Source organism: Xyrauchen texanus, chromosome 37 (assembly GCF_025860055.1).
Source record: "Xyrauchen texanus isolate HMW12.3.18 chromosome 37, RBS_HiC_50CHRs, whole genome shotgun sequence".
NCBI lineage: Eukaryota > Metazoa > Chordata > Actinopteri > Cypriniformes > Catostomidae > Xyrauchen > Xyrauchen texanus.
The window spans coordinates 10,598,036-10,733,257 of NC_068312.1; the positions used below are offsets into that span (position 1 = coordinate 10,598,036).

The following is a 135,222-nucleotide window of genomic DNA, read 5'->3' on the forward strand; positions in this document are numbered from 1 at the left end:
CATGGGCTTTTTAATAGCAGTTTGATTAAATTGGGCCTATTGTCATGCCAGCGGAGAAGAGCAGCTACTGGCCCTTTGTTCTGCGTCCACACTGAGAGGTTTGTCCACAGCTCTTATCAATGAGACTGATTTGATTATGATCTCATAAGAGCAAGAGCAGTTCTCATGTTTATGGTGTGCTAAGCAACCCACAGCACAATATTAGACTGTCTGCAGGCGCATTAATGAAGAGGGGCCAGTGTCTGAACTGCAGTCATGCCTGCACAACCTATTTCCTTTATCTGAGATTTAATTGTGTTTGCTGGAGCTTGTGTGTCTAGACATTTGTCCCGTCTAAAACTGAAGTGATATCATTGAGGAATACACATGGATTCTGAACCCATCAAATCAAATCAAACCCATTTGAATCATACACACAAATAGTTTTGTTTAACTATTCCTTTAAATCAGAAGCAGTCTTGTATTAGCAAACACAGATTGTGTCATATACGGTCTCATAGTCTTATAATTAGTACAACCATCACTAGCAGTATATGTGTACTGAGGTGCAAAATCACAAGTATATATCCTCATACATTAGACAATCTAATCCAAACCTTGAATTAGAGATTCAAACTGACTGATTAGAAGCCTGCTGAATAAATGACTGGTGTTGCATGACCATAGCATGACTCTCACGTTCTCTAAATCTCATCCCTCCAGTGAGAGTATCATTGAATATAGTTTGTAAAGATGGAAATATGAGCAGCACAGAAACATGATGCCGTGAACAAAGCTATTGTGGTTATAATTTTCATGAACAATATGTTTACAGCTTGCAATGCCTGATTGTATATAGTGTTGTTAGAGTTGGATTCAAGAACAGGCCCTCCAAGACACAGAGCAAGACTAGACCCCATGAGGCCAAGATCCAGATCAAGACCCAAAAACCAGGCCCAGGTAATGTACAAAAATAGAGAAAAGTTAGAATTTTGTGCAGCACTTGTTTTAAACATTGAGCAACTTTGTAGAGCAGCTAAGAAGCTGTTCAGAGCCATTCTTATTAATTTGCTGTATTGATAACTCATTCTGCGGCAACCTGTGGTAGAGGCTATTATCACCTTAAGTATGACTGACTAGTTTGATCTTGTCTGAGTACTAGATAAAGACCATGACCAAGTTTTGAGACCATGATCAAGACCAAGACTACGTTTTGAGACCCTGATTCAGACCAAGGAATTGAGTTTTGAGACGCAGATCCAGATCGAGACCGAGACCAAGATTTAGGTTTTGAGACCCAGATCAAGACCAAATCAGCAAGTTTTGAAACCCTGATCCAGACCAAGACTTGAAGTTTTGAGAACCACATCCAGACCGAGATTTAGGATTAGGTTTTAAGAACCAGATCCAGGAAAAGACTTTAACTTTGAGACCCCGATCCATACCAAGACACCAAGTAATGAGACCCTGATTCAGACAAAGACACAAAGTTTTGAGACCCTGATCCAGACCAAGGTTCAAGTTTTGAGACTCTAATCCAGGCAATAACTTAGTTTTGACACCCTGATCCAGACCAAGATTTAAATTTTTGACACCCTGATCCAGACCAAGACTTTGAGTTTTGAGACCCTGATTAAGACCAAGGCATTGAGTTTTGAGAGCTAGATCCAGTTCGAGACCAATATTTAGGTTTTGAGACCCAGATCAAGAACAAATTAGCAAGTTTTTAAAACCCCGATCCAGATCAAGAGTTTGAGTTTTGAGACTCTAATCCAGATCAAGATCTGAAGTTTTAAGAACCACATCCAGACCAAGCTTTAGATTTTGAGAACAAGATCCAAGCCAAGACACCAAGTAATGAGACCCTGATCCAGACAAAAATTCAAGTTTTGAAACCCTGGTTAAGACCAAAGCATTGAGAGTTTTGAAACCCTGATCCAGACCAAGAGTTTGAGTTTTGAGACCCTGATCCAGACCAAGATTTGAAGTTTTAAGAACCACATTTAGGCCAAGATTTAGGTTTTTGAGACCCAGATCCAGGCCAATACACCAAGTAATGAGACCCTGATCCAGACCAAGATTAAAGTTTTGAGACCCTAATCCAGACCAAGAACTTAGTTTTGACACCCTGAACCAGACCAAGATTTTAAGTTTTGACATCTTGATCCACACCAAGACTTAAAGTTTGGAGACACTGATTAAGAGCAAGGCATTACGTTTTGAGACCCAGATCGAGATCGAGACCAAGATTTAGGTTTTGAGACTGAGATTCTGATCAAAACATCAAGTTTTGAAAAACTGATCCAGAACAAGAGTTTGAGTTTTGAGACCCTGATCCAGACCAAGATTTAGGTTTCGAGGACCAGATCCAAACAAAGACTTGAAGTTTTAAGAACCACATCCAGACCAAGGTTTAGGTTTTGACACCCAGATCCAGGCCAAGACTTGACGTTTTGAGACCCTGATCCAGACCAAGATTTAAGTTTTGAGAACCTAATCCAGAACAAGGCATTAAGTTTGAAAACCAGATCTGGATCGAGACCAAGATTTAGGTTATGAGACTGAGATTCTGATCAAAACATCAAGTTTTGAAAAACTGATCCAGAACAAGAGTTTGAGTTTTGAGACCCTGATCCAGACCAAGATTTAGGTTTTGAGGACCAGATCCAAACAAAGACTTGAAGTTTTAAGAACCACATCCAGACCAAGGTTTAGGTTTTGACACCCAGATCCAGGCCAAGACTTGACGTTTTGAGACCCTGATCCAGACCAAGATTTAAGTTTTGAGAACCTAATCCAGAACAAGGCATTAAGTTTGAAAACCAGATATGGATCGAGACCAAGATTTAGGTTATGAGACCCAGATCCAAACCAATAAATCAAGATTTGAGACCCTGATCCACACCAATGCATTGAGTTTTGAGACCCAGATCCAGACTAAGACTTTATGTTTTGAGGTTCTGATGCTGACTAAGACTATACGTTTTGAGACCCAAACCAAGACACAGATTATTGTGGCCCAGACATAGACCAAGGCCATGTTTATGTGTTTATCAAGATCAAGACTCCAACTCGTCATGTCATGTATATACACATCACCTCACAGATTTGTCAGTCTTCAAACCTCAAGAAATAAACTTTAACCTTATCTTCTGTATGTATATCTTATGTAGTTTCAGATAGAAATCATCAACAGATGAGCAGATTAGATTTCTGCTATACTGATCAACAGATTTTTTTCCTCCATTAAGAGCATTGGTGCCCAGAGGCATGCTGGGAATTGCAGTCCTGTATTGCTGTGCTGTTGTGAATTAGCTCCAGCAGCCCCCTCACTGCATGCAGATGAGTCAAGCCAATTAAATCCATGCAGCCCAGGGCAGTGTGCTCACTTAAAGACATTGTTTAGCTTTAACAACCAGCAGAACCAATTCTGCCCAGTGCTTAATTGTCTTAAGTGGTTTATCGCTGAGAGAGGGAGCTTATTTAGCAGCAGGGGGTCTTCACTTAATGACTCCTAATTTCCTTCATTTTACACAATTAACACAAGTTTTGTGCTTTATGAGGAGGCGTAGAAGATGGCTGGACTTTTATGAATGTCAGCACTATGGTGGAGAGCCATTGGCAAAAATGTGACCCTTGTGTTTAATATATTACTTAGTGACTGCTAATGATAATTGCCTACTACTTGATCATGTGTCATAGTTTCCGATGTGCATGTGATTTAAGCAATGTCTTTGTGCTTAATAAAGGATACATTGTCAGACACAGATGTCTAGGAATCAATAACCCTTATTAAAATGTCTTAGGTTGATTGAGATAGATTGTGAATATGTTCTGATGGGAAACCTTCTGAATATGAATCACAGCACAGACAAATTAAACAGGGAATAATTAAACATAGCTTTAACATGCACCAATGTTAAAACGAGTAAGCTGTAAAAACCTTCAAATAGAACTTTGCGCATCTAAAACAGCTTAAATAACTGGCGTACTGTTGCTCTGTATGGAATGATATTCCGGACATTATTCAAAAGGAATTGCAAATTGTATTTGCAATTGCGTTTTCAATTTGTGGACGCATAAAATGTGACATAATCCAAACGCAATTGCAAATCGCGCATTACCGTTTGCATTTTCGTTTAAGCGAACGCACAGTGACTGCCAGATTTCAAATGGAAAAGCAAAGTCCGTTTGCAACTGTGTTTCCCATATCTTACGAGTTTTGGCCCTGTCATATTTAAATAGCAATTTCAATTACCACGTCTGCTTTTTCACTTTCTCAGCGTCGCGTATGTAGCCAGCCAAAACTCAAATGGAATACTAATTTTTTTTTTTTTTTTTTTTTAATTGCAATATTAACAAACAGAACAAGACGATACATACAAGAAATGTAAACAATCTTTCAAAACAAAAGAGAAATTATGGTTCAGAATACATTAAGAGAGGAAATGTGAAAGAAATTTAAATATATTCAACAATAGTCTAAAAAGAAAAGAGAGTAAGAGAAGAAAGAAAGAAAAATAAAAAGAAGAAGAGGGCACAAAAGAAAAAAACATTAAGAGAGAATATTAAACATGGCACTAATTCTGGATGTTTTCATTGCTTTCTTGTTAACAGAAGTTGAAATTGTATTTAAATACATCTTCAATTCTTCTTTGAAAAAGCTAAAGTGGGGTTTACTTTTCATATATTTACATTTATGGATATGAAACTTTCCAATATATAAAAGAAGGTTTATACAAAAACATGCATTAATTAGATTCTTGTCTTTAACATAAAATCCAAAAAGAATGTGTCTATATGATAAAGAAAAGTTACATAAAACCTTCTGGACAATCAGAGCATCAATATTGTTCCAGAAAGACCGAGTAAAAGACATTCCCAAAACAAATGATCAACAGTTTCAGAGGAGGCTTCACAAAAAGAGCAGGAAGTATCAATATCATTTCTAAATTTCTTTAAAAAGTATTTAACTGGATAAAATCTATGAATAATTTTATAGGATATTTCTTTAACTTTATTAGTTAGAAAGAATTTCTGAGGAAGTGACCAAACATATGACCATTTAATATCATCAAAAGGTTATTCCAATAAGAAATGGAGGAAGGAATTGAAGTAACAGGGTCCAAAAATAATGACCTAATTTTATAATTGGATTTATGTATTGAAAAACAAATAGAACCAACCACAGTAGATTCAGGGCTAGGGGAGAAACAGAAGTCACTGTAGCACTATTATTGTTTCTAAACAGCATACAGATTTCCAAAGAGATGGCCTTGAAAACTATATTCAATTCTTTACTAGATACTGGGAATTGGTATCCTGAAACAAAATCGAATAATTAAATAAATTACCTTCACTATCAAATAGCTGGTTTACTAATATCACCCCATTATTGAACCAGTTTTCAAGAAATAAAGATTTCCTGTTATGAAGAATATTACAGTTGTTCCAAATTAAAAAATTGTGTGGCGAGAAATTATGCTTGTAAATAAGTTTCCAAGCCATAAGCATCTGCTGATGATAATTGGAAAGTTTGACAGGAAGTTTACTAATTGAATAATTGCACATTAAAAGAAAATGTATACCTCCTAATTGAGAAAAAATATATCTTGGGATTATACTCCAAATAGAAGATTGATTGTGAAGGAAGCGTTTAAGCCAATTAATTTTTAAGGTATTGTTAAGAGAATCAAAATCAATGAAATTTAAGCCACCTTTATTATAAGAATTCAAAATAACTGATTTTCTAATACTCAAATGGAATACTAATTCCCTTAGTATTTCCATTTCCGATGCCTTACACAGAAACCTGTCAATCAGGGTCAAGGGTGGGATTATGCTATGAGGCGTGTTTGTCTTGGGAAGTGGCGTCACTCACAGTCGACGGTCAAGAGGTGATGCCCTGAACAGGCGCCGGTTTATCAAATCAAATCACTTTATTGTCACACTACCATGTACACAAGTGCAACAGTAGGTGAAATTCTTGTGTGCAGTTCCGAGCAACATAGCAGTCATGACAGTGGCGAGACATATACCAATTACAGTAAACAACATACTTACACAACACAATTTACAAGTCAAATGTACACATACTTACACAACACAATAATTATATACAATGTACAGTAAACAATACACACAATATACAATACAATAAGTAGGAGTATATGAAATATATATATATATATATATATATATATATATATATATATATATATATATATATATATATGAAGTAGTATATTGAGGAGAATATGTTGACAGTCCAGTGTGAGATTATAGATTAATAAAGTGCAGTGCTAATTTTTTTTTTTTTTTTTTTATTTTTTTAATTATTGATTGTGGTAGACTGTGAGTGACATCACTTCCCAAGACAAACACGCCCCATAGCATAATCCCACCCTTGACCCTGATTGACAGGTTTCTGTGTAAGGCATCGAAATGGAAATACTAAGGAATTAGTATTCCATTTGAGTTTTGGCTGGCTACATACGCGACGCTGAGAAAGTGAAAAAGCAGGCGTGGTAATTGAAATTGCTATTTAAATATGACAGGGCCAAAACTCGTAAGATATGGGAAACACAGTTGCAAACGGACTTTGCTTTTCCATTTGAAATCTGGCAGTCACTGTGCGTTAAGCTTAAGCGAAAATGCAAACGGTAATGCGCGATTTGCAATTGCGTTTGGATTATGTCACATTTTATGCGTCCACAAATTGAAAACGCAATTGCAAATACAATTTGCAATTCCTTTTGAATAATGTCCGGAATATCATTCCATAGCTCTGACCCCCATCATCAGCAAATGCTTTGAGAGGCTAATCAGAGATTACATCTGTTCTGTGCTGCCTGCCTCACTGGACTCACTACAGTTTGCATACCACAACAACTGCTCTTATGATGATGCCATTGCATCTACACTACATACTGCTCTCTCCCACCTGGAAAGAAAGAACACATATGTAAGAATGCTGTTTGTAGACTACAGCTCAGAATTCAACACCATGGTGCCCTCCAAGCTTAACATGAAACTCCGAGCTCTGGGCTTAAATAGCTTGTTGTCCTGCTGGATCCTGGACTTCCTGTCCAGGTGGTTAGAATGGGCAGTAACATCTCCTCATTACTGACCCTCAACACTGGAGCCTGGCAGGGCTGTGTTCTCAGCCCACTCCTGTATTCCCTGTACACACATGACTGTGTGGCAGCCAGCTCCAATGCCATCATTCAGTTTGCTGATGATATGACAATGGTAGGTCTGATCACTGACAATGATTTGGTGACATGCTGGTGTCAGGAGCACAACCCCTCCCTCATGTCAGTAAGACCAAGGAGCTTGTGGTGGACTTCAGAAGAAAAGACAGGAAACAGCTCCATCACCCTCAATGGAGCACCGGTGGAGAGAGTCAGCAGTTTCAAGTTCCTCGATATCCACATCACTGAGGAACTCACGTGGTCCATCCACTCTGAGGCCGTTGTGAATAAGGCTCACCAGCGCCTCTTCTTCCTGAGACAGCTGAGGAAGTTTGGAATGAACCACCACATCCTCACACGGTTCTACACCAGTACTGTAGAGAGCATCCTGACTGGCCGCATCACCACCTGGTACGGCAACAGCTCCGCCCACAACCGCAAAGACCTGCAAAGGGTGGTGTGAACTGTCAGACACATCATAGAAGGTGAGCTTCCCTCCCTCCAGGACATATATACCAGGCGGTGTGTGAAAAAAAACATGGAGGATCATCAGAGAAATGGGCTGCTTTCACTGCTACCATCAGGCAGGCGGTATCACAGCATCAGGACCCGCACCACACGACTTCATGACAGCTTCTTCCCCCAAGCAATCAGACTTTTGAACTCTTGATCACTCATGGTACATAAATCAGCAAGACTTTCACCCATTGTTGCACTTGTGAATATGGTTGAGTGACAAGAAATGGATTTGATTTGAACAACAAGTTGTAGTTGGCAGTGTAAAGGAAATTTAAAGACACAGTTATACACACACTCACTGGTTGGTCACCAACAGTCACCAACATACTGATTCATTGCAAGTGCGATAAGTTCCTTTATACAGTTACACCAAAAGGTATTTCAGCAATTAAGTCACACTTAAAATGAATAAATGCATCATGCAAAATAAACAATTAAATCACGTTGCATCAAATTATGTTAGACTTCCACTTTTTGCATTTACTTTCAACCAGCTTTTTTTTATTATGTATATGAAGTCATTTCCCCTCAAGTTCATTCAGGTGTTTTAACAGTGTAACCATAGGTGTAGTTCATCACATTAATTATGAACATGTTCCACTAACGTTTGACAACCAGAAAGTGTCTTGATACTAAGACTGGGTAAGTTAAGCCCCAAGATCCAGCATGTTAAGGGTAAAGGTTCGGTTTGTCTCATTCAGTGTAATGTGTCCAAAGACAAGATCCACGCAATCCATTTGCCACTTAGTACTGCCTCTTGTAATAACACTGATTTGAGTTTAAATAATTTTAATAGCTTACTTGAAGAGATCGCACAGTGATCCGAGAGTCAGGAAAGACAGCTCGCAGAACTCGAAGGAGAGGTCTGATACACAGGGCTGGGAGTAATGGAATACATGTAACAGGATTACGTATTTAAAATAAAAAATCTAAGTAACTGTATTCCACTACAGTTACAATTGAAATAATTGGTAATTAGAATACAGTTACATTCAAAAAGTATTTTAATTACTGAAGAGATTACTTTGCATTTTATTGTCATTTGTTTCATTTAAATATTTAGTCCTTTCAGATGGAAAACATTTATACATATAAAAGATGTGATCCAAAGTGCATTTGAACGGCGGCAAAACACTTTCTTATGATGTTTCTTATGATTCATACAAGCAGACAGAGAAGTAAGTTTGAAGTAAGTTTGAAGTAAGTTTGGAGCAGAAGAAATAGAAATAAACCTTGTGTAAATTGTCAGCTTTATGCTAAACTAAAATGCTATTTCTAGACATTTTATATGCACATGTTACCTGACATGATCATATTTGTTTATCAAGAAAATTCACGTTGGATCATAATTTCTTTTTTTCTAGTAAGACCTTTGATATTAGGGCAAAAGTCATATTCTTGATAATAATCTTTGTATTGTTTTCCTGTAAAAATATCTAAAAATTAGTTCAGTTTGATTTAAAAATCAGTTTGATTCATCTTGTTTTAGAAACAAATCTGCATAAGATATTTCTTTTTTCAGAGAATGTATTTTTAACATGTGTATTTTGTTTTACTGTACTTGCAGAGTGTTTATGGTCAAAACAAGTGAAAAAACGTGCTGAAGAAGTAATCCAAAGTACGTAATCTAACGGAATAAGTTACAATTTACATTTTACAGCATGTATTCTGTCATCTGTAGTGGACTAAATTTCAAAAGTAACCCTCCCAACCCTGATGATAAGTCTAAATCCCTGGATGTGCGGTAGATACAGAGCAATATCTGACCGCTGGATGGCGCCATTGACCAATCAAAATGGAGTATTTCAGAGAGCTGTGTAATAAGATTTATTAATGCATGGTATCTAACATAGTATTAATTAATTTGCTTAAAACAAACCACGAAGGGTGAGTCATTAGTTGATTGTCATATGTAACAAATTAATATTATTAAAATACATCACAAAAGTTGAAATAATTTAGCAAAATCATTGCTTTTCATCATCTTTCATGTCCCAACTCAGAAACTCATGTATCATCTAGAATTCCATGTTTCCATCATTCATGTGCATGGAACTCATAATTAGGATAATTCCGACTCCACTTGACGGGCACGTGACATCACTAACAAGCGCTCACTGGCTTAATTGCCAGTAGTCTTAAAGAGACAGTACCGATTTAGCACTAGTTCTACATATCAAAGTAAGTAGGATAAATTATGTATGTAAACAATAAGCATGTAACAATATAATTTCATATAATCGCATATATATATATATAATTAAATAATATTAATTGATGGAATACATGGGTTTGAAAGATTTGGTCCCTGTAAAATTAACAGCATAAGCTATCAGAGAAAGTATTTCATATGTAAGAAAAAATGACATTATTACCAAAATAAATAATATGAATGGAAATCAGAATCGAACTGATTGCTTGTGAATCAGAATCGAATCGAACCGGAAAATGTCGAACCCGACATTATTTTGAAATGTATAGCAATTTATTAATTTTTTTTATAATTTAAACCCAACAAACTTATTTTTTTGTGAAATGCTTTGATTGAAAAGTAAAAACAAACAAACAAACAAACAAACAGCTCATTAGCTTATTTCTTGGGTGGACCAGGCTGGTCAGTTAGCTAATTTGAGAGGGGTTTTGGGTAATTTTTTAGATTATCAGGCTGGGAAACCAGCTTGCCGACCAGCTAAAACAGCTGAGAACTAGCTTGGCAAGGCTGGAAGACCAAGTTAAACCAGCTTAGACCAGCTTAAACCAACTTGGGCCGGTTCTAGCTGTTTGTTTTTTTCACTAATGCAGGGTGGCTTAAGTGTCCAAAAAATTTCTGCGATCACTGCACTTTCAGAGTTTTAGAGTTTGCATTTTTGGATTGAATAAATCTGAGACACAACATACGACTGCAAAAAGTCGTTTTGCAGTCGTTTTAAAACTGCAAAAAGAATTTTGGTGTGGATGCCAGTGCAAAAAGCGCTATAGGGAAAACGTTTAACACCTCACTGACTCATACAGAGCCCTTTTGTCTTGCAAAGTGTTACATAATCATTGACATCATCAGAAGAGGCTGTAAGTGTAGTCTTAGCCTTTTCTTGCACACATTCTCACTCATCCAATCACTCTTAATTTGTTCACTCCCTCATTTACTCAATTAATTTTGAACTGTCTGACTCACTCTTTGTCAGAGAAGGCTGATCGTTTTGGTTTTCACTCTAAATGAAGAGCAGGTATGAACATGTGAAAAGGAAACACAACCCTCTAACATAAGCTTTATTGCATTTCTCCATAAAGTATCTAATGGTATGTGCAAACCAAAGTTAATTGTCATAGCAGAAAGAATGAATGAGGGTGTGTGAATGTTTATTTAGCTGTTAGTGAAATTTGTTCAAGCTCGTCCACTGTTAACCCTTTCAAAAATTACCATGGAAGCCACATCTTTCCACTAAACTACAATACAATGTAAAAAAATTGTAGTCAGGCAAACTAAAAGTGTGCTTCATCTGGTAACATCTAAATTAAATGGTCAAAACTATAATTTAATGGCTGAATTAACCTGAATACACTAGCTAACACCAACAAAACTAAATCATTTTAAAATAGCACCCTAAGGCAACAATTGCAGGTTCCCACTTTAATTGTACCCTGATGTAAATACTTTCCCATAAAATATGACCTTACCAAGGCCACCAACCACTGAAAAAACATTATTAAATTAAAGGGACAGTTCACCCAAAAATGAAAATTCTTACATCATTTACTCAACCTCATGCCAACCCAGATGTGTATGACTTTCTAACGTCTGCTGAACACAAACAAAGATATTTAGAAGAAGTTTTCAGATCTGTAGGTTCATTCAATGCAAGTGAAAGGTTGCCAGATTTTTGAAGCTTCAAAAAGCACATAAAGGCAGTATAAAAGTAATCCACACAACTCCATTGGTTTGTGTCTTCAGAAGCAAAACGATGAGGATGAGAAACAGATAAATATTTAAGACTTTATTACTCTAAATCTCCACCTTTGACCAGCTCCAAAAATTAGGTAGCGATATGTTCGAAGAATGTGAATTGCCAAAAGCAAAACAATAAGAATGTAAAAGTGAAAGGAAAAGTGGAGATTTATAGTATAAAAAAAGGACTAAAATATTTATCTGATTCTCACCCACACCTATCATAACGCTTCAGATGACATGAATAAAATGGTGCTGCAGATGGCTGCTTTGGTGTGGAGCTCTCTAGCGTTTTTGTTACTTTTGTTTGTTTGTCATATTTTTTGTCACTCTTTCATGATCAGTTTTACCAGGGATGAACTGCTGAATATTCGGCAGAGCATACCCGATATTTTTTTGCTGGTGTTTGATTATTCTGACATTTTATTAGGTATCTTAGTTGCTCTACAAGCGATCCAAAAGACGTATGCGAGCCGGCGCGCTTGTGAAGCTTCGTCAATCGGCTTTAAGACTCCGCTACGAGTATTCATCTGGCGAATGTCCGCTCACTTGCCAACAAAATGGTTGAACTGCTTTTGCTCACTCAAACAAATAAGGACATTTCTAACTCCACTGCTCTGTGTTTCATGGAAAACTGGCTGAATGAAGCGATCCCAGACAGCATGTTTCACCTGCCGGGCTTCCAGCTGTTCAGAGTGGATCGTGCTGCAGAATCATCGGGGAAAATGAGAGGTGGTGGAACATGTTTTTACTTCAACGAAAGTTGGAGTACAGATGTAACAGCATAGAAGAAGATGTGCTGTATTTATTTAGAAGCACTTTTCATCAACTGTAAGCCTTTCTACTTGCCGCAGGAGTTTTCATCATTTATTCTGGTGAGTGTTTATATCCGGCCACAAGCATGCATGAACGCAGCATTCCAATAGCTGGCTGATTACATCACAGACAGTGAGCAATAACACCTGGACTCACTCATTATTATTCTGGGAGATTTTAATAAAGGTAACCTCAACCCGTGAACTGCCAAAATACAAACAACACATCACATGCCCAACCAGAGACAGAAATATAATGGACCACTGATACACCATTGTAAAGGATACATGTCACTCTGTCTCACATGCAGCTTACATTGATCACTGTATGGTTCATCTTATCCCGAACCTACAAGCAGAAACTATAATCAGCTAAGCCTGTAGTAAGGACTGTAAAGAGGTGGACCAATGAAGCAGAGATGGAACTACAAGCCTGCTTTGACTGCACTGATTGGATTGTTTTTGAGGCTGCAGTCACAGACCTGGACAAGCTCACAGATACTGCGACATCATATATCAGATTCTGTGAGGATATGTGAATCACTACTAGGAAAGTTTTGACATTCAGTAACGATAAACCATGGTTTACAGGAAAACCCAGACAGCTCCATCATGCCAAAGAGGATGCTTACAGAAGTGGTTATAAAATATTGTACAACCAGGCCAGAAACACACTGACTAAGGAAATCAGAGTAGCTAAAAAGCTACTCTGAAAAGCTGAAAAAACTGTTTTCAACCAACAAGACTCCTCCCCCTCACTCTGTAGAGAGTCAACTAATGGCTGATGAACTGAATGTGTTTTACTACAGGTTTGAAAAGCCCAGTCTCACAACCTTGCCCTGCTCTGATTTTCAATTCACACACACACCAACACCTCCAGGATCCCCGGAGGTGAGGAGGATGTGTGCCGGGACTTCCGGAAACAAAAGACAAGGAAAGCTTCAGGACCAGACAGTGTTTCACCTGCCTGTCTGAAAATCTGCGATGACCAACTGGCCCCCACCTTTACACAGATTTTCAATAGATCACTGGAGCAGTGTGAAGTTCCCTTCTGCTTCAAATGTTACACCATAATTCAGGTCCACAAAAAAACTCAAAATCACAGGACTTAATGACTACAGACCTGTCGCTCTCACATCAGTGGTCATGAAGTCATTTGAGAGACTGGCTTTGACCTCCTTCAGTTTGCTTACCGAGCAAACAGGTCTGTGGGACTGCATTATATCCTGCAACATCTCAACAGACCTTGGACTTATGCAACTTGGATCCTTGGAATTGCACAAATAGGACTTGGATCCTATTTGTGCAATTCAGTTCAGCATTCAATACCATCATGCCTGATCTTCTCTTAACCAAACTGACCCAGCTCTCCATGCCCACCCCAATCTGTTGATGGATCACCCACTTTCTGACAGATAGGCAGCAGCTAGTGAGACTGGGGAAACTCACATCCGGGACCCTCACTATTAGCACTGGTGCTCCTCGGTTCTCACTCCACTGCTCTTCTCCCTGTACACGAATGACTGCACTGAAAAAGACCCCACTGTCAAGCTCCTGAAGTTTGCAGATGACACCATGGTTATCGGCCTGGCTGACTGTTACGGTCACAACAACCTTGAGCTGAACTCGCTCAAAACGGTACAGATGATAATGGACTACAGTAGAAATTCCCCCACGACATCCAGGTACAAGAACAGTTTATACCCTCAGGCTATTTTCCTCATGAACAGTTAAACTGCCTCAGGACTCCTCCATAGTGCAATAATGTAAATATCTCATGCACATATGTAATTTCACATATTTAATTCTATAACTGTACATTCTCCTACCTTGCACTTACATCACCTCTTGCACATGTACATGCACCATTCTGTTATATGTCCTATTATTTGTATGTCTATTAATAGTCTAACCTTGTTTTATATTCTGTGTCTCAATGTAATGTTCTCTGTGCACTTGCTTCTCCTATCACCCAAAATAATTCCTTGTGAAAGTGAGAACACTTGGCAATACAGTTCCTGATTTAACCACTGGAGTTGTATGGATTACTTTTATGATGCTCAAATTTCTGGCCACCATTCACTTGTATTGTATGGACTTCCAGAGCTGAATATTAAAAAGTTTTATAAAAAGTCACACACACCTGGGAAGGCATGAGGGTGTGTAAATGATGAGCAAATTTACATTTTGGGGTGAACTATTCCTTTAACCAATATCCTAATGATTATCTGCTCTGCCACCGTTACGGTCATAACCATTCAAATCTAATGCAGCTAACATCTGTTTCTCATTTGTGATGTTACATCTGCAAACAATTCTTTCTTTTGCACCAGTTCTTTTGGTGATTAGTTTAGGACCATAAAAAGGGCTATATTTGGCATAATCTTTACAAAGTATTTCAAAACACAGAAATAAAATGCATTTCACCATATAATTATCTACATAAACAACATGTTGAATGCAGTGTATTTCCTCAAATGAAGCTGTTTTTGAACTGGTTCTTTGAAATGAACTGTCCGAAAGAACCAAATCATTATTTCAAGTTCCAGTTTTATTTTCACCAAGCTAGCAAAGCTAGCTTTAGCTTCTGTCCTTCAACTGTTTGAGTGACATGTCATCCAAAGGGCTCTTACAATCTGTGCACTTCCTTAAGGAACAAAGGAGGGAAATCCTCCTTTGCACAAAAACATAGAAAGAACCACACACTGTGGGCAATGGACGTTTATCACACAGACACACACAAACACCCAAGATGAAGCACAAAGCAACAAAACTTATTGTTGTTGAATTTATTTGCAAAATGTAAAGTTTTCATGGTCCTTGTATCTGATTTATTACTGTAACACAAACCCATTATGTGTGCTTATGTTGCTTTAAAAATTCAGGCAAGATGTGAAGATTATGTGCATCAAGTTCAACTAGATTTGTACATGTGCAAGTGTTTTCTTCCCGGCCCAGTTAGTACCCACTTCCCTGATAAATTTGATTCTGATCGCTAAGAGAAGTTATAGCACACCTCTAGTCAACAAGGCACATCATATATCATTCATGTCACAACCATGGCACAAACTATGACGAGGTATGCACCAAAGTTTGATACTTAGGGTCAAGGTTTTATGAGCATTGCCTTAAGGATGCTTGCCTTAAAATAAGTCTGAAATGCATTAACTCTCTAATGTAATGAACTCCAATTGGCCCAATGCTCTAAATGAGTGGGTATATGTGCCCTGAAACTGTACTGTAGTGAAAGCCAACATTTATGAGGTACTCTGTATTCTGAAAGGGTTGTACACTGTTCCTTTCATCCGAGGGAAGAGGGAATCTGTACAGACACATGCTTTATGAGTGCATAAAAGACATGACTGCCCTTTTGACTGTGCCCTTGAAACCCAGAACGGATGAAGGGAGGGACTTTATGTGCTTTATTAGATATAGTCCATAAGAGAGAGAGAGAGAGAAAGAGAGAGAGAGAGACACACATTTAATCTAAAAAAACCTTAAAAATAATGTCAACAAAGCAGCAGAATTATAAGCCAACAAGACAACATGGTCACATTTTGTAGTACTAATAAAATACATAAATATAAAACCATTGCATGTGAGTTCATGTCTTGTGAAAACTGGCTTTTTGACCTGAATGGTTACCAGAGATATGTGTGGTAAAGAGATATTTTTCATAATGCATACTTGATGAAAAAAGACTTGAAACCAAAGCAGACGTGAATGCTTGGCAAAAAATTGGGTCTAGCCCATGACTTAAATTTCAGTCTGTTCTTCACACAAATGCTATCATACTGTATGTTGTGGACAGATTTTATGACTACTTTTATTTATTTATTATTTGTCCTTTTTGGAGCTTGTCAGTCCAAAAGTTTCTATTTATGTGTATGACAACATATGGGTTTGGGAAAGCATGAGTAAATAGTGACATTTTTATTTTTGGGTGAAATGTTCCTTTATTTTGTGAGCAACTTGCAAGTATAAGTAACATGTGGCTTTTTTATGATAGAAAATTAATTTGTGAAAGTGTATTTTGATATAGGACTGATTATTAGATTGATGGGTGTGTGTGTGTGTGTGTGTGTGTGTGTGTGTGTGTGTGTGTGTGTGTGTGTGTGTGTGTGTGTGTGTGTGTGAGTGAGTGAGTGAGATCTTCTCATCCTGTCCCACAGTAAACAGTTGCTTTCCCATGAGCACCCTCATGTTCCTGTTGTTGGTCAGGTTTGCACACACTGGGAAACATCCCGGTCCCTATTGTCCTAAAGACCAAAGGTCACAGAATTCCTCTAAAGTGCTCAATGAGTGAGGTGAGAGGTGGGATGCAAGTCATGATAATGAGGCTGTCCAGCCACCCATGAAAAAAACACATGAAATGTATTCATTTTCTCTCAGCCTTGTCTTTCCCTCTTTTTTTCTACTCTCTCATTGATTATCTGATTGTGCTCTTTAAGAGGATGCTAGGGTGGGCTTCCAGAGGCGGACAAAAAGAGGGGCTCCTCTGACACAATGGCACAACTCACCAATTCACCATAAACTTCCTGACTGGCCGTGGCCTATCCAGAGTTTGTATTGAACACTTTTCCTCTGCATGCCTGCTGCTTGTATGTCTTTATTATAACTAGCCTATAGAGCACAAGGATGGACAGCAGCTTTCCCACTGAGGAACAGGGAGAGTAGTTTGACCTCTAAATTAGGACTGAGAATGAGGTCGAGAATATCTGACCATGTTTCAGGCATTATGGGAGGGCATTTTGGTTCCTGTATATTTTACAGTTCACTGCCTTATTCAGTATACCATTCAATTTTATAATGTATAAATTATACTGTAGCAACCTATGGGAACCATAAAAATCTGCTTTGCATTTATAAATGTACTGTGTGCTATGGTGGCCCAGGGCTGCATAACAAAACCAAATTAGCAAAGCAAATAAAATCTGAAAACACTTTTAAAGCCACAACACAGCACAACAGAATTAAACTTAAGAAATGATGTACTGCATGTACAGGCTTTCTTTTCTAATAATTGTGTTGTGTTGTTTCTTAATTTCATTGTGTTATGGCTTAATTTAGTCATCTTATGTTGTATTTCTGTTGTATTGTGTCTTTTTTCTTTTTGTGATGTGGCTTAATTTCATTGCCTTGTGGCTTCATTTTGTTGTTACCTGCTCATCGTGGAAATGTGGTTTATAGTAGATTAGTGTCACTGAATGGCATAGGATTTATAGACAGTTGGAAGAGTTTTTGGGTAGACCTGACCTGCTAAAGAGAGATGAACTCCATCCCTCCAGGGAAGGTGCCGCTCTTCTCTCTAGCAATTTGGCTCATAGTCTTAATAGTGATAGTATTTCACTAACTGGGGCCCAGGTCTGAAAGCAGACAAACTGGCTAATCCGAACATCTGCTAGCTGCACTGGGATCTCTATGTGGTCCTCTCGGGCCTCCAGAGACCCCCCCTTCGAGCCTCTAGAATCAGTCTGACTCAGGGCCCTCTCCTTGAAGACGACCCTCCTGATCATGCTCGCCTCCATCAAAAGGGTCGGGGAACTGCAAGCATTCTCTGTCTGTGACACCTGCCCGGAGTTTCCCACTGGGTAGTGGACGCCATTACGTTGGCCTATCACACCCAAGCCATGACCCCCCCACCCCTTGCTGGTCCAAGCACACTCAACAAGAAGTGTTGCGTCCTCATGGGCACTGGCCAGGGGCACCTCTCTAGCAGACATATGCAGAGCAGCGAGTTGGGCAACACCCAATACCTTTGCAAGATTTTACAATCTCAGGGTTGAGTCGGTTTCGTCCCGTGTTTTCTCAGGTCCGAGCCGGTAGAACTCGGTACATGCTGACAAACTGACCGGGTGGATCGCTTGCATCTAGCACCCTTTCCCTCCGCTGAGGTAATACCGTGCGCTTTTACCCCCGGAGATCCCACGAACTCGGCTCCCTGGATGACTCCTCCTTAGCCCTCTGGTCCACGAATTCAGCGGAGGAATTCGCTGACCAAGACCAATGCGGGTACTTAATTTACATGTATTTCACCACTCTTTACCTCCCCCAGTCTGGGTAGGTAAGGTCTCCGCAGGGTCTTTCCCTCCTGAAAGAATAGGAAAACTGGGAAAGATCGCCTTCCCTGATGCATATGATAGCGTTAAGATGGCCCCAGCCTCTTTAACTCTATGCGAGAAACATAGAGAGAGAAAAGGCGTGGCTGGCGCGGCCTGCTCCATTGCTTGGCACGTTGCCTTGTTCCTCCCTGTTGGGGTAAACAACCAGAAGGCTTTGATGATTTTATGGGGTGTTGGGGAAGGGTACGTGCAGCCTGGCACAGCCGGTCACTTTGGCACGTAAAATACCTGCCCGCTCCTGTGTCAATAGTACACGAATATGGTTCAGTGCATGGTGTGATTTTAATTGGACAACAACGTTGAAGTGAGCTACTGACGGGGAACGTCTAGGTTACGGCTGTAACCTCCATTCCTTGATGGAGGGAACGAGACGTTGTGTCCTCCCAGCCGAACCTCATTGTCGGCTCCTCAGAAAAATCCTCCCTTTATACCCGTATGTCCGGGGGCGGTACATGCTATTTCTGTCTGACAATTTCTCATTGGCCTTTTCTCATAGATCAGAGATGCAAAAGGCTCTCAAGAGAGACCCGTAGTTTCACTTCTTCGACACAAGGTCTCGTTCTCTCCATCAGGGAACGGAGGTTACATCCGTAACCTAGACGTAGATGAGGATAGTAAGTGATTTTATCACAGTAAAACCATGTTAACATGTATAATGTTTACACCTTGTGGCTGTAGTTTTGAAACAATTTAATGTTTTAATATTTTATTGACTGGCCCATACACTTCCATTGTAAGTGCTTTAATGTAACTGCAAAAAAAAAAAAATGTATTTGCATATTTACATTTTTTTTTTTTTGTGAGTAAACATTTTGCCACAAATGCTGTCGATTGAGCCGTATCAGTTGGATTCTTGAATGAATTCAAGTTCAGACTGGATCAGTCAATTCATTGAAAAGATCAGACTCAAAAGAACAAATCGTTCACAAATCGGAAATTGCTACTTGTCTTTTGAACTCGTATGACTGCACCAAGAAGAACTGTTGCTGATTTCAAGATTATTGGTGAATAATAATCAAAATTTCAGTCTTTTTCCCACACAAAGCTATCATATGACTAAAGAAGACTTGAAATATAGTACACAGTTCATATGGACTATTTTATGGTGCTTTTGTTTCCTCTTTGAAGCTTGAAATCTTCTTTCCCCATTTTAAATTATCATAAATGCATGGGAAAGAACGACAATTACATTCTTTGAAATTTGTTATGGTGTTTGCACACAAGAAAGAATGCCATACTGGTTTGGAACATCATGAGTGTAGTTAATAATAACAGAATTTAAATTTTTGGGTGAACTTCCTTTAAGCCCAGCGTGTGGTTTCAAATGTTTGCTTTGGTGAGTGCCACTACGGTTTCGGCTCTTGAATCTTGCTGGAGGCTTAATTTATCACCTAATCTCAAACTGCTGGCATCAGATCGTAATTGCACCGTTTGTTTGTGTGGGTTTGACGACAGCTGGAAGTGGTTTGGTGTGCTGCACAGAGTTTGTTTTCAGTTCAGGAGTGCAAAAAAAAGATCTGGCTGTTATGCAAGTATTGGTTTTACTCGTTTCTGACAATGATGGATATTTCATAAGTGACGGAGACAGAATGTGTCTATTTGCATGTGTCTTTAGCTCAGCTTACACTCAGTTATCACTCTATTAAGTTGTCTGACCACAGTCTTAAAAATCACAGTATTTATCACCAGACATGCATCTTCATACTGAACAACAGTTGTACAGTTTTATGAGAGGTATTTATTGAAATAGTTCACTCAAAAATTAAAATTCTGTCATTATTTACTCACCCCCATATCGTTCCAAACCCGTATGACTTTTTTACTTTTGAGAAGTGCAAAAGGTGAACTTTTGAATATAATATCATGACTATTCTTTTAATGAAAGTGAATGGTGACTGAGGGTGTCAATCTAAAAAACCACCCCAAAAAATACCATAAAAGTGGTTCATACAACTCGTGCGCTATATTCCAAGTGTTCTGAAACCGTACGATAAAGATTATGTGAGAGACAGGCCAAAATGAGTTATTTTGTGAAAATGCTGACATTCAACCTGGCGTTCATGAAAGTTCAAGAGAAAAGTAGTGAGGTCCGATTCATGAACGATTCTCTCTTTGAGTCAAAACTTTTCAATGAATTGACTGATCAGACTGATGCGATTCTCGATTCTGACTCAATGATCAACAGTTCACAAGTTATCAGCTCATCTGTATGGGAAGATTATCACTGAATAATGACTTACATCTCAGACTGGACCTCACACACACCTATCGTGTGGCCTCAGAAGCTTTTGATTTTTTTTTCCTTTTTTTGGGGGGTCATTTTGGAGCTCAACAGCCTCAGTCCCCTATCACATTCATTAAATGGAAAAAACAACCACGATATGCTTCAAAAGTTTACCTTTTGTGTTCCACGGACAAAAAAGGTCATACAGGTTTATAATGACATTAAGGTGAGTAAATAATGACAGAATATTCTTTTATAGATTAACTATTCCTTTAAAAATACTTCCTTGAATCTGTCCTGCTTTTCATATCAATTTGCAACTAAAACAACAACAACAACAAAACACAGATTGCTCCGCCACCTCTCCTTCACTGTGGACGGAGTGGGTGATTTTATTCTGGTTTTATGAGCACATAAATCTGACTGGTGCCAAAGAACAGAAAAACAGGGGATTAAAATTCCCCTTTCACCATGTCAGGGGTCCAGCTGCACCAGGCTGTTTGTTTAACACAGCTGCACTGAGGGAGAGAGTGAGAGACAGACAGACAGAAACAGAGATAAAGAGAACGAGAGACACGTTTGCCCACAAAAATGGCTTGTTTCCATTGGCAGGTACTCTGGATTGCTCAGAATCATGATTGTGCTGAAGTGTACAACAAGGCAGACTGCTTAAACCTCAATTATAACCAAAGAAGACTTCCAATGAGTTCCAGAATTTGCTTTACAATAGACCTTTAACAGAAATACCTGATGGGAATCCAGTGTGGAGCCTGAAACCCGACATTGTATGTGATGTGATGCGAAAATAATTAGGATCCTCCTATTGTAATCAGTGAAGCAGTGATAACAATGTTACTTAGAATTGTTTATTCTGATTATTATTATACATTTTTGTCTATTGAACATCACTTTCTTTTTTCATATTACTGTTGCCGCTGTTTTATAATGCACAATAATACAATTTTCTAATTATTGCTTTATTATGACCAGGAAGAGTGACCCAATGCTGCCTGGTCTATACTGTCCCACCACATACTCAAACATACAAACTTTCCCATCTCCATCCAGGGACTTGCATATATTTAGTGCATAGTATAAGTATGCAAAAGTCTCTTTTTATTATCTTGCATGACAGGTTGATAATGCAACACTCGAGATGCTTTCTTTGAAGAATCTGCCCGATGAAACCCAACACCCCAACGATAAATGAAACTGAGACATATGATGCAAAATCAGACAAGCTGCTCTCTCTGTCAAGCCCTGAGCCAAACCCAGCAGAAGAGCAGGGATTTAGCTAGCCTTTGTGCAGCCGTAACAGTCTGCGCATAAGAATGCAGATGAACCGGCCCGGCATGCTCGCCTATCACTGTGACATCGGTCAGTTAGCTTTTATGAGGGTGATGTGTGTGCAGTTAGGACAGGTAAAGTAGGAGTGGTAGGCATAGGTGTGAATTACACTTTATAACTGAAATTCTCATTATGGTAATACAAAACAACAACAAAAACATCTTATTCTTATTACCCAATACAACAACAAAAGTTTTTCAGTTCAGAACTTTTTATTTATTAAAGACCTGTGTTGGCGTATTAGCTAATAGATATGGACTAAATGCCAAAACATACTGAGGTCTTTAAAATTTTTATAATAAATAAATGGCAGTACAACAAATACTATCATGATTTATACAGTAAATGTTTTGCAAGTTTCATGATATCTTTACTTATTTTTACAGTTTTATTTGCTACAGTAATGAGAATAAGATTTATATGTTTTCATAATTTAATTAATGTCACAATATAAAAAAAGAATAGACTACTATAAGCTTATATAAATGACTTTTTTTCATTATAATTTGATTGTAACACTGTTAAGGATGGGCAAGGAGGAGGCGAGAACCGGCTTGTCAACATAAATCATAATTTAATGCAAACTTAAACCAAAAGCGCACACGCACACACACGCGCGCGCACACACGCACATGTACACGCGCACGCGCACGCACACATACACACATGTTGTGTTTCCATGTTTTATGGGGACTTTCCATAGACATAATGGTTTTTATACTGTACAAACTTTATATTCTATCCCCTAAACCTACCTTATGGGGACATTTGGTACCCACAAAGTGACACACACACACACACACACACACACACACACACACACACACACACACACACACACACACATGTTGTGTTTCCATGTTTTATGGGGACTTTCCATAGACATAATGGTTTTTATACTGTACAAACTTTATATTCTATCCCCTAAACCTAACCCTACCCCTAAACCTAACCCTCACAGAAAACATTCTGCATTTTTACATTTTCAAAAAACATAATTTAGTATGATTTATAAGCTGTGTTCCTCATGGGGACCGACAAAATGTCCCCACAAGGTCAAAAATTTCGGGTTTTACTATCCTTATGGGGACATTTGGTCCCCACAAAGTGATAAATACACGCTCACACACACACACACACACACACACACACACACACACACACACACACACACACACACACACACACACACACACGACGGATAATTCTCTCTCTCTCTCTCTCTCTCGAACCATCGTCACCGGCCGCCTTTATCCCTCGCGCGCCTCATCAGGCCGATTGGTGACAGGGCGCGCGATATTCCGACCCGGCCCCGCCCCCCTCCGCTCCACATTGATTTACATACAGGTCTTGTGAATAGTATCATTGATTTCCCCGAAAATTTTAAATGTTGTGGCTCTCTGGTGCTATCAAAAAATGTCTTTGTTTTCAGATTTTGGAGTGAAATATAACATAGATTCTTCCATTAATTTAATTACATTTTGTTAGTTTTTAACTTTATTTTATTTGTTGGCTACTATCAAATCAAAATTTGCACCTAAAGGGGATTATAAGGGTAACCTTTGTGTATTCCCCACAATCAGGAAAACAAATTAGTGATGTTTTTCTTGCACAAAGCATTTTATTATCTACTTTCAAAAATAGCCCAACTGATATAATCTGAACTGTACCCACAGAGAATGTTTGTTTCCTGTTCTGTGTCCATTAGCGCTTTCCAGAACGATGACTCTGAGAAAAGAGAAAACGGCAGAGAGAGAGAGAGAGCAACAGGTTAGTTCTATTTTTTCCCCAAACTCTCACCCAGAACACCACCACAGACACAGAGCATGTTCTCACAAGAGAAATAGGCCTCAATCAACCAAATGCCTGAAAAAGGTTGTGTTGTAATCTTGCAATTTTATGGTCTTGACTTTTAACACAGCAACACATAAAAATGATGGTTTCCAGACACGCTGCTTTATAGGGTAGGTCTGTCTGTATGTACGGAATGATATGCTGTAAAACATTGCCAGCAGAGAGACCGGAGGAGGGCTCAACAATAAGGATGGCGGGGTCTGTGAGAGAGTCTGGAAAGAGTTGACGGAACTGTTACTTGCCCTTATTGAGTCAGTGCTGTGTTGTTACTATGTCTTCCATGTTCAGTCATTATATGCATGTGTTTTCATGCCTTGAAATCCTAAACATTTGGTATCATGATCTATTGAACATTATTTTTGCAAATTCTGTTTATTTCTATTGTCACAGGGGTAACATAGGCAGTGGTTTGTCAAAATGACCAGAATGACTTGTGATGGAAGCATCAGTAAAAATGGATTGAAAGTTATAAACCAAACAGTCATTTTTGAAATTTTATGTCATAATTTCCCAGTGTGTTTAAGAATTTATCATGGAGATATAATATAATAATAATAAAAATATAACCTGTTATAATAGCAACAATAGCTGAATAATGTCCAGCAGTTATTGCATATTAAGAACCTATTATTTTTTTATTTCAAAAGTAATAATTACAATTCATATATATATACAGTATATAAAATATATATAATTTCTATAAGATTTTTACTTGCCCTGTCGATATTTTCTCCTGCCCCACCACCAAAAGTGGTATTACTTGTAATTTATTAATTTATTTTAAAGTAATAATGACAATTAATATATTGTAATATATATAAATATGGTAAATATATGTATTGTGTACATATAAACTATATATATATATATATATATATATATATATATATATATATATATATATATATATATATATATATATATATATAAATAAATATCATTTTTATTTTTTGACAGATGCTATTTACACTAAGTGGAAAAAGTGACTGATACTCTTACACCCCTAACTGTACTAATATACAGTATAGTGGCAACCCTGCAGCATTTATATTGTTTATTTGGAGTCCCACAGACACCCTACACAACCCTTAACCCTACCTTACAAAAATTAACCATGGTTTTACTACAGTAACCATAGTATCACCATGGTATTTTTCTAGAAAAATCATAGTAACCACAAAATTAAACATGGTTACTATTAACTACTATTAACAACACGTTACTGTAGTAACACCATTGTTAGTACATCAGAATATAGTTTCCACCAAAATAATACAATATTACTACAGTAAAACCATGGCTAATTTTCAAATCCTTCTCTCAAGCCCCCGACCTTCACTGTGACCAAATCACTGCGAGGAATCTCTTTTATTTACTATAATAAATATTATTACTATAAGTAGTATTATAGGAAATATAAAGAGTAGAGACATGGGTAAAAGTATATAAAAGTATGGGATTCGAACCCAGATCTCAAGCCTGACAACACATACATATACCATAGTTACCCCAGAGCTACTACAGCTGGGACCCCCATGGGAGTGCAGTTTGTCATAAAATCCTGTGTTTCCACCAGACTATTGGAGCGCAAAGTCACTTAGTTATCCAATCTCTTAATCCACTAAATGTCTAACCCATTAACCAGTTTAATGTCTCTGCCCCATCGTGAAACATTCTAATATGCCCTCCTCCCTCTGTCTTGAGTATGGTCTGAGCAGTGGTGGGTGGAGTTATTGTAAATAGCCTCTGCCAACAAGATGGGCAATTTGAACAGTGTAAATAGACGCCACTTTTTTTTTTTTTTTTTTAGAGAAAATATGGACAGGGCAAATAAAAATCTTAACTACTTGCAAAAAGAAACCTGTTGAAATGTTGTGCCCTCAGTGGAGAGAGAGAGAGAGAGAGAGACTGCATGGGAACAGGCTGATCAGGGCTGTGGTGGATCAGCATTTCCCAATGCCAGCAGTAGGAAACAGACCAACTGCATCTCCCTGACCTCCTCAACTGCCCCCCTGACATCCCCTGAATTGCCCTTTAGGGGGTTCCTGTCTCAGTGTTTAAATCAGACCATCCAAACGCATCCTGGAAGAGCTCAACCCAGCAGAGGAGCGAAGAGAAGAATAGAGGGCTGAAGGGAGGTTAAGCCAGGTCTAAATCAGCTCAGTGTAGAGCTAATTTCAGGACCACACAGACAAGGGGCCGAGGTCATTGTCTACTCAAGAAGAGCAACCCGGCGGGTGGAACGTCCATGTTTGTGCGTGTGTGTGTGTGTGTGTGTGTGTCTGAAGAGGCCAGCTGGGAGGTGGACATTCTTCAATTCCACTGGTTGGCCCAAGTCCTTGTGCTGACCTGAAGGGGCAGGTGCAAGACCCTAATGTGCTACACATAGACTTTCGTTTCCCCCTCTTTTAATGTTGATCAGAGAGCCACTTTCTTTCTATGTGGGCAGTTCTTGGATAGAATAAGTGGCAAATTTGACCAGACTTTAAGCCTTTGAAAGGATCCATTAAGGCCACTGGTAAACAGAAACTGTTCACCTTTCTATTGACATAAGGCAATAATTCACCCAAAAATAATAATACTTTCATTGTTTACTCACCCTTATGCAATCTCAAACTCTTATGACCAGTGGTTTAATCCATGTCTTCTGAAGCAATCTAATTGGTTTTGGGTGAGAACAGACCAAAATATAACTCGTTTTTCACTGTAGATCTTTTGCTACTGACTCTAAGCACGATTATGATTTTAAGATCAATGACACTTCCTAGCGGTTGATGCATGCACAGAATGCTATGGTGCAAGGAATTGTAATCAAGCTTGAAGTCATTATTACCAAGAAGACTGCTGACGTCAAGATTTATAATGAAAAAGGAGTTCAATTTTGGTCTGTTCTCACCCAAAACCGTTTGGATCGCTTCAGAAACATGGATTAAACCACTAGAGTCGTTTGGATTACTTTTATGCTGCCTTAATGTGCTTTTTGGGGCTTCAAAGTTCTGGTCACTATTCACTTGCATTATATGGACAAACATACATCATATCTCCATTAAAATGTCTTCATTTGAGTTCAGCGGAAGAAAGAAAGTCCTGCAAGTCTGAGAAGACAAAGGAGTTAGTAAAAGATGAGATAATCATAATTTTTGGGTGAACTATTCCTTTAATGGGTCAAAAATGACAGGTCTGTTCTGAGTGCTAGGTTGTGGAGGATACAGCAGACTACCGCAATCTGGCATACTTTGAGTATATTGCGTGTCTGTAAATATTCCCAGTAATAATGCTCTTCTCATCATTTTATGATATTTGATGGCTTAATGCTGCCATGATCACTAGAAAATGTACACTAACTTATCTTTTTATAAAATGTCATTTACCGCCCGCTTTCCATGGGCGATAATAGCTCATTGCATTGGGCAAACAGCATGGAGTTAATTGAATAAAGCACAATCTATAATGATAAACCTAATTAATGTACAAAAGAGCCGTGTTTGTGCTGAAAAGAAAATGCAATGACAATTTGATAAAGGCTCAGCTCTATTTCACGCTGATTCCACCTTGATAAACTGGATTTTGGGCAGTTAGTAAGACGCAAGTTTTTGCGCATTGAAATATTATACACAAAAGTGGTGCATTGTCTCTCCATATTTTTTTGCCTTCTGTCATGCAGATACTCACTATGAACTAGCACAGACTAAACACACCTTTAAAAGATCATTCACCTACTTAGCTATAGCTACGGTCATCAAATCATCTCCTTTTGTGTTCCAGGTAAGAAAGAATGTAATTTGGGTTTGGAACAACACAAGGGTGAGTAAACGTTAACAGGATTCTCATTTTTGCATGAACGGTCCCTTTAAAAGTTGAATGGGTTGGGGGGCCTTAAAGTAAGTAAAGACGCTGAATACCACACCTGGAGTCGTAAGTTTGAATGCAGGGTGTGCTGAGTGACTCCAGTCAGGCTTCCTAAGCAACCAGTTGGCCTGGTTGCTAGGGTTGGAAGAGTCACCTTGGGTTAACCTCCTTGTGGTCACCATAATGTGGTTCTTGCTCTCAGTGGGGGGGGGTGGTAAGTTGTGTGTGGATGCCGCGGAGTATAGCGGGCTGCTTCCACGTGCGCTAGGTCTCCGCGGCAATGCGCTCAACAAGCCATATGATAAGATGCGTGGATTGACGGTCTCAGACACGGAGGCAATTGAGATTCGTCCTCCACCACCCGGACAGAGGCGAGTCACTACACCACCAGGAGGAACTAGAGTGCATTGGGAATTGGGCATTCCACATTGGGGAGAAAAGGGGAGAATAAAAAGATGAATGTGGTGATATGCTTTATCATGTAGTGTATGGTAGTTCTTAAATGACAGGTAACAAACAACTTGTTACCATTTTAGAGTTCAGAGATGGAGAGAGGATATCACCCATATTCTGTGTATAGCCATTCCAGTTTCCTAAAGACAAAGGCTGAATTCATCAGTGTGGCAATAGAAAAAAGGGAGAGTAAAGAAATGAGAAAGAGAGGTATAGAGTTACTCCCAGCTGTCCTCCGTCATCCATGCCTTCTCTCCAACGTATGGCTACTAGTCAATGCCAAACATTCTGTGTATGTCAGACTCATGAGGTTCTGCACAGGCTTCGAATGAGGTCGACGACCTCTCGCACAAGCGGTTAGTCCATCATCCTTTGGAAACTTTCAGATAGAATGAGCTCAGCTGAGAAAACACAGATGTAGCTGATACCCTAATAGACAAGAATATTTACATCAATACTGTCTGTGCTGGCATGAACTATGTGGGCACTCGAAAGACAAACTGAAGGACATATAGAGTAAATAGTAGTATAATAGAGCCACTGTTTTATCCAATAAAGATTTCTGCTCTTGAACGAACCGTTAATAAACCTTAAAGGGATAGTTCACCCAAAAATGACAATTCTGCCATCATTTACTCAGGTTTGATGTCGATGATTTTTTTCAGGTTTGATGTCGATGACCCTAAATATCATACATTTTAGTTTCTTGCAACGAGTAACCAATCGCAATGTGTTTTTTTGAAGATTAAAATGTTTAACTAATTCACACATCAAACAAAGAAAAGAAAAACATATCAAAATATATAAACACAGAATCAAAATTTAACCCCCACTACTACCCCGACCTCCAGCTGACTTCCTCAACAAACACCCATGTGGTCACACATGAGCATACACACACACACACACACAAAATTATATATATATATATATACATAATCACACACATTAATACCTACACCTCTCTCTCCACTGCCCCACCCAGAGAGCCCTCCAAGAATGGCAACTATTTGCCCCATTCCCAAAAAACAATCCAAATTCCCAACTCTTCTAGATAACCCTTCTTCAAAAGCCACCACCCTCCCCATCTCTGAGCACCACTCCTGAAATGGGGGCACTCCAGCTGACTTCCATCCCCTTAAAACAACTTGTTTGGCGATCATGACACTGGTTAGGACCCAATTTTGATGTGTTTATTCTATGTTTAATCTATTATGTGAGATATATATATATATATATATATATTGATGACCACCCCATCGCCTAAAATATAGTCTCGGATTTGAGTGCCCAATACTTCACACATAAAACTCATGGGTCGTGTCTCCATCTTCTGATTGGCATCGCAAGCAAGTGGATGTGTCTTTAAGATCAATACAATCTAGAGGGGTTCCAATAGAATATATGTAAAATATTGAATTGCATAAGGCGCCCCTTCCATCTCTAGATGCAGACTTGACATTTTTTAGAATCCTAGCCCACACTCCCTCCTCCAATACCAAGTTTAAATCTTTCTCCCATAATCTCTTGAGAGATTTTAAAGCTCCGTCCCCCAGACTCAGAATTGACAGAGAGTAATACACTGATGCCTCATGACCATTTCCGAAAGCCGTAATCACCTCTACCAGAGTATCTGCTTCTTTAGGGGGTTGTATGCTACTTCCAAAAACAGTACAGAGCAGATGGCGCAGCTGTAAATATCGAAAGAACTGAGATCTGGGAATCGCAAAATGTTGAACCAAATATTCAAAAGATCTCAACACTCCACTCTTATATCAGTTACCGAGCATATTAACCTCCCTCACAATCCACTCTGACCAGCAGAAAGGGGACGTATTAATGCATTAATTTGGGTTCAGCCATATGCTCTAGGCAACATTTAAATAAATGTCCGAATTAAACACTCTGGACACTTTTGACCATACCGAGAGCAAATGCGAGATAAAGGGATGTGACATAACTTTTCAGATTATTTTGATAGAAAGACTTTGCAATGGCAAAATAGGGGCAAGAACTTCCTGTTCAATACAAAACCAGGTAGGGGCTCTCAGGTGGAAGTGACCAATGAGCAAATGTCTGAGACCGAATGCATAATAATAAAACAAAATCTTGGGTAGGCCTTGCCGACCTTTGTCAATCGGCCTATGCAGTTTACTGAAATGTAATTTGGGACGTTTACCATTCCAAATGAAGGACTTCGCTATGCTATCAAATTGCTTGAAATAAGAGAGGGGGACATCTATAGGGAGAGACTGTAGCAGGTAGTTGAATTTTGGAATACAGTTCATTTTAATAACATTAACCTTCCCAATCATAGATAAATGCAATGAACCCCACCTGCCCACATCACTCAAAAAGCATTTTATTAAAGGGTCAAAATTAACTCTAACTAAATCACATAGATTTGCTGGGATAAAATACCCAAATACTTAATACCCTGTTTGGGCCACTGGAAGATGCCAAGCTAAAATGCCGTTACTGGGCAGTACGCTGTCATAGACAAAGCTTTGGATTTAGACCAATTGACCCGTATCCCGAGAACTTAGAAAAGGAATTAATACTTCTGTAAAGACAAGGCATAGATCTAGTGAGGTCAGAGACGAATAATAAAACATCATCCGCATAAAGCAAAAGCTTATGTGACATACCTCCCGCAATCACCCCTGGAAAATCATCTTTCTTTCTTATCACGGCTGCTAATGGTTCCAGGGCAAGACAGAACAATAAGGGGGAAAGAGGTCAACCCTGCCGGTTGCCCCTAGCCAGAGTGAAATAATCTGAAATTAATCCATTTGTTTGTACCGCCGCTACCGGGTGTCTATAAAGAAACTTAATCCAGCCAATAAACATACTCACAAACCCTTACATTTCCAAAATCTTAAAAAGATAATCCCATTCTACCATATCAAACGCCTTTTCGGCGTCAAGTGAGATGGCAGCGACCGGAGTCTGATCATTCACCACTGACCACATGATATTGATGAAACGCTATCAGAAGAGCTATGGTCCCAAATAAACTCCACCTGATCTATATGTATAAGAGATGTCATAAATGTATTTAATTGGTTGGTCAAAATATATTGACAATATTTTAACGTCTAGCTGGATCAGGGTAATTTGGACAGTAACTCTTACACTTGTTTGGATCATATTTTAAGAATCAGACTGTGACTACTGTACAGACTACTGTAAATACACATCTCAAGAAAAACAAAAGGAGTTTGAATCTGAAGCAGGTTATGAGTCTCTTTTACAAGAAGACATTGATATCTCTGATTTCCTCTGTAGGGGACATCAGGACACAATACTTGTGTTTTCGCCTATTGGGTGACAATGCAGGTGAATAGGGTAAAACAATAAAATAACCATATTTCTATAATACACTGATTAAATGCAAGCATTGCTAATTCATACATACAGAAGTGCATTCAAAAAACACTATATAAACATATATTATATACATATATTATTTAACATGTTTATTTTATGCAGTGTTGCAATGTATTAAGAAGAAAATACTTCAAACTTGACCACCAGTGTCTCACCCGAGCATCGCAGCCCTGGCGAACTTGCATTGTGCTCACACCCTCATGTACAGTGGTTAACACAGAGCGGGTTGCACAGCCCATTTGAATTCAACACAGAATTAGCTGTTATACACCCGTGGGAAATGGAAATCTCTCTGTCTTTCTTTTGCTCTCATTTTGAGGACAATGAAGTTCTGACTAAATGCAGCAACAAGGCTTGCTCACTGTTAATAGGACATTTTTTAAAGATCCGGATGCCAGATCAGATGTGATTTTTATGTGTTTAAGTTTTACTGTATTGTGCATTTAAACATTCAAAGATGATTCTCTGTGAAAGATTTTTGATTGGTCAACCAAATTGTACACATGTTGGCCAATAAATATTATTAACAATGACTCTTGTGAGTAATTGAAATAGATTTAGTTAAGTGTAGTCTAAAAAAAGCAATAATATAATGGAAAACAATAGGTATAAAAAATAGTTTTGCCTATTTTACAAAGTTAAATTGCATTGTCTATATAAGTGATATTAGCTACACTTTACCTGATATTATTAAATATATTGCATGCTAAAATTGAGTAAATGTACTCAAAGAAATTCTATAGGTTTCTTCCTTCAGTGTAGAAACTTGGGTATTGACATCCTCTACAGACAACATCTAATAAAATAGGGTTAAAAAAAAAATTGATTTGTTCATTATGACCCAGACATTAGATTGATATTAAATATAATAACATTTCAATATTTCAATATTTTTTTCTCTGAAGGATATTTGAAAGTCCAAATAACATTTAATAGCTGTGGCCGGAGGGAAAGATTTTCAGGGAATAATAACTTTAAAATTTCAGTCTATTCCCCAAAAAGCTATTGTATAGCTTCAGAAGACTTGAAATATAGCACTTCCTGTTATGTTTCCACACTCTACTGATCGGTTAGGTTTAGATATTTAACATGATCATACGAAATTGCAAACTCGTAAAAATATGTATGAATTTTCACGAGATCGTGTTGTGATTTATTTGGACTATTTTTATATTTGGATCTTTTTTTGTAGAGCAGGAGCTTGACAGTCCTTGGTCACTATATGCTTTGATTGTATGGAAAAAAGCATCGTGAACATTCTTCAAAATATCTTATTCCATGTTGCATAGTTTAAAGTCATACAGGTTTGGAACAAATATGATGGAAAACATTCCTTTAAGGTCAATCAGGATTTACCCACAGACTCTGCAGCAGCCCAAACCTCTTTGCGTCCATTTGGAAAACACAAGAATGTTTTCAAGTGTCCTCGCATTCGCACACAGGCTGCATTTGGCAAGTTTTGAAGCCTCAAAAAATAATGGATCTTAAAAGCAGTGGCCTCCGAGGAGCACAAGCTGGTATTTCAATCAAAGAAGCCCTAAAAAACTTCTAACAAACATTTTCTCTTCTTTCTTTCATTCTTTCTTTCTATTTCTAGAAGGCTTTGGTACATTTAACTGAAAATTGTTCTCCTTTTCTTCTGTGGTTGTGAGATTTAGCACCTTTAAAACTATATTTGTCAAAGTCTCAAGATTACCTCAGAAACATCACTTTTCACCATTTATTTATTCTAAAGTAAACACACATTTCATCTTCTTAGTTTAGCAGGTCTGTATGTCATCAGTATGTTGGACCAGCATCTCACTTACACATGTAACAAATAGATCCTCTCAGATTTTTGAGTGGATTTTGAATGCAAAAAAAAAGAAAAGCTGTATCTTTGTAAATTAAGGACAAGAAACAAAGGAACAAATCGAAAACTGGAGAAAAAATTATTCAAATGAAAGTCCCTTTCAGATTATGTCCACAATTACATTTGAAAACGTCTTTTTCTCTATGTTTTAGCCTTCTTCCGTCCACACTGAGATGGCGTTTGTGTCCAGTGAAAACTGAGCTTTTTAAAAAGGCTCTCCTAAGCTAAGCAGGGGAGGTTCTAGAAACACCTCCACCCCGTCCCCCCCCCCAAGCCCCAGAAGCCTGCCCCCCGCCCGTGTTTGTCTAAAACCCTGCTTTGAGCAATTGGAAAAATTGGGGCACATGAATGTAGTATGTAGACTGTATTTCTTACCATAATTATTTCTTATTTTTAAGGAAGGATAAAGTAGCGAAACATGGGAATGCAAGTTCTCTTTTTTCTCTTATGAGTTTGTTGTTTCTGTTCTATCCTCTGGATTATCAGCATTATCGTCTACACTTGTAATATTCAAAAACCCACGTCTGACAGTACAGTACTCAGCCGAGAGTAAAACAGATGTGTAGTTATTTAATACACATGATTGCAGTTGAGTTGCTCTCTCGGGATGGCTGTCAGATAGTGAAAGGGACAGGAAGGAAAAGTCATTATTAGCTCAGATGAAAGAGATACTGATCGTGTACAGGTGTACAGAAGGAAATGTCATATTTCCTGATTTAGGCTTTAGGGATTTTTATTAGCAGCATTTGCTAAGGCAAGCATCACGATTAATACTGTTATAACCATTTGAACCAATGCCTAACCCTAAATTTTAAACTTTGGTAACTTACCCCGCATCATTTACACTACAGGTACAAATTATACCTCAAATTGTGTGACTTGTTGCTGTGCGATTTCTTTTGCTATTACTTTATTTCTACTGTGCTATGCCTGCAGCATGAAAAATATATTTGTTTTTTTATTCTTTTCGGTCACAGTCAAAATTTGCATCACATGCACATATGTAAACTAGGGCCGTCATACATTTAATCATTTTATTTAAATTACATGATATGCCATTTACTTAATCAAATTAATTGCATATATAAATATTTGTTTAGAAAGGCCCTCAATTACTATTATTCAATATACTGTACTGTATAATGGTTAAATCATTATAAATACTTCCATCTAAATCCTTATAAATATAATACATATCATAATTATTATATTATGTATATAATAATAATTCAGATAATTAAAATGCATTACATTATAGTAGCAGATGAGTAAAGCATTGATCAGCTAATGCAAAATGTGGCTTTAGAAAGCAATATATTGCTTAGTTCTATATCATTGAGCCTATCATTAGCCTATAGTCCACAGCAATCCATTTGCAATTGAATTCATCAATCTGTTCAGGATAGCTTTCACTTTTGGAGCGTCTCACTTTTATTGCTTTGCATCATAAATATTGTGTTTTTAGTCAAAACTGTGAAAACAGCTGTGTCAAAAGATCCCTGCATTTGGGAGTCCAGCTTTGTTTGAACGCAGCAATGCGTCTTCATTTTGTGCTGTTGCTAGGGCCGAGTAAGCCTGAGTGTGGATTGTTGTCTGCACAACTGTGCATTACCTATACAGCTGGAGTTATGCTTCCTGCCCCCTGCTGAAAACAGGTGGTACTTCAAGCTTTAATTGCTCCGATCGTAGGAATTTACAGTGGCGTAATTCAGGCAGTACAGGGTGGGCAGACTCATATCTATCTCATATCAATAATCTATTGTGCTACTTTTTTAGCTCGCTATTTTTGGTATACAATTTGCAGCCCTAATTTACACAAATACATAGACTAGAATTATTAACATGAGTTCTGTGTAGGTGCACCCACAGTAAGCAGAGGGGCAAGGATGGGAACCCCTCATTAAGACTGAATTAAACAATGCTTTGATGGGGAGACCTACATCAGTTCAACCTGGCAACACATGAAAGAGCAATCTTGGATTCTTCTGCCATATCGCTCATTCAGTCCCTCATCTCTTTCTTACACACTGAAAATCACAGCACTACTACATACAAAATCAGTTCTGAAAAACCAGAGGGAAGAGAGACATGTACAGTATGTGAGTTGTACAAGCAACCTCAAAGCAGATCAGCTGCCAGCTGACAGAAATCGACAAATACATTTAGTGGCCACTGCTGGGTCAACCCTAAAATCTCCCCTGGCATCTTAGTCCCCATTTAAACCTTGCATTAACATGAGTTTCAAATCCGGGTATCATTTGGATATTCTTTAACTGTGTCTCCACTGTGATAGGAAAGAAATCTGTTCAATCAAAGTTACCTGTGGAAAATGGAAAATGCCACTTACAAATTACATCAGAGGCTGTGGTAACTGACAAGCAATTTGTCTGTCCGTACTGAACAAGAAACGGTTGCGCAATACTGTGCAATCCCAGCCAATCAGAACATATTTGATGTTTAATATAGTTATGAGGAGCGTGACTTTGAACTAATAAGAGATCACAGTGCAAGGATGATATCTGGCGCTATGGAAAAAAATAGAAACTATGCAATCAACAAACATAGCATTTTAGGACAAAAACTCTGATTCACATGGAAGACATAGCTTTTATAAATTTATTGTATCACATGTGGTCTGGACACAATGTTAATAATTAATAACATATAATTACAACATATAAATTACAACATATAAATTACAACATATAAATTGCAGAAATGTCATATTACCTGTTGCCCCAGCGCCAATATTTTGAAGAGCTTTTAATATAGAGCTAGATTAATGACAAAAATGTAATTGTTTTTGTTGTGTTTTGTATAGATTTGCATCTTTAAAAAGTAGATTTTATTTAAATTTAAATTTTTTAGAGGTGAAGTTAGCTGTAAATATTCAAATAAAACTGATGAAGAAATTCAATATTCAATGTAGAATTCAATATTTTAAAATTCAAAATGCAGAAATTCAGATCTTAGGGAAAGTAGGCCAGAGGTCAAGTTTCTGTGTTCCACAGGGGTAAGTAAAGGGTTTCAGAAAAATAGAACAGATCATTTTGGCCAATCACAGAGCTACTACAATTTTCTTGCGCGGGCCGAGGTCGCCATTCAAAACTAACGGAGAAGATGAACACACCGAGGTAAGTGAATCTAAAACTTTTGTGATTTATAGTTATATAAATGATATTCATATGTTAAGTTAGCGTTCTCCTCGCATGAGACATTTGTATATGTTCTTGTCTCACTTTTTGACTTTCAATCAAATGTCTTTCTATAAACAAATACAATCTGTCACAGGAACTAAAAACTAAATGTTGTTAATTTTGGTTAGTTGTGAGCAAAAACTTTTCATTCTGGTTCAGAAGTTCCACAGCCTCTTTTCTAAATGGTTACCGGTTAGAACAAAATAAAAGAACCGTTAATAACATAATTTTTTTTTTAATGAGAAATGTGAAAATAAGTAATAAATTGTTTTCTGTGTGGTAGATTATTATCAGCATGGCAATCGTAAAAACATGAATTGAATTAACAGTTAAAGGGATAGTTCACCCAAAAATGAAATTGTCTCATTATTCACTCACCCTAATGCCATTCCAGATGTGTATGACTGTCTTTCTCCAGAAGAACACAAATGAACATTTTTAGAATAAGACAGAGCTCTGTCAGGTCCTTACAATGCAAGTAAATGGGTGCCAGTGCTTTGATGTCCAAAAGTCAAATTTAGGCAGCATAAAATGTGTTTATCCATGAGCATTAATCCATGAGACTCCAGTCGATCAATAAATGTTTCTGTTGTTATTATTATTATTCATGTTCTGTTTAATTTAATGCCACATGTCTAGAATTTAACTTTATGAAATTCAAATTCAGAATGATTAAATTACACCATGGAAAATTTGATTTTGTTAAATGCCACATATCTAAATTTCCAATGTAAAAACATTTATTAAAATCTTTTTGTCATTAGTTTAGCTCCATATTTTAAAAGCATAAAATAGTTTTCCCTGTCTAATGCATGGAGTTCTACAATATAGTGAACTGTTCCCTGGCACTGACTAAAAAACCTCAAAAATATAGATATTTTCCAGAACTTGCCCTGTAACCCAGTCTGTAAACAGTATCCATTTATTTACAATATATCACTAAATTCAATGTTTTGATAAAACGATGTGAAGTACTTGCACTGAATATGTTTGCTTAGTGGGACAATTGAACAGTTGGAAATGTATGAATAGCAGGCAAATCATTAGCATGCTAACTAAAAACACAAACCCTGAGTTCGGCTTGTAAAATTGTGTATTTCAGTTCAGCATTTGGAATATGACATCTCCTCAGCTCCTGAGGCATTAGGGGATAGTAAAGTGTCCAGTAGATCCACACTTCAGAATCTTTCTGGATTTAGTCAGTCATATGGGTATTTCTTGCTTACTCTTGTTTTCCTCACACTGAGGATTAAGACACCCTACTCCACTGGCATACTCTTTTGTTCATACTATATAGTTGGGAAGTATTTGGATGCAGTTATAAGAGAAATATTTCATTTGAATATTTGTTGCTTTTGGTTAGTAGGATAATTAAACCATGAAATGGATGATAGAATGTAAGTTTAGCCGGCTAACTGGTTAGCATGCTAACTGGAAACACAATGAGAAATGTTTAATTTGAACATTTGTTGCTTTGGTAGTAGGATAATTTAACTGTAGGGAATGCTTGGTAAAATATTAGCATAAGCTAATCAGTGAGTATACTAAAAGAAAAATGCTTAATTTGACCTATTGTTGCTTTAGTTATATCGTGTTATATGTCATATAGCTCCATGACATTAATTGATTTTTCATGATCAAAGCTACACAAATCTACAAGCGATATTGTAGGCTTTACTATATCAGGTAGAATACACAAAACAACTTCTTTCAGCCAATTAAATCACTTCGGGTCCTATAGGTGACAGGATTTCATGGGATAATGAATTCAGCTGCCTTTGTGATGAACGGGAATGCTAACAGATACTGTAGCTTTATGCATTTATTGCCTTCTTGGCTCAAATAGAGTATCTTAATTTTGAAAGAGCCACAGTGTTCACACTTTTACTGGAAAACCTATGAAACCTACAAATCGACATAAGGGATAGGAGAAAGTATTTTTGCATAAATCATTACACACACACACACACACACACACACACACACACACACACACACACACACACACACACACACACACACACAAATTATAATCTGCTGTACAGCTATGGCATAACAAACACATAAGCTATAATAAATCAGTTATTTTTCCTTATAGAAATGATTGCATTCACAGTAAGGCCATGTAAATATAATAATGTTCTTGTTACAGGACAAAATCCAGCAGTTTGCAGAGCACATGGTATCCACTTTAACACACCACTGTCATTTCACACCAACGCATTATTTATTCTCTATGAGCATGTCTCTGGCAATGACGCAAGTGTGTATTCTTGCTAGTGTGTGTGTGTGTGTGTGTGTAAAAGAGACAAACCAGACATTCATAATTTAAGAGCAATGTCTGTTGAATGACTGACTACCTGAGGGGAATGAACCGTTGGATTTGTTGAATAAAATATAAGAGTTTGAGAAACCTTTGCGTGGATTTAAGTGTGTGTGTGTGTGTGTGTGTGTGTGCATGTATATTCAGGTAATGATGTCAGTAGGGACTGAATATGTAATAAATATGCAAATATACCTGTTTAATTAAATACACATACTTAGAGTCACAGCACCTCTGTTCCTTCCCACAAACACTTGTACCTTCATGTTCATGTTATAACCTACATACAGCACTATTTGTGTGCTGACAATGTTATAAAAAGTGTTATAAAAGCCCTACTTTGCTGTGTACAGTTTAATGTAAATTACATTGTCTAGTTTTGTGATCATCAAGAGTTGTAAGGAATGCAAAAAATGGAAGGATCATGATTATGTGGACACAATACGAGAGTATATTGGTTTGACGTGTTGAATACAATAAAAACTCAGATATTTTTAGATAGACTCATAATCCCTGTTTGGACGGGACTAGTTTTCTAATTGAAATTTGAGTTACAATTATTATCAAATGATGTCCATAATTTAATGTACTTATTTGGACAGGACAAAGACCTCCATGTTTATTACAGAAGTGGGAGTGTCTATTTTATAGATGTGGTTGTTACAGAAGGTTGAACATCAATTTAGCTGTTAAAATTAACGCATCTTTTAAACATTTCCTGTTAAATTTTAAATTACTTCCCATTTTAAACATACATTTCAAATAAGTAATTATTTGAGCTGTTGATTTAATTTATAAATTATGCAGAAAAAATTACTTATTTTAAAAAGCCAATTAAATCAAACTTCACATGAGTTTGTAGAATTTGCTACCTATAATAATGCCACTGAAATAAACTTATCAGTGAATTATATCATTCTAACATTACGTAATTGTTCTGAAAAATTCAAGCATCTTGTCTGATGCTGATTTTACAGTGGCCAGACTGAGCAATTTTTGCGATTTCTACATCCAAATCTACAAATCTACATCCATATTGAAATGCACGCTGCAGGCAGAAGATTGCAGTGCATATGTACAATCTTAACAATAGTTCATGCAGGTCAAATTACATGAGGAGATGCGTTGTGAAAATTCAATATCAGCAATAACAGACATTGCATTTGGACAGGATTAGATTTCTCAGAGGACCATTGAGTTAGCTGAAAACAGTAGGTAATTTGCTCTGTACATTTTACAGAGGTTGTGAGAGAAAAACACAGACTTGTCAGATTTGGACAGTATTAAAATCACAAAGTACATCTGTGAAACATCAATTTCCCTGACCTCTTCAGGGAAAAGTATAGTCCTATAGATTAGAAAACAACGCACGAGTAGAGTGAACTCGTAGTCCACGGTCAGATTCTGACGTACAGTCACGGCAGGTTTTACATCACTGACGCCCATATTTTGGTGTAATCTGATACTTATTCTTTAAAAAGTAGTGTTACTATTTACATGATCAATTCTTGTAATCAGATTACATTTACTGATTTCAATTTAGGTCATTTTAAGTACATCACTTGGATTACACATATTTCTAAAATGCTGGTCGTGACACGTTGGAAGGTAAAAACACAGGCTGAGTTCGGAATTGCATACTACATACTACTAGGCCATATGAAAATAGTAAGAGGGTAGACAGATATAAAAAACCAAGCAAAAATGACTGGTGGGAAATGTTGTGTGTCAGTGAATCGTTATCCTTTCCCCCGATCCTAGAGTACCAGAAGTTTCGGAAGCAGCATGCAGACTTCCAGTGTGATTATGTTGGTTTTAATATTCCGAGTTGAGAATTTGTTTTTTAAATCGGTCAGATTCTGTCATTATTTACTCTAATGTCAATCCAAACCTGCATTGTCTTTCTTTCATGTAACTAAAAAGTAGATTTGCCCCAGAAAATCTTTTGTTTGCTTGAGTGATTAGTTACTCCAGTCTGTCAAGACACACACACACACACACACACACAGTATAAAATCAGAGTAAAACTAATCGACCCGACTTATGCATTCCAAGAATTTTGAAGCGATACAGTAAATTGAAGTGTGAATAACAACTTTTGAAATCCTTTTATTTTCATTTTGTGTTCCAGGGAAGGAAAGTCATATGGGTTTGGAGCAACAACCGTTTTAAGCAGTGACAAAAATGTATGTATGTTTGATTACAGGAACAGATTAGAATACGAGAACATGCGGGATTGACTTTTTCAATACAATAAAAGATGTTTGATTTTCAGCAGTAAATGTAGTGATATTGGAAACTGGCCCTACAGGCTAGTTTTCACATACCTGCATCTTAAACTGGGGCTGACTTGTATTGTCCAAGCAAACGATCCACCTTGGGCAGAGAGGTGTGAATGTACACACCTGCCAGATTGCATCAAGATACTCACACACATGTATACACATAATATGTGGAGCACAAACATGTGCAGGGAATGGTGTCCTAATGAGGCCCTGAGAGGCCCTGCTGGTCTGTCAGACAGACTGCACCGTACTGACACGTGGCTGACAACAGCATTGAGCTACTTCTGTCTCTCCTTCTCAGTGTCATGCAGCAAAACTTCTGACAGGATTTCACAGATTAATTTAAATAATAATATTCTCTCTCTCTCTCTCTCTCTCTCTCTCTCTCTCTCTCTCTCTCTCTCCCTCTTACAAGGAGAACAATAATAAACTGATTTTCTGTGTACTTTACTATACCTACATTGTGCAAGATTCTTCTATTATCAAAAGCCTCTTTATTATTAGTAAAATCAGTGGAATGCACAGCCCGATTGGCTTATTGCATTTATAAAACGGCGACATCAGCAATATGATCAAATACAATTTTTATCAATGTATAGTTACATTTACTGATGATAATAATATTCAGAATAAGCATTTCTTCCACTAAGTAATATAGCTCTCTGGTCTAAATGCAGGCTGTTTGTGGTTGCCAAAAAACATTAATCTAAAATGTGCAGTCACAAGTGTGTGTTTATCAGCATTTTACTTTGGGTACGAAGCCTGCTCATCCAACCAGAACTGTTTTATAACGTCGTATTAAACAACATTAATGATTTATTGGAGGACTCCTTTAATCATCTCTGCCTAATACGTAAACCTGTTGGGTTAAGGCTATGACTTTTAGTTGAGTCTAATTTAATCGGTGAGGCGTTGACACTCTGAATCTTCTGCATCTGCTAAGGAAGCACTATACTCCAAAAACAACTGACCCATACTGAGTAATCAACTCAAACAAACACTTCATCAGCAGAAAGAGAGCGAGAGAGTGTAAAGTTGAGACATGCACCCGAAACAGAGATTTGTGTAGTAAAGCAACAATGCAGATATAAACAGTGGGAAGTGCAAATACAATAAAAGCACAATAATATACACAACCATTGACACATGTTTGTGTGCGTGCACTCAGACGCACCCCGTAGTGCTTATTTGCAACAGTTAGTCCAAACTAAGTGGCGTAGTTGCATTCTTTATGATGCCAGTTTATTCTCCATGTTTAGCCTCTTAGCTCAGTTCCCATCATCTCAGTTATTAAGCAGATTTACTTTCATAAAAAGCAGCTCAGAGGAGGAGCCTTTAATTGAGACCATGCTTAAAGGAATAGTTCACCCAAAAATGAAAATTCTGTCATCATTTACTCTTCCTCATGCCATTCCAGATGTGTATGACTTTCTGTCTTTCTTTCTTTTTTTTTTTTTTTTTTGGCAAAATACAAATAAAGTATTTTAGAAGAATATTTCAGCTCTGTAGGTCCATACAATGTAAGTGAATGATGACCATAATTTTGAACTCCAAAAAGCACATAAAGGCAGTATAAATCGAATCCATACAACTCCAGTGGTTAAATCCATGTCTTCGGAAGCGATATGATAGGTGTGTGTAAGAAACAGATACATTTTTAAGTTCCTTTTTACTATAAAGCTCCACTTTTGACTAGCCTTGACCAGTAGGTGGCGATATGTAAGAAGAATGTAAATCAGAAGAATGTAAATCACCATCAAAACAAAAGATGAAGAATGTTAAACTGGAGATTTTTAGCTAAAAAGGACTTTAATATTTATCTGTTTCTCACCCACACCTATCATATCACTTCTGAAGACATGGATTAAACCACTGGAGTGGTATGGGTTATACTTTTAAGATGGCTTTATTAGATTTTGTTTTAATCTTCACTTATGTTTTCCAGAACAAAGATAGTCATACACATCTGGTTTTGGGTGAAAAAAAACCTTATTTTGTCATCATTTACTCCTTATGTTGTTCCAAAACTGTATGCGTTGTTTGTGTGTGTGTGTGTGTGTGTGTGTGTGTGTGTGTGTGTGTGTGTGTGACACAGAAGGAGAGTCTTTGATCTAAATCTATATTGAATGATAATCTTAATTTCAGGTTCCTCAAACAAAGCTATTATGGCTTTAGAAGTCTTGGAATATGATTCATATAGACTAGTTTTGTGATGCTTTTAAAGGTGTTTTCATTCCTTTTTGGAGATTTTTTGTTAACTACTCCTTTTACTATTCCTTCACATGCGTATTGTGACATAGCGTATTTGCTTCATATTAATGACCAGCAGTGAATTTATGAATAATATATCCTAGTAGGTGTGCTTACATAACAGAGTAGTTTTTTAATTATCTGAATTAAAACATTATTGCTTCATATTGTTTTTGCGAATGTTGAATTAACGTCTGTTCCTAGCAGATTCAAGTGTATCAGAGTGAGTGTGTGTGAGTGTGTGTGTGTGTGGATGTGTGTGACTGGCCGTCGGGCAGCATCTCTGTGGGAGGTTTGGGGATCACTCTGTTCTGAGAGGGGATATCATCACCCAGCGAGGGTAGAGCCTTCACCAACAGACCTATTTATCCCTTCCACAGCCCAACCTTTACTATTCCACTACTCTCTCACATGTACACACTACCCCACACAGCAGCAACCAGTAATTATGAGATCACCATGTCATTAGAGACTTATACAGACTGCTATTATCACACCCTCACAGACAGGCAGCAATAAAGGGAGCTGTGAATAAGAAGAGTTTTAAATAAAACAAACAAATAAAACCATGAATAGTGCAGCAAATGGGCCAGTCTTTATTTAACTATGTATTTAGCAATTGTATCAACATAAAACATGACACATCATCTACTCACCCTCATGTCATTCCAATCCCATTTGACGAGAATCACTAAAGGAGAAACGTCAAAACTCTTTTCCATATAATGAAAGTGAATGGGGACTTGAGCTGTTGAGCTCCAAAATAACCACAAAAAAATTATTAGAGTTAATAAATGTCGCCAATATAATAGTCCCTGGAAGTTGAGTTAATGATAACAGAATTATCATTTTTGGTTGAGCTATTTCTCAACAAGACTCCACATCATCATGTCATCAACAGAGCAGTGAATTTGCTTGGGGGAAAAAATCAGCTGAATTGATTTACACACGGTAATGTTAAAACTATGCCGAGAACACACACAAAAAATATTTTAAGATTTACGCATTTCAATTCAATAACAAAATTCCATCAAATTGAATTGAGTAATCTTTAATAAAATACCATTTATTTTTAATTATTTTTTACTTTTTTTAATTACATTTTGTTAAACATTACACAATTCAGTGTGATGGAATTTTGTTATGAAATTGAAATACATAAATCCTAAAAAAAAACATAAAAATAGGCTACAGTGGTTTACAATCACTGTGGTAGTTGATATAGCATAATTAAATAAGTAATATATTTTCTAAAGAAAAATGCAGGGGATGGGGCTATTTAAAACTTTGTGAATGATAGCTTTTCAAATTCTGTGTAAATCTGTGGATCTTTCTGTGGAGTTCTGACTGTTGAAGCTTGAAGTATTTGGATGGTGGGTGATGTGATGTGACAGTCTGGGAAATCATGACAACATTGATTTTCGCCCAAATATCACCGGACCATTACAAGGGAACACAAATCTCAACTTTAAACTACTTTGGACAAAATTGAGCCTAATCCAAAAAATTGACAGTCCATAGGGAAAGCAAAGCAATTTTTATTTATTTTCAGAGTGGTACTGCCACAATGGTATTTTGGGTGAATGCCAGTGCATTGTTATGTAGTGGCTTAGTTGTCCTGAATGGTTTGCATTGCTGTGCAGTTGCTAGGATGCGTTAGGTAGTTGCTAAAGTGTTGCTAGGTTAAGTCAAAAGAACCTCAAAATGGTGGTCCCTAAATGTTGCTTGGGTCCCTCCCTCAACATAAGCTAGGTGAAAAATTCTAAGTACAATCACTTTGACTTTGTTGTTGCTATACATTACATTCCAGTGCCCTTAAATATCGACACATTCTGCCAAGACACTGAGAGGTGGCATCTCCCATCAGATATTTTTGCATCAATACAAGTGTGTTTACCTTCCCTTGTGGCACGACTGATTATGCATTGCATCATTCATGCCGGCGGCTTGGGTTCTTGTCCCACATTGAAACCAGAAAGTCAATGTGTTCGCATAATCAGTGCAATTTAAAGGTTTAATTTTCCCTCTTAAGATCAAATTTTTTACTCCCCTGATGGTTAGGTGTAGGGTTGGGGGTAGATATAATAAAATATGCATTCTTTTGGTGCCCCTCTGTGGACATTTCACCAGGCAATTGGAGCTCACACCTGCCCCATATACGTTCAAATACACTTCCCGCTTCAGCCATTGGGGGCAGTCCTTGGGGGCAGAATTTCGATAAGCGGAGACTGATTTCAGCAGAAGAACTTTTGATCAACTGTTGCCGAAAATCTAAATGAGGTCAGTCTGCCTCAACAGGCCGTACAATTTTAGGAGGTAATCGTAGCAGGTAGCACAAACGTCTATCACTTAGGGTTAAGAAAGGGTTCTCAATGGGGGTGCTGCCCCCCGCCCCCCGTGTGGCTGTGTTGAAATGGCTCAATGGACAGAGCAGCGCGAGTGCAATGCATGTGGGTTTTTACTCACAGACCGGTTTCGAGCTCTTAAATGTGCACCTCTGATCACTGCAGCGCTGTGAGAATCAGTGAGAAGCACAGCGTGAGACGCAGACACCATTTGAATTCAGCACAGAATTCTACATGACCACCCTTGAATTTACTATAGTAACACTAACTGTACTTTAGTCAGAAATAGATTGATCATAAATATGATCATATCACTACTTCAGCTCTATTAAAATTGTCATAGGCTACATTAGGGGAGTGAGGGAATATAATTCATTTTTGTTACAACTTATAAATATTTTGTAAGCACATAAAATGTTTCACAAAAACATTTGTCTTAAGATGGTTATTTATATCTTCAGCAATAAGAAATATAAACTGTAGACTTCCAAACATTCCTTTTGCAAAAAGAATAGAACAGGGAGCCCTGCAAAATATGGCATGGCTCCAGGGCAGAAATCCACCTGGGATTTTACATGTTAACTGGCCCAACTTTTGGGGGTCAGATGCCAGTTTTCTGCATATCGCAGCGCCGTTTTGTGGTCCATTCTGCATAACGCGGCCCATTCAGCATGTTTCGCGGCCAACCAACCTGACCCCACGGTTCTCTCGATGGCCAGTTTGCCCCTGATCCGCCCCAAAGTGAGTCGGCCCACCAGGAAAATGCCCGGTATGCCAGATAACCAGTCCAGCCCTGCATGGCTCCCACAGAGCCCCCCACTGAACATTGTGTCAGTCTGAGATTACATAAAGAGACAGAAGCAATTGTGACAGCCAAAATAGATAGAAGAACTGTGGCAAATTCTCCAAGAAGCTTGGAACATCCAATCTGCCAACAACCAAGAAAAACTGTGTCCAGGTGTACCTAGGGGAATCGGTGCTGTTTTGAAGGCAAAAGTGGTCACACCAAATATTGATTTAGGTTTTTTATGTTTACTGGATTTTGTTTGATGTTCATTGATAAACAAAAACAATTTATGGCATTATTTATATTCACAATGCAACATTTTTCATATGTGCCTAAACATTTCGCACAGTACTGAATATTTTGTATTCATTGTTTTTATACTTGTTTAGAGTAGGTCTACTGTTTTATAATTTTGTTTGTTTTATAGAAATCATGTTACATCTAACCACAGTAGTGAAGATGATCAATGCTTCCATATGTTTACTATGGTCTTGATACATACATCACTGTTAAAACTATTAAAAATAAATAATGAATGAATAAATAAAACATTTCAAAAAGGCAAATGCAAAATACAACATATATTTTTTAAATGAAATAGAAATGTGTAAATCCTAAAAAATAGACAAAAATACTTTTGTTTAAGTGTAAGAAAAAATAACTGGTGTACTATTTCCAGATGTTATAGATAACCTTACTGTTGTTAATATTTACATCTGCATCTAACTCAAAATCAATGCTGTAATGAACAATATCACTTGTATTATTAGTTTCTGTCTTCCCACTTTCATTTTATATGGGGGTAATCTCTCTCTCTCAAAAAAAGTATGCTTACTATAGCAAACACCATTAATTTGCTGCATCTTATATTCGAACTCGTTTTAAATGCAAAATAGTCATATTAGAACCATAATCAAGCCATATTATGGGTTCAACTCAACTCCAGAGCATTACCTCCTGAGATGTCTTGTATAAATATTAATAACGCAATCCCAGAACTTGGTGTCAGCGAACTATTTCAAGAATCAAGCCCTAAACAAACGGTTCCTTTAAACTTCTCGGAGAGTGTGTGCATGTTGAATGGAGTGTCGTTTTTCAGCGTTTAACTCCTCCTCTGCTTTCTGGTCCTCCAGCTCAGTCACACAAACGCTCTCCGCTGCTTGCGTGCGCATTCTAACGTGGAGGGAAACGGAGCCTCTTCGCGTTCAAACACACCGTTTTTACTGTTTGTTGTTTAGTTTATCCAAAAATGACCGTTTTAACTCGCGGTGTGAAAGAAACGAACAGCTGATTTTATTTGAATAAAACACGCCGGTGGGATAGAAAGTACGGAGACGACGCGACAATTGCAACTTTGTTGTAATCAGTACGGGCGGTTTAGAGTCGCGTTTTTTTAATTTTACGTTCGGTTTTTTGTGATTGTGGAACACACAAACAAATTCAAAATTTCGCGCGTTTGAAATTCAGCCGTTACGAGTTCTTTAAGCGGTGTTCGTAAGTTTCTCTGGACGGGGCTGTGCGCAGGATACATCGCTTCGCATCTGGAGTTGCGTTTGCGAAGTTTTTTCCCAGGAATACTGATGAAACTGACGTCTTAAAAGTAGTCATGGGCAAATTGGATTTATTTACAAGTGCCAAGGATTACTTCTGAAACAACAAGGCGCCTCAAGATCTCGCGTACTGAGTGGACTGCGCCGTTCTTTTGCACTTCAGAGTTCACTCGGCTGGTAGCGCAAACTGTCATTTTAATAACCGTTGCGATAAACATCGTAAACATGCCGCAGCTTAACGGAGGTGGAGGAGACGAGTTAGGGGCGAACGATGAGATGATCTCATTCAAAGATGAGGGCGAACAGGAAGATAAAATCTCCGAAAACGTGTCGGCCGAAAGAGATCTTGACGACGTGAAGTCCTCGTTAGTGAACGAGTCGGAAAATAACAGCAGTTCGTCCGATTCGGAGGTGAGTCAAACACGAGCGCGTGCAGTCAAAACAAACCAATGTGGTAGTTGTCGCTGACGGAAAGTAACTTTTGTTTTCCTCTGTTTCTTAATTTTCCTTCAGCAAGCCGAGAGGCGCCCTCAACCGAGAGCTGATGATGACAGTTATGAAAGAGCCCGGGAGTATTTTAGTGAAGGTAAGCGCTTTCTTGTGTTGAACTAACTTATGCGGCATTGTTTATGCAAAATAGGTCCCTAATCACGCATGTCTTCCTGTCCACTGTCAAGCTTTGAGAAGACAGCAAGATGGAGGATTTTTTAAGAGCCCGCATTATCCAGGCTACCCGTTTCTAATGATTCCAGATCTGTCCAATCCTTACTTGTCCAACGGCGCTTTGTCTCCGAGCGCGAGAACGGTGAGTGCCATTGAAACACATTGTCTGTCTCAGTGCGTCTGTGGAGTTCTATTGGGACCAATGAGAAACGTTTTGGGGCTTGTGGACGGTAACGATATGAAATCGGCATGTTTCTTCAAAAAGTAGTTTTCCTTTCATAGTCTAGAAGTTTGGTAGCCATAGAGTTAAAGGTTCAAACCCCAATGGATTAGCATCAATGATGTTCAACTTTGACAATGAAGGTAGGAATCAGTCTCTGAAAACCTCATATTGATTGACCACCACACTGAAAACCCTAATAAGTTGACTGTACTCAATTCATTGAGTAAACTGGTTCCTTCAACTGAATTGAGTAATGGCGTCTCCAAAACGTATATAATTAAGTTAACTAAACTTGGTTTTCATATAGAATGAACTGAACTATTTAAGTGTTGGGTTCGAGTCCACCATAGTGGAGACCGAGTCAAGTCTGAGTCTTTAAACAATTGAGTCCATAACAGTCCGAGTCGAGTCCAAATGAATCTGTACTTGAATCTGAATTCAAATTGTAACCGTAAACTCAACATCAATATTTTAAGCTTATTTTAACCTTTACAACTAAGAAAAATATAAATGCAACAAAAACACCCTGTTGCCTTTCATATTCACATTTTATGATTTGCATCATGCTGAACAAATTTCGATGTGGTTTCAGAGTGAATGCACATGCTTTAGGTGTATGAAGACAAAACTGTCCTTCTTATTGCATTCTGTTGACTTTTTCAATTATTTGTAGACTAAAGAGAGTGAAAGCTGCATTAGTTATTAAAACCAGAGTTATTATTTCTCATTTTAATGTAGTTTTTATTTCTACTTATGGGTGAAATACATGTAAATAGATTTAACTCTTTGAGCTGACGTGTTGTTCATTTCACATTATATTTAGTATGGATAATAGGTGAATAGAGACTTCTCCACTCACTTGTGTTTTCATTGTGTTTTCTGACTTTTTTTGCCAATGAAACGCAAGTGCCAGCTTTACAGGTAACACACAGATGTTGTGCTACAAATATGTAACAGACTGAGTGTACAATTTCCATCATGGTCTATTTCATCCATCATATTCCGTTTAAATAATCCCTGATATGAAGCATATTTGATTTTGTCTCGATATAGTCAACATTTTCAGTTATAAATTACTTTGCTTAGTAACGTGAGTCTGATAAAACATGTGTTCCGTTTAATAATTTGCAGAGTTTGGGAACTTACTTTTTTAAAATGTACTTACTTTATTGATATTTCTGGATGAAAGCATCAGAGCATGTCTGGCGAATGGCGATCTCTTTCCCGCACACACATACAGCACGGGCAAGAGAGTTAAAGTACTTTAATAATAGTATTAACTGTCAAGAGCACATCATTATGAAGACAAAGACAAATTCTGGACATTTAGAAGCAATTATTAAATCCCAGCCGGACACTTTTTTCAGGTCTGAAAAAGAGGATGTATGGTCACCCTATGTTGCGTTATTTGTTTGCTTGTTTGTTTGTCATTGCATCACAATTGCCATGAACTCGGAAAAAAATCCAGAGTCTATGACAAGTCCAAATCCATTAAAATTGGACTCAACTCTACTATTTAAGTTAAAGTACCTGGATGCAAGTAGACTTAATTCAGATTTGCTATTTAAATGTTGTTGTCTCAACTCAAATTTAGGTCATACAATAACACATCTTTAATAAAGAAGATTATGTCTGATTCTTGATCAATCATTAAATAAACATATTTTTATATAGAAATGCACATATTCCTGTACTTCAGTTGCACATGTACTAGGAGAACTGAAATAGTGTTAACAGGGTCCAACTTGACCAAAGGGGACACAGATCACCCTAATGGTGACATCACACATCAAAACAACAGAAATAATACAACAAAAGAGCTACAACATCTATTAATTCTTTATTACAACTATTTAAAAGCCCACATAAGCTCCCTTTGACCAAAGAAACATAATTAGATAATTCAAGCGCAAGGCATTGTGGGTATCCCTGTAGAGTTAACACTTAAAATCTTACGTCTGGATTTTTAAGATGTATGTAACAAATGCACAAATGTAGAGGTATTGCCAGGAAATATAGAACTTGACATTCCAATTAATGTTTAATTAAGACAATGTGATTTTTTCAGTATTGACCATAGGGTTTACAGTGTATTGTGAATATTTGGGGGGTTGTTTCCCTTCAATGTCTATGTTATGGTTATCACCCTGTTGTGTCCAACACAACTGATCTCAGGTTGTTTTAGGGGCATTGTCTGTGTTAGTGTAATGTAAGTCATTATGGAAAAAAATGTTAGTTAGGAGAACAAACATCTCTCCTCAGGCAGTTGAATGTGAGCATTCTAAATTTGCAACTGGCAAATTTTAAGTAAGTTTTAGTTTTAGTTTTATTGTGTTATTTCTGAGATTACTGATTCAGTGTGAACTTGTACTTTTGTCAATGCAACACATTTAGGGAATAAACAAGTATCAAATAAAACTTTAAAGTGAATTTTCTGGGGCTTGAAGTCATTTCATTGTGTATTCAGGTCATGTAATTTGTTAAATTAGTTGAAATTGCAAGCTCGAGCTGCTTGACAGATTTGTATTAATGTATTTGTGGCCGATTTTTGTGGTCCAAGTGAGGTCAAGCCACTAATCGTCACCACTTACTACATCAGATTTGCCAAAATCTTGTGTCTAAAATGTTATTGTGGTCTTTTGGCTTCATAATGTCCATGTTAGAGCCTCTTCGGTTGTCCAAATATGTGCTAAAGGTCCCTCGTGTTTGTCTGTGAAATGCTTGGCTAATTGAGCTAATATGCAGTGAATCTAATTCTGAGCTTTCCACCACTTGGCATTAATTAAGCATTTTCGGCTGCTTGTTTAGCCTGCTTTAAAATAAGATTAGTCTGGTCAAGAGAAGGGGTCTGTCAAACTGAAATTCTATCGGGGGTTTCCTTCTTGTCAGAATGCTGCAGAGTTTACCTGCTTTGGCCTTTCTCCTATAAATGTTTTTTGAGTTTTGTGTCCGCTTCTGGGAAAGGTTGACTGCCCTTTTAGCCTTAGCATTGGGTCCTTTCAACCCAATTTGCAAAGAACTCAGCAGGCATTCATGTATGGCTTTGCTGCCATGTTATGCGTCAGCGCTCTGGAAAAAAACAGAATACAAGTTTGGGTCTTTGCAAAAAAAAAAAAAAAAAAGAGAGAGAGAGCTTCAATTGGGATTGTTTTGTTTTTTTGGCGAAACTGTGAGCCATTTCCCCAAATCTAGAAGTTCTAAAGGCATTGTTTATTCCAATGCACAACAACTCGTCTTCACTCTGAATCGCAGTGTGATTTGATTGGATCCGGCCAAGCATTTGAATGAAAAGTTGCATCTACAACCACCCCACACACACACACACACACACACATACACTCTCGCACAAGTTTTTCTTGGCCTCTCCCTTTCTTTTCACCTCTTCGTACGTGCTCTCCCTCCTTCCCAATCCGTTCCATTCAGTTCCTGGGGCGTTAGTCTTGCATTGTCATTCGGAGTGAATGCTGATGGCTTCATTGGGATCTCCATAGGCCCTCATTAGCGTAATGGTTGCCTCTTACAGACTAGATGCATAGTAGTAGTGCCCAGATCTTCTTTTGTTCATCGGCCTATACAGTTTTGTTGTGGGAAGAGCCAACTGGCTTAAATTTTCTTAAAGCAGCATGGACCATCCTAGTTCATCCCAACCTCAATATCGCCTCAGGCTGTACACGCAACTCGCGTTCTCGTTTTGAGGTTAACATTTTTACAAAAAAAAAATGTTTTAGCGGCAGTTATTAAATTAGCCCGCTGATAACTTAAGACTGTTTGCGTTGAAATGCCATTTAAATTATCACTCTTTTATCACAGAGTGTTGAGTTTTCAAGACAACATGCCACATTAAAAATAGTCTTTTATAAATGCATTAAAAATGCCATGTTCCATTACATTTGTGCTCTAACTGGCTGTGTTTGAACGCAAGAATGCATCTTATGTAAACTCTCCTTAATAAATAAGTTGGGGGATCAGATGATCCTAATTATTCAGGACAACCCAACGACTAGTCGATTTTAAAATGATCTTTAGTGACTTGACATGTTAGAAAGTATTTGATGAACTGACCCATTATGAGCTCAGCTTCGTGCTTAACAAAAAATGACAAATGTTGGTGTATTGAGCCAATGTCAGGAAAATCTTACGAATACAGAAGCCCTCTGTTATCGCCAACATGCTGCGCATTAAGGAGCCAGAGGCTAATATGGGCTTACTAGCAAACATTTAGATGATGTCATTCAGGATAAGGATTTTAACTTTTTTAAATTTAGTTAGCTGATTGTGGGCTGTAGAAAGATTTTGTTCCCACAGAAAATAACCCCATAGCAGAATCAATGTAGTTGTACATTTGAGACAAATATCCAGGCTGGATTCATCTTCCCACTCATCTTGTTTTGGAAAAGAGGCAGCGTCCACATGTAACCATTTTATTATTCCTCACAGTATTAAAATCTTTCGTAACCTCCTGAACTTGAGCGGATTGGAGCTCGTATTTTGTCTGAAAGTTCCAGAAAACAGATTATCCCAGTGCAATTTGCATCACACATACTGTGCGCGGAGCATTCCACAATGAGCACACCCGAAGTATACTTCGGCCTTAAGATATCTTGGACTCTCTTGTCTTTAAGCCTATCAGATATATCCCAGTCCGGTCCAAACAAATGCTCAAATGTGGAGGATGTTTGCCAGGAAAAGCATAGGTCTGTTCTGTTTACCTTTTTTTTCATCCAGAATGTGAGTAATTTGACACTGTGTACTGTCGGCCTTAGAGATATTCAATAGGTTCCAACTATTTACAGTAGGCTGAATGTTTTGGAAAATTGAGAATTTTAGGAGTTGGATTGAGTATAGAGACTATGTTCTTTGTCAGAATGAAAGCCATTCAACTTCTATCATGGGATGGAATATTGAGTCTGTTTTTCTGTATTTATTTTTCTACATTTTTGAAAATGCAATAAAATCTTAGGTCTCACTGTGTAGGTTTAACAATTTTTAACCAAAATGCTTACGGTAAAGTGCACAAATCACATTACAGGTAGCTGAGAATATACAGTGCTCACTAAGCCAGGCCTCAACCGCCAAAGAGAAGCCTAAAGCAATTGCAAATAGAGTGAACATCTAATAGTGTCACTTCTAAACTAATGTGTAGGTTATTTTAGTGAGCGACGTTGCTTATATCCCCAAGGTGGGGTTGCAAAACTCTTGCGAATTCAAAGTTTACATGAAATATTTATTGTTATCCTCTGTCGTGTGTAACATTGAAGAAATATGCCAAGGAAACGGTCAAAGGGAATACGAAGTTCAGAATACCTGTGGTTTTAGCAAAAGGTCTTCAAACAAAACCCTCACTAATTCCGAGTACAAAAACATAGATATAGTCACGTGTAATCAGGTTGTTAATATTGTTGGTATCACATGCCTTGATTTGGATATTTAGGGTGCTTGGGGGCATTTACATATCAAAGAGGAGTCACGTGTATGCACGTGTATCTGTATGCTGTAAGTGTACTGTTTTGTTGTTAAAACTTAAAAAATCAAGTTGATAAAACTTAGTTTTTGTGCTGCCATAAAACTTTTAAGTTTTGTCAACTTGATGGAAAATTGTTTAAATGGAGCGTAAAGTTGACTTAAATGTATATAACTTGTTAAATGAGCACATCTTTTTAAGCAAACTTGACTTAAATTAAACCAAATATTGAAGAGCTACCCCATGTCTGAGGTGAAAAAACTGTTTGGGGGCAAATCCAAGTCATTGATAAGAGACCTCAGATCCCTCAATCATTCATGAATGTCAAGCGGACACACATGCCGTCAACATTTTACACACGCAAGTCACAATGATGGGGACAATCAACAAACACATCATTAAGTAAAAATGAGCTTTGAATTATTGCTACATGACAAATAACTGAAAGTGACAATAAACACAACAATCAGCATCGTATATGAAGGCAGCAAACAGTAAAAAAAAATGAAAAATAAGACAGAAACACCACAATTTCATGTGTGTAGTTTTCTTGACTTATATTTTTGTTTCAGCTGAATAGTTTTTCTAAGTTCGATAACTTGTCACAGCCAACAAAAACTTGGATATTTTTGTTATCTCAAGTTCAATCCAGGGTAGTTATTCTAAATCTACATTTTAAGTTGACAACTAAAAACTGAGAGGCCATTTACAAATTAAGAAATATACTAGGAAAGGTGGCAAGTATTCTGCCAATTCTGCCTCCTTTTCTCACATGTTTTCTGAGTGTTTTCTTATTGACAGTATGATAAGGCTACATTTGCCAGAGCCATTGAGCAGCTCAAATTTAAGCTTGTACCTCACATTTGTTCTTTGACAGATCAGTTTTCTGTTCAGCTAGCAGTGAGGGCACCCATCCAGATAACTTAAAAGCATTGTGTAAAAGATGTTCTCAATGAAAAACAAAAAGAAAGACAAAGAAAGCAGAGCTTGGAGGAAAAAAAAAGGACAAAAATGAGAGCAAGATTAAGAGAAACGGCAGAACGGAGTGACAGACGGGAGAGATGTGGGGAAATGCAGGCGTGCAGATTTCTCATAATTGATTTAGGGTCTGTTCAGTGCTCAAATTCCTCAATAATCCAGAGGGACTGTTTCTGAGGAACGTGTGTGTCAGCCAGCCATCTCTACAGCTCTTCTCAATGGTTGTCAGTGAGATGAATGCTTGCGCTCGGCCTGAGGAATCATCTGTAAGAGAGACTCGAGTTGGAAATGGAGAGGACTCGAGAGAGAGAGAAGGATGGAAAGAGAAAGAGGGGAAAGTAACGTATAGAGTACTATAGTATACAGTAGTATACCAATTCTACATAATACATTTATGTAGTTGATGTGCAAAGTACAACTTTTGATGCTTCAGTGATTTGTGGGCCTCTTGAATATTGCTAAAAGAAGAGATCTGTGGAGCTGTGGGCTAGTGTACATAATTAGACACTTTGAGCCTTGGTGCTCATTTGGGTGAATGTTCGAATCCGGCTCGCGTCATTTTTCTAATTCCATTCTGTTCTTATCCCCATCATTACCCATCTTATATTATGAATAAAAAAATTGCAAAATTAAAGCTTTGTCAGTATAATCTCGTAACAGTCACACCATTTCTCGTAATACAGGACATTCCCTTTTCAAACCACAGCAATACATCTATCCATTATGATGGCAGGTTTTGACATGTGGTATATAAATGTGTTGTAAACACATTTTATGGATTCAACCCTAAAAGTTTTTCAATGGCCCGTGTTGGTTCCTAGCATTGTACTTAAATCCACATTTACATGCTGAAATGATTTTCTGGTAAAGTCTCTGCTCTCTTAGAAATGGCTCAGTCATAATTTGTTTTCTGACTCCTTTTTCATTCGATTTAGTCCTTTCAGCACATGCCCGTGTTATTTTAATGCAGTCAGATTTTTACACCCTCTCTGCTACAGAATGGTAGAGAACAGAGTGACTCGCCAAACCTTTTAACTGCAGCTTTTGTGTTGAGGCGCCCACGTTGCCAAACAAACATACCTCAGTGGAAACACATTTTAAATTGTTTAGTCTTGTCTTCTTGGGGAAAAATAGCACGGGGCATACTCGCACACAAACACGCACTTTTGTAATGCCTGAGCATGTCATCATAGCTCAGGCCACATGTCTTTCACAGCATTCCAGGCCCAGGCCACTAGGCTTTTTTCCACATTCAGGTGCTTGCAGCTATTAGCACTTAAAATTTTCGAGACAAAGTTGCGTCAATAGCGCTATTGTGCACGTTTTTAAAGATCCTTTGCGTTTGTGTATTCAAGACGGGCTGTACCTGTTTGGTTCTTAAGCCTCTGGCTCCTGCTGCCACAGTGATGAGTGTAACTGTAACTTCAACAGAGTGAACATTGTGCCTACACCCCTAACATGTGTGTTTGCTTGCCAGAGAACGAGAGAAAGACAGATCTGTTTGAAGGCCATCTGAAAGGTAGTTGCCAAATGTTCTCCGTTGATGCTGTTATCACAACTGTGTAAACAGTCTTGACTGATTTCTACATGGATATTTTTTCTTTGAGAATAATTTAACCTCAAATACAAGTAACTCTCAGGTTAAGACCTTCGACTAAAGGTACATATCTTAGAGTAAAGCTAATTCTCAGCAATGTTTTACTGTATTTAATGTTTACATATGCATAAATGTTGTTAACACTTTACAATAAGGTTCCATTAGTTAAAATTAGTTAACATAAACTAACAATGAACAATATTTTTATAGCTATTATTAATCTTGGTTAATGTTAATTTCAACATATACATTTATTTAAATCAAAAGTTGTATTAGTCAACATTAGTTAATACACTATAAACTAACATGAACTAGCATTGAGCAATTGTGTTTATTAACCAACATTAACAAAGATTAATAAATGCTGTAAAAATATATTGTTTGTTCGTGATACCTAACATTTATTAATGTTAGCGAATGGAACCTTATTGTTAAGTGTTACCGTTTTTTTTTTTTTTCATTTCATTTTATGCTGTTTAGGGAATTTATGAAAAATAAGAGATGCCATATTTCTATTGAAGCAAATGAAGATTAGGCTTTGAGAAATTGAAACATAGTCAATTTTGGCAAATGTATTATACTATTGCAAGTTCCTGACTCATGTTTATTTTCCATAAGCTGTATTTACACAGTTATTTTATTTTATTTATCAGGGTTGGGTGTTCATAGAGTTTTCCTAATTTGATACTATTCCGATTTAAAATCTCTCCATTCTTTTTTTATTACGATTTCTATGGTGTATTTTAGTAGGGATGCACTGATACCACTTTTTCTCTCCTGATTTTGATATCTGAAATCTCAGTATTTGCTGATCCCTATCTGATACCAGTGTTGTTTTCTCTTAATCAGTGTAGAATACAACTGTGTGGTACTTATTGGGGGTACTCTTTTATATGTATGAAACACAAACCTCTAACTACACATTATTTCAATAGAAATGTATAGCCTGTTAAAACTGTATTGTTAACTAGTCTACTGAATATTACATCAGCAAAATAACAGTAATTCTAGTCCAAGTGCTCAGTAGAAAAGAAGCCAGTTTTCTTTGTAATCTACTTTCTATCTTGGTACATTATGGATAAATTAATATAGCCCCCATACTTTGAAATTACATTCAGTTTACATTAATTGTAAAATGCTAACAATTATTTGAATTGAAAACAATTCTGTATAGTTCTGTTGTCACTATCAAATATCATTGTGGCAAACAACCAGGAAACACAATGAGAGCATCAAACACTGCAGAGATATTTTCAAAAATAAGAGAACTCTATACATCTGTACATACATCTGTGTGAAAACGTGGTGCCATTATTGAAGGTTAAACTGTTATTAGTGGTACCTTGATAAACATACTGTATATCTCTGATTTAAATTCGAGTTCTCACAAACTAGCGCTGAGATGAGTAACTGATGACTGATTAAGAGCACCTGGATTGAGGAGCGCACATGCTGGAAAGTGAAACAAAAAGCTTGCGTAATTGCTCAAAATCTCCTCCCGCTCCACACACCATCTGACTTTTGTGACTCACATTACATCACCCATACTCAGATTTGTATTCTTTATTTGTTGTTTAATTTGTTTTACATCTGTTTGCAGCGTCTTTGTCCTCTCCGTGTCTAACTGGACAGCGAGTTGGAATAACTACTGTAATCACTCTTGAAAATGGGCACCTTAATATTTATACACTTTATTCATACACATTTTTAAAACTGCATATTCATCTTAATTGAAAAGTGTACGTTTGCTGATGCTTAGTTATTTGCGAATAACTCACCCTCAAATGGTCGCAATGCCATGCTTTGAGGGCTGAACAAGAACTCTTTTATTAGAGTGGCAGTGTGTGTTATTTACTGCGTGCAGAAATTAAATAAAAGTTCGGCCCTGAATCTAGGCTACAAAGATCGTCCGATTTAGAACTGACTGTAAAAACAGAAAGTGTGTTAAAAGAGGCATTATTCTATGACAAATGGATTGCATGGATCTTGTATTTGGGCACACCTACATGAGTCAAACCAAAGGCACGGATTGTATTTCTACTCCTATTCTCAATAGTTTAGGACTACCATACATGAATATACATTTCATTTTTAGCACTGCAACAGTGGCTGCTTTTAAAATAGGATTTAACAGAGAACCAAATATTTTTGGAAGAAACTATCTTTTTCAGGACTTATTTAGTTACCAATGACATCTCACACTTATCTCACATTATATTAGATTGTTGGGAAATACATAGTTCTTGTCAAACATACAACTGCACAGACTCCCATAAACCACTCAACTCCTGTCCCAGAAAACCAATGTGTGTGTGTGTATCGTGTGTACGGATGTGTTTGCATGCTCCATACTCTTTGAATTGTGTGAAACACTGCCAGCCTTGGCCTTCTCTCCTCCTTCCTTTCTCTTAGGAGAGCAGGAGTTGGCGTCGACTCCCTCTGCCACCCATAGCTTGCCCATCAACCCTCCCTCTGTTCCCTCCCTGCCATTACATATTCTGTTTATAGCCTTCTCTGGCTTTTCAAGAGCAGGGCCCTTCAGGAGACATGCTTCCCCCTGTGAGGACTGGTAAACCAAGCAGCCATCCTTATATACACACACGCACGCGTACGGCTCCCTTCATTCTGTGACATCAATGAAAAGGCCTTTGAAGCTGCTCGAGATTAGCATGTGCATAAATGTATTTTTTCATCAATTTATTAATCTGAGGCAGGCGTTTCGGAGTCAGCCAGGTTCACACAGAAGGGGCGCACTTTGAGATGCCCACTTAAATTCCACACTGGGTTATTTTCGACAAGACAGCGAGCTGTTTATGCCATCTTTAAAGTCTTTTATCTAGTTTGCTTTTTGCTGGCTGTTTGTAAACAACACAATGCAAAGTCTCACAATATGTTTTTATATATCTTTCGTATTCTTTACAGGGGTAGATATTATATTTAATTGCCTATATTTCAAAAGTGGTAAAAGTGTGTTAAATCTAACTTTTCAGTTGTTTCCTTATTAGTTTTGCTCAATTTGGGAGAGCTGGCTAAAATCAACATTAGCTCAGCAAATACACCCAATAACCACTGTGATCTTATATTAAGAATTAGTGCAGAAAATAGGAAGTCTGAAAAAAGATGCATTGAATTTCCTCATTACTGTGGGAGTAGATTTGTTAGTTTAGTTTCTGTATTTGTTAGACGTTGGTGTGGTGGGTGTATTCAAACAGTTTACGTCCTTTGATTTTCTCAAAGATTTCTCCTAGACCAGTTTCATAGATGGAATATTCTAGATGAATTTCTGTTAACAGCCTTTATAGACTTTTGTATGAGCATGAACCTTTTATATTTGTATATTTTCTGCAGACCATGTAAGGTGACTATGTACTTAATACCTTAAGAGGCACGATATTTAATTTGACGTAAACTAACTTAATGTTCAAAATCACGTCTAATTTAAAAACCCATCTCTTATTGATTGTTTTGTCCTTTGGAATGTTTTTTGAAAGTTATATACCCATTGTACATTCTGTACGTAACTCTCACAGCCTCTTTTTCTCTCATTCAGTGTGATGTCTACTCTAAGGTTTAAGTGAGTTTTAACTTTAGGCAGTTGGACCTGGCCATTAAGCATTCTGACTCATGAGCTAAGATGTTTGCATTGCACACCCTTAGAGATTCTATATGTTTGTGCAAAAGCACTAGCAGTATATAATGTGGAAAACACTTGGGAAAACAATTTAATGCAATTTGTGTGTCCAGCAAGATCTTGCAGCTGCTCACAGGTCAAAAATATAGAGCTGGCCATGATGAAATATAGTCCTGTTTGTGTGTCTGTGCATGTTAGACAGTTCATGCTTGTCGTATGTCAAACTAATACCGACTTGTCATATGGCTGCTGTAAGTATACAAGTATGTGTGCATGTACTTATCATATGTCCTACTAATACCCCTCTAGGCTGGGCAATATCAGTGTTGGGCCAAGCTAAAGCCCCCAGCATTGGGCCAAGGTTAACCCCCTGTAGGTTGACGGGGTGTGGGGATCATCCACCTCTCTCCAGGGTGATAAGGGCTCTTTGGCTGATTGATAGCAGGGCTCTGTACACCCTCCACCCCCTAAGCTACAGCAGGCCCCTCTGGATCATGTGTGGCCCCTCACGTGGAGAGCAGGGTTTTATTTCACATTAAGAGCCATCAGTGCTCTTAAAACCAGAACGCTAAGTGCTGGAGTGTACGCTAATAAAATCTGATTGTGCAGAAAGAGAACGGGGGGTAACTCTCAGGCAGACCTTCATCAGTCTGGAATTCCAAGCAGATGGTTTCAGTTAAAGCTTAGACAAGGGAGAGAGAGAGTTAGAGAGAGGAGGTAGACTGAGGGTGATATGCTGCACAGTTGGTGAGTGGATGGAGGAAAAGTGATAGTGATGATAAGGAAATAAGTAAAAGGGAAGGAGGGTCGGTGGGGGGATGGAGTTGTGGAGAGAAGAAATGTTGAACAAAACAATTTCCCAGCTGCATGGAGTACAGGAAGTCAACAGGTTGTTTCTAATTGAAAGTTTTTTGTGTGATATTACATATAAGTTATGTATTGGTACATACCTGTATACAGTATATGCCTATTTAATGGTTATAAAAAGCATTGTTATGGGATAGCCATGTCAGCCTAGTTGCAGGGATCAAATCGTAACATAGAGATAAAAAACTCTGTTTCCTCTTTTGTCAACTACTGTCATGGCAGAGCAACAGTTAGAAGTGTATCTTGCTGAGCAAGTAGGGGCAGTGTCTTGAAGCCGGCAACCAAAATCTCACAAGAGTCTCTCTCTCTTTTACTATGGTTAGGTTTAGGGTTAGATTTAGTGAAAGGGGGTAAGGTTAAATTTAGGCTTAATTGTAGGTTTTGTATGGGACTCCAAATAATCACAATAAACACGAATCGCATGCGGCTCGGCAACTGGGGGGTTATCCTCTTGACACAACCACAAGTTAGCTACATGTTTATAGTGAGCTTTTTGAATAATAAACATTCATTTTGATGACATATGTGAAGGTAACTCTATTGCCCCCATTGAGTGCTGAGGTTTGTTATTGCCGCAATAGCACATGAACGAATGTTGTGTACGTAGAACGCAATATGTAGGCCAAGATCTCATGTATTTCTGGCCTAATAAGAACCAGGACTCTACGTTCAGTATCATCAGTGTTGTCTTGCCCAATAAGAGCAGCTCCTCTTTGGGTATGCAAACACGTGGCTTTTCGGCCCCTGGACACCCATCACATCCAGATCAGGATCTCTGATCACTATCATATTTGTTTTAGGGCCCTGCCTCAGCCTGCAGGTTAGATGGAAGCCAAGAAAATATTCAAGAGCTGCAGGAATGAAATTCTTCTGCAAAGACAGCTGAGGATTAGCAGCCCTGGCATACTAATGATAACGCGACACCTCAAATGTTTCATGTAGACAATAGACTGAAGCTTCTTTTCTCGCTCTTTGTTTTTGTCTTGCTGTCGGTAGGTCGCATATGAACATTCGTCTCAGGATATGCCCCTGTGCTCGTGTTGCACCTCCTGAATATTCTGCACTGTTTTTCCTGCCTCTCGCCTCTATCTTGACTTCTTCGCCACCTCTCAGTGCTGCTCCAGATGTGAACGATTAGGTCGTTTAACAAAGCTGCTCCAGGCAATACGCTTTGCAACAGTAACAGTTCCAAACAGAGTTGTTGGGCCTTCTGCGCGACTTTGCAGAGTCTCTAAACACACTTGTCACGTTTTCCATTTTGTCTGTGATATTTCAGAAAATATTTTGCGCGCCAGTTTTTTTTCCTATGTTAAATTACTTTCTACATTCCCAGTTAATGTGCAGAAACAACTATAAGCAACTAAAGTTTTTTTTTTAAGATTGATTCTGTAGTGTCTAAATTGTAACCCTCGTTCAGCCAAAAAGTTGAGAATTACATGCCATTCATACTCCAGAAGCAACCCTGATCTAGTTGCCCTTAATCTAATGTGAATATCACATAAGTTTTGCAGAACAAGGGTTACCATCTAGACAACAACTATTGATTCCACAAAGCTTTGCAGGGCTTTGTTGCAAAAATGGCATATTTTCAACAACATTTATCGTTATTACACTATGAAGTTGCAGGGAAATAAACAATTTGCCACAAACTATGGAAAAAAAGTTTGCAGCTCTTTACCAGTAGTTGTGAACTTGGTGTAAAAGGTTTGTGAACCAAACCTTTGGCAGAAATAGCCAATTTGGCACTGCTGGCGAACACTTCTATAACAAAACTAGCAACAAGAGAAAAGAGTTTGGCGAAAAGCTAATTTGCATGTGAAAATATTCAGTGGCAAATTTGCGGCATGTTTGCCAGAACTCTATATATTTGTAAAGGTTTTCAAATCATTGCATTGTTTAAGAGTCCAACTTCTGGCTCAACCACTGGTTCAACCAGTGGCATTAGTTTGGCTAGTGGCACAGAAATTAATCACTTCACCTGTAACAATTTAGCTTTGTCTTGTAGTTTTACTAGTCTCTGGATGGATTTCTTTTGCTCAATTTTTTTCCTCTCATCCAAGTGACTTCTTCAGTTGATACCTTGGCATTTAATCTCATCACAAGACTTGTGATAGGGAGTTGCAGCAGAGATAAAAATCACAGGTAAAATGCACCCAGATGACTTAAATAACTAGACATCCTACAATGACCTGGGCGACTAAGGACCATGTGGGTTTTCCACATGCAAGCACACGTGACATTAAATTCGTCATCAGCACAGTACACGCCAATTTTCGGTCTGCAGTCTAGTTTTTATTGACAAACAGACAATTTGCATCTTTGCATGCTGCCTGCACATGTGCCTGCTGTTGACTGTGCTAAAAGATTATCACAAAGCGGTAGTGTGTATGTGTCAAACACGTCTGTATGGGCTCACGGTCAAAAGATAGCCTTGCAAATCCTCAAAGTCATACTGCCATCACCTGGGGGTGGGTGGATCAGAGGACTAACCTCTAAACAACCTCGATGTACACTTGTTTAAATTAATTTAACTTGTTAGCAAGTCACTATGTTCCACCGTTTACTGGATTCAATCAGACCCCAGCTCATGAGAGGTCTTCTCACCCACTTTCTGTGATTAATGACAAGACCTGATTGGTTAACACACTTGTGAGAAATAGTGTTATCTCTACCGTCTAAAACTGTCATTATGATAAACAAGAATGCCTTGTTTTGGTTTATCAAAAACATGCACATGTGGTCAGTAATGAACTCTAGTCCTCAAAGATTGTTTTAATGTTTATTCAGGCCCTGGGATTCCCCATATGGATGATGCTCCACTATTGATTTCAAAGATGTAATTCGACTGCACTTGAGTTTCTTAGGATCATTTTAGTTAAACAGAAGTGAGGCGACCCGGGTTTGTTCTGCGCTCTGTACTTTAGAAGGAATGTGTGTGTTACATTGGATTGTAGAGAGGAAAGGACAGTGCATGTGTGTTGGCAAATGCAGCAGTGTTTGAGAATGGACTCTTTGAGAGTTTCAGACTGGTATGTGTGACAAGACAAAGAAACCAAGAGCAACAGCTCGTAGTTGTACAGCTGAGGCCTACACACTATACACACATTACTGCTACAGCTGCATTCTTGAGCATTTCCACACTGGCAAGAGCCAGACAGAAGTTAATTTTTAAGATGTGTTTTAACCCCTTTGCATGTACGATCAAACCTCTGTGATTACACTAGGCTGGGCTCAGAGACAAACAATCAAACTGGTGTGATCAGCATTCAATTCTTTGAGATTCCCATCCCGACTGATGGATAAAATCAAGTCCCATTAAATATACAGTTTCACTCAGAAGTATGTCATATTACAGACGTAAAAGTGGTTGTCAGTGCCGGTTTCAGGTTTGTGAAAAAGAAGTTTAATGCAGTTGTCAAAGCAGTGGTGTGTAGTTCTTGTGTGGGAGATGCAAGTTTCAGTACAATCCCAAGCCCATTCTTCTCCCTAATAATTTCCAAATTTCCCAAAAATACTATTGATAATCGTGGTCAACCGATATATTGGCGAGGCCGATAAATTGGACGATATTCTGACTTTTTTCACTATCGGCATATGCATGTGAAGTGACTGAGACATGTAAATGACCAGTTATTATTTGTTTAGTTTTTTTACGTGCCATCATGTTATTACAATAATAGACCAGTGTGTAACAAAGTCTCATGGTCCGCCTATCAAAGCTCTATGTTAAAGTGCTCGCCTTTTCATTCTCCCTCTCTCTCCTAAACAGTTCCCTGTAACTTTTAACTTTGTTGTCTAATGATAAAAATACAAACATCAATTAAACGAATATCATATTTCGTCTGCAAAGATGCGCATATCTCGTTTAAACAGATGTAATTCACAAACTTCACGAAAATCCAGCGTTTCTTCCGGTCGAGCGCTCACCAAATCTCTTCCCATGAAGTGCATATTCTATCTGCCAGAATCAAAACTTCAGGATCAGGATAAAAATTCCTCTGATTCACCAATCATGACAGTCACTGGCAATCCAAACAGGCAATCTAGGCCGTTTAAACTGTCAGGAGATTGCTGCTCGCGCTGGATCCGCACGAGTGCGTGAGTGCAGCTTTAAATGAAAAGTGCTTCATGTGGTGTGCTATAAGTAAATGTCTTATTCACCATGCAATGTATGTGCAATTGGTTGATTCTGTATTTTTTTGGAAGAATGTGATTGTTAACGGGAACATTCCATCCATGGTTGCTGGACTACTACTGTGTGTACTGTTATTTTCTTCTTCCTTATATATTAACAATTTCTAAATGTGCATATAAATTACTAAAATGTAATGACTAAACAGAAATCAGAAGACCGCTATCTACCGTTTAATATACAATATAATTTTTTTTAGTTTATTTTTTACAAAGTTAAAGTTTTGTGTGAAATTTAGTAAATATAGTGCTAAATAAGGGTTTCATTTATTAACAATTGTTTTAGCAATTTGTATTGGCCTGTCGGCCACCCCGGTCTCTGGATATTGGCATCAGCCATTAAAAATCCAATATCAGTTGGCCACTAATTGATAATTCCATTGATATAGCAAAGAAGAGACTATAGTGGCTGTTTTATAAATGTAATCAGTTTTAGGAGAATATATTACAGTTGAAGTCAGAAGTTTACATACACTCATTTAAACTTATTTTTTAATCACTCCACACAGATTTCATATTAGCAAACTGTTTTGGCAGGTTTCTACTTTGTGCATAACAAGTAATTTTTCAAAATATTGTTTACAGACATATTGATTCACTTCTAATTGACTATATCACAATTCCAGTGGATCAGAAGTTTACATACACTAAGTTAACTGTGCCTTTAAGCTGCTCGGAAAACTCCAGAAAGTGATGTCAAGCCTTTAGGCAATTAGCCAATTAGCTTCTGATAGGCTAATTGGAGTCAATTGGAGGTGTACCTGTTGATGTATTTTAAGGCCTACATTCAAACGCATTGCCTCTTTGCTTGACATCATGGGAAAATCAAAAGAAGAAGAAGACCTCAGAAAAAAACTGTGGACCTCCACAAGTCTGGTTCATCCTTGGGAGCAATTTCCAAACACCTGAAGATGCCACGTTCATCTGTACAAACAATAGTACACAAGTATAAACACCATGGGACCACACAGCCATCATACCACTCAGGAAGGAGACGCATTCTGTCTCCTAGAGATGAACATAGTTTGGTGCGAAAAGTGAAAATCAACACCTCAACAACAAGTAAAACGAGCCCTATATGGACATAACCTGAAAGACTGCTCAGCAAGGAAGCAGCCATCTGCAGACTACAGTTTGCAAGTGCACATGGGAGAAATGTCCTCTGGTCTGATGAAACAAAAATGTAACTGTTCGGCCCTAATGACCATCATTATGTTTGGAGGAAAAAGGGTGAGGTTTGTGAACCAAAGAACACCATCCCAACCATGAAGCATGGGGGTGGCAGCATCATGTTGTAGGGTGCTTTGCTGCAGGAGGGACTGATGCACTTCACAAAATAGATGGCATCATGAGGAAGAAAAATTATGTGGATATATTGAAACAACACCTCAAGACATCAGTCAGGAAGTTAAAGCTCTGTCCCAAATGGGTCTTCCAAATGGACAATGACCCCAAGCATACCTCCAAATTTGTGGCAAAATGGCTTAAGGACAACAAAGCCAAGGTATTGGAGTGGCCATCACAAAGCCCCAACCTCAATCCAATAGAAAATTGGTGGGCAGAAATGAAAAAGCGTGTGTGAGCAAGGAGGCCCACAAACCTGATTCAGTTACACAAGTTCTGTCTCGAGGAATGGGCCAAAATGTATTGTGAGAAGCTTGTAGAAGGCTACCCAAAAAGTTAAACAATTTAAAGGCAATGCTACCAAATACTAACAAAGTGTATTTAAACTTCTGACCCACTGGGAATGTGAAATCATTCTTTCTACTATTATTCTAACATTTCAAATTCTTAAAATAAAGTAGTGATCCAAAATGACCAAGACAGGGAATGCTTTCTACGATTAAATGCCAGGAATTGTGAAAAATTTAATTTAAATGTATTTGGCTAAGGTGTATGTAAACTTCTGACTTCAATTGTATGTGTGTATGAGTGTGAGAGTTTAGCAGAGTCAGTGGGTGCACTCTGTGTTTATAGTTTTTCCCCTCCCGTCCCCTGCTGTGGTATTACTTATATTAGTTTGAGCTCAGGAAAAGCTCTTTAACAAATACCAGCTCTTTTATTAACTCATTCTCCTCTTTCTCTATTTCTATTTTTCTTTTGCCTTCCTTCTTTCACTGACATTTTGGTTAATGGAGAGGTGTTGGCAAACAAATGTGATTAGGTCTAAATGAGGGAGAAACATTGACCTGAAATTAGACTCACTTAGCGAGAATTCACTCCTGGGGCAACAGGGTAACTGTAACAACTCACAGAGATCCAAACTCAGTACTCTGGAGCCAAAGGGTCAGTTTGGACACACACACACACACACACACACACACACACACACACACACACACACACACACACACACACACACACATTGCCTACTCTGGTTTAGCTGTCACTCAATACTTTGTCTGCCCTTTGAAAGGTTAAGGTTCAGGGTCACAAAGCTGAGTGGGTTTCTTAAGACTTTTTGTATTTGTTTGAATTGATACATTTTCAAGCCCGAGTTTCAGTATTTTTGCATTATAAAATAAATGATCCTCTTAAATATTTGTAATTTGTCTCTCAAAGCTTCTTCCACAGCATAAAGCGTTATGGTTAGAAATTAACAATTAATCGACCAGATCTTTAAAAAACCTTTCATATGTCAGGTCTTGGCAGTTCAATGTACCATACCTTTAATCTAAAAGAGTTTTTGAAGTTCGTGTCAAAGTGGCGAGGTAATGGGTTCAAATTATGGTTGACGTGATTACGAAGGTTGGTTGAATAGTAAGCTGCACGTGTAAAAAAATCTCGTATGGTATTGTATTGTATGATACAACGCTCACAATACAATACCATATGTATCATATGATACTGTAAAACAGTTAAAGGATGGGCAAGGAGGAGGCGAGAACCGGCTTGTCAACATAAATCATATTTAATTAAACTCAAAACTCAAAGCACAAACATAAACACACATGACGGACATTCCCGTAATTCTCTCTCTCTCGAACAATCGTCACCAGCCGCCTTTATCCCTCTCGCGCCTCATCAGGCCGATTGGGGACCGACCCGGCCCCGCCCCCCTCTGCTCCACATTCCTCCCGGCGTTATCTCAGGCCGGGGTGCCACCGGCATGACGTACACCCCCCCCCATCCCTGGGGCGGGGTGTATCTCGCGTCCCGCATGGTCATCCCCGCCTTCCTCGCCCTGGGAGGAGACAGGAGGGGAAAAACAACAACAAAATAGGCGAGGGAAAAGGCCAACACGGTGCGAAAGGGAGAGAGAGGAGAGAGAGAAAAAGCTCACTCACCGGTTCTCTGATGTACTGTCGCGTGGTCCTCGAACACTCCTCCACACTCAGGCGGACGACAGCTGCTCCAACCCCGGGCGAACCGGAGTGAAACCTTCGACCCCCAGCAGGCAGAACACACCTCCGCTTTCCTGGCAGCAAATGGGGACACTCCTCCGCACCAGGCAGCGGCCCTACCGCTCCAGGCGGTCGGAGAGTTTCTTCCCTCCTCCCCTCGCGGACGGCGGTCTCCCTCGACCCTTCCGCGTCTCTGGGGACGGCAGGGCACTCCTCCGCCCCCGGCAGCGGCTCCCTCGCTCCAGGCAGTCGGGGTATCCCGTCCCCACTTGCCCCGCGGACGACGGCCGTTCCCCGCATCCGGGCGGTCGGGCTACTCCGTCACCCGGCAGATGGCAGCGGCGCTCCCCAGGGTGGACGGCAGTGTCGAGGGCTCTGTGACGGGCATCCCTCCTCCTTCCCGGGTTTCGGCACCAATGTAAAACAGTTAAAGGATGGGCAAGGAGGAGGCGAGAACCGGCTTGTCAACATAAATCATATTTAATTAAACTCAAAGCACAAACATAAACACACATGATGGACATGCCCGTAATTCTCTCTCTCTCGAATAATCGTCACCGGCCGCCTTTATCCCTCGCGCGCCTCATCAGGCCGATTGGGGACCGGGCGCGCAATATTCTGACCCGGCCCCGCCCCCCCTCCGCTCCACAGATACATAAACACATTTAAGTGTAATTAAAACCATGCAGCGCAGTATTGAAAAGTGTGGAACAGTCTTCTCCTGCGAGAGGCGGTGCTGAGCACTCACAGGACAACACACTTCCACTTCATAGGAGAGAAGATTAATGGCAAACAGCAAGTAGATTGTACTGTAGTGGTTCAGCTTTTCGAATTGGCCAAACAATGTCATGTCCTGGTGCTATATTACATCAAACATGTTGTTTTATTTATGCCGACATCACCCCACAAATTGGTGGATTTGTGAGGCAGAAACAGCAGCAGTAAGTTTAACAACCGACACTTGACATACACAGCAAGACGCTTATAAGTTATGCGTATTCAAAAAAACGATAACATAAAAAACCCGCAGTTACATATATTACGTATTATGAACTGCTTTTGACTTCAAAATGTAAACAGCTTTGAGAACACACTTGTGCACATGTTATAAGCCGGTAATAATGGCGGTAAAGTTTACATGCAAAGTGAAACTGGAGGAAGAGGGCAAAAAAATTATTATGCATGCCGTTTGATTTTTGCTCAAGCAAATGCACATATATCGTAAAACCAGAGGTCAGGTTCCTTTCTTAGAGTTTTTTTTTTCCCTTATTACTGTCACTTCAGCTTGTTCACATGGGTTTTAAGACAACAAGGCATGCTTTTCTATAAAGCTGCTTTGAAACTACGTGCGCTTTTTGTGAATGTGCTATACACATAGAAATGACTAGAGTGTGGACAAACTTATTTTCTCAAGAAAAACATGAAAATTGTGAGTTCATACTAGTTTCCTCTACAATCAAAGAAAATAAATGCAGTGTTGCAGTTTAAGTTTCTTACAGCTCTGCATTTTGATGCCAATGTCAGACACTTTTGTGGCATTTATGATTCAAAAAGTAAGGGAGATTGTTGAGGTTTTATAGGCAGTGCAAGGACATTTTAATGAAAGATTATGAAGATGAAATTATAATTTGTTTTACTTGGAATAACTTGCATCACAGAATTGTGCAAAAAAGACCATTAAAGCATATAGAGAGAGTAAATGAGGTAAATTTAGATTGCATTTTGATTATAAGTCTTTCTTTCTCTTCCTCTTCTTCATTTCTTTCTTTATTTCTTTCTTTCAGTTGTTATCTTCTGGGACTTCTTGCATTTTAAACATTGCATGCTTGCACTCTCTCTCTCTCTTACTTTTCTCTCAGTCACACTCTAGGCAGGTTTGGTAAATACCTATGGTCTTGTGCAGTCATCATTTGGCTGTAGTTGTTGCTGTAATAGGGTGTTGAGGAGATTTACATATCAAAACTTTATGAAATTTTAATTCCCTCTCTATTGCTCACACCTCATTTTAAAAGAGCATGACACATTCCTGCTTTTGTGTTAGAAATTCCACATATATTTTAAATTAGTCAGACGCATTAATCCTTGCAAGGCACTTTAAAGCTGAAGTGTAGAATTTCTGTGCCACTAGCACCTCCAAACGGAATTGCAAAAATAACTACTGTTTTCAAACAGGGTTCTTTGAACACTCCCTGCTGTCTCTCATTGGTTGATCAAACAGATTGGCCCACCCCAAACTCACACCATTAGTTGAGCCAATGTTGTTGTGTCAGATCAGCTGGGATGCTCAATGGCTAATTGGCTTTGATACTGTCTCCATTTTAATTTGGGATAGGAGAAAGTATTTTAACACAACAAAAATGACACTTTATAGAGTCTCATTTCTAATACGTTATATGCACGTGGACAGTCCTTTGGATATTGTGTGTGTGGCAGTGTACTAGCTACTGGCGACAGGAGCTTTTACTAGACATTCAGGACGCCAGTGCGATGACGTAAATGTATTTAATAGCCATTTATAGTTTATGGCATGGATATGTCTCATTCTTTGACTACTTGCAAAGTTTTTTGTGATACAGCATCCAACTTATTTTCACTCACCAGTGACAAGAAAATAAGGCCAAAATAATATTTGTGTTCAGAACATTCTCACCATTCAAATTCCCGTCGCAACACAATGAATTTCCACGTAAAGCCAAGCCTCTAATCCCATTCAAAGTCTTCAGTCACAAATAAAAACAATGGACTTTGTTGGCTTGTTAGTTTAACTTGTCCAGCTAATTTCTCAAAAGTGTCACGCACACAGTCGGTCCCATTAGTGCCGGACACATTCTTGAAAAAGACGAATCCTGTTCTTTTTGGCTTCCCTTCCATTATCACATTCTCAGGGTGAGTTTTTGAACCGTGTAGAGGTGAGAGGGCTCCTGACACCTCGGACCCTCGACCTGGTCCATGGCCACACTACGGAGTTCCTCTGTGGACTTCACCCAAACCTATCACGGTCAGTGGAGCTTGATACTATTTGCTTTTCTCATTGTTTGGCAAGCTTTCCTGTTTGCTCTGCTCTAGAACAACACCGATGATGGAATGTGTTTTGAAGAAAGCCCACTAGTGCTGAAAAACCAAGAACACATTGTTGCATTATGAATAAAGATGATGTTACCAATTAATGATGAGATCAGAGGGTGGCACATGTTAACGTTTAGGCTTTCTGGCATATGAAATAAAAATCATATTATTTTTGTGGGTGTTGTTTTAAAGTTAGGGATTACTAGCGCACTGAATCCAGTGAGTTAATTTACTCTTGGCATGAAATATCTGCTTACATGTATCAACTGCTTGTGTGCTTGTTGGTGCACATATTTTGCCTCTGTCGTGACATGGCTACAAAGTATTTTTGTGTAAATTTTTCCAGTCTTTTGTTAACATTCTATGTATATGGTGATATTGATAGATTTTTCAGCAAATATATCTAAAATATAGATATATTCTTTTATATAAAAAAATATAGATATATTCTTAGATATATGATTTATTTTTTCCAGAGGAACTATTATAACCAAACACCAATATGTGAGTGTGTGTGTGTGTGTGTATGTATATATGTATATATATATATATATATATATATATATATATATATATATATATATATATATATATATATATATATATATATATATATATATATATATATGTGTGTGTGTGTTTTAATACATGTAAAATGTTCCGACGCCTGTACTGAACTATAATGGGCAACATAGCTCCTATGATGAGAAGAACCAGGTATGCTTGAGGTCAGTTTTAGGCAAATTACTTCCTGTTTTTGTTCACTTTAGACGTCTTTGGTCCATGTTGCTTTCATATATCAGTCGAACCTCACCAGAGTTCATTTAGAAGCGGACCGATACCCACTATTCAGACAGTCTCTGTCCACTTGTTTGGTGCGCACCAAGGTTCGGATGGCAGCGTTCACACTTGCTCTGGTGAACCGCACTAACAGAGCAATCGCATCAGAGTTCATTTTAATCTAACCAAACCTGCTAAGTGTGAACACACCCTAAATCATCATGTAATTCACAATATTGCCTTATTTTATATGGCCAGCAAATTCAGCATATCTTCCAGCCTTAGTGGTATGAGTCTGAGCACACAGGAGGTCTCAGCCTGTCTCTATACGTCTCTACTGTTGAGCCAAACATACTATAGACAGCTGCTTGTGCGTGTGTGCGTTTCTGTCAGAGGAGCTTTAGAATGAACACAATCAGTGCTCTGTTTTCATAAGACTTGTGGTATATGTGAGCAGAAACAAATGTGTTTAATTTAGCCCTGTCTATTCCTTCCATACTTCTCTCTCTCTCTCTCTCTCTCTCTCTCTCTTAAATGATGTGTCATGGCAGTCAAAGGCCAGTTTAAATGCTAGCAGTGTGTGTTCAGCCTTTCTTAGCACAAGCCCTTATTGAGGAGCTGCACGATCAAATTTACACTGAAGCAAATATTTATTTTCTCTTTCGGGCACAGAAAGAGCCAAATTAGCTTTTTTTTAAGCCTGGGTTTAAAAGTGATACATGTGCCTTGTTTTTGTAATCTTGTTATGATGTATGATATACGATGTATTCGGACACCATTGTAATTGGTGGAAAGTGCCTGACTTTGCCTGACATGATGGCAAGGCCTAAACCCCAATACGTGCCTTGCATATGTTGTGTAATAATCAGTTAAAAGTAATAAACTAATAAAAAGTTATGGTCACATCTTTTATGGTTTTAAACAGATATTGTCTGTTTGGAGAGAGAGAGACAGCAAGTATGCAAACCTGGGCTGTGTCCGAAACCAAAGGTAGCTGTCTTGTTACCTCACTGACCTTTCAATCAATATAACTCAACAGACAGCGTTTGTGTAAGAAGGTACCTCCAGAAACTGGTTTTGGACAGGCTACTGAGGCAGCATAATGTCACATCGTTGCTAGGATACCAGTAACTGATTATCGCCATCTTGTGTTCACTAAAGTTAATGCGCTTGCTTCATTTTGGTTCGGTTGGTCCGAATGGTCTAATAATCTAGAAAATAATCTGGAGAGTTTTGGCAATAACCAAATGTATATTAAAAGACTACAATACAACTTTTTCGCTATAAATGGAATCAAAAGTTGGAAAATTAATAAAAACTTTATCTTTATTATTTAAATATTTATACACAAATTGGCCATCAACTGCCTCTTCGGCCACCAGATATTTCTTCTGCTTTGGATGGAGCCTTAGACACAAATGCTTGGCCGTGTAATAATGAACACCGTATATGCAGTGTTCATTTTTACTGTTGTATTTTTTTTTGGACATCATTTTTGAATCCATCCATTTTCAACCGCTTATCTGAAGTTGGGTCGCGGGGGCAGCAGCTCCAGCAGGGGGTCCCAAACTTCCCTAATTCCCTAATAATTTTTGAAAAACGTTTAATTTTGTTATATAATATTTATGAGCTTAAGTCAATTTTATTCTGAAAATAACATATGATAATGTTGTTTTAGGAAAAAAATACAAAAACATGTCAAACAGAAACAGACCAAACTATTCAAACATTCAAAGCAATCTATAAAACATTTAATTATTTAAACATGCACCAAGCATGTTTAACATTTACCAACATAAATAACATGAGAAAACTGTCCTGAAAACCTGATCTCCCGAAATAGTAGCGTATAATTAATATACTGTACTGACGTATTAGCCACTTTTTACTTTAAGTTACTCTATTCTAGGACATTCCGTTCTAGGATAGTTTGGGTAAACCATGAAGTCGGCTTCTCAATTGCTGATTCCAATCTACACAATTTTAGGTTGAAGGGTGTTGCACCGAACAATTGTTTTGCTGAAATTTGTCAGTGAAGTCATGTAGTGCATGTTAACATAATTAGAGTATTCACAACACAAGCTATATGCTTCCTGACTAGTGTGCAACTTTCAAGTTCAAGTTAATGTATTCATTCACTTCACTCTTTCAGTGTACACAGCTCAGGCGAGGAAATCCCCACTGACATAAAAGCAGACGGTTTATGGTAATGCCCGATGTAATGATTCTTGCCGCAACATACGGAAAAAAATTAAATGCACACTTGCGTTATGTTAAGAATCGTATTCTGAAATTTTAGCTCGAATAGTTTGATGCGTTTACATTTACATTGCGTAGAGTATGTTTCTGGACTTTAAGGTGTATAGTTTTTCCTCCCAAATGAAATTTTATTAGTAGATTCCTTGGAACTGCTTATGAGTGTATTGCAGTCTATTCATATGCTCACACACACACCTTTGGTTAAGATTTTCACAGCAAACCTCTAGTCATCCATTTAACAGACAGCCATATTTTCTGCGGTTCATTATGAAAATGTTTAAGGCTAATTTCTGTTTGAATTTCAATGAGATTTGTGAAGGTTTTTGTTTGACTCAAACTAAAATCACCAAAAGAACTTAAGTAATGAAAATGTATGTCATTTAAAGAAAGTTATTTATCCATCCGCATCAAGGGTTAAGAACTTGGCAGCCCATCTTGTGAGCTTTTGCATTTGTTGAAGAATATGTAACAAGATATGGCAGGTACTGAAAAACCTCAGAACACACTGGTAATTGACTTAAACAATATGGCCGCCTGCCCTCAGTGCTGAGAGAATGCCAGCTCTTGCCAGATGCCCCGATTATTTTCTTGTGGTTCTAATTATGCGTAAGGTTTCGATTGACCTTGCCTTGTGTTCTAGAATACAATAGCTCAATTATTCCATAGTGCTCAACTCCATCAGTTCACTCTCTTTCTGTGAGTGTGATGTGAATAAAAGCCCTTCCATGGTAGATGAAATGGTATTATTCAAACTATGCTGTTTAAAAAAAGTCTTAACAGCCTACTGCTATTCTCTTCTTGAGGAAGTCATAGATCATGACAGATCTGAACCGTGACTTTGGCGTGACAACTGTGGCATGGCAAAGGAGCCTGTTGTGCGATAAGGATGCTTTTCAGTTAATAAACAAGGACGCTTGACATATCTACTAAAATTATAGTGGAGAATACAGTATTTGATACAGAAAGCACAAAACACATGCTGAAATTTGTTAATTTTAATGATTATGCCTGGTAGATTTACTTTTGGCTGTCGCAAAGAGCAAAATATCAGAATATCAGTTTCCGTTATCCAACTGACTTCCAAGTTTGATTTTAAAAGGTTATTATATAATGAGTGTTTATATAAAACTCATGTAAAAGTCTGCTAAGGCTGAGCAATATATAGAAAATTACAATATATTCACATTGATTTTGCTGGCAATAAAATTAAGCTGTGTGGTGAATATTACAATGGTTTTAGTGTACTTTTTATTTGACCATTAAGTCTTTTTCATTGTGATCAGCGACTGGTGATCCAGACCATTCAAGTAATAGTTCACCTAAAAATGATAATTCTCTCATTAGTTACTCTCCTTTATGCAATCTCAAACTTTCAGAACACAAATGAAGATGTTTTAAGATTTGGTGTTTTGTCCATACAGTGCAAGTCAATGAGGTCCAAAACTTCTAAGGTAGCTTAAAGATAACATTTCTGGTTTAAACTTCCATAGCAAAATCTTTTAGAGTTGGTAAGTTCAGTTTCGTTTCTGTGAGTCAGTTTAAACTATCTGTGCAAAACACTGATTCAAGTGATCGTTTGCTTTGTATCATTGCTCAAAATTATTAAACATCATTCTTCTTTTGTTTATCATTTAGAAAGATGATGTGAAATACCTGCCTTGATTGTTAATAACTGGAATATAAGGGTGTTTTACATTTTCTATAAAACATTTTGAATCTACGTATCAACAGTGGGTTGAAATGATGGTAAACAAAAAGAGTACTTCTAAGATATTTCAGAGTAAATGCATAAATATCAAGACATATTTCAGAAATCACCAAAAGAATGAAAGTTGTATAAATGTTTTTTAGCCATATCGCCAAGCCCATATCTCAAACCTTTAACGCATGAGTCATAGGACTTGTGTGAATGTACAGTTGTACATGACTATTTCCATACCACAGTGTATATAGATTGAGCATACGGTGTGATAAATGCTTTTTGAAGGGACGTGCTCAATGATTGTAGAGTTGTTGTGTTGCTTTGCAGCTAATAAACAAGAGTGGACATCAATAGAGTGGCAAATGGGCTCTCCATGCTGTCCTAGCTCTGTTTGATGGACTATTGGTTACCTTAAAAGCCGAGTCCATCCATCAACCCTGCTCAGACCTTGGAATCTTGCAATTGTTTGGTTAAACCTTTGCCCATCTTTCTGTTTCTCGTAAGCCTATAGAAGCTCACATGCATCGCTCTCCATCCTTCCTTACTAATAGTTTTTTTGTGCACAAGAGTGTGTTAAGAGGCCCATGATCCCAGCCTTAATAGGACCATGTTGCCATGGAGACGTGTGCACTCTGGTAGGTTGACCTCTGACCTGGTTTTTAGTGTTGTCATGCAATGAATGGAAGTGTAAGGAGGGTGGGCAGGTCACAATAGACGTATGGTGAGAGCAGGGGAACCCTGTCAGAGGCACTTAACTTCACGCCGTCCAAAGACTGAGGTATATTTCAAACATGGCAACCTTTAACCTAGTGCTGTATACATACTTCAGATATAGTAACCATCAGCCTTGTGCCAGGAGTCCTGCTAACATTGAGCAAACTGTTGAAGTCCAGCTGTAGAAAAGCTTAACTTTCTACATTAATTATTATCATTCATTTCTGCGTATTCACACATATAGGCATTGAATTACTGCGGTAGTAACACACCACCATACTCAAGAGGGCGATAGTTACCTTTCAAAGTCGGTGCCATTAAACTGAATGCTAATATTCAAGTAGCTAGCTATTAACCTGTCCAAAGTTTAATTCTCTTCAAACTGTTGCTTCGCCATGACAGTCGTTGACCTGAAAGAAAAAAATGTCCATCGAACAGACAGTTTATGCTGATGTCAGCTAGAGTACATATGCGACAACAAAAGCTGACAATGCGTTCTGAAACTTTTTGGAACAGTAGTTTACCTGAAAGAAAAAACGGACTTTAGAAGCAGATAGTTTACGCATATGTCAGTCATAATACCACTTGCGTCAATGTACGCTAAAAATACAATGCTTATTTGCATTCTTACACGTTTTGGAAGAGTATTTGAACTGAAAGACAGTAGAAGCTGCGATTTTTGCCCTGATTTTCCACTCGCCGACTGTTAAAGGAGATCGCCGACAAAAGCCTGGAATCAGAGGCAAATTGGTGCTCGCTCCCGTGAGCGACGATCGCTTTGTGTGAATTTTCAAAGACGCAATCTGAGAGATGCGTCGCAGATGCCCAAGATACTGTATATATTGCAAGTTAAATATCTAGACCTGTCTGCGACTCCAAGTCCTGCAGTGTGAAATGTGTTTTGATGTGTCATCTGCAGCTGTTCCCTGAACCCAGTTTTATCATGAATCTATTTGTATGGTGAGCACAATAGTATATTTATCTATCAGAATAAATTGGCTTAAAGAGAGTTTCTATCAGAATAAATTTGCATACACATAAGCTTTTCAATTATTTGAAACAAAAACAAAGCACAAACATGTCCTTGTCAAGCCACAACACCAGCAGGCAGCTACCTGCATTCATATTTATCTCCAACTCTCTCAGCAGAACAGACAAACCTTGCTGCTCACATCTCTCCAACCATTCTTTCCTCTATATTCTTTTTCTTTTTTCTTTTACTGCAAATTAATGGATCACAAGCTTCTTGCGGACCACCGTTTTTAGAGGGAAGAACTCCAGTCTCGGGCGTCATTTTGCATCATTTTCTGTATCACTTCTCAGTGTTTTGTTGTGAAACATAGTTTGGAGACCAGACAAGAGTTGTCTGGGATTCTTCCTAATGAAATGTTTTGTAATGTGTGACCCTCTTTCACTGATCCCTCATGTAATATGCAAACCACAGCAACTTCAAGTTTCAGTCAGTTGTGTAGTGTGAAAAGAACAGCAATCCGACGACTTTGAAAGTCGTATAGTGTGTGGGCGGCATAACCAAATATGGGAATTAAATCCCTTTCAGTTGTTGCGGAGTGAAAATATTATTTTAAAATGCGGTAACCAGTTAATTTTGTTTTGGTAATTTTTTCATGAAACCAAATACCAAAGGGTTTATCACGGTAATTACACCACTTCCTGTTGCCTGAAAAAAATTGACTTCTCTCTTTTTATCAGAAAATAAGCATGCGCTTTGATTCTGAAGGAAACTAAAATAATATTTTTAAATAAAATAAAACATTTAAAAGAAAGAGAGCTTTTGGCTATTAATTGATTTTAGGTGGCCAAATTAATATTTTAAATATTTTTGGGGGATATATTTAATATTAAGAATACATTTATTGAAAACACTTTATAGAGGATGCTGTATGCAGTACTAAGCTTGTTATGATTTCTGTACAGAAAATTAACCCAGGGGGAAAAAAAAATGTAATATTTTTGCTTTTTTGGGTGAGGCATGTCGCTTATTTGAGCTTGATTTTTCAAACAGTTGCCTTGCTTCTCTTGTGAGATCTGGCAACACTGCAACTTTTACAGTATATCATCCACCCTTAGCACAGCGTACTGTCATTTTTAAAAAGAACATAATTAACCATTCTTTTATTTCGTTCCAACTGGTTATGATTTGGAACGTTGGAACTGGAATGAAAAAATAAATACTGCTTCTGCTCAGAACGAACCAAAATGATTTTATTTTATTTTTTTTGCATTTTTGTGTTCTGATACATTTTGGCACAGTAGTTGACCCGAAAGGAAAACTGACCATAGAAGCATAGAAGAAATGCCTGCTATAATTTCCTCGCAACAAACTTTGAAATGCACTGACGTCTTAAATTGAGCCTGTGTAGTTACAGGCTTCTGCGTTCATGTACTTGCATAGAGTATGGTCCTGGTAGTAGAGTTGTGTTGTTTACCCCTACAAGTAGGTTGTGCTAGTTGAATTTATATTCTGACAAATTGAGCCTTAGTGCTCATTTGGGTGACACATGTTGAATCCAGTTCACTTCAAATGCCAGGCATGTTATCCCATTTTCCCCCATGACTTACAGTCCTCTCTCTACTATTCCTATCAATAAAAGTGGCAAAGTGGACAATTAGATAAAGAGTACTGGCGTCATTCAGCCGAAAAGGTGATTTGAAGTGGTCTTGCAAGTTTACGAGTTAAATCTTATCTGATTTTCACTTGCCAAACAGATACCTAAATTTAAAAACCTGCTTTGCAGTGTCACATTCAGTGTGATGTTGAGTGCACAATATGAAGACAAAGGCTTGGCAAACTGCCTATCTAGACATCATTTTTGGTTATGCAGAAATGTTCTCCTGGTAGGCAGCTCACTTGTTTTTGAGACTTGGCAAATTACTCTGTCCTGAATTTTAATACTGAATAGAGTAATGCTTTACAATAATATTCAATACTTTAACATTAGTTAATGCATTAGTTATCATAACTAACAATTAACAAAATTTTTCCATATGGCATTTATTCATCTTGGTTCATGTTAATTTACATACAGTATTGTTTATTGTGAGTTCATAATGCACAACTAGTATTACTGTATTAAAATTGAATGTTTAAAATGTATTTGCAGATATTAATATTTACCAAGATTGTTCAATAATTGTAACACGTATAACCTTACTGTAAAGTGTTCTAGGGTGTTGTAATGGGACTAATGGGTTGTGATCTTTTTCTTCAATCGACAATATTTTTGCAGAGTTGTCAATTTTAAATGGAGACATTATATGTCGCTGGAAGTGCAAATAAGTAGTCTCATTGACATTTTATGTCTGGCCGTCCTGTAAACATGCTGTAAACAAAGCATGTTGAGCAGACTTGCTAATGTGACAGAGTTTACCTACAAGGATTGTGTGGCCATTGAGCTGAAGTTGCCAAGAAGAATGATGAAATCAAATGGTGATTGGAATCTACAGACTTCTTGACTGAATTATTTTCCCAAGATGCTATCATAATCAAGTTTATTGTCTTTAGTTCTGTTACATTCCTAAAACTCTGACAAAGCATTGTTGTAGTGCTGCATCAGGTCGACCCAGTTTGAGTGATAGTTCACCTCTCCCTCCAATTAGCATGATTACATCGCTCGTTGCTTATATAATTGTTTAATTGCCCTCAACACATTGAAACAAAAGAGCTCGATGTGAACTAGGCAGTTTGTGTCCCCTTTTTGTGTGCCTTGAGCTGTAAGTGCTGATTGTGTTTTCAGGTTGGACTAATAGTTGGTGAAAATGTCTTGTATTAAGCTGGTGGTATGTTCTGACAAAGCGAAGTCATGCAGGGCAGATCTGTGTGTGTGTTATCAGCATTGAGCTGCTCTGATTGAGAGATGTGTTTAACGCTAACACACTGGCCACACGGAGGCCCATTTGGTCTCACTATGGGGTCCTAAATAAATACAGACCACACGCTGGGTGATTGGCATTATCCACTGACACTGACTGCATGTGTGGTGTTGAACTGGACTGTGCTTATGGATAGGATTGCTCTCTTCAGAGATATCATCTTGACTTGGTTTAAATCAGGGTCTTGGATGAGGAGGATTGTACTAGAATGAAACCAACCCTTACCCCACCGTGGTAACAATAGTGTCTGGCAAAATACATTGCTTATTGCAGATAGTTGTTACTAATGACATGAGGTTTTTTTCAAACAGCGTAAAAGCGTTTAAAAACTTAACCTTTTATTTTATTTTATTTTATTGATGCTAATATCAAATTTTGACTTTTTTGTTGTAGCTGGGTGTTTCTTCAACTTTGGGCACCATTTCCCAAATTCCCCCTTAAAATACACTTTTCATACTGTTGTCTCCTGTGTAACCTAGTACACTAACATAAGCTCCAACTAGGGGAGAGTCTGAATTTGTGTAAAAACAGATAAACCATATTATTATTTATGTGAAATCTTTGTACTATATCTATGTATATAAGTACAAGTCCCAGGGGTTGATTTTTATTAAAACAGACAGATTTTAACTTATTTAATTTATATTTTATAAAGGTTACATTTAAAACTGACATAGAATTTTTTTAATAATTATAATTAATTTATTATAATTTATTTTTGTTACTTTTCAAATGCCCTTTTATATAGAGATTTCATTGTTTTAGCTTTGTCCCAGACTTTCAATGTTTAACTATGAAAATGCATTATAAATAAATAAAAAATATTATGATAATCTAATTAAAGTGTGAAATATAGAAACCATTTTAATATTCATTGAGTTGGCTAATTTGTGTGTCAACATTCTGACAACCCGAATGAGCTTCGAGTCTGGGGCAGGGCAGACAACTCTCCAATATTGGAATTTTTACTGCATTACCCATTTCAAACGCTTGTTGTCAAGCTTACATATTGCACCTTTAATTCATACGTGTATACTAGGGGTGTAAAGGTTCAAATTTCTCACAGTTTGGTTTGTATTATGGTTTTAGGTTCACTGTTTTGGTATGTTCGGTATTTATGTTCAGGGGGGAAAAATTTTACGGCCAATTCAAAAGTAAAATATTCTATTTGTAACAGGCACTTCAAGAGGTTTGCCCTCACTACAAATCACCATGTTTTTACTACAGTAACCATAGTTTAAACATTGTATTTGTTGTAAAATCATAGTAACCACAAAATGAACATGGTTACTGTCATGGTATAGTAAAATCAAGGTTACTATATGGAAACTTACTTTGGTCATGGCTACTACAATATTCCCATGTTTACTAAATGGTTAGTAAAGTATTACTACATAAAACCATGGTTAATTCTATCAACCAATGATTTCTGCTAAGAAAACCATGGTGACAACAGTCATGGTTACTATAATATTACTATAGTAAAACCATGGTTAATTTTCAATAGGGCCCTGCGATACCTGCATTATTACACGACATACATCAACATAAAGTGCATTTCAAGCTCAACTAAACATATTCAACATTCAGAAGCTGTACGTCACTATAGAAGAAATAAACTTGCTATTAAAATTAATACGAGAATGGATGTCGTAACGCGACTCAAGTATTTTAATCATAAGTTGAAATCTCACATCTTCATCAATGGAGTAAGGGCAACATAACTTTGGCTATGAACACCCCAAGCGCTTGAGTTCTTTTTTCATATCTGTCCGAACTAGCACCGAGTACCTGTTTAAAGATAGAAAGGATCGTGTCTGTGCACGGTTTCAGACTCACCTCTTGTGTTCATCGCACGCTATATGTGCGATTGGTTGATGTCAGCGTAAATAGCTAATCAAATATCTATGTATTACCAGTATACAGCACTCGCATCGAGCAGTGTCTGCAAACAGTGCCTAAAAGTAATTAAACCGTACAGTTAGTTTTTTTTACCGAGAACCTTTACACCCCATTGTATACACTGTTGGATGTTGTTAGTAAACAAATTTAATATACTAGATTCTGAGTATTCTTTTCTGAGAAATTCACAGGGCTAAAAGTAACAAAGTTGAAAATTCCTAAGTGTGGTATTTGAACTAGCAATTACATTTTTTTTAAAAGATGGTTTTAAAAAAAAGTTTTGATTTGGACACAAGTGCCCATTTTCATAGTTGAATAAACACCATGTAGCACTAAACATAATTTTGTTATGTTTGTTGAAGCAGTTTACCATGTTATGAGAATATGTATATTTGTTTCTTTTAAAAGTAGCTTAGACTGAAACGTTAAACTCTTTCTGGTGCCATCATCACCCACGCATTAAGGCCTGTTCACACCAAATCCATGATGACTTTGCGAGACAAACCTCCAATGGAAGGTCTACTCACATCGTAAAAAAACTAAAAACCATTTCGCTTCTGTATAGTAGGTGACGCTGTTGCGCTGCTGTTGTCAAACCAGTCTCCTGTCCACACCTTCAGTTGTTAGAGATTAATATAATGAAATGTTGTTAAAGCATTTATTTACCTAATTTGGTTGAACTGTTTCATTATGTTCTTTTCATGGTGTTGATGTATTTTGAGGAGTATATAATCTGTTATTTATGTGAGTGAGATGAGTATAGAATGCTTTTGCATATTTATTTGCTCAGGTATTTTGCTATGAGAATGGACTACAGATCCATATTCTCTTTTTTTATAATGCCTGGATAATATAAAGTACAGCAAAATAAATGCAAGTGGAATAATATACATTAAGATTAACAGTAGGCATTTATATAAAATAGCTCACTGTCTTTTCTTTGTTTAAATTATTGCAATACTTTGTTATATTATCCTTGTAATAAAAATAGCACTGTGGTTCTGCAATTTGTTTGTCTGCAGTAAAATATTGCATGTAACAAGTCTTTTTATGGGATATTTTACGTCGAACTTGGTGCAAATGAATTCCCGAAACTTGCTGCTATTTTTAATGCCACGAGAATGTAACAAGCACAGTGATATACATATTAAATAATGTACATAAGCAGGCTTTCAAAAACAGACTGGGTTTACATTTGCAGTACAGTACAATGGGTTCAAGAACAGCAACTCATTATTTTCTGGGGGGTGTTTCTGCTGCACGTCCAATGCCATTGTTTGCCAGTTGATTAGCACCGGCAACAGCAACTCTGGTCACTCAGTTTTCATCGCAGTCCGAAGAAAAATAAATCTGACCACTCTCTTTGGATTGTCGCTGGACGATTTGTCGGACCCAACGTGAATAGCGCTATCAGAATATATTGTTATTGTTAAAAAGCTTGTCGGAACGAAGAATCGCACCGGAAAAAACTGACTTGGTTTGAACAGGCCTTTAGACTTAACTTTTTTGCCTAAAAACTCCTCTTCCTAAAGGAAGCAACACAGATCTTGAGTGCTCAATTGAAAGCATGTCAGCCCCTCATTACCTCGACAGTGGAGCTGTAAGTTTGTCAGGCCGGTTCTATTTGGGTGCTGTTGGCAGACGCTGCACTCTCTCCCTCAGTAACAAATGTCCCCCGCATCTGCCTCACAGCATCCCTGGCAGCGCTGCCTCGTCTCCTCCGAGCTGACAAAGATTCCTGGCCCCCACTTTCCCTCACTCTCCAAGGAGGCGAACAATTGAACTCTGGAGCTGGCACCTAGTGGGCCCTAGAGCATATGCCATATTCTGTCTGTTCACCAAACCAAAGGGCCCCGTACTTGGCTTTTCTCTGGAATATACTTCACCACCTTTTGTTGCATCTGTGTCCTCGCTCTCATTAGGAGAGCGATCAACTGATGTTCAGTCCGATCTGTTGGAGGCTGAGGCAGGGAGCTGGAATACAATTAGAGTGGAGAGAGAAATGGATCAGATAGCTCTGTGAGAGGCCTAGTTTTGAAGTTAAGAGACTCTTATGTAGGATGAGGATACAGGGACCCAATACATAGAGCCTGTGTAGTTTGGCAAGAAAGTTGAGACAATGTGGAGTCCAAGACAGAGGGTGTCTAATACAACAGATGGAAAAATTCCAGTTTCCAATTCATCAGAATGTTTTGAACTGAATCAAACTGCAGCCAAAGCAGAATGATAAAAGACAGCAATGTTCAATAAATAATTACATATATTCATAATTATATAAACAATTTGTCTGCCACATACAGTTGATGTTATAACTGTACACTGTTTATAATTTCCAAGCATTGTACATGAGTTTCTGTTTGTTACGTATATTGGCTATTATAAAAATTACAGATTCCAACAGTTTAGCCTCTAAATTCAAATTAGATGAGCTGCGAAGTCATTAAGTGCTGAATATGTGCACGCTGTCATTCTGTAATAATGCACGTTGTTTGTCTTAGCCTAAACATAAACAACCATACCATTAGGCCAGTAGGGTTGGAAACCAAAATGGGGGGTTGTTCAGAAATGCATTTTTTATTTTTAATGACTGCTGTTAATTGTTCTCGAACATACATTCCTTCGCCAATGCACTCAACACCATGCTAAAATGCTCTGAAATTTTTTTTTTTGAATCTTCACTGCAAAATAGAGCACTTTTATCAACCGGTCTTTTTAAGTGAATCAGAAATGTACAAGTCGTTAATTTCATCATGTCTGACTTGAAATGAACCAAGAATTTTGAGTATTTAGAGTTTGTTTGAATGAAAATGTATAGTTAAAAGATACATACAGTATGAGTTTTGTTGTAATTAGTGGTAATTTATAAATATGAATGATGAAATTATCTCATCGTTTGGTAACAGACTGCTGAGGGCAGTAAATCTAATAAAAGTTGCATTTATTTTCAAAAATGTCTTCCTCGTAACTACTAAAAGAATCACAAATGGAACCAGTAAGAAACTGAATCGTGAAGTGGAATCAGTATTGGAAAAATTCTTCATTCAGATAATTATGATTGGCAATTAAATATATATATATATATATATTTTTTTACATTTAGTATTTTATGATATTTATGTCAGTGCAGTTTTATAAAAGCCGAAAGCTATTCAAAGCTGTGCTTTACAGTGATTTTACCACGGTCACGGGGGCTTTACTACTTCATGTAGTAAAATTCACTATAACGCACAGCCTCCAGTGCCTAATTGCTTTATTTTCCAACAGCTTTAAACATGACTTAACTAATCATATTTTACAGACAGAATCTGTTTTACAACTTAAATATTAGTTTTAGGCCTATACATTTTATACATGCTACATAGTGTTGAAGTAACTTCTCAGGTTCGTTTGAAATTTTCAGTACTTCTGTGACTAGACAACATAAAAATGATCTGAAAATATTACCAGTGCACAAATTGTTGCTGTGCTACATGATTTTATGCCTTTTCAATTGGTAACACAAGCAAACTCATCTCTCAATTTCATTTGGTTATCTCTTCTTCCTTCCCTCTTCACTTCTTCTGTCTCTGTCTATATTTGATGTTAGTTCTCTCTGGCTTTCTTTAAGCTTAACTCAAGGGCACCTGAAACGCATTAGCACAGTGAAGTGTACTGTAAAAGGTAATTGGCAAATTAAGTTTATGTATGTGTTTCCAATCCCTTGTCATTGTGAACACTCAAAACAGGATCGCAGCAAAGAAATGTTCCGCTCTCTCAAAGCACTTGTCAAATTGTAACCACCCTTGTCTTTTCGGAAATGAATTCTGCTGACCAGCACAAGGTGTTTTTTTCGATGCTGCCTGTCCTCTTTGCCAGCTTGAAGACAGTTTTAGTGGGGCAGGGCCTGACCACAGTGGTGTAGTCGGCACCAGTGTTTGGATAGAGCTTAAGTGATAAGTGGACAGGATGCCAGCATACAACAGCCAAGGGTATTGTCTTAGGTGGAGGTGATAAATGATATGAAAGCCAATAAATAATATATATATATATTATTATTATTTTGTATGGGATACTTTGTGTCATGGATGTCAAGTTGGGTGGTGAAAGTTTTCCTAATCTTAGATGAACACATTTTTCACACAAAAAATGCTGAAACAGCCTTGATATTGCTCCAAGACTTAGTTCTTTGCATGGCACCATTTAAAGATGCCTCAAATAAAAATGTACCTGATTAACATTATTAATGATTGTGTTTAGTCTTGTGCATGATTTATGAGTGCACATATTAAAAAAAAATATATATCTTTCATAAAAATGTAATAGAAACATTTTTACATAAAGCTGTGTGGGTGGGAACAATATTATTAACCCAAAACAGTGTTTTCCTTAAATGCATTTTGTAATTTCACGTGGTTCATTAATATTGTAATCTTGACACAATGTAATGCTAGGTCTGTTCTGATAGGGTCAGACAGAAGGGAAAGTACAAGGCCATAGTTCTCCCTCCATTGAAAGATTTTCAGCGGCTGCAACACAATATTTTTGTGGTGCAATTTATAGCCTGGTTTTCGCACTAGTTATCATGGACCCTCTCAAGGTAAATTATCCATTTCAATTCTAGTGAGAATCTTCTAGTTTAACAGCGCTATGGAGGAAGTCAAACCTCTCAAACAATAGACATCCTCAACATGCTTAAAGGCAAAGAGCAACAATCTTCTATGCGCCAAAATAAAGTCTTTAGTCTTGAAGTTGATCATGATTTTACATTGGTAACTAGGGCTGGGCGATGTTATCAGATATCGACGATATCTTACAAAGATCCTGATGACACTCAATTGACAGACGATGATCGACAATATCGGGAAATGACAAAATCAAGGATCTGGGAAGTCAGCAAATATATTAAACAGTATAGAAATATAGTAAACAGTAGACCAGGGTGTGAAACTCCCGCCACCCTAAAATGTTGCAAGCTCCTCGTCCAAATGTATTTCATGCGCGGGTAATTTTGCTCATCTATCCGCAACAGGAAGGCGACCCGTAAGACGTCTTGGAGTGACACATGACAAGAAATGCTGTTAGTCACAAAGACATGCGCTTGAAGAATCACACTTTAATATATGTTTAAGAACAGACAAAAGAACAGCCGTCAGTGCTCATGTCTGATTCGCTGTTTGTTCAGAGGCGTGCAGCACAAGCCTGTCTCCTGGAGTAAGCTTGTGTAAAGTTTTTTTTTTTTTCTCTGTTTCTAATTTTTTCTCTGTTACATGGTGTCCTGATTAATTAATCGCATATACAAATATTTGCTGAGAAAGCCCCTCATATAACAATAATTCAGTATATAAAGATTATACATATTTATATCAATATATAATTATACATAGTTACCTTTTAAATATTTAAAAATTATATATATAAATAAAAAATATTCAGATAATTAAAATGTATCACATTCTTGTAGCAGAAGAGTCATTGATAAGACAATATAAAAGTGGCTTTAGAATACAATGTATTGTTTACTACCATATTATTGATCATAAGTCAATCATTGGCATACAGTTCACAGCAATCCATTTCACAAGTGAATTTGTCAATCAGTTGGAGATTTATTATGAGGGCTTGTTTAAGAGCCCGTCAATTTACACCTGCGTCAGACGTCTCGGGTGCGTTGTGTCATAAACAGAACATTTTTAGTTCACTGTTTCACGTTAAATATAGTTAAATACTCAATCTTTAAACACATCTTGAGATCCCTTAGTTCGCATTTGCGCTCCTTCAAGTGTTTTACGAATGTAACGTATGTTTGTGTTGTTCTGCCCACTGAAGTGTTTTCTTCACTGTATAAACTGCACTGTAAATTTCACTTACTGCCCTCTGGAGCAAACAGGTGGTACTACAAGCTTGCATTTCTCAGGAATCTTCTTTATTGTAGTGCGATTAATTGTGTACATTTTTTTGTCAAATTAATCGCACTGAATTAACGCGTTAAATCGACAGCCCTAATATAAATATATATATAGATATGTCTATATCTATATATATATATATATATATATATGTATATCTCTTTGTTTTAAATAAACAAATACTAAAGTGATTAAATCATAAAGTAATACAAGACACATTCAGCTTGAAACTAAAATTGATTTCTGTTTTATTTTATTTATGCAGCATAAACTTTATTAACAAACACAATGCAAACACAAATTCGATAAGAACACGTATTTGGCAGCATTATTTTGGGAACACAAGGGAATTTATTAGGCATATTTATTATGATGATTATTGTCTTTACATTTATAATTGTCTTTAATTCTTAATCTGTAGGCTATTAGTAATTTTCCACCTGTTGTCATTGACGGATGTATACGTGATGGCAAATTGAGCCGTTGGAGATGGTAAATGTTTAAATAAGGTGGTTAAATAAGATTTTATTTTTGACCACTTTGTTATTTTATTGCCTTTTTCATTTAGTTTAAAGTGCAATTTGTATTTAGATATGTCTTTTGTTTATGTTTTTCGTGTTTCAATAACATAATTAGATTTTTAAAGCATAATCAAGAAAGCAAAAATATTCACTTAACCTCAGTTGATGATATAATTGTATATTGTGATTATTTTTAAGGTGATTATTGATAAAACATTTTGTACATATTGCCCATGATTAGTAGTAACAGTAAATATGACTGTTAAATAGTAACAAAAATTATCTGTCAGGTATAACCTATTAGGCCTAAACCTAACTTTTATTACAACTGTGGTTTCTTAATGTTTTTAGGCTACTATTTTTGTTTTGTTTTTATAACTACTGTAATATGTTATGTTTTTATAAATACTATAATTTATTATAATTTATTTAGAACGACTAGCTACAATGACCTAACCACAGTAATGAGGAGCCATCTGTGGTCATACCTGTGCTTATATGGTATTGCACTGTAAATATAAGGACAAGTTCATAAAGGGCTTTAAAGTCTAGACACTTATATACAAATTATGGAATTCCATAATTCAATATTCCAAAGTTTCCTCCTGTGTAATATATGTTCTGTTTCAATGATACTTGATTTTAGGAAATAAACTGGATAATAGGCTCATATAAATGAACAGGCCCATCAAATTTTAAAAGGGGTCTTTTAAGCTATTCCTCCACCTACGCTCATAAAAATGGGTCTGGCGTTGCAGACTCGTGAACTACTGAAAAAACAAGAATGGACTCATATAGGCATTTTAATAAAACCCATTGTGATGTTAACAATGCTTTTTATGATTTAATATTTATTTCTTAGTGTGATTATATTTTGGCCTTGCTTCCTTTAGTTGGATGAAAGCAGTTGTGTGGGCCCTGTATTCTTACTCTAACATTCAGCTTTAGGTGTGTGTGTGTGTGTGTGTGTGTGTGTGTGTGTGAGATAGCTGGCGGAAATGACTGATGTCAGCCTCAAGAATTTCCTCTCTTTTGGATGGGATTTTGAGGGGCCCCCTCGGCGCTCTAATGGCCCCCCCTTCCTGAGTCACCCAGCTGTCAGGAAACAATACCCTTGGCCTGTTCAGACAGAACTCATTCCTGAATGTGTTTTCTCTCTCTCTCTCTCTCTGGCCCTCCCGCTCCCTCCCGTCTTCCTTTTGTGCTATAATGTCTTTTCCATTTTTAACCATAGCCATGCAAACTTCCTTCCTTCCGAATGCTGCGTTTCAAAGCTAGGTCGAAGATGTAAAGGTTCAAAAGTGGACAAGTCCCACATTAATGCATTAGTCGTCACTGAAGTCTCTTGTGTTGTCAGGCTGGATTTGCTGTCATTAGCAAATGTGTTGCTATTTTATATATGAGTAAACCATGCCTAATTATTGTGACATCTGTAACAGTAATCTTGATTGTTTATTCGATTAATGGTGCTGCCCCATTATATAGTATAATAAAAGTACGTATATACGTTGTGTTTTTCTGTATATAACATGGTCTGGGGAGTGTATTTCTTTAAACAGGAAAAAATCAGAGCAGCTGGAATGCAGTTTTGTTTTTGGAGAGTTTGTCTGTACTAAGTCAAATGCTTATTGCATAAACAATGTGGACAATTAGCCAATCAGTATTAAGGAGAAACACAATTGGTTTGATTTTAAAAATGGCATCAACCAATCAGTATGCAGCAACTTATTCTAATGATGACAATTCCAGTGTGATTGTGTAGACTGTTCATTTATATTTGCATGGGCAGATTTGTGTGTGTGTGTGTGTGTGTGTGTGTGTGCTTATATATTTAAAAGGTAACATTGCTTCTCTGACTATACTGAGTATAGGTTAATATATGGTGTTGTTTAAGGTTATAGGAAGTTAGGAAGTCTTATGCTGTAAGGCATGTGTAGAATTGGAGAATTGCTTCCATGTTAATCTGAGTTTTTGTTGTAATCTGCTGCGGCCACCACAAGCGACAAGTGACGGGACATTTTGTTGGTTGCTTGGGTTCTTCTTAGTTTTGTTCACAGTGAGATCTTGTTAGTTTAAAATGTATTTAAAAATAAAAGACATTACAGCTTCCTTTTCAGTTTAACCATAATTTTCTTTAAAGCTGCTTTGAATCAATATAAGCTGTGAGAAGCGCTATACATATAAGAATTACTTGACTATTAAATATCAAATATGTTCTGATTGGATGTGATTTGGGTTGGATTTGGTTTTAGTGTTTTTGCTTGTAAATTTAAGAGGCAGCTTTGCTTTCCTGTATGTACTTTTTCAGTTCAATACATTTAGCAAAATAAGACCAAAAACATTCAATTCAAACATTCAAAGTAAATATAGTATTTTGATTTAATATTCACTTGAATATGCTTTTATCATTCACTTTAAGTATGAGAATACACAAAAAAATTTTTTTTTGTAATATTATTACAAATTGAATATTTAAACATTTCAATGCCTATTTGTAATATTTAAACATTTCAATTATATTACATAATTCCATCAAATTGAATTGTGTAATTTTTAACAAAATGAATAAAACGTAAAATATATAGTTTTTATGTCATTTTAATTTGTTAATGATTACTTTTGTTATGAAATTTCAAATTTAAATACAGTTATTGTTTCGAGTGTATTAGCTCAAGCAAATGTTTTGTAATGAATGTCAAATTGTTGGGTAACCTCAAGAAATGTCCACGCTCATGAAAATCTGCCATATCCGGCAGTTAAAAACTGATATATAAACCAGATGTCTGAACCAAGTTCTTGAGCCACAACACTACTGAGACTTCAGCTATGTCCATGAGTCGAAATGGAGCAAAGCAAGAAAGCTGAGAAAGAAATTTCTGAATTTATTTACAAATTGCATTATACAACTGTTAATATCAGCACACCTGTTTTGCCCACAGTGGAATACGTCATCCGGGTACACTTAGAGAGTGGTGCGATGTTTAGACAGTGACTGTCCCGAAGGGTGTACTGTGATTACTGGGGAGGTCAAAAGTGCACGGCTATTCACTTGACTATTATAGATGTGACCATACTCCAGTTTTCCCACCTCTCTCCATGGGACTTCCTCTCAGCAACACACACACACACACCCTCCCTCGATAGGCGCCCACAGCTGGACTCTAGTAGGAACTCATTCCCTGACGAACACTGATTTCACACATGCACATACTCTCCCACTATAACATGCACACAATACACACACAGAGACACAGGTGTCTGCTAGTAGAATTGCTCGCCACTGACCATTTTGTTTTTTATGGCCCTCTATACGGCAGATCTAATGCTAGAATAGTCCGTTAAGTCTTCTCTCAGTTCAGCGTCTGTTTCGCTCGATCATTCAAAGTTAGTCATCAGACAAACCTGTCTAGACATACACACACACCTTTTGAAAGGTGTAATTGTAAACTGGTCTGTCAAAATGTGTTGGTTAGCTTTGCCACCCACTATGGTGAATTTCTTTGTTTCATCGGTTTTGAGCTTTCTGAAATTTGGGCTCTTTTGGCCTGTTATTTAGAAATTATAACAACACAGTTAAGTTAGGTTAGGGCACCAATCCGATAGATACCTGGATACTGACGTTTTTAGATGGATTGGTATCTTTGGTTCGGTCCAACAAGCCCGATCCAAAGATATTGTATGTTAGTCATGTTCGTTTCTGTCACGCTCCAAAAATGCTACACGCTACAAAAACACAGTTAAAGTAGTTCATATGACTCATGCATTTTATTCAAAGCCATGCGATAGCTCTGTGAATAAAAACAGGCTGTGTTTAATAAGTAAATTTATAAAATGCACGCGCAGCTCCAGCTGCTCTGTTTACACACACACTCGCGGCTATTTATTAGCCTTCACGCGGTTTGCAATATTTGAGCGCTACTCACGAACAACATCTCAGATGTAGATGCTCAATAGTTCGGTTCACTTATAATATGCATTTAGAATGGCACTGGAGGTGCATTTGACAAAAATTTGAATGTGAATTATTAAGCTATTCTGAACTTGCCTACAAACAGACACAAACAGAACTTCCTGCAGTTCAGAATGTCAAAATAAAAGCCAGAGGGTTTTAAAGTTAAAAATGCATGATTGAGAGATATTACTGTTGTATTTAAAATTCTAAAAGTCAATAATAATAGTAATAATTATTATTTATTATTGTTATTATTTGTTTACAAATTATAACAATATTTAAGTTGAAAGGGTTCCAAAAAATAACTGTATGAATGAAAAGTGTACTGATATCTTACAATCAAATTGAACAAAAATTTGATCTGAATACTTTAAAATCCAGATACAAAATAAAAATAAATAAATACAAATAAATGCCTTCTTTTCTGCTGATTACTTATACTGGAATTATTGTTAATTTTGCTGCTACTTTATCCAGTATACTAGTTAAAATTAAAGTTTTTCTTAATAAGCTATACATTTATATTTATAAAATGTGTAGTTTGAGGTTTGTGTTACTTTACATATAAGAGTACCCCCAATTAGTTCCAAACAATAATGTAAAGATATTCTAAACTGATTATGCAAAAAAACAACACTGTTATCGGATCGGGATCTGCCGATACTGAGATTTCAGATATCAGAATTGGATCGGAAGAGAAAAAAGTGGAATCGGTGCATCCCTAGTTAGGGTTAGGTAACCCAAATCTACCCTGGCCCTACTAAAACACTTTTCAGACTCTTACTAGTTTAATTTTTCCACTAACAATGTGGAACGTCTGTGCAAACAGTCGATATGGTCTCATTACAGGAGAACTTTTCAGTTTTTGTAATTTTTTTACATACATTAAAAAAAAAAAAAATGTTTTAATCAATTTTCAGATTGAAATGATGGGTCTGGGATATAACGGAATAAAAAAATGCATTTTAAAATTTCAAAATTAAATAAAGGCATAGCAAAATATTTTTTTTTTTTCAATATTTAAAAAACCTTAAAACTACCTTGCAAAGTTTTTACCATCCCTACTGTCCCTTTAATATTGATACATTTCAAATGCCATTTTATATAGATTTGCTAGTTTTTACTTTTCCCAGACCATGACTTTCAATAATAGACAAAAATGTCAATATCCTGTGATGAAATTTTAACTTTTTTCTCTGTTGCAATGTTTTAACAACATTAAAATGACCATGCATCATACTTTCAATTATCAAAATTACTGAAGCATCATATTTTGAATTATCAAAATTAAAGATTGGATTTGTGTATTAAATGTGAATCCCTGGCGAAAGTGCAATAGCTCCAAACACCTTAAATGTATTTTTGTGTCTCATCTGGGTTTTATTGTTTTGTTTCACAGTATCTGCAGATGAAATGGCCTCTACTGGATATTCCAGGCACAGCAGCTCTCAAAGACTCACGATCTCCTACTTCTGGACACATAGTGAGTGTTTTACAGATTCACACTCACACATACTAATATTTAAACACTTTCTGGTTGTCCAACTTTAGTGGAACATGTCAATAGTTATTGTGGATACTTTGTGGATACTTTGCTAGGACACCTCTGTGACTTCATGCATCCACTTAAAATCAATGGGACCAGTTGGTTACAAGTAATTGCAAAAATGGCTCAGAAAAGGTCTAGCATAATTTGTTTTAAGATACCACTTGGTTTGATATTTTGGTTTGATATATGCACTGAAAATCATACATTTGGAAGTGCTACCGAATTTTCAAAATAATTTTTGGGGCCACTGTTGACAAACACACAAACATTTGACACATCAGGTTCAATGCAATCCAATCCTGCGTATGCGTTCTGCACTAAATCCTTGATGTGTTTTTACTAAATGCAATCATGTAGTCTTTTATTGACAGACACAAGCTCATATCGATTGTGTAATTGATGCAGCAGTGTTTGTTAGTGATGTTGTGTGTTGTGCATTATTAACGCTCTTGTCTTTCTAAAAATGAGAAAGCAGCAGCCCACAAATTTCCTTGTGGCTGTAATGGCAATACGGTACCTGCATCGTATGTGAAAACAAAGCCATTTGGTTTATTTGGACCACACTTTGTGAAGAATGAAATATTTTTGGAAGCCTACAGAGTACAATGCAAAAGTAACCAGAGATATTTTCCCAAATTAACCAAAAATGACTGCTACGGCTCAAACCACAATGTGCGGTACAACGACTAAGCCATTCCTTAGATGACAGTGATCTCTGTTGGATAGGAGTTGACTTCCCTGATGGCCAGATCTGTACAGAGCTGAATTCCAGTCTGCAGACGAGCTGGTTTGGGGGTTGGTAGTTTAATCTTGGCTGACCTGTGGGATTTGATTCACCAATGGTAGACTGTCACGCTGCAGATGCAAGGTGATAAATTTAATCAGAGCGTTACATTCCTGCAGTGGTAGAGCAAGTGTGTGTGTGTGTGTGTGTGTATATGTTTGCAAGAAAGTGTCTATGGCACACGCACATGCAGACACGCAACGCGAGGAACCTCAGAAAATGAGTCAGCCAAATTGACCCATACTGGTTGAGTGATTTTTCACCACCTAGCTAGCCATTAGATCTCATCACTTCAAACTCACGTATTTCTTGATCGGCGATAAATCTACTGCAAATCTAACATGTAACGTGTTGACATTGAGCAAACATTACTCTGTTTTAGCATCCCGACCTGCCTGAAACGGCAACTTTTACTCAACCAATAGCGTGAGTTTGGGGTGGTGCTGTATTTTCTGACCAATAGTAGATCTGTAAAGTCATAAGAAACCTGTTTGGGGTGTTATAAGGATGGGAAATGGAATGCATTAATTTCTGTGTTTAATAGTTGACTGTTTAATGTGTTAAAGCATTTATATGCAAACTTCCTGAACTTCCCATGGGCTAGCTGTCGTATGTCTTTTGCATCACCCAAAAACGTTGAATGTAATCTGAACCAGTGTCAAAAGCAAAACTGCGTGAGAGAGACTAAGCCTGTGCATTTTGAGATTTTTTACTTTCAGTATTCAGTTTGGTTTATATCTATATGTATAGTGCCTAATAATGCACTGGCAATGTACACTTAATTTTATCTTGCCAATAAAGCATGATATCAATTGAATCTGCCCATTTTACCTAATTATTTAAAACATCCACTAGAAAATGCCAGATTTTGCCCAACTTTTAATTACAGCATGATTTTTAGCAAAAAAAGAGTTAATGTTTTTTTTTTACATAAGTAACATACTTTTTTAAACTACATGATGACGACCCAATTTCTTGCAAATTCTTTGAGAAAAGGCATAAAGTAATATATTTATGATCATTAATAGCAGTTAATCAAAGAAAACTGTGTGATTAAGTAGTTAAAAAATTTTAATCGACTCACAGGCCTAGTTTTTTAGCACAACTGGCACATCAAGCATCTAATACCCGGAACTATCTGTTTTGTAACAAACATTACAGTATATAATAATACATTACAGATCAATAATTCAGCAACATTCAATATGTGAATGAGTTAAATTGGTCAAAAATGACATAATTTGACTAAATAAAGTTATGAAAGTTGTAATTAAAGTTTTACCTTGTCATCTTTAGTAATTATTATCTTGCAGCTTGTAGTGGGTTTTAATGACCAATTTGTTGCTCTTATTCAGTATGATAAATATCATTTTTTCCTTTTGTCTTGCCCTGTGGCCAGACTGGGCGTACATTGTGACATCATGAATCCAGAGGGATGATTGACAATGTCATTATTGACTCTTTGGGAGCCAGAGGGCACTCAGAATGTGTATGTGATGTTTGTTTCTGTCTCCACAAACCCGTCTCAAACTCTTTTTCACAATAACCCCTGAACTCTCTCTAACCTTTTTAAGCACATCATGGGATTGTCCTTATAAAACACAACGTGCCTTGTTTCACTGGCACCCAGCTCTGTAAGTGGGCTTTTATTGCATTTGCTTAATGTACATTGTAAAATGTATGCACCCACATTACGGGGCCAGCAGAAAATTTGAACGTTTAGATGGGTAATGGTAATCAAATTAGCTGCACTTGAACAGCAAAAATTAAGGATTTTATTAGAACGCATTCTGCCTTACTTTGGCGTTCCTTCACCATGAAACCCAGCATTGTCCATTTTATTATGCCAGACAGCTAGAACGGAGGGATTTGCCTAACCTTAGTGTTGGCTACAGGATTGTTTGAGAACATAATCTGATCTTGAATGTCAGAATGTGTTGAGGGGAGTTTGTATCAGGGTGTGAATAGGGTAACTGAGGGGCAACTTCAGGTGTGATGTATTCTCAATAACGCAGTGGTGGGCAAACTGTATCACCAAACAGCAACTCTACACCGCATAGCTGTAAATGTCACTCATAGGGTTGCACAATTAATCATAATAAAATCTGAACTCCCTTACTGATTCAAGTAGATAAATGTACTTGTATGACTGAAAATAGCTGTCCGGAGATGTTACAAATACACTTCACCTTTTAATTTTGCACTCAAGTGTTTTTTAAATTGATCTCCACAAGTTTTGTCAAACTATAACAACTGTACCAAGACAACATTCAAATTTAACAAACCAGTCAATCTGCGTTTTATTAATTATACTTTACTGCCTTTTTTCCCTCATCCTCTCACAAACACACTCACAAGCTGAGGTTTGTCAGATTGAGCCCATAAGGTCTCTATGCTAATATGTTATTCTGTTCACTCCAAAATGTTCAATAATTCACGAGACAGGTTTGCTTAGTTTTCTGCTGAACGTGTGTGTGTGTGTGTGTGTGTGTGTGAGGACTCAACGAGGCCCTTGCTGTTTTAGTGTGTCAGCATGTGATAAGTTAGGCTAGTTGATTGAGTTAGCGTAGCAATGAGGGCTCAGATGGGAACGATTATGTGGGTTGCGGTTGGGGCTCCATATTGTACACAACCAACCACTGATTGTGTGGGAGTTTTTCAATACATCGCAGTAGAGAATTGTGGCTCTTGAGGTGGAGCAACAGGACATATTCATGTTTCTCAATCCCTCAATCTTTGACTTGTTTTTTGTAGCGAAAGATACCTAATGACCCAGAGCCCCATACTGGAAAAACGATGTTGATATGCTGGAGACAAATATATATATTTAATATGTATTAGGGATGTCCAGAAGCCGAATACCGCATTCAGATAGGCATGAAAAATTACTTCAAAACAAATATAGATTATTATTATTATTATTTGGCTATTATTATGAATAGGCAGATACAATACATATTTTATTCATAGAAACTATAAGTGTATTAGAGTAAAGGTGCGTACACACTGCCAGCGACATCGCGCGCGACAGCGACTCCATACCATTAATTTTCAATGAGAGCACAGCGACTTCTGGCGACACGAGCTGTCGCGACCATTGGTGACTAGATGTGGGCGTGTCCAGCGACTCGACAAAGTTGAGACAAGTTCAACTTTATTCAAATGAAGAGCGACTTACGGAAGCGACAGCCAATAGGAGAGAAGACGGGAGAGCTCACGTGATCCTTCTCTCTCTCTCTCTCTCTCTCTCTCTCTCAGCTCCTGCAGTAACGGAAAGATGGATGAAAGGCTAATTCTTGCTGTAAGACATTTTCCAGTGCTCTATGATATGTCTCTTCCCACGTACAAGGACATTTTTAAGAAAAATACTGCGTGGAAAGGTGTATCTGAGTTCGCAGGGATTTTATGGACCCAGACAGACCGGCATTTGCATTTTCGCCGCAGATAAACAGCCGCTATGGCAAACAGCACGCCTTGTTTCTCATTCATCTTTGATATAAAGCATTTTATGTACTGATTCCATTTATATTTAGTCGTTTCCCTCCAAAATGTTTGTTTTTAGTGGCAAGAAAAGAGATTTGCTGTCAACAGCAATGGAATGGCATCCGTGAATGTCATTTATAAACGTTACTAGGCAACCAGTAGTGGGAACACCCACTAGTGACTTCACCCCAGCCACTGGCAACCTGCAGCGACAAAGTCGCTGGCAGTGTGTACGCACCTTAACATTTCTGGTTAAGCCCCGCCCACACCCGGTTCAATCCGAAAACAGATAATTTTGCTATTGGAACAGATTCAGATACAGATAATGGCTTTGCTGCACACCCCTAATATCTATAACATACCGTATATACACAGATGAATGAATCATGGATGTTTCATTTGAGGGCTCCTAAAATATTTGATCACAAATATCATTCATTCATGTATATTTAGAAATGTCAAATAATTTCTACATTTTACTATAAAAAAAAACGTCATATTTATTAATAATTTTTATATTTGTCAGTTACCATGCCAAAAATATGAATGTTTTATATGTATAAACAGTTTTTAATGACTTATAAAATAGTTTTTTCGTTTAAAGCCATCGGCTTAAGAACGATTTATAAGCTTAATTTCCACCGGGTCAAAATTGACCCGCAAATGCAAAAGGTGCGTGCAGGTTCTAAACACAATAGGAGGGTTAAAGAGCCATCCAAAAAAACTTGGGCACTGGTAAAACATTTATTTAATTATTTATTAATTAATATTTGTGAAGAAAAAAATATTTAATCAAAATACATGGCTACTTTGAATGGCCATTAATGGAGAGTGGTGTAGTTATGACATACAATCAGTATACACATTTTGTCTGCTTGTGTTTCATGAGTTTAGGCACCTTGTGTTCACTTGAGATTCATAATATAATGTATAAATGTGTGTGTTGGTGAGTTGTGTTTTTTTTTTATGTTACCTTTTTGTTAAGCTGACAGGATCCCAGGAACAGGAATAAAAAAAAAAGACAACAATTCTGTCCACATACACAGTCAAACCAAACAACTACTTGAGCTTTCTGTGTGTGTATTTGCTTTTTTGTTAATGTGTGTCCCTCTTAATGCTGATGTCATGTTCTGCCCACTCTCACATCTGCTTCCTGTTCAATAGACAAACAAGCCTCGGCTATCCCAGCATGCCATGCACTCTCCTTTTTTTCCTTACAGAGTTTTTGAAATGATTCTTTAAAATCCAGATCCTCCCACTGAAAAAGAGAAAGCAACACTCACACACACAGAGCTGAGGAGGTCGTTTGGTTTGTTGGTAACTCTTGTACCCAGAGGCTGTTTGCCTAGTAATTTACCACAGATGTGAAGCATTCAGAATCATGTTTGGCTGAGCAAAATCCTCCTCCCCTCTTCAACACAGAATCAACAGTCAACAGCAGACCTGTCTCCTCGGCCTGGCCCAGCAGTGTAGTGCCCTCTTGGCCAGACCGCCACCATGCAATCTGTGCAAACCCTCCACCGAGGCTGACACTAATGCCATTTAGCTGCATGAATTTGTATTTCTGGTGCTCATGCTCAAGCCTCTGTAGATACTGGTTACCAAAATGCCTTCAACTTTGCAGGGACTGGCTAGAAATTGTTGATAGCTTATTATTGAATTTTAAAAGCTTGGGGTCTTTCAACAAATAAAATGGGTTGTGACCATCTTTTTATGTTGACTTGAAAAATCTGTCCTGTTTCCCAGTTTAATATGCAGAGTGAGCTGTAAGGAAGCCATTCATAGGTTGATTTTCCCCAGAAGGATATGTGGATATTTAAACATTGTTCTTGTTGTTCGAGCGACCTGACATAGGCTGAGCAACACTGGCTCATCCAAGCAGGACTATCTGGTTGGGTGACCAGTGTCAGATGTGGGGAGTGTTTGGGAAACCCATTTGAAAACGGTCATTATTTTAGCGATTTCCTTTTGATGAGGCTTGTTTTGCAGAAATTACACACTTCACATTTAAACTTTTGAAACCGCCGTAGTAGTTTGTTTACCTAACACCAAAACAAGGCATTGCACCACTTTGACAATTTTTGTTTCTTTGAGAACCTAAAGCCGGGTTCGCACAAATGATTTTGGCCATGATTTTGCCATCTAAGAGGGCCAAAAAAGATGTATCTTGGCATTGGGCAAAATCGGCAGTCTGTTTTTGCTTAGCACAGGGGTGTCCAAACTTTTCAGTCGAGGGCCAAATGCATAAACAAAATTATAATTAGGTGCTGCGGGGCTGCTTTAATATTTAAAAAAAGTTTTAGATGCATAATCCAAGCATAGGCTAATATTTGTATTGTACGTTTAATATAATATTAAACTTTTATAAATTATAAAGATTATAAAGTTTTAATCATAAATTTGTGCTCTGTTATTGCTTGTGTAGGTAAAGAATATGCTATTTCACTCACCAAGAACACTTATAATGGAGCTTTGTTGTGTCTTATATGAAAAATACACTTATTCCCTTTTTTGTTTTTTTGACGTCCCTTCAGTGTTACTGCAAAGCACATATTGAACTGCTACTGAGCAGTGTTGGGTGTGACCCATCACACTAATCTGAATCAATTACATTTGGCAAGTGATGTAAGGAGTTACTCTTTATTTTTCAGCTATTCAATCATAGTTTTTGTTCTGCTACTTTTGTTACAAATATGTTTTTAACTTGATCAAAATTGTTACGCTTCCTGTTATTTTGTAGACAAGCATGTGCATGCTGAGCGTGCGCTTCAGGCACAGATGTGCAAGTGTTAAGCGCTCTCTCCTACAGTATGTCCTCACTCAGATGGCACTGTGAATATTTTTTCTTGGCTGAAGGAAGCATCAGAATGAACCAATTAATTACATCATACTTCCTAGTGCTACAGAGAATGTTCTGGGATAGTATGCTCAGTTTGGGCATCTCTGTGCGTGCTTAATAAACTTCTTGCAGCTGCATGCACAGCAGCAGCTCTACTTAGTTGTACGATGTTAGGTATCAGGACATTTTAACGAGAACAAGTACATGTGAAATATCTAACCTGATGCCAATCCTTTAATAAATGCGCCATTCTTTCTTCATGGCACATCATCCTTGGAAATTAGTTTTCTAAACTCCTGTTGAACTCAGCCAGTGGATGAAGCTGGTGGCGACAGCATAGAACACACAAGTGGAGACAATGTGCTGTGAATAATGGCTGTACGTGAAAGCAACATCCATAGCTCTTTTACACCAACATGGTTAGGGGGCGGTCCCTGGGCCAGTGCGAATTCTTGAACTGTTCCGTGCTTCCACCACAGAAAAGCCCGTTCCAGGGCTGAAAACCTGGCGACATCAGCTCCAAAAGCTTGTTGGTGCCAGATGGACTGGTTAGAGTATTTCTGTTACTGCTGATCGCCTGGGATTTTCACGCTCAGCAGTCTCTAGAATTTACTCTGAATGGTGCCAAAAACAAAAAACATCCAGTGAGTGACAGTTCTGTGGATGGAAATGCCTTTTTGATGAGAGAGGTCAACAGAGAATGGCCAGACTGATTCGAACTGGCAAAGTCTACAGTAACTCTTCTATTAAAGAATATAATATAATCTCAGAATGCTATTCTGAGATGTGGGTTGGTGCGGGTTTCGGTGACATGAGAGAGACCCACACAATATTAGGCATATGGATTTAATGTTGTGGCTGATCGGTTGTATATGCTATGGCAAAACTCCAAATATAACCATCTGCTACTCCAATGTTAATTAAGATTTCACTGTTACAGTTTACAAAATTTAGCAAGTTAAGCCATAGATCATACAAAATAATGTAATTCTGTTACCTGTTGTCTTTAGCGTGGATGTCATCTCTGACAATCTTGTTGAGCAATGTAATAACTTTGGATTTCATTACTCTGTTTATTTAAATATGTCCTCAAAAACAAGAGGAAAAGCTGTGCCTAAACACTGTTGTAACACACCCTATTTGTTTATGGGCAGGTAAAGTAGTCACGTAACCCATTACGTTGCCGTTCAATTCTGAAGTCAGTGGTAAAGCATGGCCGGTTTATAAAAGACTCCAGATTGCCCCAGCTGTGAACCAGCAGAGCACAGGCTCGGCACACGACCCATCACCATATTTGTGGAAAAGGGCTACCAGTGTCCAGAATATGAATTTAATATAATTTCTATAAAAGTGATGGCTAGTAGAAATAAGTACTTATATATATATATATATATATATATATATTTATTTACTTTTTCCCTCTTTATACAGTAGTTCTGCTTATGCCTGAAATCCAGAGTCACTTCACTGTGGTTTCAGCAATGTTTTCACAATGAATTATTGATGTAGTGATTCCTTAATCCTACTGATGTGCTGCCCAAACGACAACATATCTCCCTTACTTTCACTAACAAACAAACACTGTGAACTAGTCTACCTAACTTCAATCTGCTGTGAAGATATGAGTTTTATATCCTTCCTTGAATGTTCAGTTGATCAAATATATATATATATACCGTATATCCTATATATGTAATATCTACTGCCATGCAATCTGTTGTTTAGGTTGATTTATGTATGACGTTTTGCTGTGAATTAATGTCAAGAGAGATGTGTGATGGTTTTGTGTTGTGAAGACAGGCTGTGTACATAGTTTTGGTGTGGCAGTGGGTGTGTGAAGCTGTCTGGCACATGGATCAGCTCTCCCAGCATTCCTTGGTGCTGGGCCAGATTGCTTCATGCTTTCTTGTAACACACACGTACAGATATACCCTCATACATAAGCAACCACTGGCCTATTTTTACCCAAGAACCATTACGTTTACCATTTACCACCACACACACTCATTGGTTTTATGTTGTTGATGTACTTTTGTTAAAATACATCATCAAGTGGTATTCTCAACTTTGTTTTTGAGAACTGAACTACTTAACTTCTGTGGTGTGACACATTTTAGAGTGAAACCAAATGTTCAGCAAGAAATAAAATGGGTTGAGCTTGATTAAATCCTTGTGGATTTTATTCGATTGTGAAAAGTGAGAACACGATGGAATGTCATGGTATTGGTTCATTTTCTTTTTCCCCACGTTCGTGGCCTTGGTTATATCAGCTCAAAATAAATATTATTTCAGAAGTGGAGGAAGTTATTATATTTTAAGGAAACAAACTTTTTATCTTTTTTTTAATAACATGCACAGATGAATCGATCACAATAAGATCAGGGGCATTTATTAAGAAACACGGTTTTATTTTATTTTTGGAAGAAATCCCTATAAAACACACTGCCACAACGCTAGGCTCTTATGGGTGGTTGCTCAGTTGTTACTAGGTAGTTGTGAAGCCGTTCTGAGCAGAGGTTGACAGATATATCAGTTTTAATGATTAATTGGTGCAATTAAATGCTAAAAGTGGTGATTTTTTTTATTTATTTATTTTTTTAATCTTGTTGCCTCTATTTTAAAAACATAATCAGCTGATTAATCTGCTATTGTCCTTTTTAGCTGAGTTATCGTATCAGCAAAATCCAACATTGGTTGACTTCTAGTTCTCAGTGTTTTAAGAGGGTTGCAATACAGTTTTTGGACAGTTGCTTGGGTGTTCATGGTGGTTGCTAGGTGGTTGCTTATTGGCCCAAATCAAAAGATCCCAACCCCAGTTTCTGTTATTCTGGTCCCTTGATATACGTATCTTGGATCCCTGCTTAAACAATAAATCAGACAAAAAAAGAATCTCAGACTAAGTTATTAGTCTAAGTCTAATAGGCATCCTTTAAAGGAATTAACACATGAATAAAGGAATTATTTTTCATCTATCATCTAACAGTTAAAATCTCCTCAACTGGCCACACAATTTGAGATATCATTCATTTGCACAATTAATTAGTGTAATACTTAAACCTCTCTCTTTCTCAGTCTAATAAGGTCCCGGTGGTCCAGCATGCTCACATGCACCCCCTGACCCCCCTCATCACCTACAGCAATGAACACTTCTCTCCAGGAACTTCTCCAGCCCACCTCTCCCCAGAGATACTGGACCCAAAGACAGGTATTACACACTCCTTAAACACTCTTTATTTCGGTTCACTGATGCTTGTGTGTCCCATCATATGAAGTGACTGTACATCTCTTATTCAGGTATCCCACGGACCCCCCACCCTTCAGAGCTTTCCCCTACTACCCCCTGTCCCCAGGGGCAATGGGGCAGATCCCTCACCCTCTGGGGTGGCTTGTTCCACAGTGAGTTTCTCAAACCTCATCAGTTACTATACGCGTGCAACACACACAGGAAAACTTTTTAAAAGTAAAGGGTCCAAAGTTAGAATGAAAAAGGGTTTTACATTTTGAAGCATTTTTTTTTAACCATCACTGCTTCAAGATGACACCGAGTGTGGCTGTTGCGCTGCGAGCTCTGACTTATTAGGTGTATATTGTATATTGTAACAAGATGTGTAAACTGTGTCATGTGTAAATCAGATGTTTATTATAATTGTCATACTGCTATATTGCTTGGAACTGCACCTAAGACTTTCACCCACTGTTGCACATATGTTGCATTGATATGTATATGGTTGAGTGACAATAAAGGTATTTTAATTGATTTTGATTTGATTTCGAAGCCCCGTTCACATTGTCAGCGATTTTGTCGCTAGATGTTGCTAGTCCTCTAGTGAGCATTCCTACTGCTGTCGCTCTAATGTTATTGGTTGGCTGCACAACTGGCCATCTCTTTCGAAAATCTGATCACAGAGATGAGCTAGATTGCCAGCAAAACAAATATATCATTTTTATTTGGAAAGGAATAATTTGTTTTGCCTCTAATAATGAACATTCTGCAGGGGAGAGTGCTTTAATATAAACTAGAGCTGTACTAAATGCAGCTTATCATGAACAAGATGAACAATCTATTAATGTATGAATTAAATTCACTCACAATGTTGACAATTTCTATTACATTATACATTTTTATAAGAGATTAGTTTACTTGCCACTAAATATGATCATTCTGGGTGGGAAAATGTTATTAACTGCAACAAAACTCAATGCATTATATCAACACAAAGATCGATCTTTCATTTTATCAATCAAACTCACTTAGAATGCAGACAATTTCTTTTTGCCGACACTGTTTTCCATGCATCACTGTTTTATTATATCCATATAAGTGGTTACAGAAACATGATATAGAACAGTGAAACTGATGACAACAACAACTCCATCTTTCCTGTATTCGTCTCCATTATATCACTATATTCTTCATTGGTTGTCGCTGAGCGATATCGCTCTGCATTTGCTTAAAGTTTGCATAAACTTTTCTCAACTTGTTTGCATCTCTTGGCATGCCTACATGCCACCAGTGGTCATTGTCGCTCGAGTTGCCAGAAGTCGCCAGCTCTCATTGAAAATGAATGGTCTCCTCTCGCATCTAGTAACAGAACCACTGACAATGTGAACAGGTCTTGATGCTTTAGAAGAATGTGTTTAAATTCCATAAAGAACTTTATATTCTTTCATTCTTTAGAAAAACATTTTAGATCCCAGAAACCAATACGCTAATCTGAAGAACCTTTATTGAAACATGCAGAACTTTTGGGGCTTCAAAGAGTCTCTTAAGAACCATATGGCCAACTCAAAAACCTACAGAGCAAAAAAGGTTCTTGATAAGACAAGGGTTCCTTGCTGAATGTGAAGTTCTGTGGAGATGGGTTCTTCATTGGCCAATGTTAGTCGTGTAGTGTGTGCTTGACTGAATCAGTCTGCGTGATGTAGGCCTATCGGTCTATCACTTCTGTGAAAAACCTTTATTTCTAAGAGTGTATCCCTTAATTGACCTTTCTATCTCAGGCAAGGCCAACATATGTACCCCATTGCCGCTGGTGGTTTTCGTCACCCTTACCCAGCTCTTGCCATGAACGCATCTATGTCCGGGTGAGTGTGTGTGCTTCCAGTTTAATTTTCTCATGCTGTGTTGTTCCTAGCTCCTTGCACTGACCTCCTATTTGGAGTTCATTCACACATTCAAGATCTGAATTGGTCAAGAGTAACTCTTATTTCAGTGATAGCCCTGAATTAAATAAGAAAAATCCGTACTGAGCTTCTCTTGTTTTGTGTGTAAGTGAATGCTGAATTATTCATACAGAGATATATACTACGTCCTCCTGCAGACCTTAAATACCATTGTCAGTACAAGCAAGTGCAAGCCCAGCTGTGCTTGTTTTTTTGTGGCATTTATGTGTAATTCAAAATGACCATGCTTTTCTGTCCTTTTACTGAAGACCATATCTCATAGTTAGGGTCTATTCATAGGAGGCTTTTTCGGAAAAAAAGCTGAATGGCTACCCATGAAAAACTTTTTAACGATGCTAAGAAATCTACTGGTCCCGGTCAAAAAAGCCTTTATGATATGATGATATGAAACTGTCTGCCTGTGTCTCAAGACATCTCTATTTCCACCAAATTGGGCTGGTTTTGGCTGTGAGGAGGTTTTACCTGCTATTTCTATGTTAAAAACTGACTTTAATGAAAAACGGAGAAGGGGAGAGAGAGCATCAGTCAATTTTTGTGGTGCTTGATTATGACAATGCTTCAATGTGTGTTCACTTCACCAGAAAATCACGGCACTGGGGTCACTAAGGTGTCCCATTCAACCCGTTGTAGGAAGTGGTTTCCATGGAATTTGGAAAAGGGTTTATGTGCTTAAGGCTAAATGGTCTCAGGTGTCGTTCTTCATTACATTACCAAGGTTACTGCACAACTGGCACTTATACCTATACCAGGAGTGGATAAAGAAGCTTTTGAGTAGGTCTTTATTTTGACTGAATATGACATATGAACAGAAATAAGACTGTGTTTTGGTTAAGATGAAGCATTAAGGCTTATAGTTGAGGTCAGAAGTTTACATACACTTAGGTTGAAGTCATTAAAACAAATTTTTTAACCACTCCACAGATTTAATATAAGCACTATAGTTTTGGCAAATCTGCTTTGTGTTTGATGCAAGTAATTTTTGCCAAAAACAATTGTTTACAGATAGGCTGTTTTACTATTTGACTATATCACAATTCTAGTGTGTTAGAAGTTTACATTCACCAAGTTAACTGGGCCTTTAAACCTTATGAAAATTCCAGAAAATTATGTCAAGCCTTTAGCCAATTAGCTTCTGATAGGAGGTGTACCTGTGGATGTATTTTAAGATCACACACAGTGCCTCTTTGCTTGACTTAATGAAAAAATGTAAAGAAATCAGCCAAGACCTCAGAAAAAACATTGTGGGCCCTCCACAAGTCTGGTTCATCCTTGGGAGCAATTTCCAAATGCCTGAAGGTACCACATTCATCTGTGCAGACAATAGTATGCAAGTACAAACACCATGGGACCATGCAGCCATCAAACTGCTCAGGAAGGAGACGCATTCGGTTTACTAGAGATGAACATAGTTTTGTGCGAACAGCAAAGGACCTTGTGAAGATGCTGGAGGAAACAGTTAAACAAGTATCTATATACACAGTAAAATGAGCCTATATCGACAAAACCTGAAAGGCTGCACAGCAAGGAAGAAGCCACTGATCCAATACTGCCATAAAAAGCCAGACTACAGTTTGCAAGAATATATGGGGACAAAGATTTTACTTTTTGGAGAAATTTCCTCTGGTCTGATGAAACAAAAATATAACTTTTGGGCCATAATGACCATCGTTATGTTTAGAGGAAAAAGGGTGAGGCTTGCAAGCCAAAGAACACCATCCCAACCATGAAGCATGGGGGTGGCAGCATCATGTTGTGGGGTGCTTTTCTTTAAGAGGGACTGGTGCAATTCACAAAATAGATGCCATCTATACCTATACATGGGGAAGGAAAATTATGTGGATATATTGAAGCAACATCAAGACATCGGCCATGAAGATAAAGCTTGGTCGCAAATTGGTCTTCCAAATGGTCAATGACTCCAAGCATACTTCCAAAGTTGTGGCAAAATGGCTTAAGGACAACAAAGTCAAGGTATTGGTGTGACCATCACAAAGCCCTGACTTCTGATAGAAAATTTTTGGGCAGAACTGAAAAAGCGTGTACGAGCAAGGAGGTCTACTAACCTGATTCAGTTACACCAGTTCTGTCTAGAAGCTAGTGGAAAGCTACCCAAAACGTTTGACCCAAGTTAAATAATTTAAAGGCAATGATACCAAATATCATAGTATACAATATAGTCTGGCTTTTTATGGCAGTATTGGATCAGTGGCTTCTTCCTTGCTGTGCAGCCTGTCAGGTTTTGTCGATATAGGCTCATTTTACTGTGTATAGATACTTGTTTAACGATTGGGTGTGAGTGGTGGTGGCGTAGTGGCTAAAAGCACAGGGCTGTTAATCAGAAGATCACAGGTTCTAACCCCATAGCCACCACCATTGTGTCCTTGAGCAAGACACTTAACTCCAGGTTGCTCTGGGGTGATTGTCCCTGTAATAATTGCACTGTAAGTTGCTTTGGATAAAAGTGTCTGCCAAATGCATAAATGTAAAATGTACTAACAAAGTGTATGTAAACTTCTGACCCACTGGGAATGTGAAGAAAGAAATAAAATCTGAAATAAATAATTCTCTCTACTATATTCTGGCATTTCACATCCTTAAAGTAAAGTAGTGATCTTAACTGATCTATGATCTATTTAAATTCCTGATTTAAATATCAGGAATTGTGAAAAACTGAGTTTAAATGTATTGGGCTATGGTGTATGTAAACTTCTGACTTCAACAGTATATGCAAAATGACATGGCCGTCTGTGCTGGAGTTTAAAGACAGAAACTCTTTATCCTGTTGATACGCACCCCCTTTTTGAGCACAAACCATGAAAATGACATACCTGAACTTAAATGGTTGTATTTTCTGAACCCTTATAGTATGTACACAGTTGTATTATATTTTGAAAGAAGACACTTTGGGCTTTATTTCACAAATTGTGAATATATGTTTCAGAATTAATATATGTTGTTATTTTTTAAAGTTAGAGAAGCTGAAGTTTATAGTAATGGAAATATTTTGTGTTTTTATAATCTAAAAAACAATAAAAGTGCCAAGACAACCCAGAAATACAATGTTCTCAAAGCTACAAGTCTAAAGAAATGTTTCAAATTTGAAGATGATCTAACAAAAATTGAGGTTCCTGCAAGCTTTTATCTCTGTAAAATTGCTGCTGGTGTACAGAGTAAAATTAAGTCTCTGCCTTTCAAGATGACACAAAATCTGACTGCAGTGCTTGGCCATTATGAATAAAACTACGGCACATTTTTAAAAATAGACTTTGGAGACAGGCTTGTTTTGTTTACGAGACTCTAATATATAAGATCATATACAGTTTTACAACATGAATGCTGCTCAGATTGCATAGTTTGTTGAAGAACGATGACTAAGGATAATTCTTTCAGGAGAGATCTCATGTAAACAATGGAGAATATATCAATATTTCTTGGATGTATCACTTTTATTGACAAAAAGTCCTACTGGATTCATCTGGCGTGTTTTCATAACAAAGGTATGTTTTTATTTGTACTCCTGGCACAAATAACTAAATTGCTTTTTCTGGTGTATTGCTATCTTGAAACAGAGATCGTATATCAATGTTGAACCCTTAGACCTTTGAAAAGATGTATAATTTATTAAAATTAATTACATTTATAGAAGGTAAATTATAAATTAAATGTAAGCAGAGTGACGTCACTACCGCGTGCGGTCGATTGCGTATCAAAAGGTTAAGGGAAAATGTTCAACATGTGTGAGCTGGCATGTGGACTGGAGTGTGAGGATGTTGGAGCTGTGGCATTGTGGTTAGCACACATTGACTAGAGACATTGAGCCTTGGTTCTCATATGGGAAATCCAGGTTGAAGTATTGACTTGCACGTGGACTGCTGTGTAAGTAGGTAACCATGCATGCTGGTAAAGGCTGTTCTTAGTTGGAGCTGTGGTATGGTGATAAAAACACATGGACTAGAGAAATTGAGCCTTGGTTCCCATGTGGGAAATTCAGGTTCAAGTCTGGACTTGCATGTGGACCGGCGTGTAAGGTGGTATTCATGCTTGCTGGTAAATGTTGTTCTTAGTTGGAGTTGTGGTATAGTGGTAAGCACTCATGAACCAGAGACATTGAGACTTAGTGCTCATATGGGAAAAGGATCAAGTCTGGACTAGCATGTAGACCGGAGTGTAACAAGGTAACCGTGCTTGCTGTTGAATGTTATTCTTTGTTGGAGGGGCGTAGCGGTTAGCACACATGGACTTGGAGACACTGTGCTCATATGAGTCATCAAGATTTGGATCTAGATTTTATTTTTTCTGTGGTTTAAGTGAACATGATGATAGTTTACTGCTTTCGCTTTGTCAACTCTTCTCTCTTTCGATCTCTTACACTCTGCAGTTTGGTGACGAGTCGCTTTTCCCCTCATATGGTTCCTCATCATCCTCACAGTCTTCATCAGACAGGAATTCCTCACCCAGCCATCGTCTCTCCAGCTATAAAACAAGAACCAAATGGAGACCTCAGTCCAGCAGCTCACACGTAAGTACACACATTCAACAAACTACCTTTCTGTAAACTTGTACAATATATAGTGTATCGGTACTATAGCTTGAACTCTAAAATCTGATGATGAGTCATTTTTAAAGCCGTTGTAAAATAGCCAATATACGCACACCTGCGACTGCACATAAATTCTGTATTTAAGCAGTAAGGTGCTATGCCTAAAATGCGCAACGCAGTGTATTTAGCTATATTCTATAGCGCATTCTCAAGTGCCATAATAAGATTAATACATAATACAAATATTAAGGATAAGTATTTAACCTGGTCTCATAGGATCAAGTTACAATACTTACATTTTTGCAAAATAAGTTTACAACATGAGCTACAACAACAATGCCTTTTATTACCTTTCGAACAATTCACGAGTAAAACAGCAGGTTATCAGTTCATAAAAAAATATTTCACCCTGTTCCTCACACAGTGCTATTATATGGCATTAAAACTATGCATACAAAAAGGCTATTTTGACGTGTGCATTACATGAACAATTATATTTACAAACCCAAGTGTGATCAAATTGCGCAATAGCTTACTGACTCGTCTGCCAAAAGTCTCATAGTATTACCACAAAATAACATGGTTGCTTCAGCAATTGTGCTTTATTATCTCTCATTTGCTTTCAGTACACTATCGGTTAGGTTTAGGGTAGGGAGGTAGGTAGGTTTTACTTCAGAGCTATTATTATATTGTGAATTTTTGCACAGCTAGAATGTTTTTATTGACCAATCAGAACTGTCACTTTTATAATAATGAATTTGAAAATAAATGGTCTGTAGTGTAGGAAAATCTAGTATTTGGTTGGAAAAGTATTGAGATTATAATAAATAATAAATAAATCTCATCATGTTGATGTTGCTACAGTTTAAATTGAACAGCAATAAGCCACTTGCGGCATTGTGGTAGGGTGATTTTACACAATTAAAGGAAACTGTGACCATTGTAAAATCACTGTACTGCACAACCTCAAGTGGCTTATTGCTTCTTAACAGACAGTCACATTATTGATGCTCAGCTAGCAGCTAAAAATATTAACATCACACTCTTACCTTGTGATATTTTGGAAAGAAGAAAAAAACTTTTATCATTGTGTTTTGTCTAGCAACTTACCACCGTGATACAGCGCTCCTCAACACCTGACTTTCTCACTGTCACTCCTTATGCACCCACTCACACACACACAAACACTCTCACTCTCTCTCTCTCTCTCTCTCTCTCACACACACACACATAGATTACAAGGACTAACCCACCTGTTGTGTGTATGTAACAGGAAATCTCCATGCACGACAAAGAAGGAAGAGAAGAAGCCTCACATAAAGAAGCCTCTGAATGCATTTATGCTCTATATGAAAGAGATGAGGGCCAAAGTTGTGGCCGAATGCACGCTGAAAGAAAGCGCCGCAATCAATCAGATATTGGGCCGCAGGGTGAGCAAACTTGGTGTGTGTGACCCATTTACATCTGAGATTACCATCCATTTCAGGTGATCTGATGGTGATCTGGCTCTCCTGACGACTTATGATTGGATCACCTGAGACCATGTTAATACTAGGTGTAAACTGGGCCTGTGTGTGTGTTTCGACTGTTTTGCTAGTGAAAGCAGTATCTCTATGTACAGGATATATGTGTGTGTGTGTTCACCCTTTGACCTACTGTGGTGTTTGTGTTTGCAGTGGCACTCTCTATCTCGAGAGGAACAGGCCAAATACTACGAGCTGGCCAGGAAAGAGAGACAGCTGCACTCTCAACTCTACCCTGGCTGGTCCGCACGAGATAACTACGTGAGTCACACAGCCTTACAGTTAAAATCTCCTTCACATTGCGTAATTACACTGCTTTTGACTTAACGAAAATGCAACTATACTCGTCCTCACTGTATATTGTTCTTTTCTTCTCTATTAATGACTCTACCTGTCTTTCTATCTGTTTCTCTCTCTCTCTGTATTTTTGCTCTTCAGGGCAAGCGGAAGAAGAGGAATAGAGATAATAAGACAGACTCAACACCAGAGGGTGAGGACGGACACACACACACACAGCCTTTTCTTTCTTGCCTTGTTCATTTCTAATCCCGCTCTCTCCTCCTTGCTCCATAACATGCAGCTTATGAAGTCCAGTGCTAGCACAGGCAGGTATGTCTGCAGACTTGAGGGGCGGTCACACTAGACTTTGTGTTCCATTCACTTCCATTCATATGCATGCAAATGCAGAAGAGCAGCAATGCAAACATGGATGTAGAAGTTTTGTCTTTGGTCACGTAATAAACAAGAATTGGTATTGCGATAAGTTTGTACGGTATAATCTACAGTCAGCTGGTCATTATCGCAAACTAAACCAAGACATGTTGATCAGGACCCAGACACAGTCTTGTATCGCCCTGAAGGGGTTTATTTTGCGATAATGACCAGCTGACCGTAAAGTATCCCACTTACAACAAGGCTACTTGCCAAATAAGAGACTGCGGATTCTCCAGAAACAACTGAATTCCACCACCAGTTTGCTTCTGAGTTCTGTTGGTGTTTATATTGCGAAAATGACCATATGATTTATCAGAATGCCACTTATTACAAGATTACTTGCCAAATAAGTAAATAGGCATGAAACATTGATTTGAGTTTAAGGGTCATTGACAAATAAGTTTGAGGTTATAAAAATAATACATATTTAAAAAATCTGTTTTAAAACACGTCAAGCTGTGCCTTAAATTCATGAGTGTTCAAAACTTCATTATTAATTAAACAAAAATGTCAAACATATGTTTCCAGTTGAAACATTTATATTTAAATGACTTAAATTAAGTCAAGAATATCAAGGTTTTCTCATGGTTGCACCAAATGACCTGAACCAAACCTTTTTGTCTAAATGTCAAAATATTGATATTTAATGATGATTATGATTCGTTTTTAAATCTTCACACACAGTCTTGTGGGTCAAAAGATGTCTTTTCTGTTTTATGACTTTAGTCACATTTCTACCTACATGTTGATTGCACCACATGACTTTGATTTGGTGGACAAACATTTTTCAGTTGTTAATCATATTTTAAAATAAAATTGTTTCACTGCATTTTTTTTTAGAGAAATAATAATAAAAGATTATTTAGCACAATTCATGCCAATATTCATTTTTTCAAGAAGTTCAACTTTTAATGATTTTATTTACTGTCTCCGGACGGTTGCACCACATTACATTTTTTACTTTAAGCCCCAGAAAAATGACTCTGAACTCAGTAATTGAAAACATGTTCATCATAGGAGAGGTGTATTCAAGTAATTGTTATGTATGAATTGCATTTGTAATGTATTTTTTAATCATTTATTAGACGCAGACAAAAAAAATGCCATCATGTCATTGACCCTAAAATTATTTTATTAGCTTGTAAAGATCACAAAGACATATGAGAAGTAGGAAAAATGACTCTCAATACCCGGATGACTGCTGTCATTGTTCAGAATTATCAGACCGCTAGATGGTGCAATTGACCAATCAGAATCAAATATTCCAGCTAGAGCTGTGTAAGAAGGAAGATTCAAATGTTACGGATTGACCTCTTAGCTCAATACAAAGAACAAGCTTTAAAGCCGCATGGTTTGCAGTGTTGCGGGAAAGTGGAGTAGTATGTTTGAACAGTTTGAATTTCTTTTTGAAATCATTATATCTTGTTCTGCATATTAGTTGTGGGTCGGAAATAATTCTGCATGCTTAAAATCTAGTGTGACCACATCTTTAGACAGCCAGTGGCAGAACATTCTAGAACACAACCTTCGCAAGACTCTTCATTGTGGTCATGTCCACGACCAGCGTCTTCGCACATCATTTGAATACTGTGATGTTGGCAATTCACGTTGATGGCATTTCCACTTTGTGACCAGTATCGTATTGGCGGATCTCATTAACCGTTTAAGAATATGTAAAGGACATATTTCACCCCATAAGTAAGATGGAAGAAGATATATATTTTTTATGATGTATTAAATACTTAATGTTTACTGCCATGAATTTATGATGAATTGAATGGATTTTGGATGAACTAAAATTTCTATTTCAAATACAATATTGCCAAAGCATCAGTAATGCAACTAACACTCTGTTTACACGGGATGTGAGCGGCTAATTAAAAAATGTCTGGATGCACTGATGTAATGAGAATTTGTTGGAAATGTGCTTAATGGAACATACAAATCTTTATGGTCATTAAAAAGAAGCATGTTTTTTTTCTTTATGCAAAATGGGCTGAAATTTGACCTGGACATGTTTTCGTGTGTTTCACCCGTATATACACCGATCAGGTACAACATTAAAACCACCTGCCTAATGTTGTGTAGGTGCTCCTTGTGCCGAAACAGCTCTGATCTGTCGTGGCATGGGGTCCTGTGGTATCTGCCACCAAGACGTTAGCAGCAGCAGATCCTGTAAGTTGTGAGGTGGGGCCTCCATGGATCGGACTTGTTGGTCCAGCACATCCCACAGATGCTCAGTTGGATTGAGATCTGGGGAATTTTGAGGCTTAGTCAACACCTTGAACTCTTTGTCATGTTTCTCAAACTATTCCTGAACAAGGCGCATTATCCTGCTGAAGTAGGCAACTGCCATCAGGGAATACCGATGCCATGAAGAGGCGTACATGGTCAGCAACAATCTTTAGGTAGGTGGTACATGTCAAAGTGCCACATGATTTCCAGGACTCATCGTTTCCCAGCAGAACATTGCCCAGAGCATCACACTGCCTCCACCGTCCTGCCTTCTTCCTATGGTGCATCCTGCTGCCCACCGTCCGGCCGTCCACATGATCTAAAAGAAAATGTGAATCATCAGACCAAGCCACCTTCTTCCAATGCTTCATAGTCCAGTTCTGATGCTCACGTGCCTATTGTAGGTGCTTTTGGCGGTAGACAAGGGTCAGCATGGGCACTCTGACCAGTCTGCAGCTACGCAGCCCCATATGCAGCAAGCTGCAATGCACTGTGAGTTCTGACAACTTTCTGTCATGGCCAGCATTACGTTTTTCATCGATTTGTGCTACAGTAGCTGTTTTGTGGGATCGGACCAGACAGGCTGGCAAGCGCATAAATGAGCCTTGGGCGCCGATGGCTCTGTTGCCGGTTCACCGGTTGTCCTTCCTTGGACCACTTTTGGTAGGTACTAACCACCGCATACCGGGAATACCCCACAAGACCTGCAGTTTTGGAGATGCGCTGACCCAGTCGTCTAGCCATCACAATTTGGCTCATGTCAAATTTGCTCAGATCCTTACGCTTTCCCATTTTTCCTGCTTCCAACACAAGAAATTCTAGAACTGACTGTTCACTTGCTGCCTAATATATCCCACCCCTTGACAGGTGCCATTTTAACAAGATAATAAATGTTATTCACATCACCTATCAGTGGTTTTAATGTTGTGGCTGAACATTGTATACGTTTTCAAGGTTGTGATAAATTTGCACTTTAGGTTTCTGTATCATGACCTCATTGCATAGAATATCTTGTCTTTTGGGAAAACCCCTCTCGTCTCCCCGATAGATTCGATCTTATCACTGCTGTGGTTTTATCATTCATCTGATCCTGTCAAAAACATTGACTTTGAACTGTTAAAAATTCATATTGTCGAATATCTGTTCTTTCTTAGATTTCTCACCACGGAATAAGAAGCCGTGTGTGCAGTACCTCCCTCAGGAGAAAATGATTGACAGCCCAGCCTCCTCCCACGGCAGCATGCTGGACTCTCCGGCCACGCCCTCTGCAGCCCTGGCCTCGCCCGCTGCTCCTGCCCCGACTCATTCTGAGCAGGCTCAACCGCTGTCACTCACCACCAAACCTGACCGTCACCACCATCCTCACTTTTCTCTTCTCTCCAAACCCTCTTTTTCATCCTCATCGTCATCTTCTACATCATCAACATCCTCCTCCTCCCAACCGAGCATCTCTCTACCTACTAGCTCCTCAGGCAGCCAGTCAACTCCGCCCCTTCTCTCTCGGCCACTCCCCTTCACTTCCTTGCATGCTTCGCTGTTGTCCCCGCCCTCCCCATTCCATCATGCGGCGCTGCAGTCCCATCACGCATTTTTCCAGTCTCAGCCGCTCTCTTTGGTAACCAAATCGGCTGACTGACTCTTCTAAAGCAATTCTCTCTTAATCTCTCTTAAATAATGCTGTATATTGCTTTTTACCTTTTGGAAGAAATAGATGTCAGGTTAACTTTTTTGATAAGTGAAAAGGAAATAAATATTATTGGTCAATATTTGATCATCTGCTTTTCTGTGTCTGTATAAAACAATGTATTTTTTTGTAACGTCTATTTAGAACTTGTTTCTTATTTGATGCTTTTATTCGGTAAACTTGTATAAAGAATACATGTATTAAAAACTACTTTAAAAGACAAGAAGGAACAAAAACATTTACGCTTGCCTGTAATTCATGTTAGTTTTGGAGTTTAATTCATAGTACTGGCAATTTATTAGACCTCTTTGCAATGACCCCCTCTACCCCAGTTTTGAAGTGTGTGAACTTGATAAATAAAACTTGTAAATTGTTTCTAAAAATTGAGGTTATTGTCTTCCTGGAGTCAAGTTTGTCAATTAAACAGTTATGTGTTATGGATTATTAAAACTATGCACTATCACCAAGTTTGCTAGGATTAGGGACAAAATCAGGTTTGAAAACTGGTGTCAATAAAAGTATTTGTAGGTTAACTCTAAAATATTAAGTCTGCTAGAAATTAGTCTTTGGAGTGTAATCTCTATAAATCTAAATAATCTAGTATTCATGAACAACTGGAAAAGTTGCTAGATAAGTGGAATGGATATATATATATATATATATATATATATATATATATATATATATATATATATATATATATATATATATATATATTAAGGGACAGTTCACTCACAAATGAAAATTCTCTAAACATTTACTCACCCTCATGTCAGATGTGTATGATATTCTTTCTTCTGCAGAACACAAATTAAGATTTTTTTGAAGAATATTTCAGCTCTGTAGGTCCATACAATGCAAGTGAATGGGTGCCAAAATTTTGATGCTCCAAAAATCACAAAGTCAGTAAAGAAGTAATCCATATGACTCCAGTGGTTAAATCAATATCTTCTGAAGTAATATTAGGTGTGATTGAGAAACAGATAATTATTTACATCTATTTTGCCTTGAATCTTTCTTCCTGCCATATAGGGGGCGATATGCATGAAGAATCTGAATCACTAAAAACACAAGAAGAAGAATGTGAAAGCGCAGCCTGACTGAACAGGCAGAAGAATTTATAGTAAAAAAGGACTTAAATATTGATCAGTTTGTCACCCACACCTAGCTTCTAAAGACATTGATTTAACCACTGGAGTCGTATGGATTACTTTTATGCTGACGTTTGTGATTTTTGGAGCTTCAAAATGCATCACTTGCATTGTGTGGACCTACAGAGCTCAAATATTCTTCTAAAAATCTTCATTTGTGATCTGCTGAAGAAAGTCACACACATCCGGGATGGCATGAGGGTGCTAATGAGGTGTAACTAATCAGAAAATTAATTACAATAGAATATAATGAGCTACAATATCAATGCTATAAGTTATTACAATATGAGTCTCTATTTTCATGTGTTAAAAGCAACAACAAAAAAACCATATTAAAAGCATCTAGTGTTCTAGGTAAAATGTAATATTTAACTTTTTTATTCTGTTGACAGTCATAGTTTTCATCAAAAATAATATAAAAAAAATCCATATATATTTCTGTAATTGTTTTGAATTTCATTTTTAGTGTTCATACTATTTCCTTGTAACTTTCTAGTGAGTTTCTCTTTAGCATTATTGCCTTTTTTTATTGTTATTTTTAATTTTATTGTTCATTATTGTTATTTCTGTGAATGTACTTTAAAACAATGTTGTCATTTGAAATGCGATATAATTAGATGTATAGTTTATACATCAAACAGTAGGTACTCTAATGCATCTTAATAGTGGGCTGAAACTGGATGTTGTTTACGTAAATATTTTTTATATTTTAGTCTTATTATATTTTAATTTAGTTTGGCTTAAGTAAAATGATTTAAAAAATGAATAACATTATTAAATATTCCAATTTAATAATTTGTGTAGCATTGCAAACTATTTAACATAATGTATTTAAGAAAGGCCTATAATGATCATTTTTCACACAGTATAAATGGGTCTTGATAGATATACAGTATTTGCCCTTGCAAAGTGATTATTTTTAGCAGTCCTTGGCATAAAAAAGTTTGAAAAACCCTGTTCTAGTGCAAGTTTTATTAAATTTTAAGCTGCACTATGGGTAAGCTCATTTTTGAAGAACCATGCTGATATTTGAGCAAAATTAGAGTTAAATCTTTAATGGGTGAAATTTAGGCAAACCGCACTGGAAAATAAACAGCTGAGCCAGAGCAACAAAACTTTATGCCAAAAATAAACACGGTTAGAAATAAATAAATAAATAGACATCTGTTCCTTCCTGGAATGCAAAGTCCCAAAACAATGACAAAAGCAGGTCAGACCCAGCCTTTTACTCTTGCTTTCTCACGTCACATCTTTATTTGTGGTTTGGCTAGCTGCTGGAGCTGTAATTAAATGAGAGGTAAAAGGATGGAGCTCCAGGGAGCTCATTAGTCTTTTCAATTTGTGAAAATACACAAGGTAGTATCCTCTGCTTTTAGGGACTTTTGAAATGTGGAGAGATGCCAAGAACGGTCCCTTTCACTTTCCCCCCAGCTGGGAAACAGGGCGGAGGTGACACCCCTGACAGACCTCATAATGCTGTGAAGTCACACCGTGTCTTCTACAGTACATTACAATAGCAATGTCTGATTCATCAACAAATCTTTCTTTTGAGTCAGATTTTTCCCATTTCATTCATGAAAATTAATTCTTCATTTACTCACCCTCATACTATAACAGATGTCTATGATTTTCATCTGCTAAACTTAAATGAAGATTTTTAGAAGAATTTCTCAGCTTTTCGTCCATACAATGCAAGTGAATGGGTGCCAATATTTTGATGTCATGAAGTACCGCAACAGCCAATAGGAAAATTCAACTGCAGTAGCCACCATTCAACCTGAAGAGGGCAGCACTCAGACGTTTTTACACCATATATTGTAGAATTAAAACACTTTATACACAAAGGTCAAAAAAATTACTTGAATCAATGACCAGTACTAATAAAGCCCCATGCTTACAGATCATTAACTAAAAAAAGTTGGTTTAGGGTTTAGTTACCCTTTAAGGAAAGGAGGGATGAGTTCAAATACATTTTTGTGGTATTAAATATACCATGCATGCTGTCTATTGAGTTTAACTTGTATTGAACTCCGAATATTCCTTTTAAAAGTAAAGTCATTTGTAATGTGAAATCTATGAAGTAATCAGTGAAGCAATCTGAGTACTATTGTAGTTAAGTAATTTGTAGTGGATTACTATTTTTAAAATAATTTACCCAACACTGGTTGCTATTTGCTCCAGCAAAAGATTGTGACATTTATATAGCACTTTTCTGACACTACACCCGAAGCGCTTTACACAGTGAACAGGGAACTCTCCTCAACCTCCACCAGTGTGCAGCATCCACCTGAATTATGCGACGGCAGCCATAGAGCACCAGCATGCCCACAACACCCCAGCTATTAGTGGAGATGAGAGAGTTATAGATGCCAGGGTGTAAACATTTTAAATAATTCATGATTTCAACTGCTAAACTGTGCCAGAAATATGTCATCTGAGTGTGTGAAAAAAGCTTTATTTGGTGTAAAGTGGATTTGACTGATGGGTGAAAAGTAAGTTGAAAGCCGAATCTGCAGAAATGTCAACAAATAAAACATACTGAAAATATATTTACAACTTGATTGTGTATGACCATTTTATCAACCTACACAAGAAACAGTTGGTTTCAGCATTTTATATCACTAGTATAAACACATTTAGCATTAAATAGCATTTTATTAAGACGTGCAATAATCTTTTTCAGCCAAGAGATGTAAATGCACTTTAATATTGATCATATTAAATATAAATTATGTTTAGGATCTAAATGACAATGTTTCATGTGCTGAAACAACCTGAACTGGGACAAATGAAATTACACTAAGAACCAAAAGAAATAAAACTTAATTGTAAAATAAACAGCAAGATGTGCTTTCTTTTGACTTGAATTGAACGTAGAGCATGCAATATGCCACTTTGGGAAGTCGTGACCATGTGATGACGTGAAATAACTTGTTCATTTAAATGAACTGTTCAAATAAAGTGATTCATAGAGATGATTCAGACTCTAAACAGTCCTAAATGACTTAGCATGAATGTGTCTGTGTGTACACAAGAATATCACTGCAATAATGTGCGATAACAAGATTCAGGTCAGCTCCATCACACTCGCAGTAATAACAAATCAAGTCAAGTATAAAGATATTAAATCCATTAATATCAATAATTGTTTAATGATGCTTTACAGTGTGTTAGTTCCCGTATGATTTAACTATGAGCATTTTTAACAGCATAATGTTTGACAGCACCCTCTGTCAGAAGGATCTGTATGACAAGCAGCGTGTGTGTGTGCGCGTGTGTGTGTGCATGCAGACAGACAGGTTGACACACGTTGAGTGCTCATTTCCCTCTATGCCCTCAGGTGAGGCACAGGCCTGTCAGTCACACACACACATACACACTAAAGCTTATATTTTATTTTGCTCGGCAGTCATTAGAGAAGCGAGAAATATGCCTTGCATCATCCCGGGCCCTGCAATGCTCTTGGGCCCCGTGTGTCTGTGTGTACCCTCAGTTCTAGACCCATCAACCAAATTAAACGTAATGAGTTGTCAGACAATAGAAAAGGCCTGACTCCTTAAGGCTGGGACTCTGATGAGCTGGCCAATTCTCCATACACCCACCAACACACACATGCAGGCTGTGTATGTGACCAACACAGAGCCAGGCTGAGTGACTTTAATATGACTGGCCTGTTAAGAGAGATTGGCTGGAGCCAGGATATCTGTGATTATTCTCCCAAGCTTGTTTTCTCCAAGTCAATTCGTGGAAAAGTGCTTGTTAACTCTGCTAGCGTTTCAGGCACAGCAGGATTCTGTGTTTACCTTATGAGCTCTGACATTATTTAACTGTGTTTCACTTCATTGCTTGAACATTTGACTATTTAGAGTAGTCTTCTAAGTAAAAAAAATACTTTTTAAAATGTAATTTATTTATTTTTACATGTGTAATAAATCTGTTGTTATCATGCATAATTTAATTTTGAGATTTTGTTATGATTATAAACAGGGCTGTCGATTTAACACGTCAATTTAATGTAATTAATTACATGAAATATAATGAATAAAATTAATCATGACCCTGACCTACCTGTATATGTTCATTTTTTAATATGGAATGTTACTATCAGAGTAATTTAGGCTTGATGTACCATATTGACACAGCAGGGGGCAGTCAGCGCTCCAGCTGTACAGGCAACCCACCTCGTCAAACCAACGAGAGCAAGAAACAGAACAACCTTCCACATATGATGCTCTGTTGCACTCAATGACAGCTTGACCAAGCATAACGCATCGCAGGGATCTTGAGACATGTTTTCAAAGCTTCAAACTACAATTAATTTGACACTGCATACTATCAATGCAGCGCTCATGACTAGAGGCACTGAAAACTAGTGAGACACGACTCAACCAAAGCGAGACGCTCCAAAATGGTTGCGCTTAATGATATAGAAATAAAACAAACAATATTTTCACTTTTAAAAACACATTTTGTATTGTCTAAATGTGTTACTTTTCTGCAGCCACAATATTATTTTTGAATTATAATATTTATTAGTCCTATATATTACATTTATAATTATTTTAGTTATTCTAAATTACCATTATTTGGGGGCGTTTCTCAGTTAATATTGGTATGCGATTAATTGCGATCAATTCGAATAATTAATCAGCACATCATATAATTAATATGATTAAGTATTTTAATTGATTGACAACCCTAATTATAACTATTTAAAATACAATATTTATCAACATATTAATGTATATAATAAATTAATTTATGTTAACCATGCAAATCAATGGACGGTGAAATATTCCATTTGGACGGTTGCTTGGGGCCACGGAAATTGTAACACTGCCTCTGGAGACAAGGGAAGCATATTACAGGTTTTAGCATACATCAGTCATTTCTATTGCATAAATAAATATGGAAAATATTCACGGACACTTAAAATAAAGTGTTGAATAGGAGGCTAGCCATAATGTTATGTCTGTATGGTATTGATTTAAAATTCTAGCTGTTGATCGGTTGGTCTCTATGGGAATAAATGTCATAACTTTATTTACACATCAAATCTTGTGATTTTGCCATCTTGAAGGAACTATTTCGAGTTGTTATGAGACATTGTTGGATATACAGTAAAACAGCACGATTGAGAATATGATATTGCTTTTATACAAAAGTTGTAAAAGTAAGTATTAAGAGATCATATACAGTCAGCTGGTTATTTATTATACTAAAATAAACCAAACAGGGCGATCAGGACCATGTCACAAAGTTATTTTTTTATCAAATAAATTCCAACACATGAAATATACTGATTTTAAATTATTTTATTATATGAGATGAGAGACTTGAAGCTAACAGTTTAGCAGTAGTTATACAAATATAATTGACCACAGAATGCATATTAATGCAGCAACCGACCAATCAGAATCAAACATTCCAGAAAGTTGTGTAATAATATCTAGTAGTAACTGACATTTCAAACACAATGTGGCTATTTTATTTTTAATTTTTTTGCTCCGCAAACGATAATTGTTCCAAAGAAGCCAAAGCAGCGAGTACAAGCGGAGACATACAAGCAGTGAAACTTTCCAGTTCTGTTACACAGAATATCAGCACTGTTGGAATGATGCTTGTCCAATCAAATTAGTCTATTAAAACTGTTGGTTAATTCTTTATATATTTATTACAATGTATCACTCAGTTTTAGTATTTTAAACAATTTGTATGCTTTTAAAATAAGAATAATTAATGAAAATTGTTTTATTAAAAAAATAAATCAGTGTGATCAGCATGATCAGTGACGAGCGCGATTCAGATGTTGCATTGTTCCCTCTGACATTAACATTTTTCTCCACTGATGGTTCGGTTCAGGTGTGGGGTTCGGGTTGGGGGTAAAGTTTATGAAATATACATTCCTCTTCACTGTATTACATCCAGTACAGCTGAAAACAACTCGCTTTTGGCGCCTCTCTGTGGACATTACACCGGGCAAATGGAGCTCACACCTGCCCAAATGCCCAACAACACTTTCCACTTTGGCCACTGGGGGCAGTGTTTTGCATTTCAGTAAGCACAAATCGATTTCAGCTATAGAAAAGTCAACCTACTGTTTCTGAATTCACTGTGAGATCAGTCTGGACAAAAACGGCATGGATCTGAAGAGGTTGTCTCTTTCATTTAAAGGTTATATTTAATAATCAGATGCAGCCAGTGTGACACAACAGGAGAACTTCCCCTTTTAATGTGTGTATTGAACAAAGAATGGTGCGATGAACTCTTTCTCTCATAAGAGACAGCTGTCTGCGCCTCACAAGGTCAGAATTAATACATGTTAATTCAGCTCATTAGAGCACACTGGCCCCTGGCCAAGCTTCTGCTGATGGATCCTGCTTTGATCTTGAATTTGTGCCAGGTTAGGCCTTTGATGTCTCTGAATCACTTGACATTGTGTTTACATTTCTCTACTCTGACAATCAATATTAAGACAAAAGAATACATAAATCACTTTGAGTAGGTCTTGGGTAAAGTGCTAAATGAATAGACTGTCGGACTGATTGTGTCTCTTAAAAAGGAGGAAAAAATGTCATTTTTATTTTGCTGTTTAACAGAACATTTGATTCATGTGTAGGAAAAGGGAGAAATTGATTTCAAATTGACGAATATTGTTATATGATGTCATAACAGAAGTTACATGACTTTGGTTAGGTGTGAGTTGGTGCTAGCACCCTTTCAAGTCTTCATCAATAATTTTCTATGAAGTGAGGCTGAAAATATGACTCTATTTCAGGCCTGAACGCTCAAACTTGATGATTCATAGAAACTGCACATATGAATAGCAATGTCAAGTTCAAAGGCAGTTTATATTCTTCAGGGTCTTTCTACAACTCTTTAAAGTTCACAGTTTCATGGGGATTGAAGGAGCGTTCATTAAATTCAGAACGTCTCAGCATACCGAAACCACAAAATGGTATGAAACTACATGAGGGTAAATGACAACAGAATTGTAATTTTTGGGTGATAAAATGTTACTGACAGCATGTTTTCCTGCAAACACTTTCATTGATTTTTCCATCAACAGTTTCATTACATTTGGTAAAGTGTCTTTATGAAAACAGGTAACACTTGGCGGTAAGCCCAAGACTGTCTCTTAATGCTTTATTTAAGACCATTTGACCTTAAAGAAGGAAATGCAGAGGAAGAATAAGAGGGATTGTTTTTTGGTACTAAATGTCAGGACTATAATTAGGCTTGCTAGAGTATTTGAGGCTGCAGGGTTTAGGTCTTTATTAGTCTTTATTAGGGTTTATTCAGTTGAGGAAGTAAAACATTAATTATCATGACGATTTGCATGTTGTGCAAGATCTTCTGTTGCAGGATCAAATAATTCATGGCAGTCATTAAGGTCATATGAGATAAAGATTATAAATTTTATGTGCATCAAATTTACATAAGAAACGATTATCTCAAAACACACATGGTGTTACTGAGCACTATGTGTATATATATATATATATATATATATACTGGCAGCTAAACATTTGGAATAAACAGATTTTGCTGTTCCGGAAGGAACTTTAATTCACTAAAGTGGCATTAGAATTAGAATACCTTTATTGTCATTGCACAACTGTACAACGAAATTTAGTGCTTCTCCTCAGTGGTACACACATACATGAAAAACATACAACAAATAAAGACAAAAGGGCATAAAAATATACAAAAGTATATAAGTTTATAAGTTCAATTATTTTATGTCGCTCGGACAAAAACTGTTCATTCAACTGATTACAAAATATAGTCAGGACATTACTGATGTGAAAAACAGCACCATCACTATTTGAAAAAAGTCATTTTTGATCAAATCTAGACAGGCCCCATTTCCAGCAGCCAACACTCCAACACCTTATTCTTGAGTAATCATGCTAAATTGCTAATTTGGTTCTAGAAAATCACTTGCCATTATATCAAACACAGTTGAAAGCTATTTGGTTCATTAAATGAAGCTTAACATTGTCTTTATTTTTGTTTTTGAGTTGCCACAGTATGCAATAGACTGGCATGTCTTAAGGTCAATATTAGGTCAAAAATGGCAAAAAAGAAACAGATTTCTCTAAAAACTCGTCAGTCAATCATTGTTTTGAGGAATGAAGGCTAAACATTGCTTGAAATTGCCAAACAAACTAAAGATTTCATACAAAGGTGTACACTACAGTCTTCAAAGGACAACTGGCTCTAACAAGGACAGAAAGAGATGTGGAAGGCCAGATGTACAACTAAACAAGAGGATAAGTACATCAGAGTCTCAAGTTTGAGAAATAGGTCACATGTCCTCATCTGACAGCTTCATTGAATTCTACCCGCTCAACACCAGTTTCATGTACAACAGTGAAGAGAAGACTCAGGGGTGCAGCCTTATGGGAAGAATTGCAAAGAAAAAGCCACTTTTGAAACAGAAATTCAAAAATAAAAGGTTAAAGTGGGCAAAGAAACACAGACATTGGTCAACAGATAATTGGAAAAGAGTGTTATGAATCTTAACCCCAATGAGCTATCTGGATAAACGGACAGCTAGAATGCCAAGATCTGCAAAGATGTCATTGCTGCATGTGGAGGATTTTTAGATGAGAACTCTTTGAAGTAGAAATAAATTCAAATTGTAAAAGTAATTTTTCACATTATTAATGTCCTGACTATACATTGTGATCAGTTGAATGCCACTTTGGTGAATAAAAGTACCAATTTATTTCCATAAGAGCAAAATCTGTACATTATTCCAAACGTTTTCTGCCTGTGTGTGTGTGTGTGTGTGTGTGTGTGTGTGTGTGTGTGTGTGTATGTGTGAGCGTGTATTTATCACTTTGTGGGGACCAAATGTCCCCATAAGGATAGTAAAACCCGAAATGTTTGACCTTGTGGGGACATTTTGTCGGTCCCCATGAGGAAAACAGCTTATAAATCATACTAAATTATGTTTTTTGAAAAGGTAAAAATGCAGAAAGTTTTCTGTGAGGGTTAGGTTTAGGGGTAGGGTTAGGTTTAGGGGATAGAATATAAAGTTTGTACAGTATAAAAACCATTATGTCTATGGAAAGTCCCCATAAAACATGGAAACACAACATGTGTGTGTGTGTGTGTGTGTGTGTGTCTATACTGTTGAAGTCAGACGTTTACATACATCTTAGCCAAATACAGTTAAAGTCAATGTTTCACTATTCCTGACATTTAATTGTAGAAAACATTACCTGTCATAGGTCAGTTAGGATCACTACTTTATTTTAATAATTTGAAATGTGAAGATAATATTAGAGAGAATTATTTATTTCAGCTTTTATTTCTTTCTTCACATTCCCAGTGGGTCAGAAGTTTACATACACTTTGCTAGTATTAGTAGCATTGCCTTTAAATTATTTAACTTGGGTCAAACTTTATGGGTAGCCTTCCAGAAGCTTCTCACAATAAGTTGCTGGAATTTTGCCCCATTCCTCCAGACAGAACTGGTGTAACTGAGTCAACTGAGTTCCTGTCTGATTTCTTGAGATGTTGCTTCAATATATCCACATCATTTTCCTTCCCCATGATGCCATCTATTTTGTGAATTGCACCAGTCCCTCCTGCAGTAATGCACCCCCACAACGTGATTCTGCCACCCCCATGCTTCATAGTTGGGAGGGTGTTCTTCGGCTTGCAAGCCTCACACTTTTTCCTCCAAACAAAACAATGGTCATTATGGCCAAATAGTTTAATTTTTGTTTCATCAGACAAGAGGGAATTTTTCCAAAAGTAAGATCTTTGTCCCCATGTGCACTTGCAAACTGTAGTCTGGCTTTTTTTATGGCAGTTTTGGAGCAGTCTTCTTCCTTGCTGAGCCGCCTCTCAGGTTATGTCAATATACTGTAGGGCTCATTTTACTGTGGATATAGATACTTGTCTGTCTGTTTCCTCCAGCATCTTCACAAGGTTGATTTGAACTTTTCGTACCAAACTATGTTCATCTCTAGGAGACAGAATGAGTCTCCCTCCTGAGCAGTATGAAGGCTGCATGGTCCCATGGTGTTTATACTTGCGTAATATTGTTTGTACAGATGAACGTGGTTCCTTCAGGCATTTGGAAATTGCTCCCAATGATGAACCAGACTTGTGGAGGTCTTTTTCTTCTGCTTCTTTTGATTTTTCCATGATGTCAAGCAAAGAATCTAAAAATACATCCACAGGTACACCTCCAGTTCAGTTGTCAAGTCTTGACATAATTTTCTGGAATTTTCCAAGCTGCTTAAAGACACAGTTTGACCCACAGGAATTGTGATATAGTCAATTTAAAGTGAAACAATCTGTCTGTAAACAATTGTTTGAACAATTACTCATGTCAAGCACAAAGTAGATATCCTAAACAACATGCCAAAACTATAGTTTGCTAATATGAAATCTGTGGAATAATTAAAAATGAGTTTTAATGACTTCAACCTTAGTGTATGTAAACTTCTGACTTCAACTGTATATATAAAGCTTATGCAAACAGAAACCAAGGAAAATAATGAAAACAAGTGGGAAAAGATTTAGGTTATTATTCACTGAACATCTTAGCCTCCATCTTAGTTCTCCAATATCATTTGTGTTTGCACATATTCAAATGGTCACTATTTATTTTAATTGTATTGAAAAGAACAGTGTGGAAATTCTGTGGAACATCTCCTTTTGTGTTCCACAGAAGAAAGAATAGGCCCTGGCACACTTCCTAGGAAATCGAAGAACGAACGGGTGTGACGTAATTTAGAACAAAATCTGGCCAAAAAGAATGTGTTTTTGTATTTGCTTCGGTGGTTTGCAACAGCTTGCCAGGGTGAACTTGCAGGAAAAGTGCAGTGCTATGCCATACGTCATATATGCGATGTCAGTGGGCATGGCCATAAAGTTTTGGTATTTTCGTGCAAGCATACGCTAAGTCTAGAAGCAAGTGTTTTTGGCAAAATAGTGCACACAAAGCACTAATGGGCTCCGTCAAGTGCAGTTTAATTCTGAGGTTCTTCTCTGGTTATTGCACTCTCCAGCACCAGAAATATGAACACAGACAGCACATTCATGAAAAGTTGGAAGTGTAAATGGACTGTATGCAATGAATTAAAAGAATAGAAATATGGACTAACATTCTCTTTTGTGTATTAACTGTGTCCTTGATGAATGCCAGGCATATTTCTATGACAGTGTCATGCTCCTTTTATACATATGGAAAATGTGGTTCTCATTAGAATTTGGATGTTTGCTACTTTAAATGATTGAGAATGTAAGTATTATTAATAATTGTTAATAATACATATGGCTAGTATTAACAGTGATAGTATCGGCATACACTTCACTTCTACTGGTCGATTTTGAAAAATGGAATTAATTTATTGAAACACGAAAAAATTCAACCAAATATATTTCTAAATTCAAATTATACTTCAAACAAAAAGAAAATATAATAAAAATAACGAAGTTGTCAAAAAAATCATACCAATCAAACAGTTTACCCTCTCCAACTTTTCCACTGGCCCCTTTTGTAGTGACTTATGACAACAGGTGGATATTAATATAAATATACAAATTTTAAATGAAAAATAAACCATGACCTATAGGTAGTTTTTGTTTCAGAAAACGGTGATTGTCAGAGACATAATTTGATGTTCCACAATATTTTCAGATTTTGGACATGATCTTTAGGGACTAATGGCACACATTAAGGAAAATTAATTTTTCCTTTTTCTGGTCACAAAATGTATCAAGAGTGAAAAAAATATTTATTTGTATTAATTATTGATGGAGCAATATAATTTGTATGAAAATAAATAATAACAGATGGTTGTTTTAAAAAAGGTGGCTGGGGAGTTTGACCTCACACGTTTAAAAATATATTTTTTTAAACGTCTTAACGCAAGGACCTATTTCTCAGGAAAATAATAAATTGCTCTTTGCGGCACATTTATATAAAATACACCCACAGTTTGCGTGCATACACCCACAGACAGCGCAAACACACCCATCCACGCCCACTTGCACTTTGCTCTGGCACAAAAATGGCACTTAGAATTAGCGCTCTCACGAAAGTGGAAAAGGAGTTGCACATGGACGTTGAGTGTAACGCTGCATTTTGTATGCTCGCAAAAATAGAGCCCATTATCTTCTGCACATATGATACTTTAAATGATCATCGAGTAGTTAAAACGCTTCTTTTACTGATCTTTTGGGAATTCTACACATAGAATAAGGCATGATGTCATTGATAACACATTTAATGTCACATTAGTTGATGTTTAACATGCAGTCTTTAGTTTTCTCATATTTAAATGTGCTTCTAAATGTCTCCCAAAGCAGTGTTGTCGGTGTCTGAATGTTCGCAAACAATATGTTATTTGCTCATCTATTTCAAACTTCTTTTTGGCTTGGAGGGAAGAACGAAAAACCACTTTGCCATGAATGTGCTGCCTTAAGTCATACTTGTTTGAGTGTGAGTAAATAATGACTTCATTTTTTGGTGAATAATTCCTTTAAGACAGATACAATACTTGGAGATATATAACGTATTTGGATTTGTTATTAAAATTAATAACAAACTAATAAAACTAAAGAGGACATCTGCTGTGAAAGAGACACTAGTAAGCATTATAAATGTGCCGGGCCAGTCTGCTTTATAATAATCTGTGTTTTTCTGGGTTTGCATTCTTTTTTGAAGTAACATGTTCAAGCCATATTTAAGAATTTGACATTCTGTTTTAGTGTTCAAAATTTGGATTGAGTCATTCTAGAGTCTAAAGTCTGTTCTGTTTTTCTTCCATCGAGGAGGAGCTAGATTGAGTCTCTTGAGACACTGTTTCCTATTTAAACATTTTAGCAATGAATGAAGACTACCTGGCATGTCACATTTAGATTTTTTAAGCAGTACAGTTTTGCACACTTTAATTCATCTAGGGTATTAATAATGTCTCTATGAAAGAAAGAAAAAAAGAGAGAAAGAGACTAAGTCAGAGAACTGTATTTGTGAAACACTGAACTGGCGTTAAATAGTCCGCCGAACCTTTGAAAGATTCTTTGTCTTATAGCGCCCTCTACAGTCCAGAATCTACTTGCAATTCTCATTAATCAACAAGCACCAGCTTTTACCATGAATACTATTATTAACTTTGTACTTTCTTTTCAATCGACAATTAAATTTAACATTAGATTGATTATATCATCATTTGATTTAATATATCCTCCTTTTAGACCAAGAAAATTTATTTTATTATATTTATTTATATTTTATATTTAATTTTCCTATATATTTGTCTTTCTCTTTTTTGGATGATTTGATAAATGTATTTTTTATTTGAGGGGATGTAAATTTTTTCTTTAACATCTGTTCTTTTATAATATTTGTCTTTATGCTTTTATATCAAACACAATTAAAAATGAATTAATATTATTATTATTAAAATAATTGTTTTTACTTGAATATTAATATATGCATGCATATTTAATTAGATGATAGATAGATAGATTTGTATTTATTATTATTTTTTTTATTTTTTTTTTTATTTATCCCCGTAGGGAAATTGTGTTTGCAGCGTACAGCAACTCACCCAACATTTGGCAAATTCACATTTAACATATTATTTACAATTTGAATACATAAAATAAAATATAATAGTAAACATAATTAAGATATCCAGTCTAGCATCTATTTCATCTACTACCACTAGGGGGAGGATAATTTAAAAATGTAATTGCTTGAGGAATAAAAGAAAATTTAAACCTATTTTTTAAATATCTAGGTAAGCAGTATCGTCGACCTGATGGTAATAGTTTAAAAGTATAGGATAAAGGGTGCCTTTTATCATTCACAATGATGCTAGCCTTGTTTAACACTCTTCCTTTGTATATACTCTCTATACTCTCTAACTTTGTTCCTAGTAATTTACTTGCTGTTACTACCACCTTCCCCAATGATCTCTTCTGAGCTTCAGAGGCATTACCATACCAGCAAATCACACAAAAAGACACAATGCTTTCGATAAAAGCCCCATAAAACATCAACAGTGTTCTATTTTGAACATTAAAGGACAGTAATTTCTTTAAGAAGTACAGTCTCTGTTGAAGCTTTTTACTTACACAGTCAGACCATACATCCCACTTAAGTTTATTGTCCAGCATTACACCAAGATATTTATAATTTGTCACTAACTGTACTTGCTCCCCATTAATTAATGTAAAATGAGTTTCACTTTGCTCTTTCTCTCTAAAATCAATAACCATTTCCTTAGTTTTTGAAATGTTTAAAGTAAGATTTAAATTTTCACACCAATTTAAAAAAACGTCCAGAACAGGCCCATGTTCTTCCTCCCCATCGTATAAAAGACTCACTAAAGCAGTATCATCTGCATACTTTACAATATGTCTATTTTTGAAAGAACTCACGCAAGAATTTGTATTTAAAATAAATAGTAACAGAGATAAAACACATCCTTGGGGAGCTCCGACTGAGGAAATCAAATTGTCTGAAATGGACCCTCCTATTTTAACCTGCTGAGTTCTAGAACTTAGAAAGTTTACCACCCAAGCAAGTGTCCTACTATCTATAAAAAAATCTTTTGCCAAAATGGCAGCTAATGAACTGGGAGAAATACTGTTAAAAGCTGATGAGAAATCCACAAACAAAATTTTTGCATGAGTTTTTGGTTTCTCTAAGTGTGAATGCAACAGATGCAATACAGTTAAGATTGCATCCTCAACCCCTCTAGAAGCTTGATATGCAAATTGCAGAGGATCTATGAGATGCTGTGTTACGGATACAATGTGCTTTTTTACTAAATGTTCAAAGCTTTTCATCACAAGTGATGTAAGTGCTATTGGACAATAATCATTTAATTCAGACAGCCTAGGAACTTTCGCCACTGGAATTATTGTAGATGTTTTCCATAAAGCAGGGACGATACCAGAATCATAAGATGCTCTAAAAATTTCTGTAAAAACTGGCGCTAACTGAACTGCACAATGTTTTAAAACATTTCCACATATCTTATCTGGACCTGGACTTTTTCGGGGATTGCACTTTCTAAAAATCTGACTAACCTCCCTTTCATTAATGCGAAAACCCACAGAAAGATGAGAATCAGGTGATACTGGAAACTCTGGTATAGCATCACTATCTCCACTGTCAAAGCGACAATAAAATGAGTTAAGCTGATTTGCCATATCCAGCTCCTCATATCCTTGAAGCACAGGGAATGATTTGCATCTTCCCTTATGGGGTATATTTGTCACATTTTTAATCCCCTGCCAAGCATATCGGGCATTACCTTGTGTCAAGGATGCCTCTATTTTTTGTTTATATGTGTATTTATCTGTTTGAATTTGTCTTTTAATTTGCCTCTGGATATCTCTCTGAGCAACCTTGTCCTGATTTCTATGCGTTCCTTTTCTTATTTAAAGATAGATAGATAGATAGATAGATAGATAGATAGATAGATAGATAGATAGATAGATAGATAGATAGATAGATAGATATAGACAGACAGACACTTTTTTGTCTTTTATTATTAAAACTTAGAATCATAAATCATGATTCATGTCATTGTATATATAATTACAAATTGTACTATAGTGTATAATAAGTGTAGACTACTATAAAG

The 135,222-nt window shown here is 37.3% G+C and overlaps 1 protein-coding gene across 1 annotated transcript; it reads left to right on the forward strand.

Annotated features, from left to right (window-relative positions):
• The first annotated feature begins 47,876 nt into the window (after positions 1-47,876).
• On the forward strand, positions 47,877-118,815 carry LOC127630766 (transcription factor 7-like 1-B). Its single transcript, XM_052108530.1, is given in 13 exon segments — positions 47,877-48,688; positions 48,791-48,863; positions 48,955-49,082; positions 95,304-95,387; positions 105,632-105,764; positions 105,854-105,883; positions 105,886-105,955; positions 107,561-107,644; positions 112,122-112,262; positions 113,557-113,713; positions 113,960-114,067; positions 114,245-114,296; positions 117,910-118,815. Coding segments are annotated over 13 exon segments (1,728 nt in total). The 5' UTR covers positions 47,877-48,502; the 3' UTR covers positions 118,392-118,815.
• Positions 118,816-135,222: the final 16,407 nt, after the last annotated feature.